The 121,896-nt window shown below is 41.3% G+C and overlaps 3 protein-coding genes across 11 annotated transcripts in view; 1 reads left to right on the forward strand and 2 right to left on the reverse strand.

Annotated features, from left to right (window-relative positions):
- Prepl (prolyl endopeptidase like) overlaps nucleotides 1-6,206 on the forward strand; it is a 32,531-nt gene extending 26,325 nt beyond the window's left edge. For all 3 annotated transcript variants that reach the window (XM_048416204.3, XM_048416203.3, XM_048416205.3), the window contains 4 exons: nucleotides 794-943; nucleotides 1,366-1,489; nucleotides 2,576-2,649; nucleotides 3,823-6,206. In XM_048416204.3, coding sequence (XP_048272161.1) covers nucleotides 794-943; nucleotides 1,366-1,489; nucleotides 2,576-2,649; nucleotides 3,823-3,912 — 438 coding nt within the window. In that variant the 3' untranslated portion in view covers nucleotides 3,913-6,206. The remainder of the gene's footprint in view (nucleotides 1-793; nucleotides 944-1,365; nucleotides 1,490-2,575; nucleotides 2,650-3,822) is intronic.
- Slc3a1 (solute carrier family 3 member 1) lies at nucleotides 4,295-36,179 on the reverse strand. Its single transcript, XM_087907292.1, has 10 exons — nucleotides 35,668-36,179; nucleotides 30,549-30,728; nucleotides 30,181-30,335; nucleotides 26,886-27,011; nucleotides 18,513-18,632; nucleotides 15,196-15,320; nucleotides 11,605-11,800; nucleotides 8,586-8,753; nucleotides 7,376-7,498; nucleotides 4,295-4,901 (listed from the first exon to the last, which is right to left on the reverse strand). The coding sequence occupies exons 1-10, from the start codon at nucleotides 36,092-36,094 to the stop codon at nucleotides 4,458-4,460; spliced, it is 2,064 nt and encodes a 687-aa protein (XP_087763418.1). The 5' UTR covers nucleotides 36,095-36,179; the 3' UTR covers nucleotides 4,295-4,457.
- Nucleotides 36,180-41,682: 5,503 nt separating this feature from the next.
- Ppm1b (protein phosphatase, Mg2+/Mn2+ dependent 1B) lies at nucleotides 41,683-102,001 on the reverse strand. 7 transcript variants are annotated; one of them, XM_085690959.2, is made up of 7 exons: nucleotides 100,986-101,135; nucleotides 72,002-72,861; nucleotides 64,247-64,364; nucleotides 61,754-61,865; nucleotides 61,158-61,215; nucleotides 42,613-42,660; nucleotides 41,833-41,973 (listed from the first exon to the last, which is right to left on the reverse strand). In XM_085690959.2, exons 2-6 carry the CDS (start codon nucleotides 72,845-72,847, stop codon nucleotides 42,613-42,615), a joined length of 1,182 nt encoding a protein of 393 aa, XP_085547085.1. In that variant the 5' UTR covers nucleotides 72,848-72,861; nucleotides 100,986-101,135; the 3' UTR covers nucleotides 41,833-41,973. The 7 variants fall into 7 exon arrangements, with proteins under 7 accessions (XP_085547086.1, XP_085547084.1, XP_085547085.1 ...); XM_085690960.2 differs by lacking the exon at nucleotides 42,613-42,660 and having other exon boundaries at nucleotides 41,683-41,973; XM_085690962.2 differs by lacking the exons at nucleotides 41,833-41,973; nucleotides 42,613-42,660 and adding an exon at nucleotides 48,471-48,832.
- Nucleotides 102,002-121,896: the final 19,895 nt, after the last annotated feature.

Consider the following 121,896-nt stretch of genomic DNA (forward strand, 5'->3'; position numbering starts at 1 on the left):
TCTTCGTGTCAGGTTCAATACTGTTAACATATTTACTGTTTAATGCAGTCAGTCTCCAGATCTGAATTTTTATCTTTCAAAACGGAAACCCATACCCTGGAATAGCTCTCCCTCCCTCCCTCCCGGCCCCTGGAAACCCCCCCTGCCCTCCGCCTGCACCATCACCTCTTGTAAAGTGCTCATGCCAGATTTACTCTTTGATAACACTTGTCTCACTTAGCTGACCCGACATTGCATTGCAAGAGGTTCCAGGCTCTAATCCGCATGCTTGCACCACGTTTTGCTTAAACACTGACCTAGTTCCACTTAAGACCCTGTCTCCAGCTCTTGGGTTATATATCTGGGAAGGAGTTGCCAGGTCGAAAGGTAAATGTCACTTTCATTCTTTTGAGTAACTAGCAACCGTTTACACTCCAGCCTGCAGTGTGAAGATGGCACAGTTTCTGGGCATCATTGCCAGCTTGAAATGTTCCCATTACTCTGGGGTTGTTTTTAATATAGTCGCCATCCTAATGAGTGCAGAGCTGTATTTGTTACTTTTGTGTGAGTAAAAATAGAAAAGGCACCAAGCTAAAAACAAAACTTGTGAAATTGGGATGTACTTTCTTTCTCGTTCTATAAATGTCTCTTTTGGAGTTTGAATGCTCTCCAGGCAGCTGGGAGTTCCCAGCTCTAGTTCAGGCTGAGCTGCGTTCTTCACTCCTCGGTGTGTGTCTCTGCAGTCAACTACTGTGAGGTTCATTTTAGCAACCCTTGAGTCAATATACGCTCAGCTTTTTTTTTCATTGACTAGGCACCTTTCTTGGATGTCCTCAACACCATGATGGACACCACACTTCCTCTGACACTAGAAGAGCTGGAAGAATGGGGGAATCCTTCGTCTGATGAAAAGCACAAGAACTACATAAAACGCTACTGCCCCTGTCAAAACATCAAAGCGCAGGTAGGGAGCCGCAGGTGCAGGGAGCCGCAGGTGCGATCTACTGTCCTGGAGCAGTCAGTGGAGAAGACAGTTGAAAGGCACTCACTGAGCTGAGGCGAGAGTTCAGAGGGCTCTCAGAGCTCACTCTGCTTCTGCCACCTAAACATCCTTTGGTGTCATGTCTGCCCATATTCCCAGTTTGCCTCAGTTTAGCACCTCAGGGGAAGTGTTCTCATCCCTGACCCAGTCTAACTCAATTAGATGAAGTCACGATCTCTCTGGAGAGTAGGTGGCCTCGCACTTAGGACTGAGGCTTACCCAGAGTTTCAAATGAGAAAACCCTTCTAGCACGCAGGGCACAAGCGAAAGGTCATTCTTTTTCTGAGCTACAGGGTGAAAGGATCGTGGGGTAACGTAAACTATATGAATCTGTTCTCTTTCAGCATTACCCCTCGATTCATATCACAGCTTATGAACACGATGAGCGAGTACCTCTGAAAGGAATCGTGAACTACACTGAGAAACTTAAGGAAGCCATTGCGGAGCACGCCAAGGAAGCAGGTGAAGGTAGGAGGCCGCCTGACCCGGGAAGCTGGCTGACAGGACTGCCCTCAGCCAGCAGCAGCCCTCATGGACCGACCAGACTATCTGCCAATAAAGCAGGGCAAACCTGCCTATGCTGACCCCTCAGCTAACGTCCATGTAGCTATGACCACCTCAGCACTTCAGGGATAATGTTAAAATAAAGCAGGCAGGACTCAAAGCTAAAAGTAAATGTCCAATGTAGCTTGGAGATCTACACACAGATTGATTCAGGTTCCAGTTACTGAGACAGTCTGTTGCTGCTTTAAGGTCTTTCATTTTCATTACAAAGAATTCTTTGGGACTGGAGAAATAGCTCAGTGGTTAAGAACACTCTGTCTACTCTTCTAGGGGACCCAGGTTCGATTCCCAGCGCCCACATGGTAGCTCATAACTGTCTATAACTCCAGTTCCAGGGGATCTGATGTCCTTTTCTGCCCCAGCGGATCCTGCATGCCTGTGGGGCACATAAGCTCACACAACCACATACAAATAAAAATGAAAGACAAAAAGTGATTAAAAATAACTCTTCTTTTTGCTTTAAAACTGCCTGTTAACACGTTCTGGGTTCGGAATTGGGAGGGACCTGCCTTTAAGTCAGAATCTCCCTATACCTTCTCTAGTTCTCACTCTGCATTGCTATAGCTGCTGTTTCCAGGGTCCCAGACTCCCAGGTTCCACAGACCAATGACTCCCTCCTAGGTCACAGCCACTGACACCCCCCCCCAGGTCACAGCCACTGACCACACCCCTCAGGTCACAACCACTGACACCCCCTCCTAGGTCACAGCCACTGATACCCTCCCAGGTCACAGCCACTGATACCCCCCCAGGTCACAGGTCAGAGCCTTCTCTCTGTATGCCAGTCCAGGCACCCAGCTTCCTTGCCCATTAAGTGTCCTGCTTCCCCAGGTGTAGAGATTGGCCTTCTACCCTTTGCTACCCTGTCTAGGTGGTAGTATGGTGGCTTTGTTCTTTGTCTCTGCCATTTGAGTGAAATACTCAAAAGAAGATGGCAAGATGGGTCTCAGTTTTCTGACAATATGATTGCTTTTGTGTTAATTCTTTCAGGCTATCAGCCGCCCAACATTATTTTAGATGTTCAGCCTGGAGGGAACCATGTGATTGAAGATTCTCACAAAAAGGTATGCTTTCCATCCCCGGGCACTGACCGTCCTCGGTTGTAGGTGTATGTGCCCTCCGTCCCCCGGGCACTGACGGTCCTAGTTTGTAGGTATATGTGCCCTCCGTCCCCCGGGCACTGACGGTCCTAGGTTGTAGGTGTATGTGCCCTCCGTCCCCCGGGCACTGACGGTCCTAGGTTGTAGGTGTATGTGCCCTCCGTCCCCCGGGCACTGACGGTCCTAGGTTGTGGGTATATGTGCCCTCCGTCCCCCGGGCACTGACGGTCCTAGGTTGTGGGTGTATGTGCCCTCCGTCCCCCGGGCACTGACGGTCCTAGGTTGTGGGTGTATGTGCCCTCTGTCCCCCGGGCACTGACGGTCCTAGGTTGTGGGTGTATGTGCCCTCCGTCCCCCGGGCACTGACGGTCCTAGGTTGTGGGTGTATGTGCCCTCCGTCCCCCGGGCACTGACGGTCCTAGGTTGTGGGTGTATGTGCCCTCCGTCCCCCGGGCACTGACGGTCCTAGGTTGTGGGTGTATGTGCCCTCCGTCCCCCGGGCACTGACGGTCCTCGGTTGTAGGTGTATGTGCCCTCCGTCCCCCGGGCACTGACGGTCCTCGGTTGTAGGTGTATGTGCCCTCCGTCCCCCGGGCACTGACGGTCCTAGGTTGTAGGTGTATGTGCCCTCCGTCCCCCGGGCACTGACGGTCCTCGGTTGTAGGTGTATGTGCCCTCCGTCCCCCGGGCACTGACGGTCCTAGGTTGTAGGTGTATGTGCCCTCCGTCCCCTGGGCACTGACGGTCCTAGGTTGTGGGTATATGTGCCCTCTGTCCCCCGGGCACTGATGGTCCTAGGTTGTAGGTGTATGTGCCCTCCGTCCCCCGGGCACTGACCGTCCTCGGCTGTAGCTGTATTGCATTCACGCTCAGAGGTCAAGGTGTAGTTAGTGGCAAAGCTACTGCACTGATGCCCACCCAGGAGCATGGAGTAGCAGGAGGGGCCTGCTCAGGGGCTCTTTGGTACCCGTAAGGGAGCTTTGCTAAGGGATGACTACCTGGGTCCTATTGTAAGGAAGTGTTGCTCTGTCCCAGAGCAAAGACTCCAGGCTTAGGTTAGCCTGCATAAAGACAGACTAGGGAACCCTGGAATTCAAACACCCTAGCCTTGTCTAATCTCAGGTGCATTTCTTTTAGATTACAGCCCAAATGAAATTCCTGTACGAGGAACTCGGACTTGACAGCACCAATGCTTTCGAGGATCTTAAAAAATACCTAAAATTCTGAAATGCTGCATTCAACTGGGAAGTGGAAACACACAGAAATAACAGTCTGATTTCCAGCTAGCTTAGCAAAAGTGAAGTTTTTTAAGTTATTGCTTAATTTTTTAAAAAGTTGTTCTTCGTGTAAATTTTGCTTAATGTACTACTCACTTGTATGTTCACACCAGCACATACATCCTACCCTGGGATTTAGTCATGCTCTTTAGTAGGGTGTAGAAGAAGCCAGAAGGACTGGGCAGGAGAACACCAGGCCTCCCTTTCAATCAGAACAGCTTCGTGCCTATTAATAGAATTTTCTTTGACCAGTTTACAAGTCAATGTTCTTCTCTTTGCTAGTTAATATTTCTAGACACTGTCAGTGAGTCAGCTTGCAGTTCCCACAACTCCACTTTATTGTTCTTTTAAACATTCGAGAATCTCCCTAAAACAATTGCACTCATGCTACAGAAATTTAAGAGTTGACGGCCATTCCTGCAGCTTCTTCAGCAGCATGCTGTACATAATGCTAAGACATTGGGCACAGAGCCGCCGTCTCCTAAGTGGAGACTCCTAACAGAGGTTGTGCAGAATATCCAAGACGCTGGAATAGCACGCGCGATTGGAAACAAAACATCTGTCTCTGAAAGCTTGTTGGTGGTGGAGGAGAGTCTTCATGCTGTACTCCAAGATGAGTCCTTCTCCCTTCTCCAGAGAGATGGCACGTGTATCAACATCACTGCCTTTGGAGGATGAATTGGTACTTAATTTTATTCTCAATTTCATAGGAAGATCTGAAATGACTTCCTGTAGATTTAGCAGAGTTGATGATTCTCCAAAATTCAGAATCACAATGAAGACTTTATCTATGCCATCGAGTTCTCTTGTGTACACAACGGAGTGGCTGTCATCCTTCAAAAGGCAAAACCAGCCCCTGCTGAGAAGCAGCTCTTGAGCACGCAGTAGACTTAAATCCTGATACATCTTCAACACTGAACTCGACTGTGTCTTTTGGACCTGTTTTTTTAAAAAGAATATTCATATAAATATTCATGTTTTATTTTAAGAATTATTTCCTCCCCTCAAAGAAAAACTTGTTTCATTTGCCCTTTAAAATAACTGCCCAAATAAGTAACTAACTGCCAAACTATAAAGCATTTCAAAGTAGCTACCCTAAAGTCATAGGAATTACAAAGTCATGTTTCTGCTTGTCTGGAGCTATCTCAGTGCAAGTGCTCCCATATCTCAGAGCTGCTGTGGAACCGAGTCCGCTTTAGGACATTGAACTTGCTGCAGTGAGGTCACTGTGCTGTGCCGGAGCTGCCAGATGCCTGGAAGCAGAACGCATCCAGTGCGCTTGGACTTAGCTGTTCTCACCTGTGGCTAACGTGGGCCAGCAGACATGGACTCCTAGATTGCTGGGGATGGGAAGAACGCTGCAGAACTGTGCAGAGCCTAAGACGCGAGAAGTCTACGTTTGCTTTCTTGTTGCCTCCCCAACATCATCCCACGCCGGGCCATCAGAGGCAGTTTTGTTTTTCAAAGGTTTGGATTTATTTTACAGCTACACAAAACACACCTAATTCAGTGCTATGCTTTCCTCTTTTTTTTTTCTCATAATCATTTTTCTGTTACACCGTCTCCACAGATGTCACTGTAACGCAGGTAATATTCTGTTGAATGTGTTTACCATCCTTCCATTCCCTTTCCTTTTAGACAGTTGTACTTGTTGTATGTTCTTAGATTTTTAATCCCCCTCCCATGTTTTCTATTATTTAAGATAGATTACCAGACAGATAATTACTGTGTCAGAGAATATGGACATTCATTGCATAATGCCAAATTATTCGGAGCTATTGCCAAATCAACAATAATGTTCATTCATTACAATCTTGCCAGCCATGTTTCCTGGGGCAGAGGTTGTTGTTATTGTTGTTTTCAGGTAGATGCTTAATAATGTGTATTTATGAATATCTCATGGATATTTAAAAATGTTCTTCTGTTTATCAGGTGTGTTACTTGTTCTCGATAGCTTTAGGTAATGCATGACAAGCAGAGTTTAGTGCCACTCGCGAGTGAGAGGTGCCCCGTGAGCTGTTTTTTCATCTGCTTTCATTTGAACTCTTTCCTGTAAGCGTGGGCTTGTCTGTTTCTCTTTACATCTCTCAAAGTACATGTTTGATATATTTGAGGCTTCTGTTAACATGCATAAAGATTTGTAGGTTTTAGTGGACTTTTCACTGTCTGAAAATTGCATTTCTCTCATATAATGCTTTTCATATTGAATTCTATTTTGTCTGCTATTAAATATTTCCAAGCCTGCTTTTTGTAAGTCTTTTTTTGTCTAGGAGATGTATTCATGTAGTATAAATTTGAGTTGCAAGAATATATACAAGGCAAAGGTTTTTTCAACCACCCCCAGTTTCCTTCCAGAGACAGGCAGGACATGATGGCTACTTGCATTCCTTCCTTTTTAGGGATCAAGAAAGGATAAGCCTGTGCCTCCTCAAGCATATGTAGATGGGTTCACACAGATGGTGACACCATCCTGTGCTGTATTCTACCGTGTTAAACGTGTGTTCACACAGATGGTGACACCGTCCTGTGCTGTATCCTAACGTGTTAAACGTGTTCTCTCACTAGTGCAGCTAGTCTTTGTCATAAGAGCTACATCTTAGTCCCATGCTCTAATGAATTGGCTTTCTGTTGAATGGACATGTCATATCTAACACTTCTGCTCTTGCAAACAGTGCTGCAAAGAAAACCCTTGCATATTTATGATTTGCACATACATGAATATTCATAGATACAGATATCTAAGAATAAAGCTCCTAGATCAGAAAGTGTAAACATTCTTTTGATAGCTAAATTGCAAGCTTCCTTTCCATTAGAGTTGCCTGCAGTATTGTTAATTATTTGTATCATTTTAGCTTTGTTTCATATCTGGACTTTCGTCTTACCTAATCTGAATATTTTTGTTTTTTTAACATGAATTCAACCCATTCATATATGGAACTGCCTTTTCAACATCCTCCTGAATCCTCATTTTATCTTTTATTCATAATTACATTATTCTTTTGTTTAGGGATTTCTATTAGATATTAGGTATGCAGTCCCCACCCCTGGTGTTTCAGAAAGCACACATTATTGTCTCACTTCTAATCCCTTAAAACCTTGTGACCATTTAAAACTAAGTTCCAGAGAAAGGGCAGCTGGGTTTGCTGTAAAGGCTGTAGAATTTCCATCATGGCTGAGAACTCTTAGAGACGGGCATTTCTGTGAAGACTCTTCATATGGGGCACTGGGTACCAGGTCATTGTTCACCAAAAACATAATTTCCAAACTCCTTACTAATTGAAAATGACAAGATAGGCTGTGATGGATTTCAAGAGTGTTAGTTAGGGTTTTCCACATGCCTGGAATGTTGGTAATCCATGTGGAAACACATTCCTTATTTCTAGAACCAATTTAACATCTTCATCGATACTTACTTCCACATTCACAGCGTGGTAATCAGAGTTTGTGGGTAGCCAGGTGTGATTGCCTTCAGAAAACCCAGCATTTGAGCTGTTGTCCCATTGCATCGGTGACTTTGACAGAAGGGTATTCTGTGTCTAAAGACCAAAAAGAGAAAGCAGTGATTAGGTTGTTACAAGAAATCCATCTGGACCCTTTCTGACCGCCTCCAATTACCCCTTCAGTTCTGAGCTGATGTCGGTGCTCCCTGGCCTTCACGATGAGAAAGCCGTAACATACACTGTCAGTTTCGTGTTTTCAGTTTGAAAACAGCGAATAATCTCAGTTGGAAATATGCTTTTCCTAACTGAACTTTCACATATTTAGAATCTGCTGCTTTTGCTATTTTTTTTTTGAGAAAATAAAAGGATTTCAGAATATTCCACTAGCAGTTCACGACACCCATCCTGCTGTAAACTGACAGCAGTTGAGAGCACCGCCAGACTCCACTGATCCTGACTTCTGCAGGCTGCAGCACCCGCCCCGGTCGTCGCATTTGAGCACCCGCACACAGTGAGCCGCTGGGAGGGAAAGTTTAAATTAACCAAGTAGTAAGGAAACTGCCTCTCGTACAGGTGAAATCCAGTTGCACACATTAAAGGGTCAGGATGCCATCTACCCAACAACCCAATCATGAGAGCCATAGCCTCAGACAAAAAAAAACACACAATGGTAACAGGACAAGACAGTGTTTTGGTCATGTCACTAGCGGGTCAAACACCAGACACGAATTCCTGCTTGTGGGAGCCGAATCATATGCAAAGTAAGTCAACAGTCCTCAAATGTCAGTGCCTCAGAATCTGCAGGGTCCTTGGACCTAGTCAAGAAAGCTCAGTTGTGTGGCTCAGAAGGCAACACTTTCAGGAGCTCTCCAACTGCCTTATCAGTAAGGAAACTGATAACCCTTACTGTCAACAGTTAAAAAAAAAGTGACCATAGGGCTAGAGAGATGGCTCACCCACATGGTGGCTCACAACCATCTATAGTGGGATCTGGTGCACCTTCTGGCCACATGGCATACATGCAGACAGAGCACTGCATACATAATAAATAAATATTTTTTTTAAAGTTTGAAACTATTTTTTTAAAGTGACCATGACATTCAGTAGTGAAGTAGAGGTGTAGAGGGGATAAATTGTCTGGCAGTGTAGCCGTGGCCCACAGCTGAGAATGTCTCATACTTACAGCATCATAGCTTCCATTGAAATCTGTAACGGAAATGTCTCTCATCCCTATTTCCTCTCCATAGTAAGTTATGGGTGTTCCTGGGAGTGTGAAAAGAAGCATATTCATAGAGTTGATGTACTCATCCCCCAAGCGAGAGGTCAGCCGGGTAGTCTCTGGCCCACCTGTCTGGAAGGCAGACAGTTGTAAGAGCACAGCTCCGCATACAATTTCATGGAAGAGTTATCCTGTCTGAAACAGAAACTTCCCCCAGGCAAAAGGTCACTCTAAAATGCTGGTATCAGCAAGCACAGAAATGGGTCCCAAGGCCACTGATTTCAGACTGACTACACAAACAACAAGAGTCTCAGTCCCAAAACATTTCTGACAACATTTTGTCTTCCTATGTCATCTTCCTATGTCTTCCTATTACACCAATTGAGGATAACCCAAACCCCAGAAGAAGCAAACAACTGGGGAATGAAATGCCCAAGAGAGGCCTGCAGACATTCCTGTGTAGTCCTGGGGCACTAGAAAGCTCTTTCAGGACAGGCCTGTGTGCGTGAAGAGCTTCTCCATCTGCCCGGGGAAACCCTGGGAAGGCTCGGTTCCATCTGTCACCTCAGCTGACCCACAGCTCTGTTCAAGTAGAACGTCAGGCAGAGTTGCAAGTCGACTGCTAGGGGTTGGACGCTTGTCATTACACATGACCCCTCAGCAACAACAGTAAGGGAGACTCATCAGTTCAAGGCATCTAAAGAATCCGTCCCCTCCCCAAACCTGGAGAAGTGGCCCTGTGGTTAAAAGCAATACTGCTCTTGCAGAAGACCCGAATTTGGTTCCCAGGATCCCCATCAGGAAGCTCGTGTCTACCTGTAACATCCACTCCATGGGATCCAGCACCCTCTTCTGGCCTTCACAGATACTGTACTTATATGCACACACTCACAACAGACATAACATACACATACACATAATTAAAAATAAAATCTTCCTTTAAAAGAATCTCCAGCGAGTAACTAAGCAGAGGTGTCTCTAGTCAGAAAACAGGAGAGCAGGCATTACAAAATTCATCTAAGAAAGGGATCAAAGGATAAGACAACAGACACTACAGAAGAAAAACAGGACATCTAGAATTACCCGATCTACTACTTAAAGCAGCCAAGTCTCCACTTGAAAAAAAAAGTCAAAGGCATGCAAAAAAACAAAAATACAGCCCATAACATAAATATGGGGAAAGTTGATGAAAATGTTGCTGAGATTAAGAAAAACCGCTGAGCCAGGCGGTGGTGGCACACACCTTTGATCCCGGCCAATAGCTAGACAGGAAGAGGTCAGGCAGGGATGAAAAAGGGCAGAGTCACTGGGAGATGTGGATAGAAGCAAGATGAACACTATGTTAAAGAAAGTTACTGCCACATGGTAGAATGTAGATAAAAAATATGGGTTAATTTAAGATTAAGAAATATGGGCTGACTTAAGAGCTAGTTAGTAACAAGTCTAAGCTATCGGCTGAGCATTTAAAATTAATAATAAGTCTCCATGTGGTTATTTAGGGCTGGTGGGACAGAGAAATTCCACCTACAATATAAGATAGTGTTTAAAACAGAAAAAGGATACAGGATAAGGATATACAGAAAAAAAATGTACATCCAAATAATGTTTGTGTTTACACTGTGTTACAAAAAGTTTTAAACTACTTCAGTGTATAATACAAAGAGAATGGAGTAGTTTAATTTCTGGCTAGGTGGTGACAGTACACTCCTTCAACCTCAGCACTTGGGAGACAGAGGCAGGTGGATCTCTGAGTTCAAGGCCAGCCTGGTCTACAGAGTGACTTTCCAGACAACCAGGGCTATACAGAGAAACCCTGTCTCAAAAATAAAACAAACACCAAATAAACAAATAAACAAAGATGAGTTTCTTAGTGAAGAAAGAACATAATTGTAGCGAGTGGAAGGGCGACATTCCTACAGCCCTGTGAAAAAATACAGTAAGCCAGTCACGACCTGGTCCTTCACACTCAGCCTTCCAGGGTAACTCCTATGCCTTCAGGCTCCACTCACAGAAGTTCCCTAGGCTGCTGTTTATCTTCTGTATCAGATTCACACTGTGCCCTTTCTGTGTTTAGACACATTAGCACTCGCCAATGTGCCAGCTGCCTTCAGTGTTCACCACAGTGACATGCGCTGTCCTTCACAGCCTAGGAGAAGCAGGCTATGTGTAGAAGGGGGAGCCTTCCAGAATCTCTGTGCTTTAAATGCCTCTTGCATGACATTCTATGCCACAACTACCCTGACATGTAGCCTTCCACAATGGGATCATGAACTGTGGAATGTTGGGTGGAATTATAGTTTGATAGCCAACCCTAACCAAGCTTAGTGGAGTTCTAAGCATATATAAATACTCATTAAGTATTAATTTAGTTGAGTGGATAATGTTCTCTCTTTTGTAATAAGAGCTACAGTCATCTAAGAGAAGGGAACCTCAATTAAAAATATACCATTGTAAGACTGGACTGCAGGCAAGCCTGAAGGGCATTTTCTTAATTAGTGACTGATGGCAGAGGTCCCAGCCCATTGTGAGTGGTGCCATTCCTGGGCTGGTGGCCCTGGGTTCTATAAGAAAGCAGGCTGAGCAAGTCATGATGAGCAAGTCAGTAAGCAGCTGAGCAAGCCATGATGAGCAAGTCAGTAAGCAGCTGAGCAAGCCATGATGAGCAAGTCAGTAAGCAGCACCCCTTTATGGTCTCTGCATCACCTCCTGCCTCCATCTTCCTGCCCTGTGTGAGTTCCTGTTCTGGCTTCCTTTAATGGTGAACTACAATGCTGAGCAGAATTCAAATAAACTCAGCTTGCTTTTTGGTCATGGTGTTTGGTCACAGCGATAGAAACCCTAACTAAGACAAGCCTGGTCAGAAGCTAGGACAGACTTAACCACTGACCCTGAGTAAGGTCACCGAGGAACAAAGATGCACCTCATTGTAGAGGTGACTGTCCAGCAAGTATAATAGATCACTGTGCTGTGCATGATGGCTTACCATCCAGTTAGGCCATTTTCCTTCTGGCATGTTTTCCATCCAGGATGTGATAACTTCATATACAGTGTGACCAGAAAGACTGTCTAGGGTGGTGAGGTAATTGTTGAAAGGAAAATCAGCTTCCTGGATGAATGGTAAGCCGTAGTACATCATGGTCCTCTCGAGGGTCTCTGCGGAGGCTTCGGTCCCCATGAACCTGGAAGGATTGGCAAACTTTGGTGTCTTCGTTCAGTTGGAACCTCCAGTTTGCTCCATGTGATCCAGAAAGCCCCCATTCCGGTCTCTCTCTCCAAACCCCACTCCCCATTCAGAGACTCTCAAACAACAGAAAGTCTCCAAAAAGCCCAGTTCTGCATTCTTGGAGGCTACAGCAGCCTCCTCCCCTGAAGTAGCCAGCCGCCCAAATCTCCACTTAAAGTGCTCAGCTTTTGACCATACTTGAGCACAAACCCAGCTTATGGCAGACACATCGCCCATCAGCCACAACCTGTATAATCTTTATAATTTATAATCTGTATAATCTGTATAATGCTTTAGTTTAGGCAGGCAGCTTCTCCAGCCTCAATCTCTGAGACTAGAGAACCCACCTGGGAGTTGCTTTACACAAATAAACCTGTTGTTAAATTTTTTCAGTTTGGTTTGATCCAGGTTACTGTGTGTCAGAGAAACCCATTATGAGGGTGTGGGTGGGGCAGAAAACCTATTAGTCTTCAATGTCTGATAAAGAATGGGAACAATTCTGCACTGCTTAGAGCTTGCCATGATCTCGGCCATTGCAGTCCCAGAACTCATCAGAGTTTAACTTCATACAGCGGCAGTTAGCACAGAAACAACTGGCCAGAATACAGTGTTCATGGCGGTCCAGTCACAGAGGGGACATCTACATCACGCCTGTCTGTAAGGCTCAGAGACCGTCGGGGAAGAGGGGATGGAAAGGCTGGACAGCCAGAGACCTTGGAAGACTGAACTGAGGCAGCACCTTCTAGATGTGACAGCTGCCCTCACAGATTCCTAGCAGCTATGGTGGCCTACACAAGATCAAGCCAATCAACGTTCTAGCATGGAGAGGGAAGGGAGTCATCATGGGCCCTCCGACCCCTAACTGACAGATGGGATAGTCAGAGAGGAAGAGTCCATTTTCTTTAAGGGTGTGGTCCACCCCGGTAGATGGCCCTGCACACTGAGTATATGAGCAGCACACACTGAACTTAGTGGGTTTTTATTAAGAGGACATAAAGCTGAGAGGGATGGGGATAGAGGGTAGCTGGGGGGAGGGGCGTTAAGAGGAAGAGTGGACATGAATGCAGGCGCTCATCCTTGGAGAGACTCTCCAGCGAGCAGCACATGAACACAGAGCTTGGCTTCCCGTCAGTACTGCTCTCTGCATTCTCTACACCCAGCTAAAACTCTAAAGTCTTGAAGACCTTCGTTAGAGATTTCCATCTATCTGCTTAGAATTTCTAGTCTATACCTTCACATAAAGGGTCTCCCCTTTTTATCGATATGCACTCTGGAAACCACTCAAGATGAGATGGCCACCTGAAACGGCCCCATCAGTGCTGCTGTTAGCTGACTGAGGTCGCGCATTCATGGGAAGTGCAGTCTTACTATGTGTCAATGCACTCCCCACCTCTGCCATTACTCCCTGTGAATCCAGTGCTTTCTCCAAGGGCAGAAAGGGGAGAATTTCCTTAGTTGCTTTTGATGATTCTGTTTCATAAGCTACTTAGTATTAAAAGGTGAATATCCTTTATCCAAGATTCTTAAGACCAGATATATCTCAAATTGTGTAAGAGTCTTACATTCTTAGAATATTTCTGTAGAACTTTACTCACTGAGAGTTCCTAATCCAAATCTAGAAATTCAAAATGTGTCTTGGTGGTGGGCAGTGGTGGCACATGCCTTTAATCTCAGCATGGGGGGGCGGGAGGAGTGGAGGGAGTGGGTCTAAAAATTTGATCAAGGCCAGGCTGGTCTACAGAGTGAACTGTAGGACAGCCAAGGCTATATAGAAATACCATGTCTCAAAAAAGAAAGAAAGAAAGAAAGAAAGAAAGAAAGAAAGAAAGAAAGAAAGAAAGAAAAGAAAGAGAAAAAAAGAAAGAAAAAGAGAAAAAAGAGAAAGAAAGATGAAAGAAAGAAAGGAAGAAGAAGAAGAAGAAAAAGAAAGAAAGAAAGAAGAAAGAAAGAAAGAAAAAAAGAAAGAAAGAAAGAGAGAAAGAAAGAAATTCAAAATGTTTCAGTGTAGATGGAGGCTGTGTATTCATTTCTGGCTGCCCAGACCCAAATATTCACACAGAAGCTATATTAATTACAACACTGTTTGGCCAATAGCTTAGGCATATTTCTAGCTAACTCTTAACATCTTAAATTATCCCATTTCTATTAATCTTTGTATTGCCACGAAGCTGTGGCTTACTGGTACACCTCTGGCATCCTCCTTCAGCAGCTACATGGTGTCTCTCTGTCTCTACCTACTCTCTATGTCTCTGTTCAGATTTTCTGCCTGGCTTTACTCTGCTAAGTCACTGGCCAGAACAGCTTTATTCACCAACCAATAAAGCAGCACATAGACAGGACCTCCTACACCACCCCAGAGTCTTTAGAGATGCCAGACTTATGACTTACCAGTGTTGCTTACATGCCAGACACTATAAAAGTGATTTACATACATGGTCTCGTTGACTCTCACAATAACCTTCAAAGGTTATGGCTATTACTCTTCTAAATCCATTTCTGCCAACTGACAACCCCAAGGTCACCGAGCTACAGAGCAGGACCCCACCTCAGCCCCTTGATCTCACAGCTGTGCTAACCACTGGGATCTAATGACAACTCAGTTGGAATATTTGGGTTCACACTATTCAAGAAATATAGCCCCAGTTATAATGACAAAAGTAACAGTTTGTAGGGCTGGAAAAGCAACTCAGCAGTTACAAATGTGTACCCCTCTTGAAGAGGATCTGAGTTTAGTTTCCAGTATCCATGCCAGGTGATACCACCATCCGTAACTCCACCGCCGAGGGAGCTGCCATCACCCCCTGCTGGCCTACTAAGGCACCTGCATTCACGTGTACACAACCCACACAAAGACACACATAGAAAAGCAACATACAGTGTATGAAATTCCCCAAAAAATAATAAAAATATTTTAAAGTTCACATCTAACACCCAACCAATATATTCTTTCAAATTAATTTCATCTTTAACACCCTACAAAAGAGGAAACTGAAAATCAGCAAAGATAAGCAACGTGAGAGATTATTTCACACCCTGGCAAAACCAAGTTGTAAATTATAATTATGTAAGCTAAACTTGATTTAAAAAATATTAAAGGTGGGATGTCAACATGACTCAGAAAGGGCCATGCAAGCCTGGTGACATGATTTCAATCTTTGATACTCACGTAAGGGAGAGAAAGAGAACCACAAGTGTGCTCTATGACCTCCATCTGTGTTCTAAGTCATTTATACCCTTACACACATATCATACACCACACACACACACACACACACACACATCAATAATAATAATAACAATATACAATTAAGTTATGCGAGTTTTTTAGAATAAACTTGGGCCTGTGGTTACCGGTATCTGCCAGGCTCCCTGCTGTACTGGTCCATGACGTGTCGGAAGTCCCGGACAATGTCATGCATCCCCACCTGAGTAGTGGTGAAGTCATGGTAAAGTTCCGAGTAGTGGGTGACAGTGTCCTTGGGAAAACAGGACAGCACTGTTAGCACCATTTCCCCATGCACAAGGGCTCCATGTAAGCTCAGACAGTCTTATCGGATGGCTTGAACTAAGGGGCTACTTGCTCAGTGGTGGTCATAGAAACCTCAGTGCACAAGAGCTGAGGGTGGTGGATACCCACGATCCTTAATATTGCACGGGCTCTTACATCTGTGACTTTAAAAATCTAGTGAACAGTAAGCATTTCTCTATCACCCATTTTAGTAAACTAAATCTTACCAATACCAAAACTTTAATTACAAAACACCTCTAAAGATAATTGCTTGAATGCTTCAGACATTCTTGATGAAGACAGAACTTGTAAACCTTTACTCCCAGCACTGGGAGGCAGAGGCAGGTGAATCTCTGTGAGTTCAAGGCCAGCTTGGTCTATAGAGTTCCAGACCAGTCAGGGCTACACAGAGAAACCCTATCTTGGAAAAAACCAAAATAGAGCTTGTTGCACATCTATACTGTATCTGCTTACAAAAATATCAATATTTAATTTTGTTTCTTTGCCATCTCCATCCCTCATGATTACTATTAACCTTTTTTGAGGTTCCAGTGATGGTTGGTCATAGTCATTCCTGTGTTTCCCTAGGAGTAGAAGAATCAAAAGACTACAGCTCACATGCACTACGGTCCTGGGTTGGACACAGACTGGCTGGGCCGTTCCAACCTGATGTGCTGCCTGTCAGTGAGCTCTCTTGAGTAGGTCACTTCACCTATAAAAGTGAAAGGGTTTGGCTTTGGGGGGGGGGCGTCAATCCTGGGTGTCTTCCTAAAATTGCTTGTTCTTCAGATTCTGAAGTCGCTTTGCAGACATATCATATCACATTACCATCAGCAAGGCGACTCCAAGATTTCTTCAAGAAGCTAGTATTCTCTGAGAAAGCAGGCTAACACTGCTTGTGGTCTTCATTTTTCTGTCTTACCAGACGTTATGAGCAAAAATAGTCATAGTAATGATAACAACAACAATAATGGGCTTAATTATAACCTTTGTTTCATGACACTGTCTCACATTTAATTAATTGTTCTTTAATTAGGTATGTAGATGAGTAGTTAGGTAAGTAGGTAATTAGTTAATTAGGTAGGTGAATAGTTAGGTAGGTGAGTAGTTAATTAGGTAGGTGAATAGTTAGGTAGGTGAGTGCTATGGGACAATGGTCTGTACCTTGTCGCTTGTATTTTAAATAAACAATGATTGGCCAGTAGCCAGGCAGGAAGTAGAGGCAGGGTGACCAGGCAGGAAGTAGAGGTAGGGCAATGAGAATTCTGGGAAGAGGGAAGTTGCTGTATGCAGTCTTCACCTAGACACAAAGAAAACTAGACACAGAGGAAGCAATATGTGACTGTCTCGCCAAAAAAGGCACCAAGCCATGTGGCTAACACAGACAAGAATTATGGGCTAATAAAGCCTGAGCTACTAGGCCAATCAGTTTATAATTAATGTAGACCTCTGTGTGATTTCTTTGGGACTTAATGACTGTGGGAACCGGGCAGGACAGAAACCTCAGTCAACAGAATGGCGCTCAAACAGGGACTAAACGGATGGAGGACTAGGCGGGACAGAAAAACCAATCAAGAGGTGAGTAGTTAGGTAGGTAGATGAGTAGTAAACTAGGTAGGTGAGTAGTAAGGTAGGTAAGTAAGTAGTTAATTAGGTAGGTGAGTAGTTAGGTAGGTAATTGAGTAGTTAGGTAGATAGGTAAGTAGGTAGGTAGGTAGGAAGGTAGGTAGGTAGGTAAGTGAGTAGTTAATTAGGTAGGTAGGTGAGTAGTTAGGTAAGTAGTTAATTAGGTAGGGAAGTGAGTAGCTAGGTAAGTAAGTAGTTAATTAGGTAGGTAGGTGAGTAGTTAGGTATGTAGGTAGTTGATTTATTTAATGAAGTGATAAGAATACATAAATTGGCTCAGGACAAAAGGTAGAAGCTTCATAACAAAATATCCATGTGCAATCCATTTTACATAATTGGCTTCATTAAGAGCATCATACTATACATAAAATTTTAGATTTTTTTCAACCGCACAAAGTACTGCTAAGATTCATCTAGACTGCAGCATAGTGTTGCAATTTGTAATTGTAATTTGGTTAATATAACATTGTATCCTATAACATACAATACTCCAATATTTTATAGTATGTGTTGGAACTACTGTCTACTTGGTCATAAAAACTAGGGCAACTATAGAAGAGAGGTCAACCAGAGGAATAAGGTAGCATGTGGACTCCACATGGCATGGCATGGGGTCGAGGTAAGAATCAATAGTGTAGCCCCAGGTTCTGTAATGAGGTAGACTTTGTTTGGGATTCTATTATCAACCTCTATAATCCTGAATCCCGAGGCTCACTAAACAGAAATCTTGAAGCCTCTCTCATTCCAATCTTCAGAGACTTAGATGAAACATCCGGCACTAATTCCCTCTGTTCTGACTGTGACCTTTGTTCAATAGGAAAGTCCCAGGAAATTGAGGCCTCTACCTTTGAGCCTAAGTAAAATGAAAAAAAAAAAAAAGGTCTCAGTGAGCAAACTGTCCTTCATTCAGTAGAGTTCTGTTAGTCCATATTGTGGCCCCAACACCCTCAGTGAGGAAGGATTCTCAAGCAACCCCTTGCTCTGTAAAGAACCAGTGGAAAAAGCCACCCAGGAGCACGCATTAGAAAGGTAATACTTCAAAGTACTTCCTGTAGGTAGGATTGGTTCATCCTTATAACTGGCATCTTAGATTAGAACAGAAAGTACGGGGCTGGAGAGACTGCTCCCTGCTCTTGCAGCAGACATAAGTAGCTTCTAGCACTCATGCAGTTAACCCCAGGGGGGCCCCACACCCTCTTCTAGATTTTGCGGGCACCTGTACTCACATGCACACACCTATACTTAAACACACATATACACATAATTTCCAAAATATCAAAAATTTTAAATTTTAGGCTGGAGAAATGGCTCAGAGGAGTCCTGAGTTCAATTCCCAGCACCCACATGGTGGCTCACAACCATCTAGAATGAGATCTTGGTGCCCTCTTCTGGCCTGCAGGAATACATGCCAGCAGAACACTGTAGACATAATAAATAAATAATTTTTTTAAAAAAATTTAAATTTTAAAAACAGAAAACATTCTGATAACATTTCAGATGAAGTAAAGAGAGAAAGTTTAAAATAAGACCTTACCGGAATTTGGGATGTATTTACTTGGATTTCGTTTCTCAGGTCCTTCGCTTCCAGAAGAAATTTAACCGCATTGAAACTAAAGCCATCAACACCCTTCGATAGCCAGAACTGTATTATTTCCTGAACGTGGAGAAGCAAAGTGCGTGGTTACTCCAAACTCTCGCCAGAACATTAGCAGAGGCTCTGTGTATGGGTGGCCACCAAAATTGTTCCCACATACAAAACATATTACCACACACACAACTTCACTCTCTCAATTCTGAAACTGCTTCTCTCAGTGCCACAGGCTGGGTTTGGTAAAAGAGCATTCCAGGCAGAGAACAGCTATGGAAACCTTGCTGGGTTCCCGGGACAATTCTTAAAAAGGGGGGTGGGGGTGGGGTGGGTAGCTGCCAGGCAGTAGTGGTGCACGCCTGCCTTTAATCCTAGCACTCGGAAGGCAGAGGCAGGCGGATCTCTGAATTCGAGGCCAGTCTGAGGGTGAGTTCCAGGGCAGCCACGGATACACGAAGAAATCTGTCTTAAAAAAAAAATCTAAATAAATAAATAAAAAAGATGACATACCTAAAAGTGTATAGGCAAGTGGGAAAGCAGTAGAAAATGAAGTATTGGTGCATGCTGGGACATACCTGAATCTTAGAAGCATTTTGCTAAATACAAGGAATAAATGTTGAATTATATCTCTTATATAAAAGGTCTACAATAGGCAAATTCATAGAGAGAGAAAGGGAGACTGGTTCAAAGATGATGGGACATGATGGACAATGATGGCTGAAGTGGACAGTGAGCAAGTGAAGACAAGGGAGCAGGTCCGCGTGTGCTCGGGGAGACATGGAAGAGCTGCGGGTGGAGTCGGTTAACTAGCGCCTGGGTTGAGGAGCTCAACAGAGAGACGCCACACACACCAAATCTGCTGGGCACACGAAGGCCCCTGGCTTGTAAAAGGGGCTCTCAGAAGATTCTGGACCAACTCACTAAGATGAAATCTAAACTTCGGACCGAGTTCTTTCTGCACTGCTGCCCTGGACCCTCCTCACCTCCACTTCCTTGTTTGATGCCGCCAATTTTTACAAGCTTCAGAGGCTAGGTTCAGCCCCTGCTTTGTCTGACAAACGAACACTGGTCAGATCAGGGCACGTATATCTGTAAGCCATCCAAGCTTTGACAAGCTGTGGGGACACCTTATTCTGCCTGTTACTGTAAACATTAAACATGGGAGTGCTGATTTTCCAGACTACAGCTACTTATTTTCTTAATGAGCTCCTCATTCCCTTCAGAATCTAGCCATGGCTAAATATTAACCTCCGTTAAAGAAAGAGAAATGCGGGCTGGAGAGATGACTCAGCAGTTAAGAGCACATGCTATTCTTGCCGAGGATCTGAGTTCACTTTCCAGCGCCCATGCCGGGAGGGTCACAACTGCCTTGTAACTCCAACTCTTGGCCACCAGGGGCACCTGCACTCGAGTGTATATACCCACATAAGAAAAATTAAGTCTAAGAAACAGAATGAGAACAGATTCAACGCAATGCCCATCAGAATCCCAGCAAAATTCTTCAAAGACCTCAAAAGAATGAGGACATCAGTGTGGTGATTTCTCAGAAAATTAGGAAATAACCTTCCTCAAGACCCAGTAATACCACTTTTGGGTATATATCCAAAGGATGCTCAATCATGCCACAAGGACATGTGTTCAACTGTTCATAGCAGCTTTGTTTGTCATAACCAGAACCTGGAAACAACCTAAATGCCCCTCGATCGAAGAATGGATAAGAAAAATGTACATTTACACAACGGAGTACTACACAGGAGAAAAAATAACGACAGCTTGAATTTTGCAGGAAAAAAGATGGAGCTATAAAACATTATTTTGAGTGAGGTAACCCAGACACAGAAAGACACTTATCACATGCACTCACTCATAGGTGGTTTTTAAACATAAAGCAAAGAAAGCCTGCCTACAAACCATAATCCCAGAGAACTTAGACAACAATGAGGACACTAAGAGAGACTTACTTAGATCTAATCTACATGGGAAGTAGAAAGTAGAAAAAGACAAAATCTCCTGAGTAAATTAGAAGCATGGGGACCTTGGGAAAGGATTAAAGGGAGAGGGGAGAGGCAGGGAGGAGAGCAGAGAAAAATATAGAGCTCAATAAATATCCAGAAAGAAAGAAAGAAAGAAAGAAAGAAAGAGAGAGAGGGAGGGAGGGAGGGAGGGAGGGAGGGAGGGAGGGAGGGAGGGAGGAAGGAAGGAAGGAAAGAAAGAAAGAAAGAAAGAAAGAAAGAAAGAAAGAAAGAAAGAAAGAAAGAAAGAGAAGTGAGTGCCCTGGAGCCCCTGTAAGTATCACCGTATGTATATCCTTGTTCATGAGATGTTCTTGAGAGTGTTTGTTTGAAGTGCTGGGGATGAAGCCCAGGACTCCAGGATGTTAGGAAAGTGCTCAGCCTCTGAGCTGCACACCCAGCCCTGAGGAGACCTTGAAGAGCTGAAGTTTAACCCATACAACCCAAAGCTTGATCTTAAGAAGCACTTCCCACACGTCATTACTCTCTCAGTCGGGTGAGAAGGTGACTCTGGATTGTAATTCTTAACCTCTTGCTCCAGTTAAGCTCTCCAGGGTATTGGACAGAAAAATGGGCACAGTGCCTGGTTCTGCCTGGTTGGGTGAGCCAGAGTTGGGGACACTGGGGACAGTACACTGTGTCCTTGACTCTTGGCGACCATGATACCACACTGTCCTGATTTTCCACTGGGCATCGTTTCTCTTCTAACACATCACCACTCTGAGCAACTGAGGCAACCAACACTCCTGATACCCAGATCTAGGATGCTGACCATGAAGGGGTTGCTTTTGTGTTTCGTGGCTGGTTGGTTTTTGGAGACAGGGTTTCATTCTGTATTCAAGGCTCACCTCCAACTCACTCTGTTCCCTAAGCTAACCTTGATCTTTTTTAAGATCGCTGAAGTTACTGGAGCCATTTACCTAGATAGTCGAATGTGGGAAACACAGTTGATCTACTCTTTTCTTTTTAAAGATTTATTTATGTATTTTTTTGTATATGTGTTTTGTCTGTATATATGTCTACACACCAGAAAGGGCATCAGATCCCGTGGAACTACAGTAACAAACAATTGTGCACTGCCATGTCAGTGCTGGGAATTGAACCCGGGTCCTCTGGAAGAACAGTCAGTGTTCTTAACCACTGACTAATCTCTCCAGCCCCCTTACTTAGCTTTTAATACCTCACTTGGTTTGTAGTTCCTTCTACAGACCTTTAAAAGGTGTGATCATTGCAATTAATCATTTATTTTCTGACAATATCCTTTTATTGACTATTTTAAACTGTACATATAAATATATATATAAAGTACCACTGTCCTAAATGCTTTACAGAGATTAATTCATTTACCTTCAAATCCCACGAGCAAGGCAACATTACTGTTCCTATGCTACGAACGAGGAAATAGGCTGAGGGAGATCGAGTACCTAGACCAAGGCCCTAAGCTTAGTAAGTGGTGGAGCTAGAACTGAAGGCATGTGTACCCCTTACCTGTTACATTGGCTCCATTCTTGACATTTAAACTTTGTTTGTTATTATGGGGAAGGCATGTGCATGCCACAACTTGGAAGTGGGGGTGAGAGGACAACTTTATGGAGTCAATTCTGTCTTTTCATCCTTGTATGGGGTCTTGGGGCTGGAACTCAAATTTCCTGGCGAGCACTTTCACCTGCTGAGACATCTCACCAGTGCCCTCATTCTTTGTTTGTTTTGTTTTGTTTTTGTTTGTTTGTTTGTTTTTTGAGACAGGGTTTCTCTGTGTAGCTTTGGATCCTGTCCTGGAACTTGCTCTGTAGACCAGGACTGGTGTTGAACTCACAGAGATCCACACCCAGGGTCTCACTCGGGTCCCTTGTTCTCAGCTGGCCTGCTCATGTCACTGATACCTGCCTGAGTTCTGGAGACACTGATCCTATGTCAACAAATACATTTTTATCTCTGGAGCACACTTTTCCCTGACACCGGTGTCCAGTGGATACTCGGGTTCCTCCCAGAGAGCTCTGATGTGCAGAACTGACATGCCCCACCTTTTCATCTCCCATTTCAGAACATGGAAGCAATGCCCTCCCAACCAAGGGTAACAGTCTGCAACCTAGGTCCTACTAGACTCCTCTCAAAATCCCGGTGATTGTCTGACCACCTCCATCTACCTTTGCAGGCTCAAGTCTACCGGAATTCCTCTCCGGGCTACTGCACTTTGAATTTAGTCTCCAAAGTTGCCCTCCACCCATTTCTTCTCTAAAACCAGATTGTTTGAGAATGCAATCAGAACCATTTCCCTGCCTCAAATTTGGACTCAGGTTCTTGCCAGGACTTTTGGGGTTGCTCATAACTTGATCACTGGGTGACTTAGTTTCATTGAGTCACATGTCCTGCCACGTACATCACATCCTAGCCATACAGGTTAACTGCCAGCACCTAAGATTACATGACTTTTCCTCTGCTTGAACTCCATTCCCCCTCCCCCAACCCCACCGAAATGCCTCATTGGGCTTATTCCAGTCCAATCACTGAGCGCCACTGCCTTCTTGCAATTCCCTGCCCCAATCTTGCCTGCTCCATGTCCAGTTTGGGAATCTGCTTGCCCACTTCCTTCTGCCATGACAATCAGCATGCTTTGCTGCGGTTTCTATTCTATTGCCTACCTCTCCTCTAGAATACAAATGCTTGACAGCTATAACATGTCTATCTTCCAACCACCATTTCCTAGCCCACAGCCAACACACCACATACACACACCATCAGATGAGACCACCATCTCCTAGCTCACAGACAACACACCACACCATCAGATAAGAACACCATGTCCTAGCTCACAGACAACACACCATACCATCAGATGCAAGCACAAACAGAATGAAGCACCTGGCACACAGGCGTGCAATATTATGCTATATTATTGATAAGTCATGGGGCTGGCATTTAAAGCAGGTAGTGAGTGAACTGTATTTTGAATTGTGGTGCTTATCTCCAGCAGTCCTGTGCTTACTAGGAGCAGGGCAGAGTCCACACTTAGTTATGGGCTCTAATATCGAGCAGGGAGCGTCTCTCGGCTTTTCACTGGCAGCTAAGAGCTATTTCCTCACTCCAGGGCTCAGCCCTCCCATATCACTCTGAGCTCAGACAGAGGCAAGAAGACCGGGAGTCTCGTGCCAAGGGCCCTGGCTATCCCACTGGGTCACTGTAACCTGCTCTGGTTCCTCATCTAAAAGGGGGAGGGGATTGATTTGGAAGGTAGAAAGAAACCAGAGTGATTGGAAGTATAAAAAATCCTGCTATCTAATATAAGTCACTACTATCTAATAGAAGCGCCTCGGGGCCTTCTAACTTCTCCAGGGGAAAGCTCTCAGAGTCTGAGTTCCCAGCAGTGGGAAGGGAAGAAACTGAGTAGGAAGACCCCTCCCCTGTGTACCAGGCTGCTAAGGGGATGGCAGCTGCTGGCAGCTAGGGGAGAAGGCTCAGGCTTCAGAAGGTCAAGTCGCTATAGGAACAACAGTCCATTCAGACGCCTCCTTGCTACTAACCATCTAAGGTGCAAATTATTAACCTGCTCAGCTCCACCCCACAGATAAACCCTGCATGTGGGGGAGCAGAGGGTGTCAGGAGAGCCGTCTGAGAAAGGTCAGTGCAGCAGCCTCTCTCACCTCAGCGTCTCGACATGTCTTATTTACTCCTCATAGAGAATCTTGACTTGCCTTCCAAATAATATTTAACTTCTGGATAGCGTAGTAATGGCCCAGACCAGGGCAGGAGAGGAGACTTTCATTCTAGGGGGTTAGTTAGTAAGAATTCTTTTCACCTGGATGCTTGCAAGAGAGCAGTCATCAAGTTAGTCAAAGAATCATTAAATACAGCTACAAGCACATTGTGTCAAAATATGCAACACTTGTTTAAACATCTCCAGATGGTCCATCACTGTTCCAGGGCCCGAAGAGTCCACTGCCTGTTCAACTTGACATATTTATTAATTTCTAACTGAAGATTGCAAGTAAAGAGAAGCACACAGAGAGAAATGGTGCCACAACACAGGACCAGGGATGCAATAGGGATGGTGAACTCCAGTCCCCAAACCTAGGTTTGAATCCTACTCCTGTCTCCCAAGAAACAGCACTTTACCTTCGGGAGGCTCCTTCTCTGTGATCCCGTAAGAGCATCAACAGAGCCTGGTAAATTACCTGTCACATAGTGACTAGGAAGCATGGGCAGGGCGAGGGATGTCTCAGTGAACTTTGGTAACGGAGGAGCATCTATAAGACCAAGATTAAAACCAGCCCTTAGCCTGCTGACTCTAACTACCTCCTCCCAAGCTCACTGGAGTAAGAGTGCCCTGACTCAAGATGCACACTTCTAAAACAGACTCCCAAGCAATTCACTGAGACCTCACAGGTGCAAACATGGTCTTAAGTCTGAGGACTCCACAGGAACAAACATCTAAAAGGGAAGGCAGACACTAGAGTGGGGCGGGGGTAGCTCAGCGGCAAAGGACTTGTCTAGATTGAGAAAAACTAGAAAGAATGAAGAAAGAAAAGAAGAAGGATGGAAGGGAGAGAGGGAGGGAAAGAGGAAGGAGGGAAAAGAAAACAGAAAGACCTTTTTTCTGAAACTATAAAACATTGTAGAAATGAATTGGAGGGCATTTAAACAAATGGAAAGGCACAGCATGCTCACCGATCGGAAGGTCTAATATGATGATGGCAATGTGCCTCCAGATGTGCTACAGGCTTGATGTAGTTTCTATGAAAATGCCAGTACACTTCTTTGCACAACTGAGACACAGCTGCAAGAATTCATATGGAAATGCAAAGAACTCAGAACAGTCACTTGATATCCAAAACAAGGTTTAATTCATATTTATTTATTTGTTTGTTCATTAGGGCCTTGCTTTGTAGCTCTGGCTGTCCTGGAACTCACTATATAGATCAGGCTGATTTTTGAATTCTCAGAGATCCTCCTGCCTCCATCTCAAGGCAATCACCATGCCTGGCACACAGGCACTTTTTGTTTTCAAAACTTCCTACAAAGTTACAGTAGCCAGACAGTGATCCTGGCATAGAAAATGGTGTATAGAAAGACAGAACAGAATTAAGGGCCCAGAAAGAAACCCAAGCTTTTATGGACAGTTGGCTTTCTACAAGAGCTGCCCACAGCTTTCTAGTCTGTCCTGTCTCCTCCCTACCTGCATCCCCCTAGCACTACCCAACTCTCCTAAATTCCCACCCACTCCACCCACAGCAGTATCGAGAGTGGGAACACGGGTCTATTCCCTGAGCTGAGAATAAGGAGTTCACTGAGGTGAGCAGGAGCCCTCCCATCCCGGAGTCACAGAGGGGCCTTCAGTGACTCAGCATGCACCTTGCAGATCTGACGTCTGGCTCCCCGCTTCTCACCCTTCAGTCTTGCCAGCTTGTAAGTGGGGCTGCCAGTTAACTTACAGGACACCAAGTTAAATTTTAATTTCAAGTAACCAACAGATGTTTCTTGGTAGACATATTCCCCCAAATTACAAAATTCAATATCTAAAATTTAAAATTCAACTTGAGGTTTTTGCACACACACACACACACACACACACACGCCCCTGGGACTCTCATTCCCTAGACTCCATTTAAATTGCTCCATCTCTCAATTCAGCAGCATCTTTCCCAAGGGTTCCCCTTTATTTGGAAGAGCAAGCTTCTTCTGGTACAGCACTGCCCCTTCCCTGAGATAACATTCAGCACCATTTGAAGTACCATGCATGCATTGATGTCATTGTCCCCTTGGTGTCCCAGAGACCAGCTGAGAGATGAACTTTTATACCCACTGTCAAATTCTCAATGCTCAGGATAGGCCTGGCACACAGCCAGCGATATGCCAGTATTTTCTGAGCAAATGCAGAAGTACTAAGCATCTCATCTTGTGAACAAATGCAGTATCGCTAGAAACTGTTTCACAGGTTGAGGATCTGAGACCAGAAAATGGCAAATAATTCACCCAGAGGCCCATTGCACATGTAGGAACCAGCCCCCAAAGCCTGCGTTCCCACCCCCTATCCTCCCCCATCCCCAGACCCCTCACCCCCAACACACTAGCCAATTGCCTCAGGTCAAAGACCACCTCCAGGTTAGGTCCCCTGTTGTTTACATTATTCTGCCTTAGATGAAGAAAGGAGTCACCAACACACGTAAATGTTTGCATTTGACACCTTAACCTGAGAATTTAGTGACACATCTTGATTTTGCCCACAAAGAAGTTCATTCAACAGTGAGTGTCTGAAAGAACCACTTAGCTTCCCACTAGTGGAAAAGTCTGTGTGGGTGTCTGCACTCACCTTTATTTCTTCTTGAACAGCAGGATTTCGGAAATTTAAATCAGGTTGCTCTTTCAAAAACTGGTGATAATAACATTGCTTTCGTACGTCGTCAAAGTGCCAACTGGAGTTCCCATAGACACTCAGCTAGCAAACAAGGAAAGGAGGGCATCATTATCTCACTCACCCCTACACTGCCCTTGTCCACAAAGATGTGGCTTTGCCATCCCAGGCCCACGAGGCAGTGTATAAATCCTAGGGGTTGTCTTTCCAGGGAGAATCCCAAACTTTACCCTAATGCTCGACAAAGTGGTTATGAAGTACTTAATCAAGTAGACACCATTCGTCACAAACCACAACGCCAGCTAGTGCTCTCAAGCTCAGGACAAGACCGACTTAAGGAACAGCCATTCCTAACATATTTTCTTGAATCTGTTGCTCAGGCTCAAGACACCTGCATGTGAAGCCAATTATGGAGAAAGAAAGCCTATATTGGGCTTGGGACATGAAGTCAGGAGTTTGTATTGGACACAGTCACTTAAAACTCTCCTAGTCTTCTGGAATAAAAGTCTGGGGACTTCAAGCACCAGGACTCAGATGTGTCTGACAGTAAGACTTCTTTCTAGAAGGGATCAGGGACATGACTGCATGTTGAGTTGGAGAGATGGCTCAGAAGTTAACATCACTGGCTACTCTTCCAGAGGTCCTGAGTTCAATTCCCAGCATCCACATGGTGGCTCACAATCATCTCTAATGAGATCTGGTGTGCAGGAAGACATGCAGACAGAGCAGTCATACATGATGCTTTATTTACATGTATGTCTGCACCGCATGTGTGTCTGGGGCAGGAGCTGTAAGCTGCCATGGTTGTGAGCTGTCCTGGGATGCTGGGACTCGAACCTAGGTCTCTGGAAGAGCAGCCGGTGCTCTTGACAATGGAACAATCTCTCCAGCCCCCATTCCATTGCTGAGTAGTAATGTTCCATATTCATATATAAGCACGCATCTATTTGTATGTGCTAAGTTTTTAATGTGAGCTGCCGTGTGGGTGCTGGGAACAGAACCTGGGTTCTCTGGAAGAGCAACCAGTGCTCTCACCACTGAGCCACCTCTCCAGGATGTTAACTTTTTACATTAGAAAGTCAACCTCACCTACAAGAGAAAAACTGATGGAAGGGTGGAAAAAGTGGTAGAAAAAGAAGCAACTGTCAAGTGCTGTAGTCAAGAGAGAGTTTGGGCTGATGTGTGAGTGGTAAGTTTTAAAGGCAGCCTGTGGGGTTGCACTAGATATGACCTCTGTGACCTCACTCTGTCTATGTGCAACACAGGAACTAAAATCTAATTTGTACAATTTGATGGGTAGACATGATGAATTGATGAATGTAGACCCTGAATAGACAGCCTGCACACAATAAGCTTAATAAATGCTTGATGGCCTTTTATTTTAACAAGGAGTTAATTTGGAGGTGGGTTGGTTAACACAGTAGACATGCCAGGATGTGCAGATGGCCGGCCATGGGCTGCACAGTGGCATTATGCACTTGGCGGATGGGGGGTTACAGAGCGGTCACATAGTTAGTCATGAAGCCTGCAGACTCTGGGTGGGTGTAGGCTGAAATTTGGTGTCCAAGGACCAGCAGAGAAGGTCAGGGTGAAAGTGCAGGGGCTCTAGTGTGGCACAAAAATCAAGAATAAATGACTTTGAAGAAAGCAAGAGAGACACAGACCTGAGCGGGAGGACCATGCCTGAGGTGAGAGGCAGCCAGCCTGCTGGACTATAGAGTGCCTAGCAAACCTGACTTTCAGGGCCAGTACATAGTGTCCCAGCAGAGCCAGTAGAGCCAGTCTTCAGGGTCACTGTGTGGGCTGATTACAAGACCCTGCCATACATCAAAAAATGGAGCAGGTGCTCCATTCTCATTTAAAAATAGAGAATTGACATGCAACGACTCTCACACATCGTCTTTTCTATTTCATGAGCTCTCTGTATTAATCTTACCACCTAACACAATGGAAGAGTTTAACTGTCGCTAGACTACTGCATTTTCAGGATTAATGATCAGCTAACTGTCTGTAGCCAGTTCGGTTCCTTTGCAGTGTTTCATCAAATATAAATATTTTTTTATTTGCAGTAGGTTGAATATGAAAATCTAAAACCTAGCCTAGCTGGACAGTGATGGCATATGCCTTTAATTCTAGCACTCGGGAGGCAGAGGCAGGCAGATCTCTGTGAGTTCGAGGCCAGCCTGGTCTACAAGAGCTAGTTCCAGGACAGGCTCTGGAGCTACAGTGAAACCCTGTATTGAAAAGAAAGAAAGAAAGACAGACAGAAAGAAAGAAAGACAGAAAGAAAGGAAGGAAGGAAGGAAGGAAGGAAGGAAGGAAGGAAGGAAGGAAGGAAGGAAGGAAAAGAAAAAAGAAATTAAAAACTGGCCCATACAATATTTTATGCTAAAAGTTCATTCACTACTCATCTAAAACTCAGGTTTAGATGCATGTACAGGCTCTGATTTGCTAGACCTGGCCTCCTCGACAGGAAGGACCTCATCTGTTGCAGAAGGAGCGAGTGGGAAGAATGACAACTTCTATGCTCTTTGAGCGACATTTGCTGCTAAGAACGCTAGGGTGGGAAGGAGGCAGCAGGGAGTTGAAAGACAAAGAGACCAAGCTGATCACCTGGATTCAGTTACCCTCCCAAGACAAGGTAATGTCACAGGTGGGGGTGATGACACTAGGAAGTTTCTAGAGGCGTAGCACCAAGGTTCAGGAAAGGAGAAAGTGATGACCGTGTTTGCTTATGTTGCTGTCCAGCATGGAGGTCAAAAAGTCAAAGAGGTGCTGGGCAGGGGTGGTACACTTGGGAGGCCAGAGGCAGGCAGAGTTCTTTGAGTTCAAGGCCAGCCTGGTCTACAGAGTGAGTTCTAGGACAATCAGGACTGTTTTATAGAGAAACCCTGTCTTGAAAAATGAAAGAACCACCAAAAATTCAAAGAGGCAAAGGGTCCTGGAGAGTGATAAAAAAACAGCAGGGGGAAAAAAAAAAAGAGACTGTTGTTTTCCTGTTTCCATCCAGGAGCCCCAGAACCTGTGCTGGACCAGGAAGGATGTGCAGGCAAAAGGGAAGAAAATGCTGGTGATGGGAAGACCACTGACCAGAACACACAGCTCAACAATGAAGTCAGAAGACTAACAGCCATTTGGGAAATGTTTTCTATTTCTAAACTACATCCTTTGATGCTTTTCCTTAAAGGGCCCTGCACATAGCTCAGTAAGTCTATTGCTGCCCAATTTCTGTCTGCTCATCGGTCGTCCTTACCCAGTTGTTGGGAGGGATGGTGACCCCATTTTCATGAGTGCAGTTCTGCCAGATGTAGTAATCAGTGTACTTCCCACTCCGGTTCCTACTTGATTGAAACCAAGGATGTTGGTCACTGGTGTGGTTTGGTATGAAATCGATTATTAACTTTAAACCTAATGAATAAAAACATTTCAAACGTTAGGAACAGATCATGTGGGAAGAAGGACAGTCAAGGGGAAGATGGGTAGGTGTGAACCGGAGGCATGATGCTCTCCCCCTGTTTAGAGCATCCCCACACTTCAAGGGGAAGATGGGTAGGTGTAAACCGGGGGCATGATGTTCTCCACCTGTGTGGAGCATCCCCCACACTTCTCATTGCCCTTTACCTTTGTCATGCATGGCCGTGACCAGATCCTCAAAATCTTTCATTGTTCCAAAAATAGGGTCAATCTCTTGGAAGTCCTCAATGCCATATCTGAAATCTTTCAAAGACGATTTGTAGAAGGAACAGACCCAAATGGTTTTTATGTTTAAAGAGGCAATGTAGTCCAGCTTCTCTTGGATACCTGAGCAAAGAGCCAAGGACATGAGCAAATGCTGCTTTGGTTTTTCATTTGTAGCATTAAAAAGAAAATAAGGGGAGATAAAAATGTCTAATGGTCAGAAAGGAAGCCTATTTTCTCACAACCTCCGCCTCATAGGAATAGCACACTGGGTTTTTTGTTGTTGTTGCTGTTGTTGTTGTTTTGTTTTGCTTTTTAAAAAAGATTCTTACTATTTTCAATACTCAGAAAGTTGAATTCATATAATCTTATGAAGAGAGAAAAGGGGATAAGGGAGCTGAAAGTAGAAAACTAAGTCGCTTTAGATTTTTTTCATGACCCATGGGTCCTTTTCATTCTATTCTTCTACATCACCTAAAACTGCCTTTTCTTGGCCTCCCTTCCTTCCTTCCTTCCTTCCTTCCTTCTTCTTTCCTTCTCTCCCTCCTCCTTTTTGTCTGATACAGGGTCCCATTGTATAGCCCTGGCTGTCCTGGAATTCTCTGTGTAGATAGACCAGGCTGGCCTTTAACTCATAGAGATCCGCCTGCCTCTGCCTCCAGAGTGCTAGGATTAGGACTAAAGGAGGGTACCACCACTCTCAAGCTTTCTGAATTTTAGACAGTACTCACACTCACGCCTGTCTATACACAGATAGAAATTGGACGTGATTACTACTGAGCACGTTTGTGCAAATGATCCACTTTGAAAAAGTAAATTTTTTAAAACTTTGTTTTGGGGGAAGGGACTTTATAAGATGAAAATTTCCCCCTTTTTCTTCCGTTTAAAACTATATCAAGGGTCAGTCAGTGGTGGCACACGTCTTTAATCTCAGCACTCGGAAGGCAGAGGTAGGAGAATTTCTGTGAGTTTGAGGCCAGCCTGGTCTACAGAGCTAGTTCCAGAACAGGTTCCAAAGCCACAGAGAAACCCTGTCTTGGAAAACAAAACAAAACAAAATGAAACAAAACAAAAACCTATGTTAAATCATCCTATTATATCCTATTATAATGTTATTTAATAATATCCTATGATAACGTTACTCAATATGTTATTTCCCTCAATATGTAATTTAATAACTGTATTGCTATACATAAATCAAAATTTTTGAAAATAAAAAACAAAATATGTCTAAAATAAAATTTTTCATATGAAAGGCCAAAATATTTGCAATTTTATTGAATTTGAGTAAAATTCAGACAGCAATCTAGTTCTGTGAATAGTATCAATCTCCTAGCATACTTATTTTAAAATTCTTTAATGTCACATATTATGTATAATATACATATATATGTATATATATACACACATACATAAATATACAGTGTGTACACACACCCACACACTCATTTGAAAAAGGATCTCAAGTATACTACCCAGCTGGCTTCCAATTACTTTGTAGCCCAGGATGACCTTAAAATTGTGATTTTTTTGCCTCTGTAACTGATCACAGACACTTACACAGACACACAGACACATAGACACACACACACACGTTCAGCACATATGGTGTTGGGATTACGTACAAGTATGCACCATCATGCCTAGTTTATTCAGCGAAGGAGATCAAATCCAGAGCTAGGCAAGCACTCTCTACCTGAGCTACATTGGTTCGCTCTTGTTTTTTTTGAGACAGGGTTTCTCTGTGTGATAATCCTAGCGGTCCTGGAACTAGCTCTGTAGACTAAGCTGGCCTTGAACTCACAGAGAGCTACTTGTCTCTGCCTCGCGAGTGCTGGGATTAAATATGTACGCCACCATTGCCCAGCGACTGTCATCTTTAAAACCAAGATTGTAGGTGGTTTACAACAAGTGCTGAGCTAGGTGCCAAAGAACTAAGTAACATTTGGTCCCAGATAGTTAGGAAAGCACTTGTCCATACCAAAGCAATTTGCTACATGTGGCTACTGAAGTTATAATATGGCTCATCTGGGTTGAGATGTGCTGGAGGGAACAGAAGGCACAAACCAGATTTTTAAGACATGGTACAAAAAAATTTAAAATATGTCAATAATATTTTATGCTGATATTCTGATACAGAAAAGGCATCGGATTAAACAAAACCTATTATTAAAATCGATTTTACCTTTAAAAACAACAAACCCAAAACCTTGCATAGTGATGCTACAGCAGTGTAAAGAGGCAGGCATGGGTGATGCTGGACTGGAGACGTGCAAGGTGCCTTATGGGCTAGGGTGTTAGCCCTGACCATCTGAGGTCGAGGAGCTGAGGAGGAAAGTCCCGTGCGGGGTCTCGCCAGGTAAGTCTGGGCTCCAGCACAATAAATGAGTAAATAGCTGAGCAAATGGTGAGATCTGTTACATAGAGAAGAGGGATTGACAAAAATATAATGCCGAGGAAGAAGGCAGGTACGTGCCAGTATTTTCCAGGCTTCGTGTTCTATTCCCGGGCGGTCTTTAGAGCGGCTGTCTGAGGGCCTGTCCCCTGTTCACTTAGTAGGAAGGCAGAAGTTCATACCCAGAGGGTCTAGGCTTGCAGCTTAGGCCTATGGAGTTAAGCTGGGAGGACTAGCTACTGTGGTTCTAGTTCATGGTCCTAAACACAGATGTGGGGAGTGGAGCTGGTTTTCTGTGTTTCCCGTGAGCTTTCCTAAAAGTCATACGTAAGCAAGCAGGAGACCAAAGTACAGAGTCACATGAGCCCTGGCAGAAGACATTCTAGAGACACACTTTGAGTACTACCACTGAAACCAGGGTCCCTAAGGAATTAGCGTCCCACCCCCACCCCACCCCCCGAAAAAAAAAAAACAGAAAAAACAAAACAAAACTAAAAAAAACCTCTTGCTGGGAGAAAGGAAAGCCTGAAGCCGGGTGCAGTCACGGGAGAAGCATTTGCTGGAGCACCAGGAAGGACGATGGGTCTGTAGGTCTGTAGAATGATGAGTCAATTACGGACAGAACCACACCTTTGCCAGTACTGCTCAGTTGCACTGGCCTCTTGTCTTCTATTTGAACCTAAGCTTTGCATCAGGAGCTCTGAACATGGACTTCTTCCTGGTGTGGCCTACTGAATCAATCTCCTTTTTTGCTTTCTCTATCGCTCTTTAAATGGCCTGTTGAGAGCGTGGCTGAGCCGGGTTTGTTCGGGCTGACTCCAGTACCGGCGGGGTCTAAGCGGTTCCAGTATAGCAGGCTGTTTATATGTGTTGCCTTTACAGTTGGCTGTCACATTTCAGAGTACCAATAGGCAACTGAAATACTTCCATTTAAAGCAGAAGCAAGCCCAGGGCTGAGGACACAGAAGCAGGAGTGAGGGGAGGAGGGAGGCAGGTGTATGCTCCAGCACAAGGAAGGGAGGGAGGAAAAAGAGAGGACAAGAGAGGAAAGCTAAGGGATGGAGAGACACTAATGGACCGCGGTCCCGGTCCTACACTTGGGGAGGCAGAACAAAACCCCTAAAGTCAACCCCAGGGTGGTTTCTTCAGAGTAACAGAACCCTTGACCTTGAGGATCAGTACCTACGGGGTAACAGGAAGCAGCTCTTCCCCCAAAGAAAAAGCAAAACTGAACACACAAGAACTGACCAGAAACTGCATGCTTGTGGGAACTTGGGAACTACCTAGGAGCAGCCTAGGAGAGGGGCCAGGAGGTAGGAAGTGTGTCCCTGGTTTTATGTTGTCAAATTACGACTTTGCCAAAACTTGGGGGCTATGATGCAGCTGGTGCTCACAGGCAGTGCCAAGGAGGCCATAAACACCCACCGTGCCGGTGGAATGATGGAGGTGTAACCCAGAGACTAACGAAGGCAGTGGCTTCGAGCTGCACCTTGGAGGAGAGATACACTAGTCTCCGACAGTCACAACGCAAGAAGATTGTTTTAGGAGTGAAGAAGGCACTGAGTGTATGGGGAAAGAGGCAGAGAGGGAGGGAGAGGACAAACTGGAAGGGGAGCTATAAAGTCCACCCCCCGAAAAAAAGCTTTCATTAGTTACTAAGAAATCTGGGGGTTTAGAACATGTAGCATTGTAAGACAGATTAAGCCACCCCTTCTCACACTTTATCATATCATCTTGCTGTTTTCTTTAAACAAATCATCATTGTTTAAAAAAAGAAACTTTCTTGCTAGTTTATTTCTTCTTACTGCACCCCGTTTTCATCCATTCTCCCTCCCTCTTTCTCTCTCTCAGTTTCGATTTTTGGGGGAGTGGAGGGAGGAGCCCAGTTTGTCCTTGAACTCATAGCCAATCTTCCTTCCTCCAGCTCCTAAGGTCTGGTATCACAGGCCAGCGGGATAGCACCCGGCCTTTTCACTGTAACAACCATGCTGACTTTACCGATCAATCCACAGTTCACACCCTCTGTCAGGCACAGTTTCAATTTTAATAGCCTGAAGGAACATTGAATTATAAGAATACAAACTTACTTATGAAACATTATTAGTTTAATTTTAAAAATGCAGAATTTTGGTTTTATTTTTCCACTAATATGGGTATTGCTCTAGAGAACCATTTCTTTAGCAGCTAACACATTGTTGGGCCTTCTAGCCTTCTCTTATCTCTCAGGATTGAAACTTCAGAAATCTTTTCCTCCAGGCGACATCACATTTGTATAACATGATGTATTTATCAATAAACTCCCAGCCACACGAGCTATGTCCTATCCCAGCCAGATGAGCTATGTCCTATCCAGGGAAGGCAGTCTCAACAGAAACATGTAGCCACAAAGTCAGAGGTTTTAGGAGGATTAATGAGCGAATGAAGATGTGCATCGCCTTAGTGGTTAAGAGATTAAACCTTTTGGCTCCCAGGCCTTCAGCAAACAGCCTTGCATCCAGGGCAAGGCTTGCCGGCTTCTGGGTGCTGCTTGGATAACCCCAGGGACACGGGTGCCAGTCATCCCGAATGTGATTACCACACAACCCGGCATTAAACGGTTTCAAGGAAACTAGGTGTCGGAGGAACAAACCACCCTCCCCTGGTTGGTTCTGAGCTCCTAACACGCACCTTTCAGGTCTCCATTCCCATCCTTGTTGCTGTCCTTAAAAGATCTCGGGTAGATCTGGTACATGGGACCTGCCTGCCACCAGTCAAGGCATTTTGGAGAGATGGCGATGATGGCTATGGTGGCCCCAATGAGCAGGAACACGGAAACCACGGTGAGCCAGAAGAGAATCTCCCGGGGCACTCGGTAGCGAGCCTGACCCGAGAACTGGAACAGCACCTCCTTAGGCATCCCTGCATAGGGCCTCAAGGCCTTGGGGTGGGACTCCTCTGAAGCAGGGATACTCACGGCGTTGGGCTGTGAGGTGTCCCTGGAGCCTGGGTCTGGGTCCTGCTCTGAGATGTCTTCATTCTGAACAAACCCATTATTCGTTCGACATCCCTTCATACTCATTGGGATGGAGTCTCTGTTGCTTTTATCCTCATCCATGCCTACCCTGTTACCCCTCTTCCCGGTGCTTTCCAGCAGGGACTGAGGTTGAAAGGCTGCTTCCCGAGTGCTGGGGCTTTTTTATGAGCTTTGCATGGTTTATAAATAAACCTGGCTGGACTTTGCCCAGCCAAGGAAGAAAGAGCAAAGGGGGTCGGGGGTAAAAATTATCTTTATACTGGATGGCTGACTCAGCTACAATAACAATACATGCAGCAGGAGGAGACTGGGGAGAAGAGGCAGGGTTCCAAGCACTGTTAAGATGCTACTTGTGTGAGTATCAACTGCCTACAGCAATACTGTTTAGAAAACTACAAAGGTGGAGGTGACACAGAGAGATGGGCAAACAAAATATGAAAAGGATGTGCGGAATATTATTCAACCTGAAATGGGGAACTAAGTCTGACATATACTACAGAATGGATAGAATGTGGGGACATCCTGCTAAGGGAAATGACCACATCAGAAGACAAATGCTGTATGGTTCCACTCATAGAAGGAATCTGTACTCAGAGAAGCAGAAAACAGAACAGTGGTTGGGAGTTTGGGGAGGAATCATGGGAAGTTGTGGAGATGGACAGTGGTGGTGTGGACAAGGCAGGTGTCCTTTACCTCTGAGACATACTGTAAAAAATGGGTATAGTAGTAAAAGTTAAGTCTGTTTTACAGTGTTTGAGAAGAACGTTTTCTTTATCTAGGTATAAAATCATCCTGACTTTTGCAAGGGGAAACTGGCTGCTCTTTTTTGTGTTTCCTACAGTTCCACACAGAAGAGGTCCCAGAGGCAGGCAACCTGCCACTGTGAAGCTTACTTTATCTCAGCTCAGCCGGACTCCAGACAGCCCCTATGTAGGCTAAGCTCCTAGCGTGTGCTCAGCTCAACCTAGCGTGTGCTCAGCTCAACCTTGGCTCCTTTGATCCCTATGACAGCCTTCTTGTAAGCACTTGTGGACGGTGGGGACGGCTTCTGAGCCTTGCAAGTTCAAGTGTATTACTACAGGCAAACAGGCCTTAGCAGTTGTTTAATCATTGACAAGTATAGGACACATTCCCAAGTTCAGGGAAACTGGCGAGAAGAGGAAGTGCTAGCTCCAGGCTCCCAGAGCCTCAAGGAATGAGATCATCAGCTGCAGTCTGAGGGTTCCTCTGATTAGATAGGAAACACTTTTTACATTTTTTAATTCTATTCTTATTGTGTATATATTGTGTGGGGGGTGTCCCCACAAGGGAATCAGAGGACAAAGTTGAGGTGCCTTCTTCCACCTTTACCCGAGTTCTGAGCTTGAACTTGAAAGCAGTTTTTCCCCCTGCTGTCTCCTCTTAAATGAGGGAAGTTGCTTGGGTGCCTAACATTACAGGGTTTTCTGACTCAAGTAATGAACTACTAAATTCTAATATTTTTGTTTTCTGAGCAGGGCTTCACTGTGTAACAGCCCTGGCTGTCCTGGAACTCACTCTGTAGACCAGGTTGACCTCGAACTCAGAGATCCTCCTGTCTGCCTCCTGAGTGCTTATATTAAAGGTATGTGCCACCACCACCTGGCTAAACATATTCTTAAAATACATAAATGCCAAATACCTCCCCATAAACTACATCTAATAAACGGTGTTTCTCATTGTTCTGTGCTTTTGTCCCTTATGAGTAGCTGGCTTGGAAGTCACTATAAAGGCCACGCTGGCCTTGAACTCATAGAGGTGGCCAATGATACGAGTTTAATATTTATGCTTTGATGCTGCTTTATCTGTCAAATACATAATGACCATTTTCAATACAAATTAATCTTTTCTTAGAGGAAAGGTTTATTATTTGGGCCCACTTTGTGTTCTCTCTCGCTGTGTGTGTGTATACACATGAAAGCACAGGGCCACAGGAGGACATCGGGTGGCCTGCTCTATGACTTTATTTCTTTGAGATAAGGTATCACTAAACCTGGGGTTTATGCTGGTGACCAGTGTCTAAGCAACCCACCTCTGCCTTGCTGTGGCACTCAGATTACTGGCACATTTAACTTACAAGGGTGACTTAAGAGTTCAGACCCTCATGCTTGATCAGCATCCTGACCCAGTGAACCATCTCTCCAGGTCCTTGACCCACAATTTGAAAGGTTCCAGTCTGTGCTGACTAGTTTCAGAGCAACTTGACAAAAACTAGAGTCATTTGGACAGAGAGAACATTAACCAAGAAAATGCCCTCCTGTATTGGCCTGTAGTGCATTTTCTTGATTGATGATTAGTGTGGGAGGGAGGGCCCAGCCTATTGTGGGTAGTGCCATCCCTAAGCTTGTGGTCCTAGAAGCTCTAAGAAAGCAAGTTGAGCAAGCCATGAGGAGCGAGTCAGTAAGCGGCATTTCTCCATGGCCTGTGCATCAGCTTCTGCCTCTAGTTCCTAACCAGTTCCTCTAAGTTCCTGCTCAGACTTTCTCAGCACCAGAGTGCGCCCTGAGAACTGTGAGCTGGAATAGACCCTTTCCTCCCAGCTTGTTTATGGGCAGTGTTTTATCAGAGCAATAGAAACCCTAAGATTGGAGTTTGGAGCCACTGCATTTGGGCTGAGGTAGCAGCACACACATCACTGCAGGAGACCTTGGCAAAGACTGTCAACTTGCTTCCCCTACAGAAACATCCCTGTTCACCCTCTCTGCATTGTGACTGATATAATAGCCACAGCCCTTGAACTTGCAGAATGGGTACTTTTAACAATAAAGTCAGTCATGAACACAATGCTTGACCCAACTGAATATTGTCTTTGGATTTACTGTATGACAAGGCGTATTCACTGAGAGCAAAAGAAGAGTTGAGGGATATGTTTGCAACAAACCCACCAAAGCACTGACCCTTCACCCGAAGGTCAAATACATGCTGGAAGAGTTTATGTATATGTACATATCATGTAACTTCATACGATCAGTTTAAACATTCAATGTCATCAAAAACTTGCAATCATTCAAATGGACATTTCACACAAAATGGGTCATTACACCAAAGAATAAAGTAGTATTTTTCAATCACAATTAATAAAGAATTATTTCAAAAAATAGTTCTTCAGTCAAGGGTACAGTGTAATTTGACAAATGAAGTCTACAAAGTAATTTGGCAATGTGTGTCACGTGCTGTGACATTTTTCAGGGTGACTGAGGTTAGTCCTACCGTATTCTGAAAGAGAAACCACACAAAAATAGAGTTGAGACCAAGACAAGAGGTAAAACATAGAATCATGTTTAAATGATACATATATATGTGCATATATAAATGTATACAAAGAAGTATAAAGAGCTTAAAGTATAGAAAGGTAACATTTAAATCAGAAACAAAAAGATTAAGAATGTTGGACCATTGGCTATTTGGAAAAAATAATTAAGCTATATAGCTTACCTTATTCATTAGACTAAAGTAAGTTCTATGTACATCAACTTTAAAAGTAAAAATATAAAATTTATGCATTTAAATATATATATATATATAAATAATCTCGGAGTTGAAAAGCTTTCCTAAAAAAAAAAAAATGCAAAATACAAATCCTGGAGCCTATAAAGGGAAAACCCCCCAGTAAGTTTAGTTTCTTCAGAAGATAGAAACAGAACAGTGCACACACACCTAAAGGAGAGCATCTACTGTCAACACCTCTGACATGTGACGCTCCAGAGTGCAGACGTCTGCTTTACAAATTAACACAGCACATTAGAAAAAGGAACAAAGGCAACAGGCAGATAGTACAGGGGGAAAAATTACAAATGGTTAAAAATTTCACTCAAGATAAAAGGTTACATCACTGACATGTTTGTGCAGTAACATTGCACAAGAACCAGAGCCCAATTCCCAGTACTCACATTTTAATGCCCCCGCTCCTGCTTTGTGTGTATGGATGTTTTGCCTGCATCATGTGCATCTCTGGTACCCATGGAAGCCAGGAGGGCATCAGATCCTCTGGGATAGTTACAGATGATTGTAAATCACCATATGGGTACTTGGAATCAAACCTTGGACTGCTGGATGAACAAACAGCTGGTGCTCTTAACCACTATCTTGTTGGTCCTAAAGTAATTTTACAATTACATTTATTTTGTGTGTTGGGTATGTGTATATATATATATATGTGTGTGTGTGTGTATATAAATATATACACTTAGAGGTCAGTGGACAACATATGAGAATCAGGCCTCTTCCTTCCACCATGTGGGTCCCAGGGACCCAATATAGGTCATCAGAATTGGTGACAAGCAACTTTACATGTGATCAATCTTGTTGACCCTAAAAATGTTATTTTACAAATAGCATACACTCAAAAACAGGCGCTACATGACATCTACAGCCTTGGTTTCCCTTTGTCTTTCTCGCTGGCTATTTTTAGCCTGTAACTGAACTCAATCTTGAGTTTTGGGGGAGGAATCCCTTTTTGAAAATGTTTACTTAGCCAACTTGTCTGTCTTTGGGTGGTGGATTTTTGGTTACCCCTTCCATTTAGAAACATGAAAAGCAGTTAATTCTATCCAATTCTAATTCTGCTATACTTAAAAAACTGTATGGCACACAAAAACCAGCTAAGGGCATCACTGTAGTGTTGTCAATGAATATAATTCAACATGCACGACCAGGTGGATTAAAAATGCAGAAATAAGTTCACCACACTGAGGTCTGTGCTTCCATTTAACTGAAGTACGCAGAGATCTGAAACTTCCAGGAAACCATCCCATGGTTTTTTTTCTAAAAGACCTGTTCATCCTCACAAAGGTTGCTCACAGCCCCTGGACCTTGACAGTTTTGAGCTCAAAAACCAAATGTACTTTTCATCCTGCCAAATTTTCTTGCACTTTTGATCCTGAGTGAGAATTCCATTGCTCAGAAAGGGATGTTTATGCTGTGGGTACAATTGTTCACCATTCCACTGTCTATTAAACTGAGTCATGACAAACTGTACAAGAGTATGGGTATGTTCAGTGGTAGAGCGCTTGCCAAGCACATTTGAGGCCCCAGGTTTGAACCCTGATACATTTACTCAAGACAATAAAAAAAAGGTTGCAAACCAGACACTGGTGGTGCACGTCTCTAATTCAAACACTCGGGAGGCAGAGGCAGGTGGAGTTCGAGGCCAGCCTGATCTACAGAGCTAGTTCCAGGACAGGCTCCAATGCTACAGAGAAATACTGTCTCAAAAAGGCAGGGAGAGAGAGAGAGAGAGAGAGAGAGAGAGAGAGAGAGAGAGAGAGAGAGAGAGAGAGAGAGAGAATATGAACCACTTCGGGCCATTTGCAGGTGTGCCTACCAGGAAATAATTTGCCAAACAAGCAAATTTGAATTTCTTGTATTCCTCAATACAGGTCTTGGAAGTGGCCTGTATTAAACAGAAAAGGGTCTGAAATGAAGATTTGTATCCATGTACAAACCTCTTGCTCTCATGTTAAATACAAACACTATCTCTTCTCAAGAGAGATCTACAAATGATAAAAACAAGGTGTAAGATGTTTCCACAGCACAGAAATCCAGTAACTCCTGGTTTGAATGGTGCACAGGATAGGGTGGAGAGGTGAGGGAAGGAAATGGTAAGATTAAAGCTTTTACCACAATAGTCCCTGGAATAAAACCACAAATGCTACCAAGAAGCCACATACATTTATTGCATGAACATGGAAAAGCAAGGTTTTAAAAGGCAAGGTGGGATCTCTTCTCTGCTTTCTCTGATGGGCTAGATGATTAAACCTCAAAGTAGAACAGATACTGTAACGATGTACTCCTGGACTCACTTTTTCTTTCAAGGTTACGGAAACAAAACAAAACTTTTTGTTCTTCTTTGTACTTCTGGGCTCTTGGTAGGTCGATCAGCCACTGCTTTGTCACCAGAGTTCTCAGCTGGGTTTACAAATGGACGTGTCCAAGACTGCCATCTGGTGGAAATGATAGACATTGAGACCATTTGTTTCTAAGTGACAAACGGCTAAGCCTATTTGGGGGGTAGAGCGAGAGTTCATTCATAACAGCACTAAGAAATATGAAATAAGGAACTAATATAGGAGAGCAGACCATATAAAGAAAACTGAAACTGTAGATGGGGTATTATAGGCACTTCTGTATTTAGAAAGGCATAGCATCTTCCTGAAATGGACCTAACCCCTGCTCAAAATATCACCTGCCAGCAATTTAATCTATGCACACAGCCAACAGTGAAATACTGCCCACATTATCCAAAGCAAATCCTGAGGAGTAAAGACATTCAACTTTTTGTTGTTGTTTAAAGTAGAATGAGGGGCACAGGTAATCAAATATATCATAAAGCTAATATTCAAGATGACAAGATACTGCTACAGTACAGTGATGTGGAATGTCCATACAATGCAAGCAAATGCAACAGTGAGTATAAAGAATGGGAAAGGCTGGCTTCTGCAACAGCTGGAACCATGGGGCAATGGGAGAGTTAGAGGAAGATGCTGTTAGATTTTGATCCTTAAGTTCCAGTTGTATTAAATGTTTATACCTGTATTTATTAAAAAGAACAAAGTCATAAAGGAAAAATTGCATTTACTTACTCATAATATGAAAACATTGTCAGTGAATGCAATTGAAGGTTGGTTAAACTGTTGAAGAAAATGATAATATTCTAAAACTTTTGAATGTACACGACTCCGTATAGTTCATCAAATTTAGCATGTTAAGATCTTAAAAGCTTATATAAACTATTTTAAAAACTTCAGAGTGAAAGCAAAGACACCTCACCAAATATGAGTTAACAATGGCCCCTCAAGGAAAGATATTCTGATCACTAAGAACTCTACAGTACTGTTCATATCTCCCACTATAGCTGAAAGCCCTTACTCTGCCAGAGGGAAAGCTACCCCAGTAGAGGGAAAACCACAGCAAGATCTAAGATACAAGGTGGCTGTGGTGACACTGTGCTTATTTTAGGGTTTCAGTTATTCTTGCACTGACAAACAAACCATAAACAGCATTATGGTGAGGTGGAGGATATAATTCATGAATATGTAAGACTAATAGTTAATTTGTTAAATTTAAAGAAAAAAGCAACAGAATATACGAACAAACTTTAATGAAAGATATACCTAAACAAATGACTACTATATAACAAAATAGTTGGAAATTAAATACCTAAACATATGAAACTAAAAGTTCACATACTATATAACAAAGTAATTGGGAATTAAACTAGAAAAAATACATTACGATATTCACCCACCAAACTGGAAAAGTGCAAAATGAGAAAGTGGAAAAAAAGATGGGCATTGCTGTACACTACAGGTATAAAACTGACACCATCATAAAGCAATTCAGTTTTGTTTCTATATTGTTTTCATTTAAAAAAATCCTAGTACATGAACTCTACATGAATGGGGAATCTCCACCCCATAGGAACTTGGCACCAACAATCTACAACTCCTATTGACAAGTTTCCCAAGGATTTATTGGTGCTTGACTAAAACAGACACCTGACAACATTTCAATTGAATGTAAGTTTATACTTCCTTGAGAAGAAAACTATGTACCAGTAACTTGAGCTTTACTAAAAGGGCAAAGAGCTTGAACTGGAAGAGAATCACAGAAAGCGACACTCACTCACTTTTTGACTGTTACACAAATTTCACGGGTGTTAAGATTTTGATGTCTTTTCTGTAAGGGAAAATTTACCTCACCTTCCCCAATGCCTCTCAAGAAGTCACCGTTCTAGCTGTAATCCCTAAACACTGGAGGCTGAGCCACGGGGTGAATGTACACAGCAAGCCCGTCTCAGCAAAGTTCATACGCACTTCTGTACTTAGTCGACATGACATACCCACAGGCTGTCAACGCTATGACCGCACACATTCTTTTGTTGTGTATCATAAGGAAAAACGACGATCCGACTTCAGGACAAGGCTTTACTAAAATTCATTACACATTACTGTAAGTAGTACCTAAGACTTAAACTTTCACTTATATGCTAAACCAGGGTGGTCCTGTGGAAATAATTTCAAACAGCATTTGAATGTAACAAATGTAGTTCAACAGGACACAGCACTTAAGTCATGAACTAATCTCGTAACAAGCCTGACCAAGCGGGCACAGCGTAACTAATCATTACGGTTTTGCCAATGACAGCAAAATTCAGATATTATAGAATAAGGCAGAATTGTAATCAATTCAAGCTTTTAAAAAAGACATCATTTTAAAAAAATTTAAAAAAATACATTGATTTAATAACATATTTCTCTCATGGGACTATTCTTCCTTGATAACACCTGCCTTAAATTAGGAAAGTCTAGAGATAGTCACTTCAAAGGAACTGACATGTTGGGATTAGGGTGGACCTGAAGACAATTAAGGAGTGGGAATTCAATATCTTAAATGGAACAGTTTTTAAAATATAAGAATACAAGGTCAAAATCAAAACAATATTAAATATTCTAACTTTGACTAATGATTACGACTGAATTTTCCTTTTGCCCCAGGCTGTAACACAGCCTGATATAGTAAAGAAGGGAGTCATGGGGTGGATGAAACTGAACGAACAATACGGCACTCTACTGTTCAAAAGTACACAACATGGGCTGGCAAGACGGCGCAGCAGGTAAAGAAGCCTGCAGTCAAGACTGACATGAGTTTGATCCCTGGGACTCACACGGTAAAAGGAGAGAACTCAGCCCTGCATGTTGTCCTAATTTCTGTGTGTACTTTGGGGTACGCATGCCTACACATATAGACACACAAATAACATATATACAAAAGAAATATATAAAGCAATATTCACGAGAAGGCACTCAATTGTAGATTCCAAATAGATCTATTAAGAGAATATAAATTAATTCCATTTTTACTAAAAAGAACTAAATTCAAGTAAAATGAAGACAATACATGTCCACCAGGAATTGGCATTTGAGGCTATAGTAACTAACAATGTGTTATTTTCAGAGTTTAGACAAAAGGCGACAAAACCTAGGAAGTAGAAATGGACTGTGCATGGTTAGGTAACCAGTATTTGATAAGCATGGTGCTGACACAGTAGCTACATGAAAAAGAAACTATCAATACTATGGATCAAAAAACAAACAAAAACCCTAGAGATGTAAACGGAGAAAGAAAACTTTCAAAACTTCAGGATGAGGGCATCTTCCTGTCTGCTGTCAAGGCTTCCTACTCAGACCCAAGAGGCCCCGCACTTTCTCACTGCGGCAACCAAGATGGATTCAACACAGTGAGTAGGGAAACATGGAAAGACCTGGGCAGTGAGTGACCTTGTGAATGAGTACAGCCTGCTTACTTCAGAGCTTGAAACAAACAGACACAGGGAATGCTCCCACTCACTGGGATTGGATCTCTAAAAGTATACACAGAAAAACTAAAGAGCTGGGCAGGCAGTTCAACATGTACCCCTGGCAACTGGGAGGTTGAGAAACAACTGTCCTGAATTTGAGGCTAGTCTGGACTAAAAGGTTGAGTTCTAGACCCACAAAATAAAATATCCCTCAACAACAAAAACCCAACCAATTGAAAATGTAAGAAAACATCAGAGATTATGTATGAGATGATTTCATAGAAACCATAAGGGAAAATGTTAAATAACAAGAGGCCCCATGTGCTACTAAAGTAACAAGGGATGAAAAACAAGACATAGAGAGTTTCAGCTCACCAAACAAAGACTAGAAACTAGAAAAGACAAATGGGAGAGAGACTGACTCAAAAGAACAATGGTGCAAAGATTTGAAAACTGACTTCAGAGAAGGAACTCAGAAGGCCTATACACATTTTCACATGCAATGAGAAATCTGAATTGTATGAGGTACTGTACCGCCTGCCTCACTGGCGAAATTCAAGGTAGACAATATGGAGTATCGATGAGGATAGAATGGGACGACTTGGAAACACCAACTTGGAGATATGAATCCTTAATGATCCAGTCATTAAGTCACCTTATTTCTAGAATAAGCAGTATTAGTTAGTACATGCCCAGAGCACATGCAGGGTGCCTGGTGCAGTACGATCTGGGATTTGCAAATAAATACCTGAACGGTACATTCACAAAACTGAATACTATGCTTGTTAACAACTCTTTCTCAAAGAGGGGGATATAGAAGAAATTTAACAGGTTAAGTTTAAATCTGAGGCTAGGAAACACAATTTCCTCTTCATAACACACCCAAAACAAAACATGGTGGGTGGATCTGTGGGGAATGGGAGACAGTTTCTCAACTGCGTAGCTCAAGCTGTCTTCAAACTTGTGATCCTTTTTGCCTCCTACTCCTGAACACTAGTGTGCGCTGCCAAGTCAAGAAGTGACAGCAATGATATCTCTTTCAAGAACACCACACATGGTGGCACAAACCTGAAATCCCAGCACTCAGACTGAAGGAGTCAGAGGCAGGTGGATCTCTGTGAGTTCAGGGCCAGCATGGTCTACATAGCGAGTTCCAGGACAGTCAGAGCTACACAGAGTAACCCTGTCTCAGGGGGTGGGGGTGGGGAGACCAAACCAAAAAACAAAATACAAACAAAAAAACAAATGAACCCCACTTTTCTTTTCCACCTTCCATGTACAATCCCAACACCACTAACAACTCAGGCAAGTACTTTTTCCAAGTGTCTTTTCTAGTAAGAGAAATCATTTAGTTTCATCTGTCAAAAATACTTAGGACAACTGACTTCCTAATTTCTATCTTCTCAAAGTTAGTCTTATTCATCTCTAATTCACCTTTCAAGAGATGGACGTCTGAGTTTGAGGCCAGCCAGAGCTTTGTGAGACCCAAACAGGAAAAGACAAAAGCACTCTGGAGTTGAGAACAAGAAGCCATGGAACACACATTAAGGAGAGCTTAGGCTTTACCTCTAGATCACACTGACATAAAACACCAAAAAGGACAAAACCAGACCCCTTAGGCTGCAGGAGCAGCTAGGAAGCATGAGTCGTTCCTGTCATGCTGAAGATCCTGGATTCAATGCCCAGCAGAACAAAACCAAATAAACAAACCAAAACCAATTACCTAGTCTTTTCTTTTGGACTCAAAAAAATACTCCCAAAGTTAAATGGGGGGGGGGGGGAGACAAGTACGGAAATAAAATCGCTTAAATTCTAGTGTTAATGACCACTATATCTGACTACCTTTTAAATACAATAGATTTTGGTACACCTAGGGATTCCTCAGCTTATGTAAAAATTACAATGTAATTTTCACTGAACACTATTTGGCTGCTTTCAGTAAATTTAGGGGATCCTATATTTGAGGCCACTCTAGGCTATATATCTATCTATCAAGACCACCTCGAAACAAAAGTAACTTCTCTCCTTAAGTGTACATCATCTTTAAAATCCTGTGTAATGAAGTGATTAGTACTGGTTCTAAGGGACTATTATTTGAGCTGTGCACTGAACTAGCCACCTTTCATGGGGGAAAAAAACCGAAAACCACATTGCTAATGTCAAAGAATGACTGACAGGCTATGATTATCCAGGAGACATTTTCTCCACAATAAACGAATCGAGCGTGAAGCTCTAGGAAAACAACTGACAGTATTTGTTGTCAATGATAAAATGTCACCTTTCAAAAGAAAATTAAAATTTTGAAAACTCTCTTTCCAACACCATGAGCTTGATAGCTTCTCAATACTTCGAAGATTTAAAAAAATCAATTATATTAGCAAATAAATTTAACTACTGCATAATAAAAATGTCAGCATTCAAAAGAATTATACAATTCAGTATTTTCTAAATGGCCAACATGCACTGGTCAGTGTGAAATCTGACCTCACACTGACAACACACAGAGTCTTCTCAAAGAAAGGCTTCAACCTCCCTCCAGTCTCGGTCCTCGCTATTATCTGTGTACTGCCAGGTTTCTACAACACCACAATGTGACAGGCAACACACAAAAGAAAAGACATTTAAAAAGCAGAGAGAAGAATCCAGCCCAATGTTGAAAAATAAAAACTGGTGCCACTTTTTATGTCATTTCCTTTGTTTACACTTGGAAAGTTATTGTCATAAACCAATGCTATTTCTACTAACAGGGGGTTTTATAATTCCATATAAAGTGTGCTTTAAATTCCAGCACAATAAACAACAGTAGAATCCACAAAGCAAAAAGTTTTCTGTGACATCTAAAATTTAAGGTTACAAATGGGTCTTAAGACCAATTTTAGTAATATAATAACTGGACTACAAAGTTCACAAGAGTAAACATTAAACATGGATACACAGTCTTTCTACCATGAGGACCACTACCTCAAGTGGCACTAGCAGGTAGTTTAGAGCAGAGAATTTAACCAGTACTGTCCTACCTGGTCTGGCTGATTTAATTCATCTATGTTCATATCAGGATTTTCACAAGTACGTCAATAATACATATTTAAAACAGCCAAAGTTGCACTTTTATTTTTGAAAATCACACCAAAGAGTAGTATGTCACAGTGTTTTAAAATCAATTCTTTATTTAGGTAACAAGTTGGTTACTGCATCGTATGAAACATCACAATACCATTCTGGACAGGTACTCTCAGTACAGGGGCGGAGCAGAGTGGAAGGTTAAACAATAAACCATTTTGCATTCTTCATTCCCCACTTTTTAAACCCCCCCAACCCCAACAAAGGGACAAGTAGTTTTTCACACCATCATGTAAAGCACTTTAACTTACAAGGCTAAAATCTAAAGAATAAATAAAATATGTCGTGGCAGTAATTCCTTTTAGAGCAAAAATCAGGTGCACAGGAACTCAAGTGGTCAGGAAAGCCATCTGTGTTCAAACATGTGGCTCCCAGAAACAGCTCTGGAAAATGATACAGAAATACCATGAATTCCATTTCGCGCAGGACCAGATGACGACTCATTTTTAACTACACACAAAGGCAACTACAACCTGCTGAAACACAATTAAACAGAGAGGAAAATGTTTACAAAGCATCCACAACATGTAAACCATGTACAAATGGATACATTCACCACTTCTCTGAACTCTGGTAACTTATTTTTGATAAATATTTACTCTTCATGTTCAGCACTGACTGAATTCAATACATGCAAAACTGAGGGGAAAAAAATCCCAAGAAGTCCAACTTATTGTAAAAATAGAACTAAATAATTTAAGTACCTTATGTGACAACCACTCTGTACCGTGCCCAATGTTATAAAATGAAAGGTTACTGAACCCATGAAAATATCTCTGTAGATTTCCTTAGATCTAAAATAGATGCTTTTAAATGTATTTATAGTATTTCAATGTGATATTCTGAAGTTTTTAATAGGCAGTTAAAAAATAATACCAAATTACATAAAACTTGTATCTTAAAAGCTGAAAATTAAAACTATAGAAACCCACAGTAAAACAAAAGGAAAAAAATCACAATTTACATTATAAAGGCAAATCTCATCAATTAGAAGAATTTGAAGCATTAAGATGACAAAACAAATTATAAATAGTCATAAATTAATTCATGTGGTTTCAAAAGATCTAGAGAGGTGAAGGATGTAGTAGACACATGCATAAAATTTGTACGGGTTTATATTATTGCCAAAGACCATATCTTGAAGTAAAGCAATGTTACAAAGTGAACATTATTGGAAAACCCAGTTTGGTAATACAAAGAAATTGGAAAAAAAAATTAAATAACAATAAATACATATCCTATTGTAAATTGCTCAAATGAAATTCCAACCCACAAAACTACAAAAGGCTTCCAACTTGGTGAACCGAAAAACTGGAACTTTTCTTACAATTCTTTCCTCTTACATGCTTATATGTCATGTTTTGTTTTGCTTTTTTAAAAAAAAACCCATAATGTATCTTCAGAGTATAGCTAACTATATTCCCATGTACCTGAGGCACATTTGTTGATTTGTGGTAAAATAATTCCGTTGTTTTCTAGGGTCAAAACCTCACTACAGTTGTAACCAGATGCCTGAGCTGTAAAAATACTGTAGAGTGCAGGCAATGCTCTGCATGGCGAGTACCAGAAGTACAAATGGGAACAAATAATGGGAAGGGCTAACGGTTTCTGCTCGTATCACAAAACAGTGGGAATCCAAAGAATATTTCCCCTTGTATTGAAGAAAATGTGATTAAAAGTTTTTCCCCCAATTTCAGAATCAAAAGCATTTTAGAAGGTTTCTAAGGCTATCATGGGTCTTCTAGATCTCCAGCGCCCTACAAGAAGAGAAAAGGAAGAATATTGTTATTATGTACCTGCACCACTCCAGAGGGACTGACTTTCAAAAGAAAACAAATTAGGTGAACAAATTGCCTTCCTTTCTTTATTAGAAAAGGTCATTTTAACAGAGAGGTGTGTACGATGTATAATGTGTGCATACATGTGTATCTAATATAGACAACTGTTGGGATTTTTCCCCTCCCCTCTTCACCTAATGGCCTTCCTTTCTCAAAAACACCTTAAAAATATTCAGGCTTGGGAAAAAAAATGTATCAAAACATCAGCTACATGTGAAGATTCCAAACTTTTAAATTATGGTACCTTAAGCAACTTTAAGCATAGACTATCGAATAAAAACCCAAGTTCATGTATACCCCCCAAAAATTGTTTAAAATATTTTGTAATTTAAATGATTTATTTTAACCAAGACAAAACTCAAATCTATTTTTAAAACAGCTTAGGGTTTGTATATTTGCTAATTAATGTCTGATGAATACTTATAATGAAACTGGAAAATGTCGCAACCTTTGATGTGCTCATGGGACAGCTTTCTTAAATCACTCCATGTGAAAATGAGTGTTCCAGACCACAGAAAAGGGCAGCAGAACTGAGATACTTTTAAGTAAGCCAGACATATTTTTCAATTAAGATGTTTTTCTCTTTCGTTGATAACAGCTAATCCAAATTGTTTGGAATTTAATAGTTATAAATTTACTTTAACTAGTTTTCCAGTATCCCGAACCTGATTGTTAAATAAATAAAAACTAAAAAAAGTACAACATGCATAGATTATTCCACATCACATGCTTTATTTGGACTTAACACTGATAATTTCATTCTAAACACTTGGTTGACATACATTTTTATATGTATAGAGTAAGCTATACAGAATATACAGATGAAAGCTATGAGTAGTACATAGTTCTTTTAAAAATGTTTCATAAAGAATACAGAGAAAGGAAAAATAACCACACATCCAGTATCTCAACAACTTCTAAAATTAAAACTACAGAGATGTAAAATATAAACAAATCAAACAACACATAGATTATCAACTCTGAAAGAAAGTTATAGGCCAGCACCAGCCATTCTTTCAAGAACTAAAATAATAATTAAACACAAATGTATTACAAAGCTAACTACGCATGTATGAGTATATAAAATAAGCAGTGTAATTCTACATTAACAAGTTTGTCACAATGTATAATTGTCTTTCCAATCAATAATTTCTAATCCTAGTTATTAAGAATTAACTGCTGACTTTAATAATGGCAATCTAATTTCTCGCATACAATGCAAAATGATATATAACTTCATTAAATTCAAAATACTATAAATAGTCAATTTTAAGCTATCATAAAGGTGTATGCAAAGGCCTTTAAAAAACAAGGCTATAGGAATATAAGAAAACTAGTTTTCCAACATTCAAATAACAAAAAGGTTATATAAATGCACACATTATACTTCCTAAGTAAAAACTGTCAAATCAAGATCACAAAAATATTACCCAAAAAACGTCATATGTTTTCACCACTCATCTTTGTCCCTGCATCTTCATTACAGCTGTCTAATTCACCAAGACCACTTTCTGATTCAGTGAGTCTTTCCTGCATTGCCACTGGGTTTTCAGCGTCACTGTTCGAAGCGGCAGCTGCAGCAGCCGGGTCGGCCGGGCCTTCTTCTCCCTCTACTTTAGCTAGCCTGTAACTAGTCAGCATCTCCTCCAGAAGTTGTCGGTAGTTTCCCCTATGATTAATTCTCATTTGCCTGAGAGCTTCCACCAATTTTCCCTGTGATCCACTTTCCTCTGCTTCATCGGAGGCCTTTTTTTAAGATTTAAGACCCCAGCGTCAGTAGACAAACTAGGATATCACATGTATTTCATATCATCACACAAAGCACTATTTCTCTACCATAAGCAACAGTTAGTTAAGCGAACATTTTCATTATCAGTTCTTACCTGTGCAGATTAATAAAAACTTGTAATTAAGTTACTGTTATTTTTAGTCAATTACCATTAACTAGTTTGTCTTATTCCAATTACTTTGAAGTTTAATCTGAAACTTTGCTTTTAGAATTCTTACACAAACATTTTCTAAAATAACTTACTTTAAAAAAAATTGCAGGCTAAAATGACTTAGTTCAAAGGGAAACAGTGTTTGAAAGCAAGACAAAGGACAGAAGAGCAGTCATCAGAATGTTAGTGTCTTCATTTCTGCTAAATGGAGAGTAGGAAAACAGATACAAAAGCAAAACTACAAAAATTTAAACTGGATTCTTTTAGAAATTTAAAAAACTTTTGAAAAAAAATTACTTGCCTTAAACACAGTATTTTAATAAAGCCATCTATAGATAAAATAAATTATTTTAAACCCTAACACTGGAAATTCCTCAGGTTTTTGAAATGATTACTCTTAAGCAGTCTTCTTAGCAAAGAGGGATCTCATTACCTATGCTGTTGAGTGAAGTTGATGAAGTGAACTCAAGGTGGACTCACACACACGCCTTTCCTGTACACCATAATGACAGCCTCACACGTGTCTGTCATGTACACCATCATGGCAGCCTCATACATGTGTCCCTCATGTACACATCTTAAGTCTCACACACGTGCCCCCTTTATGCACAACACCATGAATGAATCATATTATGCACTCTTTCCAAAATGTGCAATAGACACCGAATTGCCCTGGCTTCCTATGTATCAGAAAAGAGGACGGGCAAAGTAACACTAATGGAACCATAAGAAAACAGTACTAAAAATTCAGAAAGTAGGCTAGGCTACAGGAAAGCTGGCAAAGGCTCCTCAAAATTGTCAAGCACAAAAGAACGCAAGCTTGATTACGATCATGACTTGATTGTTTGAAAACAATAGTAACAGTTATTTAAGGAACAAATAAGAAAATTTAGATTTGGCATTTTATGGCACTATAAAATTTCATTTCCCTAGATATGATAATGGCATTATTGCCACATAAAAATCATTCCAATTCTAAATTAAGCCATGCTCTGAAATGCTAAACAGGCAAAATACTGTGACGCCTTTAACTTGTTTTCAAAGGGTTAGTTACAAAAAGACTTGATATATATTGTATATATTTCACAGATATTAAGATATACAAAGAAACTAAAGCAAAATGTGAACACAACTGAAATCTAATAGTCATTGTCATTTCTATTTTTAACCTATTAGGAAGTTATCACCACCAATGTTAGAAAAATTTTTTAAAAGGTTATTGATAGAAACTCTAAGATACAGTCTTAACTACCCTTGGAGACCTAACATTAATAAATCCACATATAAAAATTCATGAGAATTCTTCATGAGAAAAGTTAGGGAAAGGAAGGACCCACGTGCTTAAGAAAAACCTGTCCTCATGGCAAAAACAAAACAAAACAAAAACAAAAACACAAAGATTGAGTGTGTATTCTTATGTGTTTTGGGCTGTTCATTTTTACATATTTAAAGTGCTAGGAAAGAGAGGTGAGAGAGATGGCTCTCTTATGAACACTAGTGGCTCATCCAGAGGACACAGGTCAATTCCCAGAATTCACGTGACTGCTCACAATTGTCTGGAGCCCCAGTCCCAGGAAATTCGAAACCCTCTTCGGTTCCTTGGGTACCAGGAACATAAGTGATGCACATATATATGCAGCAAAGCACCCATTTTCATGAAAGTGCTTAGAAAGATAAGCATGATGATACAAGGACACAGGATAAAGGGTAGTGGATTACGCTTTCTTTCGATTTTCCTATATTCATATTATTAACTATCAAATTAATTACTTCTGCAAAATGAGTTCTCTGCTAAGAATTTCTTACATATTTTTGCTTTCCGCTTCTACTAAAAAATGTATTCCCCTCAGGCTCCTCATCTGTGTTCAGGAAGAGCTATGACTGAGGTAACTGTGTTTCCAGTCACTGTCAGTTTTAATCTGATCTTCAAGAAAGAAATGCTCCATTTAAAGGTGCATCAAAAGCCCGCCCCTTGATCCGTAACAAAAGGCTTCCCTATTATTTTTAAAATGAATCGTAGGACATCAATACCTACTTCGAATGGGCAGTGACATACATGAAGAGTAACTAGTCAGACTTCACTGTACATTCACGCACAAGGCCTTTAAGTTATACAGACACTAAAGCTCTATTTCAAGATACAGAGAAGCAGAGGCTCTAAGTATTTTATAACCTATTTTGTAACTCTGACATACAGTCATGGCTTACTGAACCTACTTCAAGTTGGACTGGAGTAAGGCTGTGATGTGAGTTCACTGTGGTGAGTTATCTATGTCCTTTATACTAAAAAGCAATCTGCCACTACAGTAGCGGCAGCTTTACAAGAATAGTTACCCACCCCCCTCCGGCCACCTTTGTATTTTTAAAACAGGGTTTCTTTGTATAGCCCTGGCTGTCTTGGAACTCACTCTGTAGACCAGACTGGCCTCAAACTCAGAGATCCACCTGCCTCTGCCTTCTGAGTGCTAGAATTAAAGGCCTACACCAACCCTGTCTTGAAAAGAAGTAATTCATCTTTTAAAAATTCACTAAACCAAACCATTAAATAAAAAAAAGGACTGTTTATAATGTCTGGTATCACAAAGTCATTACACTAAATAATGACCATATTTTAAAATTTTAACCATATCTAAAAGTCATTTTACTTTATAGGAAATTGTATTTTCCCACTGTTTGGAATAGGTGATGGGCAACTGAAAAATCTTTCCCAGCAATTATAGCTCTCAAAATACTAGTATGGAACTCTCTTGCTCATATCACAAGAAGCTATTATCTAGGTTGTGCTTTCTTTACTTGAATTTTAAAGTTCACACAGTACAGCCATAATGTACCTATTATGGTAATTAACTCCACCTTGCAGGCACATTTTTTTTCATTCTCTTTTCTATATCATTGACACCACTCAGGAGGGAAAACCAACATCTGTGCTAAGAACTTTACAAGGTCATTTAATCTTCACAGGCACTCTCTGATAATACTGTTTAACCGACACTCTATAAATGAAGAGATCTGTCCTTTTGTATTAATGAGGTAGAGTTCAGACCTGTGACAAGATAACTAACATCAATCTGAATGTTCCAATGAATGCATTATTGTGAATTCGCAGTTTTGCATGAGAAATGTCCCATGTATCTAGATACTTATTTAGAATGGATGTTTATGAGGCCGAAGAGATAGCTCAGCAGTTAAAGAGAACTGGCTGTTCTTCTGCTCTTCCAAAGGACCTGGGTTAGATTCCTAGCATCCATATGATAGCTCAAAACATCTGTATTCCAATGTCTTCTTTGGCTTCCTAAGGTACCATGCATGCACATGGGCAAAAACATGCATGCAGGTAAAACAGTCATGGTTTAAATTTAAAAGAAAAAGAATGTATAGCTTACAGCAATCTGAAGGGATGGCTCAGCAGTTAAAAGTGACTACTGCTCCCACAGAGGGATTAAGTTCCTAGCACCTACACACAGCTCACAGTTTCAGAGGCTCTGACCCTCAGAGTTCTGTCTTCAGACACTGCATCTCATTGTGCACTTAATATACAGACAAAAACACTTGCATGCATAACAGTAAATCTTTATAAAATCTTTATGCAAAAAAATTAAGACACAGTAAAGACAAGAATTAACTTCCCTTAGTGGCTCTGTCTTCTAAACCAACATAGTTTAACTATCAAGTCATTTATACAAAATACATCTTTGGCCCTGGAGAGGGCTCAGTGAGTAAGAACGCTAGCTGCTCCAGCCCGAGAACCTGAATTCAGACCCCAGAATGCACAAAAAGAGATGGCTGTGCCTGTGTGCATGCCTGTAACCCCACTGCTGTGAGACAGGAGAATCACTGAGGCTTGCTGTCTACCAACCTGGTGCTGGATTCATTAAGTAACCCTGTTTCAAAGGAATAAAGTGGGGGAGTGACAGAGCAGGCCACCTGATCGCCTCCTCTAGAATTCCACACACACATAACACATTCATACACAACTCCCCATAGCAATACCAAATAAAACGTAGGAATATAAGTAAATCAGGTAAACAAATAGGGCAATGAAAACTTAGCACATGGAGAAGATTAACTAGTAGGCTGCTGAGATGGCTCAGTGTTAGGTAAAGGCACTTGCTGCAGAGCCTGTCATCCTGAATTATGATCCCCAATTTCTAGTGTCCTTCCTCAGATGATGTCACTTTATTTAAGAAAGTATGTTACTTGGACCGAGGATCACAGATTATGTTAGGCTGATTGGCCAGTGAGTAGCAGTCATCTCATCTCCAGCTCCCTAGTGCTGGGTTACAAGCAAATACCACATGCCTGGACTTTTACATGGATTTTGGGGGTTGAACTCACCAGGTCTTCCTGCTTCCGCGACAATCACTTTATCATCTAAGCTACCCACCTAGCAACTATTATCTCAGTATTTACAGTTTTAGGGTTTGTTTTTGTATCTGTGTATGTACGTGATTGAGGAAGATACTAGCTTCTGCCCTTCACTTGCATGCAAGCTTTTTCATCTCTCAGTGAACATGGAGCATGGCTAGCAAGCTCCAGGAATGCTCTGGTCTCCACCTCCACTCCATTTTTAAGGGACATCCATCCCATGAGTCAAACTTAAGTCCTCAGACGCTTGTGGTAAACCAATTAAGTCATTTATCCGGACTCACTTTTTAAGGTTATTTTAAAGAATTCAACTATTCAACATGAACAAGACGTCATCCTAGTCAAGAAGGGTTTGCATCTACAGCTGAGCTACATCTACTCCTCCTAACAAGCCTGTACCGAGCTTTCTTTACTGACTGCTGTGGGTGCTGGGGTTAGAGCCAAAATAAACCAGACTAAGCCCCAGATCTCATAATCAACATTTTAGAAAAAGAGGAAGGTGTAACCACAGGCCTGGCTACATTAAGAACAACTTATGGTAAAACATAGTTTTGCTCCCAGAAGTTATGGTATAATGGCCAAAATCCTTTAGGCAATTACTCTTTGGGGGGGGGGGGGAGGTGGGCTCCTTTAAAAAACTAAAGAAAATCACAGATAAACTTGTTAATAAAAAATACACACATGGACATTTTCAAAACTGTCTGCGTATTTGTGGACCCTTTGCTCAACAGTCCCTGAAAAGAGTCTTTGACAACTTTTTGTTTTTCAATGAAGAACTTATCAGCACTGTTTGTACTAGTAATACTGAACATGTCCCAAAACATTGAACTAAAAGAACACTGTTAAGAGTCATTTAAGCCCTCCTCACGCTTTCAGAGTATCTTTAAATTATTAAATCTCTGGCTGATATCCAACTGGACTTTTGAGCATACACTTACTACCACAATTTTTTACACTTATCTCAATTTTTCATTTAAACATAAAACATAAGGAAAAAATGTAAGAGTAAGGTATGGCTGTACATGCCTATAGTCCTAGCACTTGAAGGGGGAAGGGAGAAAGATCAGGAGTTCAAGCGTGGCCTGAACTAAACATCTGAGGCCAGCCTGGGCTACAGGAGACCTTGATGCAAACAAACAAACAAACAAACAAGCAAACCAAACAGCCCTAAATATAGAAAAAAAATGAATGAATGCTGATTTCTAATGGTATTATTTAAAAGTATTTAGAAAAGGAACAATTCTATCTGGTAGAAAGCAATTATTTGTAAGTTAAAAAACTGTCTTAAAGGTGAATAACTTTAACTCCTTTTTTTAATATCCTCTAAAAAAAAAACCTTTTCCTTTAAAATAATTTTGAATACTTTCTTCTGAATTTCTACCACACTCTTGCTCCTCTGTCTCCTGTCAACACGGTTTCTCTGTCTGTGGAGGGCTCACAACTGTGCCAATCTGCTGACTGGAATTCATCAGTTTCAGGACTACGAAATAATTAAATGCTTACTTAGATTCTCATCATTCTTTTGCTTCTCTGGTTTTCCAGCACATGTCTCTCAGTGGCTACTTGCTCGACATAGGTGTAGACTATTCTGAAAGAGTATGATAATGCTTCCCAAAACAGAATGCTAGTCTGCAAAGCCAATTTTTATAGTGAGAGAGTAGGTTTCTCTAATCTAGCATCTACTAATAATGAATTTAGACTTATTATTTGATCTGTACAATTATTTCATAACTATTTGACTTCTAGAATCTACCATTTACTACTTACTACTATAAATGCTAAAGTGACAGAACTGTCACAGATGGGCCAGGGCTCAGGGTTAGAATATGTGCCTAGCACGTAAAAGGTCCGAAATTTAATCCCCAGCAGGGAATGGAGTGTTTACAGGTATGGTTTTAGTCTATTATACTTGGATCCTAATACATAGTACGGTTCTTCACTTGACAATTCACAAGACAATTCACTGTCTTGGTAATAGCTCTGAAACCATTTTGATTGTTTTTTCTCACCATAGTTATTCTCTGTTCTAGCAAGTTAGAGTCACACACACCACACCAACTACTGCCTCCTGTCCCCCAAAACCTTACACTTTGATCCTGTCTTTCTCCTCCATTAGAAATGCCACCTTCCTCATCTTATCTCTTCAGATGGATATATATTATATCCCCTTCTCAAATTATTTGGGTGCTGGGCACTGAACTTAGAGCCTAACATGTACTAAGCAAATGCTCTCCCCCAGGGTTACAGCCCCAGCCTATCAAATTCTGTATTGTGCCTTTTTCACAAACTACAAGACATACCTTTTTTACTTACTTTTTTTTCTTTTTTTTTGTGTGTGTTTTTTTTAAAAGTTTATTAAATTATGAAAGTTTTCATTTCCGCCCCTCCTCCCAACACCCTCCCACCTTTTTTTACTTACTTATATGAGTATAAGTATAAGGTAAGCAGTATGAACATATGTATGGGATAATGTTTCTCCCTCCATCAGTTTGCTATGTCCAACAGGGTTTAACTTGTTAAGATCAATGAAAAGCTTATACATAATCATGTAATCCTCAACCTATGCAGCCATACAGAATGTTACTAAAGGCAAATATTATAGCTTACATGTTTACCCTTAATCTCAAGGTTCTGTGGCTTACTTATTCACTCTGAAGTAGCTATTATGTGTAATCATTTACTCTTTAAAAAATTCAATTCACGGGCTAGAGAGATGGTTCAGTGGTTAAGAGCATTGCCTGTTCTTCCAAAGGTCCTGAGTTCAATTCCCGGCAACCACAGGGTGGCTCACAACCATCTGTAATGAAATCTGGTGCCCTCTTTTGGCCTGCAGACATCACACAGACAGAATATTGTATACATAACAAATAAATAAATTTTAGAAAAAAGAAAAAATTCAAGTCACCTCTGGTATATGTTAAAAAAAATAGAGAGATAATAAGCATTTTCCAGCTTGTGTTTGGGGTAAAAAGACTTTTTGAAAAATTAAGAAATTCAGCAGACTGTCGTATTTTTAAAGGATTGCTCACCAAAGCTACATTCTGAAATACCTGAGGAAATGGGAGCGTGTCCATAGTTAACAGTGACTGACTACATTCTGAAGGCTTATTTCTGACAGTAGTGGATGCTACAACATCTACAACACAGCTGTCATCGTTCAGATGTACAGCAAACTTTAAATTGTCAACATCCTTTACATACTTGTCTGAACTTTCCCTGAAGTTCTGTATTTTTATATTAAGGCTCAAAGTTATGGATCTAATTCTTTAATACTTTGAGTAGGAACGGGTTACAAAAGAAAGAATAAGAGTCACTATAATAGAGTAAATGTTGTTAAAGCAATGTCCATTTTATTCAACTCACTGAAACCGCATTAACAGTCAAACATTTTATTTATTTTTTTAAAAAATATTTATTTATTTATTATGTATACAACATTCTGTCTGTGTGTATGTCTGCAGGTCAGAAGAGGGCACCTGACCTCATTACAGATGGTTGTGAGCCACCATGTGGTTGCCGGGAATTGAACTCAGGACCTTTGGAAGAGCAGGCAATGCTCTTAACCACTGAGTCATCTCTCCAGCCCCCAACAGTCAAACATTTTATTATAACTTGTTTGGGTTTTGTTTGGATATAGAGCCTCACTACCTGATGCACCTCTGGCTGGCCTCGAACTCACAGAGATCCACCTTCCTCTGCCTCCTGAGTGCTGGGATTAAAGGTGTCATCATACTACTACACTTGATATTATACTTATTAAGAAATTATATTTATGCAATAATGAATCCTAGGAAAATGATGCAATGAAAAAAAATTCTATGTACTGGCTACTCTATCTACCAAGCCAACTGAGTCTGCAAATATAGGTGAGTCTATTTCTTCTCAAGAAATTTCTTTACCAAGTTTGGCTCCCTTAAAGCTTTGAAATATACATATTAAAACATATCATTTATTTTGAGATACCCCCAAACTTGAAAAGCCAATCACAAAATATATCTGATTAGCTTTAAAGCTGAGTCCAACTAAAATCAGGGGGACTGTTTCCTCTTCTGCTCTGAGTATTAAAAGCTATGTAAAGGGGCAAGCTACAGCTCATCATTTCAGGGTCAGCGGGGTAAGAGTTGAAGGAGTGGAGCTCAGCTCTTCATTCCCACAGTCACAATGCATGACTACTGTGCAAAAGACCTTCATGATCTCACCTGGACACACAGGGGCACTGAGAGAGTAACTTACTAACCTCTGCTACTAGTAGCTGAAAAATATTAGTTATCTGAAAGCACATTCTTGCCTCAAAATGAAGGCATGAGAGAGGAAGATGAAGAAAGGCAGACAAAAGAAAACAGAGATAGCCAAACAAAAAAGGTTTCCCGAAAAGCTAAATTGACAACAAAGCTATCTACAAAACAGCATTTATGTCTCTAATATTTTTTCTAAAACTTCCAGTGACTCCTTAAAATGGCAAACAGTAGTCAGTTATTACATAAACATCACTATGTGAACTATTCATATTCAGCATTTATATTATAAAACTACTTTAAATCATTAAGAAATAAACTACAACTTACCCCATCACTGTCTCTGTGTGGATTCAGTCTACTATAAACAGCTTCAATAACATTGCGCCTAAAAAGATATGTTTTTATTATGTATAATTTTAAGATCATGTAGCCTTGACTGTCCTGGAACTTTCTGTAGACCAGGCTGGCCTTGAACTCAGAGATCTGTCTGCCTCAGCCTCTGGGATTAAAGCGTTGCCGGGATTAAAGGCGTGTGCCACCAACCCAGTCACTCATAATTTTTGATTTTATAAGCTTCGCTCGCTCTTATTAAGCAAAAAACTTGTCTTCAAAGAATATATTTCTTTAAAAAACTCCTGGGTTGGTGAGACGGCTCAAGCTCAGTAGGTAAAAGTGTTCTCTACCAAGCCTAGTGATGTGAGTTCAGTACTTGGAGCTCACATGATGTCAGAAGAGAACCAATTCTGCCAAGCTTGTGCTGACGACACATGAAGAATGCCCAAATCCCATCCCTGCACAGTTCATCTTTTCAGATGAAGTGTTTCACCTTTATATAAGTGATCTACTTCTGATTTTTTTTAGTCAAAATGATTTAATTACTAATTTAAAATAAATTTAAAATTAGCTCTTTTTGTTCTACTTACTTGCCAGCAAGTCCTCCTCCAGGAGGTAAATTTGGGATGTTTTCTGCAGACAAAATGCGCATAACATGGGCAAGATCAGGCATTCCTTCCTCCCCAGACTTCTCCATAATTTCTGTAAGTTTAGGAACAGGACATAAAAAGTCACTGACATACACATATTCATGCTAAGATATTTTCATAAAATACAAACTAGAATTAAATGTTCAATAAGGGGACAGAAAAAAAAAGTCAGCAGCTAGGCAGTGGTGATGCACATATTTAAGGCCAGCAGAGGCAGGCAGATCCCTGTGAGTTCAAGGCCAGACTGATCTACAGATAGAGGTCCAGGACAGCCAGGGCTGTTGCACAGAGAGGGGGAGGGGGAAACAAAGAAAAATGTCAATGAAATGGTTTATACCCAAAAAAATAATTCTCACAAACATAATAACTCATGAACGAACACTGTAGCATACGTGCATGGCACATGCAAAAGCAAATATATGGCAGCTAAAGGTCAGTGTCCAGTTTCTTCCTCGATTGCTCTCTACCTTATTTTATAAGCCAGGGTCTCTCAGTGGACCTACAGTTTGTCTACCTTTCTTTGTCCCTCTGTCCCTCTACTGCTGGGGATGCAGCACTGACTTTATATGGGGGCTGGGGATCTGAACTCACATCCTTATGCTTTTGTGATAGGCACCTAACCAAATAAGCAATTTTTCCAGCTGAGAATTTTCTTGATTTTATGTGAAAATAATAACTTCAAATAAATCCTCCTGCCTCTGTTCCCAGTGATGGGATCATAGCCTAAAATAAAAAAGTCTCTTTTTCATCAGAGATAATGACCTAACCAAGGTATCCATATATAAGGTAAGCACTTTAGCACTGAGCCGCACCCCCAGCTCCAGTAAATCACTTTTAAAAAATCTTTAATTTTCATTTTTAAAGATTTTTATTGTAGCTGGGCAGTGTTGGCGCACACCTTTAATCCCAGCATTTGGGAGGCAGAGGCAGGTGAATCTGTGAATTTGAGGCCAGCCTGGTCTACAGAGAGAGTGCCAGGACACCCAGGGCTACACAGAGAAACCCTGTCTCAAAACTCCCCACAAAAAAAAAAAAAAAAAAAAAAAAGATTTTTATTGTACATGTGTGAGTATCTTGCCTGCATCTGCATGTATGTGTATGCACCACATGTATGCCTACTGCCCACAGGCCACAAGAATGTGCCAGATCTCCTGGAACTGGAGCTACTGGAAGCTTTAAGTTACCACACGGGTACTGGAAGTTGAACCCAGATCCTCTGTAAGAACAGCAGGTGCTCTTAACTGCAAAAGTCATCTCTCCAGCCTATTTTATCTATTTTACTATACGTCTCTGTATGTGGGTACTACCTTTAACATAAGAAGCCAGTGTCCTAAGCAGCCTCGCAAGATACAAAATACCAACTTTTACCAAGCCTCAATAAGATTCTGGCTTTGGCCTTGGAATCTACCACTTCCCCTTTAACTCCAAAATGACTCCCTTACTTCTAAGTTTCAATCAAAAAAACTCCCTGTAACCAGGTCTTCAGACTCCTGGGAGTCTGAAATGCTTTTGCTGCCAATCCTATTCATCTTTTAGCTGTAACATCACTGTTACTTTTAAAATTTTTCACTTAGTTACACTGCTTTACACTCCTATATGCAAGATGCTTACTGGTACAAGACTATTGAAGGCTTAGTCCCTAGCTGGTGACACTATTAAAAGCTGACTGAATTGTAGTGAGTGGATTATCACAAAGTGATGCCTAATGGAGGAAGCAGGTCACTTTAGAGCCTGCTTTTGAGGGATAAATCTTCTCCTTGGTACACCAGCATCCCTCCCCACTTAGTCAATGACGTATGTTCCTACTTCCTTGATATTCTTCTGCCTTGCTTCATTCAGGTTCAATGGAGCCAGTAACCATGGGCCAAAACGCTTGAAACTAAACTAAAATATATCTTTTCTTCTTTAAATTGTTGATCTCAGACATTTTTAGTGACAGGTAAGATAGATACCACTGCTTATGTTTTGGACCAGGCAATTTTTGTTGTGGCATAGTCTTGAGCAGTAAGTAACATGTAAAGTGATGCCAGTAACACTTCATCAGTATCTACAACACTGCCCCAAGTCACATGGAGACAAATCTCCCCAAATAAAAACCACTGCAGTCTGGTACATTATCAATCAATTTTCATTCCTTCTACAAGTATCATTTAGTTCCAAATCACCACTATTACCTGGCAACTGCATTAAGAAATTGTACACTGACCTCCACCCTAAAACATCTTTCAAGGAGGGAGAAATCCCATTCTCCTCACATTGATAATTGGTCTAAGATAGCATATCTTAGGCAGATGGATATTTATTTTTGAAGTACATTTTAATATAAATGCTTCTACTGAGAAACTTTTAAAAGAATCATCTGATAATGGATAATTTTCTTTCTTTCTTTCTGAACTGCAGAAAACAACAACAACAACAAAAAAAACACCTTACCTTCAACCCGTGACTCCAAGTGCTCATCCAGCTCTGAATCTCTCTTCACTGCTTCATCTGAGACCTTGGGGGCATTTGAAAAGCAAACTAATACAATACTCATGTTATCCCGACTTCCCTGAAAGAAAAGGGAAAGTTTTCTGTTTCAACAACTGGCTATTATTTAGTTCCAGAGTTACTTTAAGCATTTAAGATTTATTTAGCCACCTAGAATGTATACCCTGGATAACCTTATTGTAAAGGCTTAAAAAACAACCATAAGGAACAAGGTATGACTATAAACGCAGTTATTTTTGGATTTTAACTCTGTGTAATTATTTTTACCCACCACCTCACATCCTGAGAAATGAAGACCACTTTACACCTATTATATCTTCTACACTGTTTTGCATTCAAAATTGCATAATCCTAAGAGTAGCTTAAGCCTAAAACACCCTTTAAACATTTGGAAAAATTCATGCTAATCAACATAATACAACTCTATTCAATATTGCTGAAAATCTGATTATCATAAAACTCAAGACGCTACATCATAAAAGGAATCAACTTCCAAAAGTATTCCTTTGACTTCCACACATGAACTGCACACTCATGCATACACACACCTACTATAAATAAATGAAAATGTAAAAAAACTGACAGCCATTGAATGCGAGAAAGAAATTCACTACTTCAATATTCTTAAGTCACATCAAACAATGGGCTATGAACACCCGGGCAACTGGGTTTTTTGCTTTTATTTTGTTTTAGAGATAGGGTGTCAAAGCTTGCTTAAAACGTGCAATCCTTCTGCCTCAGTCTAGCAAATACTGAGACTGCAGGCATGTGCCACCTGAGTCAATAGGGGCAACTTTTTAATTCCAGGGTGTTTAGAAAGCAGGAAAAAGTTTGTTTTATATAAGAATAAATTTTACTCCTTCTAATTATAACCTTAGAAATTATATTAAAATGGAAGTACAAAGTACATTCTTAAAAGTGCCATGGCTGGGCAATAAATTAAAAAAAAAATTTCTACCTTCTCTTTAGGTCTATAACTGAGTATCTCAACATATAAAACTGCTGTGGAATTTTTCCATCGATGACAGTGTTTCTGTCTTTGTTCCTGAGATGCCGTCGCTATGTTATACAGTCTCAATTGGCCATGAAACTCGAGCTTTCCCTGCATCTACTTCTACTGAGTTAACAGAAATGTGCTACTAAGCCTAGCAAATATTTTCTTTCACGCTCCACTGTAATGGGAGCAAGTTTGAAGGGGTAAGAGGTCTTCTCCAGACGTCACAGTCTCTCTACAGATTCCTGAGCTTTGGTAGAAAAACCCATCAGAAATATATTACCAATTGCTAAAGTGTCTGGAAAACCAGAACTCTGACACTAGCCAAATTTCATTACTCAACAAAACCCACCAACTTTTATGACTTACTATTAGATACATAGCATTTGGTTATATGACTACACATTAAGTGTATCATATGAGTACAGTTAAAGCAAAAATTTTTTAATCTAAAAAAATTTAAACTATACAGTAGATACTGAAAACATCAAACAAGGCTATGATTTTTTGGACAATTTAATGGACAGAAGGGTTGGCAGACACTTAACAATAGTATCTTTTAACCATTTCCTTTTGTAACACCAAGAATATTATTAAACAATTCCTAATCAATATGCTATCTATAAAAACTCCACTTGATCCTTACAAATTATAAAATATAGACCCTATCAATTATAAAAGTTAATTTACATAGTTTTCATTAAACCCAAGGTTGAAATTTGTTTCTATAAAAATTAAGAACAAAATATTAGCTATTTATTTCAATGCCTTTTCTTTTATAGTTCAGTAGATAGGTATAATATACACTGAAGAATCTAAGCACTAATAACTAACAAATTACGTCAAAGAAGACATTGCCCGGGGCTGGAGAAATGGCTCAGCGGTTAAGAGCACTGACTGCTCTTCCAGAGGACCCGGTTCAATTCCCAGCACCTACATGGCAGCTCACAACTGTCTGAAACTCTGGTCCAGGCCCAGGGGACCTGACACCTTCACACCAATGCACATAAAATAAAAGATAAATAAATCATAAAATTTTTTTTTAAAAAAGAAGACATTGCCCTGCTATAAAGAGGGGTATCTGTAAGAGATTTTGACATATTTGGTTCTGAAGCTGAATGTTGCATGAATACAAAGGAGAGTCCAGAAGTACGTCTCCACACAGCATATGTGATAGTTTGGGAGGATGTTACAATAAAAGCAGCCTTCATAATAGTAATAAAAATAACAACAACCAGTGTGATCTAGAAGATAAGGCACAGCTATGTTCAATGTTCCCAAGGTTTGAGAGGTTGTATAGTATACAACAGGAACAGGGTCTCAGCAGCAAGTACGTTTTCAAAAGAATGAAATATGAAAAATACATTATAATATGTAATATCTTACTGGGACATGTAGATTCATTAAGTTTGAATGTAATCACATAATACTTGAAACTGGTAACAATCAATCTGGGAACTGTGAAAAACTACTCAGGCACTAGAACAAGATGATGAAGAAAGCACTGAAATCTCCCCGACTAAGCTGTACTGGATCTATGTACACTGTATTTTCATCATCGATTCTCTCCTCTTAGGACAGCCAACCAGAGCCAGTCAGACAACTCAGCAGATAGATAAAATTCAGTTGGAGCTCCAGAACCACACGGTGGAAGGTGAGAACCAATTAATACAAGTTCCCCATACACTTCCACTTGCGGCAGCACATGTGCAAACACACACACACACACACACACACACACACACACACAAAATAAATGCAAACGACATTTTTAAAAGAAATTGCTAACCACACCCCACTCCAATATTTTATGTTTAAAATATTTTGCCTTTTTAAATGAAGATATTTTCCATAAATTACACTGGAAAAGGTTTAGAGTTAAAGTGAGTTTAGAACTAAAATATTTTGGGGATAAAGTACATTTTCCATGTTGTAGGAATAAATCAGAGTGACACTACCTTTCAAAGACATCTTCCTAAATTTTATCCCATGACTAGATCTAGTTCATGTCTTAAATACGCTTCTGATTTAAGCTTCAGTATTTAACTGAATTTAAGAAAATCAAGTATCTTAGAATATCAAGGAATATTGATTTTTATAATGCAAACTAAAGCAACAAGCATATCATGTTCCATCTCTATAAAATACAGCTTAAAATCCTATTTTTAATGCTTGTACATGTGTATTAGTAAACAGAACTACATGGAAATAATAAAGTCAACTGTCAGCAGCTAATTTTGTAACAATGGGGGAAAAATCCCCCCACTACATCAGAGAACTATTTTTCAGACCCAAAGCACCAAAGTGCACATATACATTAGATCAAAAATTTCTGATAATCACTTCTAAAAATAAAGTCAGAAAATGTAAAATCAAGTCTAAACTATTAATGATTAACTGTACAACTAACAACTATTTTTTCATGTCAACTTCCATTTCCTTCCTTGTAAACTAGAAACTTTCTTTGCCCAATTACTATAAACATTAAAAGTATGACCTATAAATCATAAAATGTCACGTGAATAGCAGTTATATACTTTAAGAAATCTCAATCAGTTGGCAATATTGCAACAGTATGGTGAGCAGCAAAATAGTAAGCCCTTGATTGGTCAGTGGTGACACACACCTTTAATCCCAGCACTCGGGAGGCAAAGAAAGGCAGGCGGATCTCTGTGAGCTGGAGGCCAGCCTGGTCTACAGAGCTAGTTTCAGGACAGCTAGGGTTGTTACACAGAGAAACCCTGTCCTTAAAAAAACAAGCCCTTGTTTTTTGTTATTTTTCTACACAGTGTTTCTCTGTGTAGCCTGGCCATCCTGAAACTTGTTGTGTAGACCAGACTGGCATCGAACTCACAGAGATCCACCTGCCTCTGCCTCCCAAGTGCTGGGATTAAAGGTGTGCGTCACCATTGCCTGACTGAAGCCTGTTTTCTTAGGGACTAATTTAAGTAGGATATTATCTGGCAGAGTCATCATCTAACACAACACTGCTAAATGGAAACCTAAAAGATGATTTATCATTAACAACTCTAATGGCTGCTGTAAAAATCACATGACTGCTGTAAAAATTAACAGGCCTAAAATATAAGTGCAAAGGACAACACATACACAGAAACCAGTAACTCTGTAATACTGTTAATTCTGACAAAGATTATTACCACAATCTTTCAAGGCTTTATTAGTTACCATACACAAGCGTGCGTGCTATTAAAAGGCATACTCAACATAGAAACACTGACTTCATCCCAATCTCCTGGGGGAAAACTCTATTTAATTGGCAGGCAACGCTCACTAAACATCTCTGTTTTCCATGGAATTAAACATATGTATGTATATAATTTTCCCTTCTAAATTTCAAGTAATCATGTTCCATTTTACAGTTACAGCTAACCCTTGGTTTTATAATACAAACAAGTAAAATGACAAATTTATGGAATTAAAAAATGTAAGCATAGGCTTAATTCCATAAATAATATTCAGTCATTAGGGAAAAAGTAAGCAAATCTGTATTTCCATCCTGACCAAGTGAGTTTTTCAAAATTGACTTCGATCTGAATGCAGATTCAATCAAAAGAACTATGCTGGTCAATTTCCACCAAAGTGGAATGAACTACCTGCTCCAACACCTTATCTGTACTATTACTCCTTTCTGAGATTCTAGGACAGCCTGTAATCTTTTAACACCACTGCCAAAGACATTAAATTACTTTAAATTGATAAGAGCTATATTGTAAAGATACACCATCAGCATCAATTCAATCTCCTTCAAAGGGTATTCAAAGTTCCTGAAAACTAGCATACTTTTGGGATAGAATATATTATACTAAAACAGAACATTAGTCCAAGCTACCATCCAGATAAACTTCTAGCTATTCTCATGACCACCTTCTTCAAATATTAGAATGCTACGCAGTCATAACAAAGTTCGCAACTCTATAAACAGAGCTCTCTCTACACCACATTGCTGGAAAAAGCAGGCTGAATAAAAGAATATACAATGGACCTCACGTTAATAAAAATATACACCTTCAGTCAGATTAAAAAGCAAAACTATAAAAGTGGCTATCGATATAGCTCAGCAAGTAGAGGCACCTACTGCCAAGTCTAACTACCTGAGTTTGATTCCCAGAACCCACATGGTAAGAATAAGCACCAACTCCATCAAGCTGTCCTCTGCCATTTGAGCACTGGTAGGTGGGAGGGTAAATTTGCACCCAAGTACACACACAATGAAACAAGTAGATATCCAATAAAATTTAAAAATATATACTGTTAAAGTGATTATGTATAATGGCACAAATCTATAATACCATCGAGGGGGCAGGAAGAACACAGGAAGCTTCTGGAGCTGGCGTGCAAGTAAGAGAGAGAAAGAGAGAGAGAGAGAGAGAGAGACAGAGAGAGAGAGAGAGAGAGACAGAGAAAATATGGTGACCCAGTTTCAAAAAGCTCATTAAAAAAAAAAAAAGCTAGAAAGATTCATACAACAATGCTAAGAACCTGATTTGGGTGAGGAGAAAAATTGAGTGTATTCTTTGACCTTTCCATTTTTATCTAGGTATTTTTTCCACTAACACAGACATTATGTTTTTTCTTAATTTGGGGAAAGGCTACTTTTACTTACTAGCCAAGCAAAAAAAGTCTGTTTTGCTCTCAAAAGGCTCCAAATGAGCTCTAAGAGTCTAAGGAGACATTTTAAGAGTTGACGCCTATTTGGTCACTGACAGACATTCATTGATGGCTTTTGTACTAAACTCACCCTGAGAAGTAAAAAAGACACTTAAGTTAGAAAAGGAAAAGTCAGAAAAGTGGGAACTATTGCCATTCGAATCTTTTACGCTTTATGATGTGGTAACTAAGGCTAGGCTTCTAAGTCTCCTTTGGAAGCTGGCTCTTTTCATTTTATTTATGGTAATGGGATATTTCACCCATACCCGGTATTTCCAGGGCTCCTCCTCTTTTAATCTTTCTCCATTTCTCGACCAAGATGCATTTAAAAAAATATTTATGGAGGATCGGGGAGCACATTGGGATCAGAGGACAAATTGTGGGTGTTAGTTGTCTCCTGGGGACTTAACCATGCATGTAACCATCTCATGAAATGGAACATTATTTTAAGACGTGCTGTATTTGTTTATGCTATGGAACATTTGTTCCAATGATGCAGAGACGTGTTGCATTCTTTTATGTTGCATTTGTTTAACTCTTTTTGTGAAGAAGTTGTATTACTTTATCTAAAACATCTGATTGGTCTAATAAAGAGCTGAACAACCAAAAGCAAGTTAGCAAAAAGGATAATTAGGACTGATAGGCAGAAAGAATAAATAGGAGGAGAAATCTGCGAAGAAAGATCAAGGAGCAAGACAAGTGGCCAGCCACCCAACACATTCAGACAGGGAATAAAAAGGGAAGAAAAGATACACAGAAACAGAGAAAGGTAAAAGCCCAAAGGCAAAAGGTAGATGGTAAAAGTTAAGAAAAGATGACTAGAAATTAGCCAAGCTAAGGATAGGCATTTATAAGAAAGAATAAGCCTTCATGTGTATTTATTTTGGAGCTAGGTGGCAGGTCCACTAAAACAACAACTACAATCTCACTGTCTACAAGTATCCTTCTTACAGACTTGCTGACTATGCCGCACTGAGTACATGTGGTAGGAAACAGAAAGGCTGCCACCTAGCAAACAGAATCAAACATCACACTCTTTAGTTAACAGCCCAGTTTTGCCCTTAGCATCTTCAGGCACAGAGCACTTAGTCACATATCTAGACACCAGTTAAATCATTTCTACATAAATGTTGTTGAAAGATCCACATGAATAAACTGAATTTTCTTTCTTTCTTTGGAGACTATTTTAACCTGGTTGGCCTCAAACTCACAGAACTACGCCTGTCTCCATAGGCACCTGCGTACACCTGGCCCAAGACCTGAATGATGTAAAGGTATTTAATGGAACAGTCAGGTAAATGGAAATTTTTTTTCTTTTCTTTTCTTTTCTTTCTTTCTTTTTTTTTTTGCTATTATTTTGTTGAATTACAATTCAGACATTTTAAAAATTTCACAAGAAATTTTCCTAAGATCACATTTTTCCATAAGGCTTTAGACTTTAATCAGAGATAATAACATCTACATAGAAAGAATTTCAATCAACCTTCTATGTGGATGATGTACTAACCTTCTACTGTTTACAGTTAGATGCAAACTCAGTTTATAGCTTACTGACAAAAAAGGAGACACAACTCATTTGTTTCAGTTTTTGTCTTAACCGCTATGAAGACCAAAACACAATTTTACCATCATGGCTTTTGGTAAATCTGTCAGTATTTCCTGTAGCTCTTGATATTTTAATGTAAGTAACAGAATTCTACTACATACATGTTTTAAGCTGTTTCAAATCATGAGTAAGATGGCTACTGCCAATATTAAGCATGTAGATCAGAAGTCATCATTCTACATAGCTATTTCTGAAATATCAACAAGTCATAAAACATTCAAGCTTAATAAATTTGAGATATTGCTTGTCACTTAATTTTCAAATTAGGTTTGGAAAGATTAAATTGGCAAAAAGGTTTAATTTTCTTGAAGCATCTGAAAAGAAAAACAGTTCTATACAGCGGATAGTAAAAGTTAAGTTTGCTTAAGTTTACTTACCATGTCTTTTCAAAATCAATAGTGTGTTAGTTCAAGCGAAAAAGCTTACATACCTTATGTAAACAAGTGTCCACTACCCAATTGCACACACTCTCCAGGTCATCAGAGACCTCAAGCCTAGACTTAACAAATTCACAGAGCTCCTCATTACTCATCACATCCCAGATCCCATCACAAGCCAGGACGACAAATTCATCCTCTTCTGCTCTTAGTATCTCATAAACCTCAGGCTCTGGAGAAACAAGTTGTTCTGTTGGGCCCTTGCCATCAACACACTTGTAATCAAAGTCCCCCAGAGCACGAGACACTGCTAATGAACCATTCACACGCTGTATCATCACACTGCCTCCTGCATTTTGGATTCGCTCCTTTTCCACTGGATTACAAGGTTTGTGATCCTGGGTAGAAAAGCAGACTTCTCCATTTCTACACAGAACAGCTCGAGAGTCACCACAGTTGATAAAGTAGATATGTGTAGGTGAAATCAAAACGCCCACTGCCGTTGAACCGCTCCTGTCCATCCCATTTCTGAGGTCTGAAAAATTACGCATATATTCATCAATTTTCAAAAAGCCTGTTCTGATACCAGTCTTAACGTTTTCCACTGATGGCTCGAGCACAGAGCCTGGTTTGCCAGATGCCCTGAAGTCTTCATTAGTAGTGATGTGTTCCAATAAATGCGCTGAACAGTAATTTGCCACTCGGGATCCAGCATGACCATCATAAACTGCGAAAAATGACCAGTTTTCCAAGCCGTGAGGAATACCCACAACAGCTGTATGTGCATCTTCCATTTCCACTCTCCATCCTTGCATGCTGCTCAGGCCATACCGCAAACCATTCCCAGCACCATGAGCATTGTGTTTTTCAGTTTTGGGTTTATCCAAAAATGCACCCATGTTTAGTAATGAATCTGAAAGAGAAAAAAATAATGGTGTTAAATGTTTAAATTTGACGTAGTTTATCTACAGTACTCCATTTATTCTGGACCAACTCATTTCCTATGTATTTTCTGCAGGCCTGATTTACTGGGGTGACAACAGAAGTTTCCTGACACTCTTTTTAAGACACTGAATTCTTTTCCTTTCCTCTTCCTTCCTTCTTACATATACAGTGCAATGTCTGCATGCATGACTACAGACTAAAAGAGGGCACCAGATCTCATTATAAATGTTTGTGAGTCACCATGTAATTGCTGGGAATTGAATACAGGACCTCTGAAGAGCAGTCAGTTCAGTGCTCTTAACTGCTGAGCCATCTCTCCAGCCCCCACTGATTTCTTTTTAATGATTTGATTTTTTATGTGCATTGGTTGGTGTTTTGTCTTCGTGTATGGCCATGTGTCAGATCCTGTGGAACTGGAGTTACAGACAATTAGTTTTAAACTGCCACGTGGGTGCTAGGAATTGAACCCGGATTCTCTAGAAAAACAGCCAATGTTCTTAAGCTCTGAGCCATCTTTCCAGCGTCAAAGACACTGATGTTTTTTATTTATTTATTTATTATGTATATAGTGTTCTGGGCACCAGATCTCATTATAGATGGGTGTGAGCCATCATGTGGTTGCTGGGAATTGAACTCAGGACCTCTGAAACAACAGTCAGTTCTCTTGACCTCTGAGCTATCTCTCCAGCCCAAAACACTGATTTTTTTTCCTTATTTTTTTCCTTGTTTGTTTTGGTTTTCAAGATAGGGTTTCTCTGTGTAGCCCTGGCTGTCCTCATTACTCACAGAGATCTACCTGCCTCTGCCTCCCAAGTGCAGTGATTAAAGGTGAGTGAGTGCCATCACCACCCTGCTAATAAACTTAATTTAAAATCAGCACATAAGACAGAGCCAACCAATTAAGTCAGAATCTCTCCAGGCAGACCAAGATATCAGTGGATTTTTGCTATTGTTTGACTGTGTCTCTGTCACCCATTATGCTAGAACTATGTAGACCAAATTGGCATAGAATTAAAAATCCATTTGCCCCTGCCTTCCAAGCACGGGAATTAAAAGTGTACACTACCACCCACAGCCTGTAATCCTTGCACTGGTAAAAAGAAGCAAGCGTATTAAGAGTTCAAGGCCACAAAGTTCCAGAACCACCAGAGCTAAACAATCAGAGAGTTCAAGGCCAGCTTGGACTACATACAGGTATCAAGAAACTAAAGAATATGAGCATCCAAGTTCAGCATTTTCTACAGGAAACTGATGAATACAACTCAGTTAAAAAAATTTTTAATTCACCTTTCTATAAAGCTGGGTGCTATTATAAAAGTTTGCTTTTTAAAGCATTCTAAAGTTCCACTATCACTTTCTATACAATGTGCACACATGTGGCTAAAGAATAATAAATTGTACAGCCCATGCACCCACTCCAAAGTTTATCCAAACTTTCCTTTCCCATTCCCTAGACCCTTTTATCCAAAGTGGGCAAGACTTCAAGTTTGCTTTTAGTATTAATGTCCCTTATAGTTCAACCATATTCCTGTACAACTTAGTTTTACACACTTAGCAAGTTACACTTTAGTATTTCTGAATCCAGATCAACAGAACAGTATGCTTTACCTCTAGGGAAGCACTTTTATTTTTCTGGCTGTACTACTAATCAAACCAAACTTAAAAGTTAATATGCACTTTTGAAGTGAAAATTATTAAGACACATTAAGAATAACAGATTTAGGCTGGAGAGATGGCTCAGCAGTTAAGAGCACTGGCTCATCTTCCAGCCATCTATAATGAGATCTGGTGCCCTCTTCTGGCCTGCAAGCACACATGGAAGGAATGTTGTATACATAATAAATAAATAAATAAATCTTTAAGGAAAAAAAGAATTACAGATTTGCTTTAAGGTTGATGGCTTTTGCAACTATTGTTTTAAAAAAACAATGAACATAATAAGTGGAGAGGTGGCTCATCTGAGTTGAGTTTCCAGCAATCATGTAACTCCAGTTCCAAGGCCCTTTTCTGGCCCCATCAGCACCAGGAACCCACACAGTGGACTTATATCATTTGCATACATGCAGGCAAGACACTCTTACATGTAAAATTAAAAGTAAATTAATCCTTAAAAAAAAAAAAAGATGCTGGATGGTGGTGGCGTACACCTTTAATCCCAGCACTCAAGAGGCAGAGGCAGGCAGATCTCTGTAAATTCAAGGCCAGCCTGAGCTAGTTCCAGGACAGGCTCCAAAGCAACAGAGAGACCCTGTCTTATAAAATCAAAAAAAAAAAAAAAAAAAAAAAAAGGAGGAAGAGGGGCAGGTGAATTCTCAGAGTTCCACACCAGAATTATATACAGAGGTAGCGAGGAGAGATTACAAAACAGAGGGCAGAGAATATTAAGACTTATGCCTTGTTGACAGATTTTGGCTGATCTTATCAGTCATGCTGTAAAGTGTGACACTTCAGTTTACAATCACACCCAATTATGGTCATACTTATAAACATTCATAAGACTGACAATGTACAAAACAAGATATCAAAAATAGATTTTTGAAAAAAATCAAAGAGTGACTTAAAACAAAGACAAAAAAAATACCAATGGTATACTAACCATTTATGTATTGAGTCTCGTAGACTCAAAATCAAGAGTGGATATTTTTATCTACTACAATTTGGACTCGAAATGTTTTGTTGTTGGTTTTTGAGACTTTGCTACTTTTAGGTTACTATCCTAAGTGAGCTATGAAGACAATAAAAAGCAACAAAATTCAAGTTCAAGGCCACACTAAAAGATCTGGAATTAGGGGTAGCTCCAAAAGTGGAGGTGAAACTCCAAAGGCGAGGCACAAGCCAAATGTGGCAGAATCCCCAGCACTAAAGAAGTTGAGACACTAAAGAACTGCAAAGTTTGAGAACACACTGGGATATACAACAGTAAATTCCAAAACACCCTGAAATACATTATAAAGACAAACTCCTCCCCATCTTCCACTATGTGCTCTCTCCCTCCCCCAAACAGAGGACAAACTGACTGAAAGTCTATTTAGGAAATGGTTGGGCTAAGCACAGTGGCTCACACCTTTAATCCCAGTACAAAGGAGGCAGAGGCATGTGGATTTCTGCAAGTTTGAAGCTCACCTGGTCCAGGACAGCCAGGAGAAGTCATGAAGGAAATCCTATAGGAAATAGGAAAATCAGAAAGCACACCCTTTGGGGAGTAGGCAGAGAAGAGGGGAATCCTTGGAATAGAGCAGGTAGTAAGAAATGAACAAGCACATTCAACAGCGCTGATGGGGACACTAAACTCCAAGGCTTGTTCATTCACTCCAGAAAGCAGACCCAGGACTAGTGGATAAGTGGTGTGGGAGAATTGTCTGTATTCTGTCAATCATGTTTTAAATAAAACACTGATTGGCCAGGCAGGAAGTATAGGTAGGTCAACCAGACAGAAAGTAGAGGCGAGGCAATGAGAACAGGAGTATTCTAGGAAGAAGGAAGCTTTTTCCAGAATCCTGCCCAGACCACCGAAGAAGCAGGATGTGACCTGCCCCACTGAAAGAGGCACCGAGCCATGTGGCTAACACAGATAAGAATAATGGGTTAATATAAGTGATAAGAGCTAATAAGAAGCCTGAGCTAACGGACCAATCAGTTTATGATCTTCTGGGGATCTCTGTGTGATTTTTCTCTGGGACTAAATGGCTGGTGGACTGGGTGGGACAGAAACCCCAATGAGCCCGGTCCTCATGTTACAGCAGGGTTCCAGTCAAACAACTTTTCACCCACTCCAGTGCTGAGGATCAAACTAAGACCCTGCACATATGAGATGAGGCTCTACCACACTGCATCCCCCAAAGTATTATCTTATTAGGAATTCCAAAGAAATGCAGTCAAGTTAAAAGCTGAAGTGCAACCACTTATATTAATCACTCAACTAACATTTAAAAACGTACATGCTTGGGGGCTGGAGAGATGGCTCAGTGGTTAAGAGCATTGCCTGCTCTTCCAAAGGTCTTGAGTTCAATTCCCAGCAACCATATGGTGGCTCACAACCATCTGTAATGAGATCTGGTGCCCTCTCTGGCCTGCAGGCACACGTGTAGGCAGATATTGAATGCATAATAAATGAATAAATATTTTTTTAAAAAAGTACATGCTTGGATATCAGTATGTCGATTTTTCAGAAAATTAGTAAACAACCTACCTCAAGATCCAGCAATATCACTTTTGGGTATACATCCGAAGGATGCTCAATCATACCACAAGGACATGTGTTCAGCTATGTTCATGGCAGCATTGTTTGTCATAGTCAGAATGGAAAAATCCTAGATGCCCCTCGACCAAAGAATGGATAAGGAAAACGTGGTACATTTACACAATGCAGTACTGACATGGGAAGTCCTTCTGTATATGTGTTACCTGTATTGGTTAATGAATAAAGTAACTGCTTTGAGCCTATAACAGGGTAGAACAGAGCTAGGTGTGGGAAACCAAGCTAAATGTTGGAAGAAAGAAGGCAGAATCAGTTGAGAGAAGCCATGTAGCCTCACAAGAGACAGACACCAGACATAACCTTGCCGGTAAGCCACAGGTTAAATTAAGATGTAAGAGCTAGCCAATAAAAAGCTAGAGCTAATAGGCCAAGCAGTGATTTAATTATACAGTTTCTGTGTGGTTATTTTGGGGCTGAACAGCCAGGAACAAACAAGAGACCTCCTACAGCAGAGTAATACACAGTCGAAGAAAATGACATCTTGAAATTTGAAGGCAAATGGATGAATCTAGAAAATATCATACTCAGTGAGGTAACCCATACCCAGAAAGACAAATATCATATGCAGTTGCTCATAAGTGGCTATATAGACATAAGGCAGGAAAAAAAAAGCCCACAATTCATAATCCTAGAGAACTGAAACAACAATGAGGACCCCAAGAGCGACTTACATGGACCTATTATACATGGGAAGTTAAAGACAAGATCTCCTGAGAAAAATTGGGAGCATGGGGATCATGGGAGAGGGTAAAAGGGGAGAGGAGAGGAAGGGAAACAAGTGGAGAAAAATATAGAGGTCAATAAAAACAATAAAAAAACCACACACACACACACACACACACACACACAGCTGACTCACCTCACTGCCATATAGGGTTTAGAGCAGGCCCAGGGCTCAGAGTCAGAGCACACATTAGCTTGTGTGAGATCTTTAGCTTGAGCTCTAGCACCACACAAAAAAGTGAATAAATGAAATAAACAAAAACACCCAAGAATGCCTGTATATTAGAATAGATCTATTTTTTATGAATACATGAAAACCAATAAGAATCATTTTGTTATCTGCAACAACAAAAATGATCATTCCTTTCAAGCTAAAATCAAAACAGAGGGGAAATAGGGAGGAGGGTTAAAGAGCAAAGAATAGAAATTTAATTCCTCCACTAAATAATTGATTATAAAAACAAAAAATGGTAACACAAAGGAAAACAAAGTTTGTATTCTTATTTAATATTGCAATATTTGTACATATAAATTGCAAACGAATAGCAACCAGGGTGCTATATGACTAATGAAGAGGCTATAGTAATTTTAAGACTCAGAACCACTTTCTTCAAATGGGTTTATCAATAATTCTAAGAGTTGGGTAGCTAGTGCATTTAAATATGTTTTTATGCGTACATCTGTGTGCACATGAAAGTGCCCAAGGAAGCCAAGAGGGCACTGGATTCCATGGAGCTGGAGCTATAAGGCCATTGTAAGCTACCCTATGTAGGTATTGGAAGCAAACTGGGGTCCTCTGCCAAAGCAGTTTGAGTACTTAACCACTGAACTATCTCTCCAGTCCAATATATTCTATTTGAACCCTATGTATGTCAAAAAATTCCTATAAAATTAACCTTTTACAGTTAATGTTGTTTTATGGCTTATATTAAAGAGACACTGTGCCTTTCCTTTTAGCTGCCTTACTACTGAGTTGCACTCCGAATTCCCAGAAGTTTCATGCTGGAGAAGGAAAAGGCTAAGGTTCTGGAGTGGACCAGAGAGAGTTTGTCTCCAGAAAAGACAGCTCACATAGCTCTCACAACTCAATAGGCTACCCTGAAGAAGACTGAAGACTAAGCCCATGGCTGGCGAGTCTATATACCTTGACCAGAACTGTAACTAAATCTCCTGTCAGGACCCAGAGACTGAACTCAATGGTCACTGAACCTCTTGTTCATCTTCCCAATGTGGAATAAACCTTTTCTCTAGGTTTTCCTAAATCTCCTCTTCCTGAATAACTATACCGGATACTACTTACTCATCACAATGCAATTTAACTACAAGTTATTGGGGAGGAAGAACTTAACAATTATATTCTCTCACATAACTCCCACTTTTACCAACACATGCCTAAAGAATTATCAATTATCAGCTCTTTACAGCATAATGAGGAATACTTGCAGAGTGTCTGGTCTGAAATTCTCTGCAAGAACCACCTAAGAAGGTGTCTACAGTCCTCCTTTATTTCATGCCAGTCATATTAAAACCAAGACTGCTGCAGTCTCACTGTGCAGTCACACTGACCCACACTGCTGCAGTCTCACTGTGCAGTCACACTGACCCACACTGCTGCAGTCTCACTGTGCAGCAGTCATTGCTTTAAGTGCTTGACATCAATCACTTTTAAACTTAAATACATCAAAAATAAACAGACAAAACACCAAGGAAACAACCAGAGAATTGAATTAAGTATCATTAGACAAATTTAAACAAAACAGTAACAACAAAAAAGCTTCAACAAAGGGTATTTAGATACTGCAAAATTCCCTTGGCTGTAGTTGGCATATTTCTGAAAGAGGAACATGCGGAGGCTTGCAGGCTGTCATAAGAACAGCACAACCTGTCAATCCCATCCTATCAAAAGGATGAAGCAATGTCAAAGATCCCTCTGGTTCATGGAAAAGACTTGGTCAATGGATCCAGTTCTTTTAACTTAAAAACCAAGTAACAATAGTGATGCCTTTTTAAATGAAGTCTACAAGTCAGATACTCTATCATTTAATACTACTAATAAAGTAAGATTAGTATTTTTAAAGTATCATTTACTTTACTATTTTTAATTATGTATCTCTTTGTGGGGTAAAGTCCATGGAGTGCCAGTGTCCTCCAAGGCCAGAGGCATCAGATTCCCCAGGAGCTGGAGATATAGTTTTAAATTACCCAATGTGGATGGTGGGATGCAAACTTAGGTCCTCTCAAAGAGCAATAAGCACTCTTAAAAGTCTCATTTTACAACTAAGTAAAATTCTAAAGAATTTACTAGAAAAACTGATAAAAGTTCAAATAAATTCTCAAGTTTAGCTAATAGAACAGTAACAAAGGAATCTTTAGTTCTGACAGCTGTACCACAATAATATAAAGAGTTAACATTATATAAACAAATTAAACCAGGCAGTGGTAGTGCACGCCTTTAATCCCAGCATTCAGGAGGCAGAAGCAGGTGGATCTCTGTGAGTTTGAGGCCAGCCTGGTCTACAAGAGCTAGTTCCAGGACAGGCTCCAAAAGCTACAGAGAAACCCTATCTTGAAAAAACAAAAAACAAAAAAAAAAAGAGGGGAATTCTCAGTATTATCTTCATATGTTTCATTTATGTCTAAAATTATTTCAACATTGCAAGTTTACCTTTTTTAAAGTGGAAAGTAAAGGGCTGGGAGATATAGCGATACAGCTTAGTTGACAAAGCGCTTGCCTTTCACGAGGAAGCCGTGGCTTGATTTCCAGTGGCCCATACCTGTACTCTCAGCACTTGGGAGGTGGAGGCAGGAAGATAAATTCAAGGTCACCCTTGACCACCGAGAACTTAAGGTCAGCCCGCACCCTCACCCCAGATACACACAAGTTAAGGCAAGCCACAGTCAAGTCTTTACCACCACGATGCTGGATAAAGTTAGCTTAACGGGAAAATTCTTTCCACCTCTGGTTTTGCCAGTCATACTACAGTAGCCAAGATCATATAATAATTGCAAACTCAGATTCGAGTCTTATTTCTAGGGTGTATTTAATACAATTTTCTTTTTTAAATGGACAATGTGAGAAACAGTACTTGGATTATATTCCTGAGAATAAAACAAGTATCCACAGATTCATACTTATAAAAATAAGTAACTGATGCATGGTGGAACACACTTTAATCCCAGCACTCAGGAGGCAGAGGCAGATGGATCTCTTGAGTTCTGAGGCAAACCAGGTTACACAGAGCAACCCTGTCTCAAAAAACCAACAAAAAATAAACAAATTGATGGAGAAAAGGAGTAACTTCACCATAAGCCCAGAGATCAAGGTCAGTGCCAACAGTCATGAATCCCATCCATATCACGTTCATCACCTAACATAGGATAAAAGTAGCACGTCTGTGGTCTTTCTCCCGTAAATAAACTTATAGCCTCTAATCATAAGAAAAGCATTAGATAAATCACAGTATAGGAACATTTTGCAAAACCCAACCGGTACCCCTCATTATGTCATTTATGTCAATGACATAAAAAGCAGGGAAAGTCTGAGAAACTGTCATAGGCAAAAGGGGCTTAAAGAAACATGACGACTAAAAATATAATGTAGAACGTTTATGTAATTTGGCACATTTACATAATGTGGTATATTTACATAATGTAGCACAAGTAATAGGATCAAGGAACAGTAAGGTAAAAATAACAAAATATGAATAAATCACAGGTTTCAGTTAAGAATGTGTCAAGGGACTAAAGAGACAGCACAGCAGTTAGGAGCTCTTTTCCTACACAGTATCTGGATTCAGTTCCCAGCACCATATCAGACAGCTCCTAACTACCCGTTAACTCCAATTCCAGTGGATTTGACCCTCTGGCCTCCACAGGCACCTACACACATAAGATGTACATTAACTCGCACAGGCACACATACACATGAAAAATTTAAAAAAGAAATTTCAAAAAATAAAGTACCAACATTTGCTCATTATTAAATGTAGCTAAACAATTCTCATGAATTTTTTCATACTATCAGCTATTGATGAAGAGACAATCATTGGAAGCCCATTTACAGGGCTGGTAGTAGACAAGGGACTGTCCCAAGGAGTACCTACATGTGGGCTCCCCTTTTTGAGAACCTCAGCATTGCGAGAATTTTCTCAGGAGATATCTTAGGCAGAAACCTTTTCTGATCTCTTGGAGGTTACTTTGTTATTTGTACTGCATTCTGTTGGTTACAAGCAAGCCACTAAGGCCCAAGCAGATTCAAGGGGAAGGGGAGTAAAGAGGTAAATCCTACTTATTAAAGGAGAAGATTAAAAATTTACAGGTATGTACCTTGTTGACAAAAGCCATGTGGAGCAAGCACAAGAGGCCCTGTACTCAACTCCCAACATGATTTTTTTTTCTTTATTTTGAGACAGGGTTTCTCTCTGTAGCCTGGAACTCATTCTGTAGACCAGGCTATCCTCAAACTCAAAAAGAAATGCCTGCTTCTGCCTCCCAAGTATTGGAATTTTTTAAAGGCAAACGCCCCCACCATCCTGCCCCAACAGGATTTTTAAATATAGATAAAAGTGTGTATGTGTACCAAAAGAGATTTGCTTTGAAAAGATGAACTACAGAGGGTCTGGATTTAGAAGGACCAGGTTTCACTATGGACCAAGGTGGAAAGCCTTCCTAAAAGGCTAGTTTACATACAGCCATAGAGGCACACATGCACAATCCCACCACAGGGGGATCAACATCACCCTAAGCTTTAAAGTAAGTTTAAGACCAGCCTGAATAACATGATCTCTTAAAAAAGGGGAAAAAAAAGGCTGTAAATTTGAGTAAGTAACAACACAATGCTTTTGATAACTCAACTTTCAGAAATCTTGGAAACCTGAGGGTATCCACTAATTTCAGAAGATGTAGAGACTGCTCAAAAGCAAAAACACTCCATGAAAAGCTTAGAGCTTGCACAATCACTCTACACAATGATGAATTCTGCTCTACTAAATGGCATCCTAACTCAATCCTATTATCAATGTAAGTTTCCTTCATGAATGACAGAAATATGAACAGAGTATGGACACATGAATATGAACACATAGGATATTATGAATATTCATGAATATGAACACATTTGGAATATCACACAACCTTAAAATATATCCGTTAATATAAGAACATATATCAAGTGAAATATGCCAGGCATAAATAACTTACAGTAATTAATGTAACTTAATACTATATAGTTATTATGCTGCACTGTGCAGAGAATTGCAAGAAAAGAAATCTGGACACATTCAGCACAAATATAATCATTATAGGCCAAATTGTGCAGTTCACAAGCAACAAAATAAACACCACTCGAACTTACAGTGCTGGAAACTGAGGAGCCTACGTCAACCGGAGGGAGGCTCCAGCAGCATGCCTACACACCACTGCTGGAATACCACCTAAGTTAAAAAGCTCGGTAAGCAGTAAATCTAAGTTCTGATCTGGGAACTTCCTGGCATTTTTCCCCTCCAAATATTTCTAGTCCAGAGTTGCTTGAATCCATGGAGAACCTGCAGATTCAGAGGGCCAACTGTGTAATGAACCTAAAGCAACCAAACTTGGGAGCAGAGAAGAATGGTGGATAGGGAGTAGGAGAAATAGGGAGGTGCTGGTGAAGGGATGAAATACTCAAGTCAGACAGGTGTAAATCACTCTGCATTTAAACTGGCTATGGTGGTGCAAGCCTATAATCCCAGCACTTGGGAGGCCAAGAAAGAAAACAAATTTGAGGCTGTCCTGAGCCACACACACGACCCTATCTCACAAAACAGATACAGGAGCTAGAGAGGTGGCTCACAGATGAAGAAAAACACATGCTACTCTTAGAACCCAAGTTTAGTTCACAGCACCCATGGTGGTACTTTACAGCTGCCTGTTGAGTCCAGCTCAAGGAGTAAAAACTTCTGATCTTCTCAACACCCACTCACGTGTACAACACCCACAAACACTCCCATAATAAAATAAAATATATCTCTTAAAAATAAAAATGTTCCTAGAAGTATTTTAGGTAAGAGATATTAGCTTAATATAATCATTCCATATTATATATGGGAATAAAAAAAGACAGCACACAGCACAAACAATCACAAACATAACATATCTTATCTTTTGTTTTTAGACAGGGTTTCTCTGTGTGGCTCTGGCTATCTTGGTATTCTGTAGACCAGGCTAGTCTTCAACTCACAGATTGGCCTGTCTCTGCCTCCAAAATGCTGGGGATTAAAGGCATGCGCTACCACCACCAGGCAACAAATACAATTTTAAACATGTAAATTGGGGGGTTAAAGTGATAGAAATTGTCAGAAAGAAAGAAACAGAGAAAAAAAGAAAGAAGGGAGGGAGGGAAGGCAGAATGAGAAAACCATCCCCAAAGTGTAATTCCCCATATTCTCTCAGAGTAAGAGACTTAGAAAAACAGAGTTTAGAAACAATTTCTGAACAATTAATTCTGAAAGCAGTCAATCAAACGAGAATACAATATCTAACTACTGCAAAAGAACACAGAAAACAAAGAAATTTATCAAAGAAACAGTTGAGAAGTTTCCCAAAGCTAACCAGCACTACATAGAAAGACTGAAAGTAGAACCAGAACCAAAATAGTACTGAAGTTTCAAAACACTAGTGGTAAAGATGTAATCCTAAAAATTCCCCAAGGGGAAAAACTAGGTCACACTATTAAACCAGAAACCAAAACAGCATCAGCAATCTCTAGACTATTATCTGGTAAAGTAAACATGCAAGTGATTTCCTGCAGAACTATTGGCAGAATATTCTCTCACACACAAGAGAATGCATACTACACATAAGGTAACACTCTACAAAATTACAAGTATGGTGGATATTCAAATGCATCACTATGAATAAACCTTACAAAAAAAGAGTGTGATGCTATTTATTTTTTAAAATTTAGAAAACTTAATCTAAACATGAATATGTAGCAAAAACATGCAAAACACATTTGAATAGCGTAAAATTTGATAGTAGTTACTTCTAGGGAAGAAAAGCGACAGAAGAATTTATATGTAAAGAACAAAATGTTACTATCTATCATTTTGGTGATGGATCACCACCCATCATTAATCAACTTAAAACTACACTGTAGAGGAGGTTGGTGGTGGTGGTGCACGCCTTTAATCCCAGCACTTGAAGAGGCAAAGACAGGTTGATCTCTGTGAGTTTGAGGCCAGCGTGGTCTACAGAGCTAGTTCCAGGACACAGGCTTCAAAGCTACAGAGAAGTCCGGGAAGGGGGGGGGGGACTATGCTATAGAACTATTTAAATTACCTGCATACACCAACATAAAGAGTCTTCTCTCAATAAAACATCACCTTAGCACACAACTTTATGGTCATTAATACCCCATATCTTTGACAAATATTACAGTAAAACACCCCCAAACTGTATTTGTTCTGTTCAGTTGTGGGAATATGACAATGCTACTACGTAAGCACATATGTGGAACAGAAGCTGCTTAGCCAAATCAAATGACTTCTGTTTTAAACAGAAGTCTGGTCTAACACAAACAAAATATCAACTCATTTAAACTTATCTGCTCAGTCAATTTTTTTGAACGCTCTTTAAAGCTCTTTCAGGATGAATGAGAAGAGGCAGTCTGATGGTATCAAGCAAGCAGGAGGCCAAAGCAAAAGTATGGGTATATACTGAAACTCTCTTAAGAGGGAGTGAAGGTTAATTTTTTTTTAAAAAAAAAAAAAAAGGAGGGGGGGAGAGGGAGTGAAGGAGATTTTATGGGAATTTTAGCTTTCTCAAAATTCAAATATACACAAATTTATAACTGGCAAATCATCCCATACAAAAAGCATATTGTAGCCTCTGAGTGTTACGATTAAAGGCATGTACCAGCACACCCACACAAAATAGCCTAGTTCTGTTTTGTTTCTAAACACAATTTAAATTTTCCAAAAATATTTTTGGAGATTAAAAATGGGATTATAATGTCTTCTGCACAAAAAAAGCAGAATCCATATTGCATAGGAAGATTTCTCACAGCAAAAGTTAAGGAAAATTCCTTTGATGTTTCCCAGCAGAAAAGCAAGTGGTGTTTAACTGAAAAAGTATTCAACAGTTGCACAAACATTTTACTTGGATACTGGACAGTGAGGCTGGAGGTACAGTTCAGCGGTAAAACAGGAGCTGACCATAACATATGAGTCTGAGAACTGGTCTCCAACTCTCACTCCAGAAGAAGAGCATCAGTTCTAACAGAAAAAAAAAAAAAAGAACATTTAGACAAAAAAAAAAAAACTAATGCAAAATTAATGTAAAGGGAGAATATTTACTAACAGATTGCAGAATTAATAAACGACATCACTGAAGCTATAACCAAACTACTTAGAATATTAAAGCTGCATAGGTCAACAGAAACAACATCATTTTTTCTTTTATGTACTTGTATGGGCACAAAGGCCCGAGGATGCCCATACCACAGAGAGCTAGAGAATTTTAAGTCTTACAAATAAACTGCTTAGAACACTGCCTTTCTAATTTCAAATTTTAACCGAGGACGCAGTGTATAAAGAATTATCAAGATAGAATTCCTATGATCCAGCCCAGTGCCCTTGACTTCAGTCTGTTGCTACACAAATCAATGGCTATTACTATTAGTCTTCAGCCTCAGTGTCCACAAATGGCTGCACTATTCTAGTTCTGTCATCTTAAAAAGCAGAGAAAAAGCTACACGCACCCTCCCCGTCAGAAAACTCACAGAAATTAAACAACTGGTCTCATCCTTTTCTCCAACTTTTTAAACTTATGTTTTATTTTTGTGAATGTGCTTATGTCACGCGTGCTTGTGGGGGTCAAAGGACAACCTGAGGGAGTGGATTCTCTTCATTCATTAAGTCACACATTTTGTGAAACGGCCGTACATGTATAGTGATGACAGAATGGCTCCTACTCTCTTTTCCTAGTTTGACAGCACAGCCAGAATGAATTTCCTATGCTGGGAACTAGACCCAGAGCTTCACACATGCTATGCTAGGCAAGTATCTATTTCAAGTTCAGGACAAGAACAATCCTTTCACCCCGTCAAGTACATCAGTTAAGCTATAAAAAGAGAAGTACAGCGTTGCTGACAGTCACATTTTGCTTTGCTAGAAATTTTACTTGGGGAAAAAAAAGTTCCATCGTTGTTTGCTATGAACAGTGTGGTCTAAAACTCAAATTACATGCAGATTTGAACTATATAAAGAGTACACACATATACAGGCTATAGCAAAACAAAACAAAACACCACCACCAAACTGTCTGGTAAACTTTTATTAAATTAGAACTTCCCAGCACAGGACAATGTAGCATATAAAAGAAGAATTAGGTAGTTAGTATTGGCTCTAGCCTATAATTCCAGCAATCAGGAGAACTTGAAGCCAGAGAATTGCTGTGAGTTTAAGGCTAACCTGGGCTACAGAGTGAGAATTTACCCCAAATAAGAATTAACAACACTTGTGGTGCTTTTTCCAGACTGTTTGTCCTTATCTTTTAATTATGACATGATTCTAAAACTGTAAGGTATAACTAACAGGCAAGAATATGGAAAAACCTCAATAATCACAATGAAAGAAAACAGGTATCAAACTTATAAACTGGAGGTTTGAAGAGACGGTTCAGTAGTTAAATCACATTGACTGCTCTTCCAGAGTACCAGGGTTTTGACTCCCAGCCCCTACACAGTGCTTACTACCATTCTTAACTCCAGTTCAAGGGGATCCAACACCCTCTTCTGACCTTCACAATTAATGCACATATATGGTACACAATAAATAAAAGCAGCTAAAACACTCACATAAAATTAATTAATTTAAAAAACTTTTAGTATATACTGTATGATTTAAGTGATAGGTAAAAACAGATTAAACTATTATAATATATGGGAATCAGAAGCCAGAAAACAAGAAAATGCATATGGTAATATGGATTAACTATAGACCTCGGACAAATTAACATGTCTTCATTAACAGTGACAGGACCTAGTGGCAGGATTAACTTTGAAATGGTAGCAATGAGTTTGGCAATATTTTGAGATTCTTGTAGTGACTATACTCTGTTTTCTAAAAATGACAAGTCAAAACGTAGTCCTATACTACGGGAATTTGGACATACTGTACTTGAAAAATACTAAATTTCAGTTAGAAATTAGTGAAAATGAAATCTATTCCTGTTTATTCACAGATACAAGGGAGGGTCTAAAGGCCCTAGTTTAAAAACTCTGATTTAGTCTTTACACAACAGCAACTTGAAATAGAAAAAAAATGTGTACGTGAGGTGGTACCTAGTCTTCACCCAGGCAGCTTGATATAAGAATATGATATTCAAGAGCAGGATGAGGATTTGTTTTTCGGTTTAGTTTTTTGTTTGCTTGTTTGTTTGTTTGTTTGCTTTTCTTGTAGACCTGGCCTCAAACTCACAGAGATCCCACTGTCTCTACCTCCTGAGTGGGACTGGGATTTGAAGACATGTTTGGAAGCATATAAAGGGCAATTAAATTCACTAAAACTTAGTGCAATGTCAAAAAAAGGGGGGGGGAGCCGGAAGAAACAGGCTCTGGGGCAGTGTTTCTCAAGCTTCCTAATGCTAGGACCTTTCCTCATGATGTGGTGACCCCTCCCCCGATAAAATTATTTCATTGCTACTTTGTAACCATAATTTTATTACTGTTATGAATTGTAATGTAAATTATCTGATATGCGACCCCATTGGGATCACAATCCAGACGCTGAGAACCACGGCTCTGGAGTATTGCAACATCTACTGATCAATAGGTGAAAAGAATGAAGAAAAGGAGGTTAAAAATCAGCAACCAGGAGTGTTGGGGTGAACAAGAGTGTGACACCCCTGAAGGCCAAAGAAACGCTTAGAGAGAAGAAGTAATCAACTGTCAAGCACTGCTCAGAACTGTACTTGATCAGACAGTAGAACCACAGAATAACTTAAAGCATTCAAGCCAAAAACATTGCATATACCTACACACAGAGGTAAAGAAAGTAGTCAAATATGCACAGCTATCAAAATATAAATTCAAGCTGGGCGGTGGTGGCGCACACCTTTAATCTCAGCACTCAGGAGGCAGAGGCAGGCGGATATCCATGAGTTTGAGGCCAGCCTGGTCAACAAGAGCTAGTTCCAGGTCAGCTAGCAGCTAGGGCTGTTACACAGAGAAACCCTGTCTCAAAAAATGTGTGTGTGTGTGTGTGTGTGCATATAAAAAATTCAGGCAATCAAAGTCCTCTTTAGCCTCACTCTCAACTGGAATAAAAAGCTCTCTGGATAATTATCTCCCTTATTCCTGGGACTAGGAATCTTGTATTTAAATAATGAAGCAGTAGTTTGAACCAGGCATTCCTGGAATTCCAATACCAGAGAGGGAAGAAGAGGAGCTGAGTCAGCACGAATGTGATAGTTTACAAATAAGAGGAAACCAACACAATGCAACAGAGCAAATGCTAAACACTAGAAGTCAAAAAAGCTTTCCTGACAAACAACATACTGAATGGGTGGGCCATGTATTTTGGGGAAAACCGATTCAATTATCAGCTCAACCACCTACTATGACTCTAACTCTGATCCAATTATTTAAATCCTCAAAAATTTGATATTCCGTTAAGGTTGAGGGCGGTCAGAGAAAACTTCACACAAGCATGGTGACTAACACAAGCAATCCCAGCACTTGGGAGGCTGAGGTAGAAGATCCAGGCCAGTCTGGGCTATGGTGACTGTCTCAAAAAATAAAACATGAAAACAAAATGCTTTTGTAGTGTAGGTTGAGAGACAAGGAGATGCTGCAGGGTAACTGCTTAAATCAGTACTTGACATGAAATGCATAAATCACAGCCTGTTATTAGAACCACCCAAGATTCATCTACTATCCTCATGCAATCGACAAATGAATAAATATCTAATGTTTAAAGTGACTACCCTTTCGTACATCATTTACTGAACCCTGAAGTGTTTCAAGTTAGGTTCTACTTTATTTAAATACTCCTTTAAATTATTTTATTTTTGAAATCTATTCAATGACTTCTGAAACCAGCGAAATCCAAAGGTGGAAAAAGAGAAATAAAGCAATGCATTTCAGTGGACTTTATCAAAACATTATGGAGGACGTGTGTTAAGTGCATTTATCTGAATTTCCTTCTCTTCCATGTGGTTCTCTCACATAAGGGATGATAGCATTAACAGCTCTAATGTCAAAGGGTAAGTTCACTAGGAAAACGGAGAAGCCGGACAGGAACCCAATCTGTGCAGTTCCACTCTGCTATCCAGTTTACCCCTGCTGAAGATCTTGTGCTTTGACAAAATCTGACATATAAGATGCATCCATGTTGGGGGCTGGAGAGATGGCTCAGTGGTTAAGAGCATTGCCTGCTCTTCCAAAGGTCCTGAATTCAATTCCCAGCAACCACATGGTGGCTCACAACCATCTGTAATGAGGTCTGGTGCCCTCTTCTGACTTTCAGGCATACACACAGAAAGAATATTGTATACATAATAAACAAATAAAATAAATAAATATTTAAAAAAAAAAGATGCATCCATGTTATGCGGTTTGATGAGTTCTTACAAATGTGCCTGTGTTGCACCCACCCACCATTAGATAATCCCCATCGCTCTAATGTACCTGCACTCCCCTGTCAAGTCCACCCCCATTCAGATTTAGGGCAGCCAATGATCTGCTGTCAGCAGAGTTGTATGTAATTCTAGAATTACATGTAAATGAAAATTATATATCAATTAAGATGTACATGTAAAATTCTAGAATTTCATATAAATGAATTCGGAGACATACTCCTTTGTGTCTGGTTTCTGTCACCTCACAATGTATCTAAGATCTGTGTATGCTGTGTTTACATCTGCTTCTTTCTTCCCTCTTTAATTATCTTCATGGCTTTGGGTTTTAAAGGGACTAGGAGCAGTGTCCAGGATGTAGTTAAGGATACAGAGCCTACCAGCAACTTCCAAGTCCACATGAAAAGTTTAATACTTTCAAGGAAAAGTATTCCTTTTCTTGCCAAGAATTGCATTGGCTTTTTTAGAAGGTAGTGCTGAAAAGTCATGTTTGTACTGTTCTCAACAACCTAGAGATAAAAACGGGGGCTAACACTACTTTGGACTTTGCTACAGTTTCATACTTGACTTCAAATAGTGACCGAGATCACCTTCTTAATTTCTCCACACTTGGGAAGAAATAGCTCTTCCTCCTTGCCTTAAGAGTTTTCAATTAGGAATGACAGTGAGACAAATTTGGGGTGCACTGGTTTGACTTCTAGCTTTTTGTCATCGTCTTCCTCCCAGATAAACAGACCCCAATTATAAAAATCAAATTAGGGGGACAAGCAAAGGTTTCATGAGTCTTTTAGAGAAAATGTTACTTACAGATCCGAACGTTCACTTTAGCGATGTTTAAATCCATCCGTGAAGAGGACTAGAACAAGAACCTATCTAGGCACAGTCACAGTCCTAATACACAAAAGAAGTGCCCTGGAACACAGCTGGACAGGGTCCAACATGTCTAAAGCATTTGGTACAGAGATGGTTCCTCATGAGAATAAATAAAAACCATAAAAGTAAAAACATTAACAACCATAAAAACCAAACAACCATTTCAGCCTTCAAGTCACCAATTTACCCACGAGGGTAATGCAAACATCTGATGTCCTGCTTTGCTGAATTAGCCTGTTTATCAGTGTGGGGTCCCAGAGGGAGGCTTGAAGTCAGGTACTACACAGCACAGCACTCCTGCTGACTCTTCCTTCTGGAAACGAACACTTCTTGTACCCCAAAGCAGAAATCATCATTTTTCTGACACAAATCCAACCACTATTCCTGAAGTCACCATGTTCCATTAGTGTTGTCTGTTAAGTATTCGTTTCAATCTTACAGCATCATCACCCAATGTACCTGTCTCCTAACTAGACTAACCTGATTGCATCAGCTACCCTTTATCTAACCAATCACCTTTAAGAAGTGGGACCTAGTTAAGGCATGGCTACCTAGAGCCCAGGAAGAAAAACTGGGACGGACCAGGTGCTCACTTTCTCTGGGTGATTCCTGCAGGACACAGCAGAACTCAGACCTCCCATTCTTGTGGCGTGAGTCTCCTTTTAACAATTAAAAATATAATTGTTTATCTTTAAGCTGGCCTGGTTATTTCCCGAATCAAGCGAACAGTTACAATTTAGCTAACCAATCCTTCAAGGTACCTCAAAAACAATACCATTCCAAACTCTCTATCCTACCTCTCACCACTTCCCTTTAGTGATTCACATTTAAAGCGCCCACTTCCTGCAAACAGAGGGCACACTAATAAATCTCACTGACTCATAAAGATCATAAAAGATCATCCTGAATTAAAATTTAAAAAGACTCAGCTCTGTCAAGTTTAATGTAGCATGTTCGTGCAACCTCAAGACAAACATCTTTCCCAACAGTATCATTACATAGAAGCTACAGGGCTTTTGTGGCTACTCAGTTGACTACAAAAGGCAGAAAGCAAGCACCTGCTTTACAGGTGGAGTAGGACAACCTCATGCAGTAATTAACAGTGCAAAAGTAATATGCCAGTGTCACAGAATTCAGAGAGCAGTAATGAACAGTCTGAGCACACAACACTAACAATAAATTGACCCTATCAGTCTTCCTTTAGCTGAACTGTCAAACAACCAGAGAACAAAAGGAGAAGCCACAAGTCAGTGACAGGATTACCAGATCAGGTCAGCCATTAATCATTCAGCTATGTTCAACTAAGAACAAATAACAAGCCACTGGTTTTCTTTTTGTGGTGCTGAAGACCAAGCAAGGGCCTACTATCTAGCTCTACCACTCTCCCATCTCTCAACAGCCCCACTGAAAGTGCTGTTCTTCCTCCTAGCCTATCCCTGCTCCCATTCTCCTTCCTAGAAATTTACTTCTATGAAGTTTGACAGTAAGTGGAAACACCCACATCTCCAATTCAAGGACTGCTTTTCTTTCTGGGTTCCACTCTAAACTGAAATCCACGTCTCTTATAAGTAAAATTTCCTTTCTTAACACACTCCAGTTTTCATCCAATTATACAAAAACTCTTCCTTTCCTTTTTTAAAACTAGTGACGCTCTGCAAGACATGGGAGTACAAACCTGTAGTTTCAGCTACTTGAAAGACTGAGGCCGGTCACTTGAGCCCTAGAGTTCCACAGCAGCCTAGGCAACACAGTGAGAACAAACAAACAACCGCTTAAGTTCTAAACAGTTTGTAACTGCATCTAGAAAACATACACATCCTGAAGGTGTCTGAAGCCGGCCTGGGAGGAAGTTATGCTGTACAGTGAACCCAAGAGGCACTGACTATCCTGAAAAGAAGATCTGCGGGGGGGGGGGGGGGGGGGGGGGGGATTTGTCTTTTTGTTCATTCCAGCCTGAAAGACACCTTGCAGGCACAAAGCACTCAGCAAACCTAATAACAACAGAAAGACACAGATTAAATACTTTATCACTGTGAACTTTGCACTTCTCTGTAGACTGTAGCCTAGAGTAGATGAAAGCAGAAAGCATCCCAAATAGTAAGCACATCATTTTGAGTTAAATTATTTCTCATTTGTAGGAATCTATAAGGAACTACATGTTCAGTAGAAGTACCAGGTCCTTACCAGAGGTGACTGTTTTAGGAGGTGGGGACCTACGCTGCCCAGAGGGTCAGATACCCTCAAGTGACAGATTAGCTCCTATGGTCTCCAACTCATAAGAACATCTAGTAACTATCCCTTTCCAACATCAGGAACACATCCCACCTAATTAAGAAAACAAAATGCAATTTCATTTAAGTCAGTGATAAAGTAGCTTAAAACTACTTTAAAACCTTTTTTTTTTTTTTTTTTTTTTTTGAGACAGAGATAAGGTTTCCCATATAGCCCTGGCTGGACTCAGAGATCTGCCTCCTCTGCTTCCCTGATCACTGGAATTAAAAGTGGGTGCCACCACTGCCTGCCCGATGTCCTTCAGATTTTTAAATTCACCTATATATCTTTTGTTATTTCTGCTTTTCAGGTACTCAACACCTAACAAATACAAACTACCCACTTGCTTCACTTTTTTTTATATTACAAATCTTACTCTGAGAATTTTACCACCTTTTTAGTTTTTCATTTTTAAAAAAAAAACAATCTATTTTGTAGTGAAGGTCATTCTAGATAAACAGAAATCTTAACACTTCCAGAGATAATAATTATCCTCCCTTTCTCTCTCAGTAATTGGCTCCACCCCTGTAAGAAGCCCCATTAACAGTAGACAGCTTACAAGAACCAGAGCTCTGTTCTGGGTCCTGTTCTGCACACAGATACAAAGTAAGCCTGCTAAGCAGTAACGTTTCTAAAGTCAAGATTTTAATTTTCAAGAAGTTAATGTAAAGCCAAACACGAACACCACAACCTTGATGATAATTCCTTTTGTTTATTTCGTGTTTTTTTAATTTTTTAAATTTATTATGTATATAATATTCTGTCTGTGTGTATGTCTGCAGGCCAGAAGAGGGCACCAGACCTCATTACAGATGGTTGTGAGCCACCATGTGGTTGCTGGGAATTGAACTCAGGACCTTTGGTAGAACAGGCAATGCTCTTAACAGCTGAGCCATCTCTCCAGTCCCGTTTGTTTTGTTTTTGAAACAGAGTCTCACTTTATAGCCAAACGAGCCTGGAAACCTGACATTTCAAAATTCTCCAAAAGAAAACATTGAATTTATTTTAGTCTTAACAAGTTAATACTAAAGTACTTAGTATTTTTGGGTTGGGAATGAGGCTCCCTGTTAGTGTACACTGGTGCAAGGACAGTGTCCAACCCCTGTACCACACACATTCAATCTATTTGGCAACTCATAAAAGCTTCAAACTGGCAAACTGCTTTAACTATTACAGGCCTCAGTATTTAGTTAAACCTAGTATGTGAACCCCAAGTGTGAACAAGCTATTTATTGAGTTCTTGAAGTTAAATTATTCAAAAATGATGATTCACATTCTTTAATCCCAGATCATAGGAGGTGGATGCAGAGGCAGGGAGTTCTCTGTGAGTCTGAGGCCAGCCTAGTCTACATATAGTGCTAGAGACAGCCAGAGAGGCAGATACATAGTGAGACTCCTCAAAGGAGGCTCAACAAACAAACAAACAAAAAGGTAAGTTATGACAACATACAGTAGATATGGTCACATATTACCTAATAAAAGTAACTTCCAAAGTGTTTTGTACATATTTCTCTGTAGTTTTGGAGCCTGTCCTGGAACTAGCTCTTGTAGAACAGGCTGGCCTCGAACTCAAAGAGATCCGCCTGCCTCTGCCTCCCAAGTGCTGAGATTTAGGTATGTGCCACTACTATTCGGCTGCAAAGTGTTTCAATAGATAATATTTCAATAATTAATAAAAATTAAACTGGGGAAATAGAGCACTCTGAAATAGGAAGGGGAAAAAAGGTATGGGCTGGGCATGTAGCTCAGTAATAGATGGCTAGACTAGCATGTATGAGACCCTGGGTTCAATCCCACCTCGACCAAAACAACAAAAGTGAGCTATCACGATATTCATATGTTCTAGGACACTGGATGTTACTAAAACTTAAATAACTAAATCTCCAACATAATATTACATACAAATTTGTAACTGTTATAAATCAAGAATTTAGTAAAGGATCTTTTTTATCCTCACTGACCTAATGGTCTGATCATACTACTGAGAGGGGTTCCAAAGGGTGTTCTTTCTGGGGCAGACTAGGGATAGCTACTGGAAAGATGGCCCTTCTCAACTCATGCTACATAAAGACATTGACTCAAATAAGAAACGCTTTACCAAAGGACACGGTCAATAAGACAAAACAGCAGCCTACAGAATGGGAAAAGATCTTCACCAACCCCACATCAGATAGAGGTCTGATCTCCAAAATATACAAAGAACTCAAGAAATTGGTCAACAAAAGAACAAATAATCCAATAAAAAAAATAGTGTACAGACCAAAACAGAGAACTCTCAACAGAGAAATCTAAAATGGCTGAAAGACACTTAAGGAAATGTTCAACATCCTTAGTCATCAGAGAAATGCAAATCAAAACAACACTGAGATTCCATCTCACACCTTTAAGAATGGCCAAGATCAAAAACACTGATGACAACTTATGTTGGAGAGGATGTGGAGTAAAGGGAACACTCCTGCATTGCTGGTGGGAATGCAAACTGGAACAGGCCCTTTGGATGTCAGTGTGGCAATTTCTCAGAAAATTAGGAAACAACATTCCTCAAGACCCAGCAATACCATTTTGGGGTATATACCATATACCCATAAGGACATGTGCTCAACTATGTTCATAGCAGCTTTGTTTGTCATAGCCAGAACCTGGAAACAACCTAAATGACCCTCGACCAAAGAATGGATAAGGAAAATGTGGTACATTTACACAATGGAGTACCACACAGCAGAAAAAAAAAAAAATAAAGACATCTTAAAATTTGCAGGCAAATGGATGGAGCTAGAAAACATCATTTTGAGTGAGGTAACCAAGACCCAGAAAGATAAATATCACATGTACTCACTCATAAGTGGTTTTTAAACATAAAGCAAAGAAAACCAGCCCACAAGAGAACCTAGACAACAATGAGGACACTAAGAGAGACTTACATAGATCGAATCTACATGGAAGTAGAAAAAGACAAGATCTCCTGAGTAAACTGAGAGCACAGGGACCCTGGTAGAGGATTGAAGGGGAGGGGAGAAGCAGGGAGGAGAACAGAGAAAAATGTAGAGCTCAATAAAAAAACTGTTTTTCTTATAAAAAGAGCTGAAAACAAGCTGAGGCTGCAGCTCAGAGATAGAGTACTTCCAAGTATTTCTAAGGTCCTAGGAATACCATGGGCACAGGAAAAGGGGAAGACGGGGCATCAGTGGGCATAAACGTGGTGATTTCAAAACAACTACCTAAAGATCACCAAAAGCAAGCAACAACCACAACACCACAAACAAGGAGCTGCAAAAATCACTCACCTGCCCAGCATTCAACACAAAGCAGACCGGCCGACACACTCCAGCAATCCTAACTCTCAAGAGGTGGAGCAGAGGAGCAGAGGATCAGTTCAAGGCTAGCCTGGAATAAAGGAGACCCTGTCTAAAAGTGTCGGCGGGGGGGGGGGGGGGGGGGGGGGGGGCAGAAAAGTGCAGATTATGGAGCTTTTCGAACTTTACCTTTCTCAAGTGTACTCCTTAAATTAACTGCTAGGAACTGGTAAGTTTCTGTCAATTTAAGATGTTTTGTACTCACCATAGAAACTCTAAAATCCAAGTAGTTCCCACTTTTATTATCTTCACTGAGTTTACAGAGCAGTGAGATGGGAAGTGGTCTAGATTATGTAACTGGGGTCTGCCCAAAATTCAAAGAACCTCAGGCTATCCTCAGCTAAAGAATACAGTTCTTCTAACAGGTTATCACAGCCATAATCTACAACAAACTTTAAACAGCAGGATTCAAGGTCATTTTAACTTTTTGTTTGTTAGTTCTTTGTTTTTGGTTTTCAGAAGATAGGGTTTCACTGCTGACAGTTTTGGCTGTTCTGGAACTCACTTTGTAGACCAGGGTAGCCTCAAACTCAGAGAGATCCACCTGAGTTTAAAGGCAAGAACCGCCGCCACCACCAATGTTCACCTGGGTCATTCTACTTCTAAAATTAGTTCACTAAAAATACAGGGCTGAAGAGAGGCCTGAAGGAGTAAGAGTGCCATGGCACCAGGTCTGAGCCTCATAACCCACATGATGGAGAGAACTAGGTCTGACCTCCACCTGCACCTTGGCTAAGTGGCAAGTGCTCGGGTATGACCCACACACACACCCGAACATATGTGTTAGCGCGCACTCTCTCATAAAATGAAATAAAGAAAACAGGAACAAGGAAGGATCACTGAGAATCCAAAGCCACCACTTTTTTCTAACTGTCTAAACATACCTGAAACTACTGCGTGAATAAATTCTGAAGTTGAAAAAGAAACCACAACCAAAAAGTCTTGTATTAGTCTTAGACCACTGTTTTATCTAATTTCTCTTTAAAAAAATAATCAAAACTGCATTTTGCAGAAAACATAGAATGTTTCCTAAGAAGTTAATTTTATTCACTGTACTAGTATTTTCAAGGCAGCCTTGCTTTGTATCCACTAAAACTTGCCCATCATGTTGCCTCAATTCCTGAGTGCCAGAAGAATAAAAAACCCTAGTGGGATAACTTTACTACTTTCTCTGCAAGGTACTGTTACAATATACTTTTAAATGATTACACATAACACATAAATATTCATGAAACACAGATACGTTACAACAACAATGGTATGAGGGGAAACATTCACTCCCAATATTATATACTATAAAAGAAATATTTATCAACTCATGTATAAGGACATGGACTCCAATAGTTTTTAATAAATCTCCATATCTAGGTGATACAATGGCAGCCTGCCAAGAGACAGCCAAACAGAATTACTGTTGAATTCAAAGGTTTCCACTACACACTATACATCAGAGGAAACACAAACTTTCAAGAGCTACTTTTTCTGACCATATCAACTTATGAATCAACTGTTCTTAGAAGCACAGCTATTTAGACACCATCCCATCCCTTTTGATGATATAATCTTAGGGATTTAGTAATTATGTGGCTTACTACCATAAAACAGTGTGCGCTGGCGTGCCGGCCACAGAAACTAAACAGCACTCTCACTTTAGTAACCTGCAGTCTTCAGAGAAACAAGACACCCAACAGTAAAGCACAAGTGGTGAAAGCTCTGCCTATCGCTCCAAGTCATCAAAGCAACCGCTCAAGAGCTAGGGCCAAGAATGGAGAAATACAAATAAAAATACAAACACTCAAGTGAGAACACACAATGAACACAACAAGGCACCAGGCAGAAACTGTTAAGACTTTGGGAGAAAAAAAAACAAAAACCCACAAAACAAAGAGAAAACACATCCATTAAAAACAAGTAAAAACCAACAAGATTTAAAGTTTTATACACAGAGAGAGCGCTCAGGGGCTGGAGAGCAATTACAGCTGCTCTGGCACAGGACCTGGGTTCGGTTCCCAACACTGAGATGGCAGAGCAGATCACAGGAGCCTGTAACTCCGGCTCCAAGAGACCTCACGCCCTCTCACTCCCTCTTGGCTTCCACCAGCGCCAGGCATACAAGTGGTGGTGCGCGTGGAACATTTACACACGTGTGGCAAACACAATACAAGCAATATAAAAATGAAGAGAGACAAGAATGGTGAAACACTGTGATTCCAAAAATCGGAGGCAGGAGGATCACTTTGAGACCAGCAGAGGTTACACAGTAAGCCCAAGGCCAACCCACCAAACATTTGGGGATCCTGTCTTAAAGGAAAACAAAAACAAAAAACCCTTTAACCATCTGCAGGGGATGGGAGGTGTTGATGCACTCACTAAATACCAAACAGGTTAAGGAAACAAACAGAGGCATGCTCACTGCCCATTCGGAAGGCCTACAAAAGCACTTCTTTAAAGAAAGAAGAAAATACCATTTAGCTGGGTGTGCAGGTCCAGGCCCTCTAGCTTAGCACTGGGGACACAGAAGCAGGTGATCTCTGAGAGTTCAAGGCCAGTCTGGTCTACTCAGTGAGTTACCCACCTGCCAGCAGGGGTTACATAATGAGCCCCCCACGCCCCGGTCTTCAAATGCATAAAAATTATCATCTAAGTGTTGCAAGAATGTGTTTTTATGTCTATATTCTTGGAAAATTCTGTAACAATCAGAATAACTTCCACACTTGTTTAGAGGTGGTGCAGGCCTACAAAAGGAACTCTGATTGCACAACAGAGAAAGTAAATGAAATAATATCTATTAGCATTCAGAAGCCACGGCATGTTTCTGCCAGAACATACTGTGACTCACTCTCTTCGTGCAACTCGCTACTTCTCCATCCACGGAGTCGCTCAGATAGAGAGAGTTCCTGTGCTAATCCCACAGTAAACCTCAGTAATTCTCACATCACAGTAGCTGCAAACCTTTGTTAACAGAAAAAGAATGGTATTTCCAAAATAGCCACAAAACACGAAGACAACTCAAATTCCCTAATAATCCCTTTACGAGACTCCTGCCAGCTTTATTTTGATACATTAAACATGTGGGGCCTATTTTAAAAGTTCTCTAGGACTTAACAAGACAGTTTCGTAGTAGTTGTTTTTAAGTTCTCAAGCTGGTTTCAGAAGCGCTTGAATACTGATCAACCTGGGCTGCTAGCGAATGCTTAAGGGACATTTTTTTTGCCAAATAAGATCGGCAAACTTAAGACCGGCAAACTTTCTAAGGGTGCTAAAACTGGTATTAGCGGTTATGCAACTTTTTAAAACCGAAGAAATTGTCCCAACATCCATGGAGCCCTTCATCTGGAAATTTATTTCACGGTTATTTTCACTCTATCCTTAATGATACTTTTAAAGTTAAAAGTATATAAAAGTGATCCGGCCACATAATACTGGTCAATCTATTCTCAATGGACCTCCAATAGATTTGGGATAAAGTTCGTAGCAATTTTCACTTAATTAAGTCCACTGTTAAGCACGACACCCTAAAATTTCTGACAGTGTTCCAGGCGTTAGGAGAGGGGGTATAACCACACACAGAGACACGAGCCGATTCTAGTTAGGAGGAGCAAAAGAAACGCTTTAAAGCACTTGAGGAAGGAGGCACAGACAGAAAAGCAAGACTTCACAAGGAAGTGAAGCGGAGCGCAGGGGAGGGCAGAAAGCGACCCGGAGAGCAAAGCGGAAAGGTGGTATTTTCAAAGGCGGCGTGCCGGACTGGGGGAGACGCGGCCTGGGGTGGACCGCGCGCCCATGGGCGCTGCCTACACGAAGCAGCACTAGGGAAAGGAGCCGACTTCCAAGCGAACAGGCAAACTACTCGCTCGCCGCGCTCTCCTCCCCCTTCCACCGGAGCCTAGAGTGCGAGCGGAGGCGGAGGTCCGGGCTGGGGCCTAGCCCGGCACTCGGGGCGCAAGTTGGCCGGCCGACCGTTCCCCACCCCGCGGGGCGCCCGCCGAGCGGCCTTACCTGAAGCGAAGGGAGGAGGCGAGGTCTCGCAGGCTCCCCCGACGCACAGCCGCCCGCGGCCCCCGGCTTCCTCCCGAGACGCGCCCCTGCCTCCGCCGCCGCTTCGCCCACGGGGGCTCGGCCACCGCCGCCGCCCGGGCTGTTTACACCGTTCGGCCCCTCACGCCGCCGCCACCGCCTTCTCTCCACCCCAGCGCCGCAACCGACTCGGCCGCCGCCACCTCCTCCGCCGGAGCCTGGTCTCTCTGGAGCATCTTCCAGCTACCGGACACGGAGAAACAGAGACTCCAACCGCGCCGGCAGGAAACTCCCCCGCAACTACCAGGGGAGGAACCAGGCGGTCAAAGCACCAGCGGCTTTTCCGCCATTGAGCAGCGGCCGCACCGCTCCTTCTGCAACCCCCTCCGCTCACCGCCGTCTTTCTCCGCCCCTCCCCAGGCTCCGCCCCCCTCGGCCACCCATTGGGACGCCGCGCGTATCGCCACGGATCACGGTTTGCTGAAAGGCACATCAATCTCCGTTCTCCCTCCCAGTCCGGCCTCCAGTACCCGCTCTGCGTCGTTTTCCCCGCCCACGCGGCCCCGCCTCTGTGTCTTTAATTTCCCATTGGGCGTCATTCCCCACCTTTAATTGGCAAGGTCACCTATCCATCAAGCACCGCCCACCAGTGAGGCTCAACCCTTTATTACCATTTACTTTATTCAGCCCCGCCTCCGCTTTGCTCTACTTCCCGACGTCACCGGCCTGCCCGCCCTAGCAGCCATAGGTAGAGTCCTCCGTCTGTCAAATTACGCCCACTTGGAGATCGGTTCCGTTGTCTGATTGGTCCGAAAGGAGGTTTGACCCTCGGGTCATTGGCTTTCTCTACTTGTCCGTCACTAAACCAATTTCCAAGTCCGTCACTCCGGCTTTTTTTTTAAATAAACGCGCAAAAGTATCCTAAAAGCGAGTGCTTAATCTTCGAAAGCGGCCAAGCCCCGAGTCTGCGGACCCTGCACTTCTGTGACCTCTAAACCTCGCGGAAAACGAACACCGTAAAGGAACCAACGGGCAGTCCTGTTATAGGTGGAAGTTGGTCCCACCCAGAGTGGAGAGAGCCGGCTCCTGATTGGCTAGAAAAGCATTCCTAGGTCCTCATTGGAGGAGACAGACGCCTCTCTTCGGCGTAGAGACGGGAAGGGAGAGCAACGTGAGGACCGAGAAGGTGCCTGGAGAGAGGCGTTGTTGTTTAAGCCACGGGTGGGGCGCGCGCGGGAGTGGAAAACTGGGCGCGTTAGGGGCTCTGGGGAGGTGTTGCAGGGACGGTGAAGGGCCCGGATGTTCCTAACAGTGAAATCATCTCTGGCCAATCAGTGCCTCATTGTTGGGATACCTGCACGACCTGTCTCCAGCAGGGGAGAGTGGGCGGGAAGTTGAGGAGGCTGAAAAGCCACTTGAGAAAATGGGACAAGTAATCCCTTCAGGAGGATTGTGTGCTGGTTCAGATTGTTCTTCTGTCTTCTTTACCAGGACCGCCTGCCGTTCAGACCTTGGCAGCTGTGTGTTTTGTTTCTCTGGGCTGATTTTTAAAACTCGTGTCTAAGCTCTTGACATTCACTAGGTCATTCCCCTCTTAAAAGAGCACCTGCTGTTTGCTAGGCTTGGCGGGTAGAACTGGAGGTACAAAAGTAAATTGGTCCCAGACCGGGATGGTAGGTGTGTGTAGGAAAACGTGTATTTAGGGTATGACGGCATAAAGGATTCTCCCTGGGGTGAATGATTACAAGGACTGCTTCTCAAAGACCGGGGTGAATCCAGAATAAATTATAGGAGTTCTATAAGGCAGATGAAGGAAATGGTCATCTAGCAATCAGATTTGGCTAGAGAGTGAACCAGGTTAATTCCTCCAAATGAAAGTGTAATGGGGCATTTAAACACTTACCTTAAGAAATTTTTAATCACGCAGGCATTGATATATACACAAGTCTTTGAAATACGTTTTAAACCTCATTCATACTTATGTATAAATTAGTTGGGAAAATTTCCTCGGCTTTGAAAAGAAGGGCATATTTCTGAAGCAGTTACCACATGAAAGTGGCAGAAATAAACACTTGATTGCAATTCAGGTTTTTCTGGAACCTTAAGTATAAGAATGGTGTCTTAGTGTTCCTATTGCTCCAGTGAAACACCGTGACCAAAAAGAAAGTTGGAGAGGAAAGAGTTCATTGAGATTACACATCCACATTGAAGGAAGCCAAGACAGGCACTCACACAGGGCAGGAACCTGGAGGCAGGAGCCATGGAGGGCCATGGAGGGCCCTGCTTACTAAGGCTTGCTCAGCCTGCTTTCTTACAGAACCCAGGACCACCTGCCCTGGGGTAGCCCTACTCACCATGGGTTAGGCCCTCCCCCATCTATCTCAAATTAAGCAAATGCCCTACAGGCTGGCCCACAGCCGGATCTTATGGAGTCATTTCCTCTCTGGAGGTTTCCCCCTCTCAGGCGACTATAGGTTGTGTCAAGTAGACATGAATCTAGCCTACACAGATGGCGATTTTACAGCACAGTGGGCGAACAGCCAGCTAGCATCAGAATCACCTGAGATTCCCAGATTCAGTCATGCCCACAAAATCTGGAACTCTGGGGGCTAAAGCTCAGAAGGTAATTTTTTTTTTTAATTTTATCCGTTGTGATTCTGGGATTGAACTTCCAGGGGGTAATTTTTAAAATATCTCTTCAGGTGCTGGGTCTTTTGTTTGCTTGTTTTCGTTTGGGGTTTGGTTCCTTTGTGTTTTGTTTGCTTGTTTTGCACATCGACTCTTAGACCCTATGGCGCTGAGAATTGGAGACAGCCATAAAAATTTCTTTTCCCCATTTTTGCATACTGTAGTGTGAATATCAGCGAAGAAAAGGGAACCCCAATTTCGTTCTCACTGTCCCTTCCAAGGACTACACTATGGGAACAAAAAGATTTTATTTTAATTCAGGTTGTGTGTGTGTGTGTGTGTGTATGTGTGTGTATGTGTGTGTGTATGTGTGTGTGTGTATATGTGTGTGTGTGTGTGTGTGTGTGTGTGGCCATGCATGCACTCAGAGCCTAGGCTCATGTTTGTGTGGGGGTGGAGGTCCAAGGACAGTGGGGTCTGTCCTCACCATCATCAGGCATGATGACAGGCTCCTTACCCACACAGCTGTCTTTGCCAACCTAAGAAGTGTTATGTAGACTATGTTTTCTGAAATCACACCTTTCTTGGGACACCTTTTTTTAAGGAGATTCTTGTCTGGAACCTCACTTTACAAAATAGGGGCCATGCTAAGGATCAAAAAATAAGGTCCGTTGGATCCCCTTGTCTTAAGGACCCAGACAACCACAGACAGGGATCAGAACACTTTCTTGCTCTGCTTGATTTCTTCTCACTTCCCTTTGGTAGACTCTGAAAAGTGATGGAAAGTTCCGTCCTGAACTCCAGGGCTGGAGTTTGCATATCACTCACTCTTTAATCCCTGAAAATAAAACGTTCTTGATTGATTGTTCAGGTCTAAGAATACAATGAGATCACAAACAAAAACAATTAGGCTAACTTTCTTGTTTGAGTTACTCAAGTTTAACAGCACTAATCCTTCAAGAAGACCCAACAAGGAGCCTGGCAGTGGTGGGCAACATCTTTAATCCCAGCACTCAGGAGGCAGAGGCAGGTGGATCTCTGTGAGTTCGAGACCAGCCTGGTCTACAAGAGCTAGTTCCAGGACAGGCTCCAAAGCTACAGAGAAACATTGTCTCATAAAAGAAGAAGAAAAAGAGGAAGAGGAGGAGGAGGAAGGAACAACCTTGTCTCAAATACCAAAAAAAAAAAAAGTCTAAGGTCAAACTTTTGTGATTAATAATAAATCTGTTTCATTTTTTTGTGAGCTGGCAGCCCAAAGGAAAGTTCCACTATACACGCACACGTTTCAGCATACACATACACAAAATATCATATAATCACTTATTTTCAGTAAATCTGGGTGGTCCCTAAGTCCAGCCTGTACACAGTGCTTCCAAAACCACACAGTTATTTCAAGGTTTAACTGAGAACAGTTCACCGCAGCACCTAATGACGGACTACTTTGCATTGGGAATCTTCTTATGTTTCCCATTAAGAAAAGCTTACCTGTTGGTGCCCATTTTCATACAAATTGGGGAGCTTTCTTGAAGCACTTTGCTGTCAACCTCCAAGTACCCTGATTTGAGTACATTGAAATACTGGGATTGAACCTAAATCCTCCCAGGTGGGAGACCAGCCCTCTACTATGGCGGTCCATACCTAAAACCTCAGCACCTAGGAGGTGGAAACAAGAGGACCAGTAGTTGAAGGCTATCCTTGGCTACACATCAAGTTTGAGGCCAGACTGGGCTGCATGAGACTGTCTCAAAATTAAAAAAAAAATAACATAGGAATCAATCTCTTACTGCACATACTAAGAATCCACAGAGTAGGGTAGTGTAACAGGCACTGCTGGCCTTCAGACGGTCTCATTGTATAGCTTAGGTTGACACTTACTACATAGCCAAGGCTTGTCTCAAACTCATAGCAACCCTGTTGCTTTATCTTCTCAAGTCCTAGGCTTCCATACATGGTCCCCCATGACTGGTGGACCATTCTATTTTCTTAGAAATGTTCAACCTACATTTTCTCCCTTAAACACATTATCAGAGTAGAACCACTCAAGAGTGGGGTATGTATGCTTAGGTACATAGACGTTGAGCAAGAATAGATCTATATGTAAAAAGGAAAGAAAGAGAGAGAGAGAGAGAGAAAGAAAGAAAGAAAGAAAAAGAAAAACCACCCTAAAAATCTCTAAAAAGAGGTTGGAGAAATGGCTCTTCCAGTAGGTCAAGGTTGGATTCCCAGCACCCACAGGACAGCTCACATCTCCAGATCCCAAGTATCCAGCACAGTTTTCTGTCTTTTGAGGACATGTATGCAAAACACCCATACACATAAACTAAACTTGAAAACTTTTTAAACCATAAAAAACTGGCTCTATGTTCCACATATGTCAGGGTTTATTACAATATTAAAATCATATTTAAATTCTAGCCCTCATGAGGGGAAATGTCTTCTTAAACTTTTTAACCATGATATCTTAGTCAGAAATACTTTAAATATCCATCAAAATATTCACCATATTTGACTGTGGATAACAGAAAACCTGCTCCGTGGCTAAAAGCTCTAGAACATAGGAATAATGTAGGTGGCCAGTGATGTCCCCAGAAGTAAAGGCATGGCAGGATGCTTACTGCAGACTCAGTTAAAGTGCCAGTTTCAGAGCAGTATGGTGAGAGTCACATGACCACCCCTAACTGCAAGGTAGATAAGGAAGTTTGCCTACCACAGAGATTCTGGGAGATGCCTGAGCCTCAGAGTCATCTGAAGGATGTCCCCATTGCCTAGACTGCTAAACTCCACCTCTGGAATTCCTAGTTTTATAACTCGCAGTTGGGGTCCAAGGATTCAGGTTTCCAGGTGATACTGGGCTCTGATCTAGAATTAACTAAAACCCAAGTGGCTAGGTTTATCTGTGAGGGTTTTTTTTCTTAATTAAATCATTTGAAGTGAGAAGACTCACTTTTAATTCCTACCATATGAGTTGGGAAGATCCACCTTTAACCCAGATCTTTTGAGGTGAGATCTGGCCCACACCTTTTGCTGGCAGTCTATATAAATCTGCTTGTTCTCTCTCTCTCTCTCTCTCTCTCTCTCTCTCTCTCTCTCTCTCTCTCTCTCTCTCTCTCTCCTTCCCTCTTCCTCCCTACCTCTCTCTGTTCTTCTCCCTCCCCTGATGTGGGATTCCCCTCTGTATGCTGTGAATATCATTGGTGAATAAAGAAACTGCCTTGGCCTGTTGATAGGGCAGAATGTAGATAGGACCAGGAAAACTAAGCTGAATGCTGGTAGAAAGGAGATGGAGTCAGAGAGAAGCCCTGTAGCCATACTTTACTGGGTAAGCCACAGCCATGTGGTGATACACAGATGAATAGAGATGGGTTAGTTTAGGATATGAGTTAACCAGAAATATGCTTAAGCTATTGACCAAACAGTATTGCAAATAATATGGTTTCTGTGTGATTATTTCAGGGCTAAGCGGCCTCCTTCAACACTACCACCCCACCTCTCTCTTTCCATGGCAATTCCTTTGTTAGCATTAGAGCCTACTTCCTCAGGATTCTGGTATATACTGAAGACCAGCTGAGACATCCAGCCTCATGGACTGACAATACTGGATTTTTGGACCTTCTATTGGTAGATAGCCATTGTTGGACTAGCTGGGCCACAACCTGTAAGTCATTCTAATAAATTCCATATATACATACATACATACACATGGATATTATATACATATATGTATATATATGTGTGTGTGTATGTAGAAACATGTGTATATATACTTTTTGCATCCTATATGTTCTGTTCCTCTGGAGAACCCTGATGCCATCATCTGGTACCACATTTTAGGCACTTTTGGCTTGGGCTAAAGATGTAGTTCAGTGGTAGACAATGTGTCTAGTGTGCATGAGGCCACGAGTTCATCTCCAGCACCACCCTGGCTTGGGCTGCTCAGAATCCATTGCCTGCTATCAATATATCAGTACCAGGAACATGGCCCCATTGGCATTTATAGGCATCTTTATAGCTGACTTCTGTTTTCTCTATGCATAAATGAAAACAAAACCAAACGGAGGCAAAATCAATATGACTGACTGTATGAACATCAGTAGGTCTTCAGTATACCCAGCCCTTTCTTTCCAGAGCCATTAACAATGCCAGGCTCTGAAATACTAAGGCTTTATGCTCTCTAGCTTCCATTACGATCAAGAGGACCCAATGCTGCAGATGATGCTTTCACTAAAGGGCATGTAACTCATTGTCCCACCAAATGCATTCAAGCCCAGCAGGAAATGAACAGTACAGTCAGATTTGAAATTTTAGGCAGGTTTTAATGATGGACTATTTCCAAGCTAGGTAAAGGTCAGTCATCAGGTCTGACCCCAGTGTTAGCTGCAGAGTTCCCTGTTAGCATTCATATGTCCAAAGGGATGAGAGGGGAAAGAGACTGCAGAAACACACCAACAGCAGGGACTTGTGTAGCCAGTAGCAGTGGCTCACGTCTCCCAGCATTTATTTGGCAAGTCAAGACAGGAGGATTCATTGTAAGTTCAAAGAGTAAACATGGGAGAGAGGGTACGAGTACAGAACTCTGTTTTATGCAGAGATAAAACAAACCCTCTTCAGCTGGGAAGTAGGTTCCCCGATCTCATGTCTTCCTCCTCTAACATCTCCTGCTAGAATTACCGACTGGAAACCAGAGGGCCAGTACCAGGCTTTTGATATTGATATTTTGATATTGAGTATCAGCTTGATGGGATCAGGAGATCGCTGCACATGTCTGTGAGAAAGTATCTAGATCAAGTCAAGGGAGGTGAGAAAACCCACAGGAAATGTGGGCAACGCCATTCTTTGGACTGAGGTCCTCAACTGCATGGAGAGGAGAAAGCTGGGTGAGCCCCAGTGTCCACGGCTCTCTGGTTCCTGGCTGGGGACTCAATGTGACAGTTGCCTCCTCCTCCAACCACCACACTGTTCCTGCCACAAAGAACTGCGAGCCAACATGGACACTTCCTGTGTCACTTCTGTCAGGAAGCCTCTTGCTAGTACTCTTACAGATTCCAGAGCAGGATGGGAGGGCCGCAGGCATCTGGGAGGGACAAGAAATGGCTAGCACGTATTACACCATTTATTCCTAGCTATCACACTGATCCTTTTCCCAGTGGAAAACATGCAAATTGTAACAGCAACAAGTATTTGGGGAAAAGTTTTAAATCAAAAATCATAGAAAATGGTCTGATAGCCTGGGGCCACAAAGTTTTCAAACCCCATCACACAAGTATACTCTACAAAAGTCTAGTACCCGCAGGCTTCCATGGGTACTGTAACACAATGAATGCAGAAGCATACCCAAGTGGTTTCTATTAAGCCAGCTGTCAAAGAGATTTTCGAGATTTAAAATGTCTCTTTCCTCACTGTTGTTCCCCCCTCCTTATATAAAATATAGTTCAGAGCCAGGAGGAATTTAATTCTCTACAACACCAAGTTCTAATCAGTTGACCCACCTTCCAGAGTCTTTAACAAAGGTGTCGCCCTGCCCCGAATTTCAGTTTAAACTACTTTTGAAATTGTAGGATCTGTTAGATTCATTACCAGATCTTTTTATTTACTGTGTTGATAGGGAAGGATGGGCTAGGAATGTGGCTCAGTGGTAGGCCATTTGCCTAGCATGTCCAAGGCTATGCGGTTCATCCCCAGCCCTGGAGAAAAGTACCCCACCACCAACAGAGGGGCAAGCCTCTGTATTGTTATATCACAAATGTGTTTGTTTCGTGCACAGTCATGAGTTCCCTTGGTCATCTCACAGCAGTTCTGAGAAGGAATCCACTAAGACTCTGGAGCAAAGCCAAACCAAAAGGACCTGGGCAAGGTAACGCTCCTGCTGTGCACAGGAAGGTCCAGGTCAATCCCCACACAGCTGCTTCTGTTGTGCAGGGCACACAATAGGCGCACGGTAACTGCAGACTGAGTTGCACTGGGAGGATTTCAAGGAGCTCGCTTGGACGTTTTCCCTTTCCTCAAAGCCACCATCCAAGCCTGGGTGTCCCTCCCCCCACACCATCTCACTTCCTCCTAAGACAGGAAGTTGATCAAGCAATCTCCATCCTGTATGCAATCCACAGAGCCTGAGAGGCCAAAGTTGGTTGCCCCAGAGCCAGCCCCTTCTTGTATTTTCAAGTTCATTCGCGTGCATGAGATGATTGAGATCAAGATTACAACACCGTAGGCGGGTATCAGAAAGATGTCCCACATGGTGCCCAACTATAAATGCTGCAAGGTGTTTAAGTGTGCGTGGCAGTGAGAAACTCTTAACAGTCATTTGAGTAAACAGTTTAACATTTATGCCCCAGTTCTTTTACCTAACCCTACTTTCCCTTCTTCATGTTTATTTTCAACCCCTTTTCTTCTTCACTTGTCTTTTTCTTTTAAGATCGAAGCTGAACTTGAGTCTTGATTTTAAGAATCTAAGCAGACTGAGGCCCAGGCAGATACAAGATGATGAACACAGACCTCAGGTCCCAGGAGATCCTTCTACAAACAAACATGAAGGAAAAGGGTTGTAAGGAAACTCACCAATAAAAAATTCATGCCGAAAGAGAAATGCAGGGATGGAATGCTATTAGTCTAAGAGATGTTCTTAATAATAAAGGGACTCTCTGGTCCTCTAGACAAAAGCCTCAAATTACTGGCAGGTAGCAGGTAGGTAATGGGTCGAAAGGCAATGTCTCAGCAGGACCTGGTCACAGAAAAAATAGACATCAAGGTGACAAATTTAGGCTCTGAGCTGAAGTAGATCTGCTGGAAGATTCCCAGATCAACAGCCGGAGTAGATAGGCGCTAGGCATATTGGAAAAGGAAGCCATGGCAGCTAAGAATTCTCACATCCTCTTCCCACAGGCTAATTAATTCATGGGTCATATTGGAGGGTGAGGGGTGAGTTCATGTGGGTTTGGTTTGGTTTGGTTTTGCTTTTGGTTTTCAAGACAGGGTTTCGTTGTGTAACCCTGACTGTCCTGGAACTTGCTATGTAGACTAGGGTGGCCTCAAACCCACAGAGACCTGCCTGACTCTGCCTCTGCCTCCTGAGGGCATGTCTGGGATGTTCAATGTAGTCTTGGTTACATTAATTGAGGGGGAGACCTGACTGAAAATGGGCAGCAACATTCTCTAGATTTGGGTCCTGAAGGATATCTATATAGATATATAGACAGACAGAAACAGAGAGAGGGAGAGAGAGAGAACGAATGCATGTATGCTAGAGCTTAGCCCTCTCTCTCTCTCTCTCTCTCTCTCTCTCTCTCTCTCTCTCTCTCTCTCTCCCCTCCCCCACCCCAGGCTGTTTCCAGCTACTTCAGTTCCCGCTGCATTGGCTCCTCACATGGTGAACTGTAACCTGAAATGGTGAGTTAAGTCAAACACTTTTGCCCCCTTTGCCCCTTTTGCTCCTGCATTGCTTTGTCAGGGTTATTTTATCACAGTAATAGAAATATGTAAGAAAGTAATCAAAGACGTTTCTTGGTGAGATTTTCCCAAAGGCTTTTGGGGGTTGTTGTCTGTCTGTTTGAAACTGCCGTTTGATTTTGAGGTGAACAGGTGCTACATTGCCCAACAGGTCTTAGACTCCTGCACGTCACTCTCCTGCTTCAGTCACTGCACAGCTGAACTGGTTAAGATCCCACCACTGGGCTGGCCTCAAACTTCTTTATTAGGAAACTTTTTTATTTATCTATTTGGTTTATCAAGACAGGGTTTCTCTGTAGTTTTAGATCCCGTCCTGGAACTAGCTCTTGTAGACCAGGCTGACCTCGAACTCACAGAGTTCCTTCCTCTGCCTCCCGAGTGCTGGGATTAAAGGCATGCACCACCACCTCCCAGCTTTATTAGGAAACTTTTAAACGCACAAAAATAGGCACAGTAATAGCATAGAATGAACCCCAGGCTTCTGTCACAGGGGGTGCGCACTCCTCAAAATGTCTGCTAATCACCCCAATCCTCTCTCTAAACCAGGGTTTCCAAGGCACCATCTCTAGTCCTTTCTTTCTCAGACATGTGCTCTGTATTAGCCTGGGCTACATAATGAGTGCCAGGTCTGTTGGGGCTACAGAATGAAACCCTATGTAGGATGGATGGATAGATAGATAGATAGATAGATAGATAGATAGATAGATAGATAGATAGATAGATAGATAGATAGATAGATGATAGATATATATTGATAGGTGATAGATAGACAGACAGGTAAGAATCTAAGCTTTAAACAAACTTTACTACTTGATGCTTCCATTAACTAATAAGAGGTCTTTGGTATATTTTAATTCTAAAAAAGGAATTGAAGAGATATATAATATTTAATATTCTAATTTCTGAAAAAGTAATTAAAAGATAATTGATTATCTTTGCAGTGAAAAGATCAAAGACACTAAAGATTAAAAGGAAATTATCCTTTTTGGAGTACCGTGTTAAAAGGCATGGAAAATTGATAGGCTACGTGTGACAATCCTCCAGTTGGGCTTCCTTTATTCCTCCCTGCACTCTAAGCCTGATTTTGGCACAGGAAGTGGCTAAATCGGGGAGGGATAAACATCCTGGGAAGTCTCATTTTCACTGTATTTTTTCTAACACACAATTGATGGCCTAACTCTATTACAATAACCATGCATCCACAAAAAGCAACCACTACATGGTTTCTAATACAAGTTTGTAGGGCCCATGGTCTGATGACACCAAATGAAGGCCCTTGCTAATAATTATACAAATCAATTCTACAGTTACAGTAATTGCAGAATAATAAGCTGTAAAAGGATGCACATTCGTGCCTAGTGGCGGCGGTGGTGCACACCTTTAACTCCGACACTCAGGAAGCAGAGGCAGGTGGATCTCTGAGTTGGAGGCCGGCATGGTTTACAGAGCAAGTTCTAGAGCAACCATGGCTACACACAAAAAAATCCTGTCTTGAAAAACAAACAAAAACATATTTTTGTTTCCTTCTCTTGGCTGTATTTGGTTGTGTGTGTGTGTGTGTGTGTGTGTGTGTTAGAGGATTAGATAATTAGAGACTTAGATAATTTCTTTTACAACTTTAGATTACCTCTATTTGCATCATAGTTAAAAGGCAAGAACACCAGCACACCGTAAACTTCATTTGTTTACAAATTTGCACCTTTGTGAAAATTGTCCTCTCGATTGTGTTGCTTTTGCTACCAATCAGGACACTTTTCAGGAAAGCCTAGCATGGTCAGCATGGGATATTAGGTGTGATGATGGTTAATGTCTGCCTCAAAGTACTTCATTGAGTTGGACAAATAGCTGATTGGACCCAGGATACTCTATTCTCCCAGCATCGAGCTGCTACTGTGGAAGCAGACTTTGTTGAAAATCTATAAGATTACAGAGAGGAACACTTTTAATTAAAACATTTCTCATTTCTCTCCCTTACAATAGAACCCAAAACTAACTAGAGAAAAAAGAAAATCACAGACAAAAAAGAAAAAAAAAAACTTTTAAGGAAATTTCTATCAACTAGCTTTTAGCCGCCAGCATTTCTCTTCCTCTCTGTTAATATATATATTTCTGAGACAGCATCTCTCTGTGTAACCCTGGCTGTCCTAGAACTTACTATGTAGATCAAGCTGGCCCCAACTCACAGAGATCCTCCTCCCCTACCTCCCAAGTCTCTCTGCCCATTGCAGCCTGGGAGATAAATGCTCTTCCTGATTCTGCGCTGTGCAGTTAATAAAGGTTTGCTTCGACTTTGTTGCAGATTGCATGTGTGGTAATCGTGCATATGTGTTCACATGTGTGTGCATGTATGTGTAGAGGCCGCACTGAGGTTGACATCAGATGTCTCCCTCCATAAGTCTCCATTTTATCAATTAAGGCAAGAGCTCTCCCTGGCCCAGGAACTCGCTATTTTGGATAATCTATCAAGTCAACTGTTTCAAGGACTCCCTGGCTCTGCCCTCCTTCAGATGGGAGTACAGGCTGGTGCCACCTGGCTCTTGTGTGGGTCCTAGGGATTTGAACCACATTTCAGCAAGTGCTTTACCCATTTAGCCATCACCCAGCCCCTTGTTCTGTGCAATTTAATGCATAGTTATACACTGTTTTATGCTGCTCTTTAATTGTTTAGGCATGTTATATATTTTCTTCTCAATAGGACTACAGTTCCAAAGGCTAAACCCATGTGCAATATATCTGGGGTTATTTTTATGTTAACATGAAGTCAGGGTCTTATCTTCTTGATTATTTATAGGAAAATCCGCAAAGAACAACTGTGGGTTCTTTGTTTTGTTTTTTTACAACAGTGGTCAGAATTCAAGGTCAATGGCTTTGTGTAGTGGGAGGAGGGTGAGGGATTCTCACCTTGTTTTTTAATTCACTCTGATCCTCTGGCTACAGTGTGCATAAATCCACTTAAATCGGGTTAGCTAGATGGGCATCCTTAATCAGCAGATGGGAGACATTCCTGGCACCCAAATGCAGGTTTACAGTTCAAACCACAGGAGACAAAAACTGGGACCTGAAAGACTGGACACCAGCCAGTGTCCCTTCAGAAGGTGGCGCGGTCTTTTTTTTTTTTAACCTCTGTTCAGCTGTTTCATCTCCACTGTGTTGATGGAGGTGTGTTTCTCGGAGCTGTTCATCTTTCTCATGGCTATCCCAGCAACAACCTTCCATGGCCTAAGATACACCGCCATGGGAAACTGACCCAGCCTTCACCTCCCACTTCCAAACTTCTGGAGGAAATGTGGTTGGTCTATAATGGGTTACCGATCAATCCCTGGCCCAGATGGCTGTCACCTGGATAGCAAGAGTGATGTACCATGGTACCGTTCTGCACAGGGTTGTGGACACAGAAGGCGAGCGACTGGACTGATACAAGTTCTGTTCTAATCCTCGCACGGGAGAAGTAAAAGCAGCAAAGTCACTACAAGCCCAAGGACACCTTGATCTACCTAGTGAGTTCCAGGCCAGCCAGGGTTACAGAGTAAGACTAGCTCATCATTGCCTCTTATCCCCCAACTCCCACCCCCACAAAAAAATATATACGAAAAGTAATGCTAGAATTCATGCTTGTAATACCAGCGACATGGGAAGTTGAGACAGAAATATCACTTGAGCTGAAGAGTTCTAGGCTAGCCTGGACTACATGGAGAAACTGTCTCAAAGAGAAGGGGAAAGGATATGTGGCTGTAGCTCAATTAATAAAGTGCTTGGCTAACATGTATGAAGCCCTGGGTTTGCTCCCAAGCCCCACATCAACTTGATGCAGTGGTGCATGCCTGTTCTCCCAATATGCAAGGAACAGAGATAGGAGGATCAAGAATTTGAGATCATCCTAAACTACAAATCAAGATCAAGATCATCCTGAGACACATAACATAAGATTCTATCTAAAAAAGAAAAAAAAAGATAAGAAAGATGAGAAGAGGAGAATAAAAGAATAATTTAAAGTGAGAATATATGTGTGAAAAGTTGAAATGAAAGCCTTATGAATGTTCTCCTAGTTCATAACCCATTTATTTATTTGTTTTTCTTGTGCCAGAGACTGACTTAGCCATCATAACCCACTTTCTTGTTCTGTGCCTTTGATCAGGCCAATGTGGCTGGCATTCTTCCCGAGTCAGGCCAAATTGTTTTGTTCCTTGAATATTTGACTCAAGGCAGAGAAAATGCCCATCAGACTGGACTAGTCTTTTGAGGGGAACAGCTGCAAGTGGGGTCTATTTCAGAACCACCAGGCCCCATACTGTGGCCAGGAAAAGACGAAGAGTCAGCCCATGGGACGTGCAGGGAGGAGCAGAAGAGAAAGAAGATGTTCTGGATTCTTCAAGGCTGAGCTGGCTCTGATTCCAAGAGCCTGGCCACTTTATTGCCTTGAATCCTGTGAGCCATCCCCACATTCTTTTTTTTGCTGAAATTAGTTTGTGTTGGTTTCTATTTGTAACGAAAATAGTTGTGACTGAGACATCCAGATTAAAAGTAAGAAAAGAACCTTCCTATAATTGTCCATTGGGCCACAGCGGTTGTACTGAGAGGCCAATATTTCATTGCCATGAAAGGTTTCTAAATTTATCTTGTAGACTCACATATCTGTGTGGCTATAGAGTACATCTGTTGGTGACTCATGAGGATTAAATAGTATGAGAGACCTCTGTTTCCTGACGATCACTTGGAAGTTGGATCTCTCTCTCGTCTTGTTTTGTCTTTTCTTTTCTTTCCTTTTCTTTTCTTTCTTTCCTTTATTTATTTATTTTTTGAGACAGTGTTTCTCCGTAGCTTTGGCGCCTGTCTTGGGAACAAGCTCTTGTAGACCAGGCTGACCTCAAACTCACAGAGATCCACCTGCCTCTGCCTCCCAAGGGCTGGGATTAAAGACGTGCGCCACCACCACCACCACCACCGTCTCTCTCTCTCTTCTTTTAGTTCTTTCTACAATACTAGGGATTGAATCCAGGGCCTCTACCACTGAGTTATATCCTCATCTATTGATTTCCTGAATTGTCCATTTCCTGAAAAACAACAGTTTATGCAATGAAATCGGCCTTAGCTTTATTTTTGTAATCTAGTATATTTGTTGCTGTAACGTATGTTGTCAAAGCATTTATACATAGTCTTTCATTTAATGCTGCTAGGCAGTATTCCAGCAAGTTTGTTTAATAAGCTTCTACCCCATGGAGATTGAAAATTCTAGCCTCTCCATAATCTTATCAGTTTTAGCCAGTCTGCTGTGTGTGCAATGGTTATCTCACACAATCAGCCAGCGTGCTATGTGTAATGGATATCTCACGGCTGTCCTAATGTGCTCTTCCCTGATAAAACATGAACATAAACACATTTTCATTTTCCTTGATCTATCTAACACTCCCCCACATTTTCCTGATTTTTATAAATTCCTTATAGATTCTGAACGTAAGCCCTTTGTGCTGTTCTCTTTGAGTTTCTTCTCTCCCTATACACGTTTAGTGTTTTCACCCTCAAAATTTCCATGCAGAAGAAATTGTAACATATAATTTTCACCTCCATGCTTCTCTCAAAAACAGAATGATTTCAGTGATTTGGTATAAAATCCAATGAAACAAGCCACAAAGACATTCCAAATGGTGCTACTCTGTGTCTGTGACACTGGGTGGTCAGTCCCCCTGGACCCACGAAGTGTGCTTGGAGCAAATATGAACCCCAGACCAACTTCGGAATAAAGCGAGCCTGTGGGAGGGAGAAATGGGAGTGGGGGTTCCCTGGGAAAGTGCATTCCCTCAGGTTCACACTTAACAGGCTGGAGAGGGCTCCCCTCTTTGCCTCAAGCCAAATGAAAGTTTTGTGAGACATAGCTCAGGTGGCTAAGTGCTCGCCTAGCACATGGTGCTGAGTTGGATTCCTGGGAGTCAGGGGGAGAGATCCTAGAAAATGTCCCTGGGAGTTTGAGGAGTTTGAGTCCTAGCCTCACTGAATCTGAAGTGTGGGCGTGTGCTAAAGCATCCCCTGCATGCCCAGGAGCATTGAGCAGGAACAGGACTTTCATGTCAAAAGGTAAAGGTGACCACCTCCCAAGGGATAATGTAGAGTCCATACAACATATTGCCCTGGGGTCATCTAGAACAGAATCTTGTGGCTAAAAGAACCACCAACAATCCAGGGTGGAAGACGGGTAAAGAGCAGAGGTCCAGAGAAGTGAGATCTGTGTGACAGCTGTCATCAGAGCAGATGAAGTGAGAAAGGCAACATCTGAGAACACATCTTTGATAAAGGTCAGCTTTGGACATTCTCCACGTCCAGGACACACTCACGCCTGATGATCCAGAAGCAGGCATGCACGGTTGTTTCCCGGTCCCTCTGGTCCTATTTTGCTATGGCGCATGGATCAGTTAGGATCAGAGGTCCCGGGAGCAGAGAGGAGGTGGGAGGAGAGGAGTAGCTGACCCCTCCACTTGTGACTCCTAGATCAAAGCAGGCCTGATGTAGGGAGAGAAGGCTGGGCTCCAAGCATGCTTGGAATTTAAAAACTGCCTTACTAAAACCGTAGCGACGTGCTTAGAAGAGCTGGGACTTTTTACTAAGTCTTTTTGCTTTCTTTTGTTTGTCTTGCTTTTTGGTTTTTTGAGAGTAGTTTTGGAGCCTGTCCTAGAACTCACTCTGCAGACCAAGCTGGCCTTGAACACACAGAGATCCACTTGTCTTTGCCTCCCAATTTCTGGGACTAAAGGCATGCCATGTAACACTACCACCCAATTAACTACTAAGTCTTTAAGTATGGCGTTTAACATTTCTTTCTTTCTTTCTTTCTTTCTTTCTTTCTTTTTTTTTTTTTTCCGATACAGGGTTTCTCTGTAGCTTTGGAGTCTGTCCTGAAACCAGCTCTTGTAGATCAGGCTGGCCTCGAACTCACAAAGATCCACTTGCCTCTGCCTCCCAAGGGATTAAAGGCGTGTGCCACCATCGCCCGGCCATTTTTTCTTTTTTATTGTTTTTATTGAGCTATATATTTTTCTCCGCTCCCCTCTCTTCCTACCCTCTCCCATTCTACCCCCTCCAATGGTCCCCACGCTCCCAATTTACTCAAGAGATCCTGTCTTTTTCTACTTCCCATGTAGATTATACATTTTTATCTCTAGAAATCTATTTGGCTCTTCATATTTTGTTGGTAAGTGTTTGTGCTGATGTGTGCAAACAAGCGATCATGCTTGTGTGTGTAGCCCTGACAGCCTTGGGTGTCTTCCTCAGTTACTTTCCTACTGTAGTTGTTGAGATGGGGCCTCTTACTGAACCTGGAACTCAGCCTTTTTGGCTAGACCAATTGGTCAGTAAGCCCCCAGAATCCTCGGGGCTCTTCCCAAGCACTTCCCTCTCCCAGATGACTTTTACATGGTTGCTAGTAACCCAAACTGAAGACAGTCAGTGAGCTGTCTTCCAACCCTCTTATCATATTGTAACACATTTTTGTAGCCTTTCTGATCTCTCTGCCTATTTTAAAGCCTGTTTTTTTTTTCTTAGTATGTCAGACCTAGCACATTTTTTTCTTTCTTCCTCCCTCCTCCCATTCTTCATTGGTTTGGAAAACTAGGTTTCGACACATGACAGGCAAGCTTTCTGCCTTAGCCCTTGCTGTCAGATGACTCTGACAACGGCACGGTCTGTAGTCTTTGCGATCTGCTTGTGCTGTTTTTATTTTTTGCTAGTCCTTGTCTTGAATGCCTCATTTATTTTGAGTTGTTAGTTTTTTATTCTCTCTCTCTTTCTGTGTGTGTGTGTGTGTGTGTGTGTGTGTGTGTGAGAGAGAGAGAGAGAGAGAGAGAGAGAGAGAGAGAGAGAGACAGACAGACAGACAGACAGACAGACAGACAGAATTGAATGGCCAGCCTTGGTATTTGATCCACGGGATTTCCTTGAGGTCCAAGTTGATGCTGTGAGTGCCTTGTCTGTTGCCTAAGGGAGTTGCAAATCTGGGAGGACTTCAGGTTCTCTGATGAGCTGAGGTTTCAGACCTACAGGGAGCATGCTTTCCAGCTGAACGTGAACCTAGGGCCAGCTTGTGTAACAAGCTTCAGGAAGCTTTTTTTTTAATCTTATTTTTGTTACTCCAGGTCAGGTTCAAGACATGTAAGTTTTCTTTGCTGCTGTTTTGTTTGTTTTTCTGTCTATTCCCAGTGATGAGTTTATTCCTCTCTGGGGACTTTGGCAGTCTCTCACAGTGGGAGCCCCGGGGAGTCTACTTGGGTGGGCCTTACGTCTCATCTCCCTTCAGTCTGTCATCCAAGTGGAAGATTGAGGTGCCCTAGGTTCTTGAATACCCTCAGCCTCCGTCTGTCTTTAGAATACCTCTTAGGATTCGCTTCATCTGAGTTCTTGTTGGTCTCTTTGAAACATGCCAGTCAACAGGACAGCCACAGATGTTTTTGCTGTGACTCCCCAATAGAAGGCAGCCAAAACTCTTACTGCCTTTGACTACTCCTCAGAACTCCGTCTCTTTTCTCCCAGGCACATACGCCTCAGAAAATATGGACTCCATTCCTTGAAAGGAGCAGAGTCTAGAGTCTTTGGGGTTTTTTTTGTTTTGTTTTGTTTTTGTTTGTTTGTTTTGACTTTTTGAGACAGGGCTTCTCTGTATAACAGTCCAGATTATACTGGAACTCACTTTGTAGACCAGGTTGGCCTCAAATTCAGAGATCCACCTGCCTCTTCCTCCCAAGTGCTGAGATTAAAGGCGTGTGCCACCATTGCCTGGCGAGTCTTTTATTTGTTTATTTATTTTTGACAGGGTTTTACCAAGTAGCCCTTATTGGCCTCCAACTCACAGGATCTGCCTGCTTCTGTCTTTCCTGTGCTGGGATTAAAGGCGTGCATCACAACATCCCGCAAAACACACACACACACACACACACACACACACACGAAATTTTATGTGTATGTGCGTGCACCTGAGTGTATGTATGTACACCACATACAAGCAAGAACCATGGTGGTCAGAAAAAGACATTGGATCCCCTGGTATTGAAGTCACAGGCAGTTGTGAGCAACCATATGGATGATGGGAACCATATGTCCTCTGCACATTGAGGTATCTCTCCAGCATCTATAATGGTTAATTTTCACATGAGCAGAACATTGAATTGAATCCAGTATGAATATGGTTACTTTGTCCTTGCGCATCCCTGAGGGTATTTAAGTGGGCTCCCAGAGGAGAAACATGGTTTTGGGTTTGCATGTGCTCCCCATTTTCCTGTCTCTCGACATGCGCTCAGCCACCCGAGAGAGTCATATTTAATAAAATAATGGGCATTTACATTTGTTTTGCTCTGACCTAATTGGATTTCTTTGCGCCGCTCGTTTTAGGATTTTTTCCTAACTGTTTTATGTGTAAGGGTGCTTGGCTTGCATCTATGGATGGGCGCCATGTGCAAGCATGCAGTTCTAGTGGGGGCCGGAAGAGGGCACTAGATCCCCTGGAGAGATTGTTGTGAGTCACAGTCTGGGTGCTTGCAATCAAATCTATGTACTCTGGAAGAGGATTTAGAGTTCTTAACTGCCAAGCCATCTCCAGGACCTGCTTAGGCCTTGAGCTTCTCAAGATCTGTCGCCGCTTTCTGAATGCTAGGGTTGCGACATGAGCCACCACATCAAGTCTTCCTGTAACTTAAACAAACTGACTCTAGATTCTGGGCCATTCTACAACTGACTTCCTTGGGAGTTTAAAAATATTGGCATCCTATGAAAATGCCACAACGAAACCTGTTATTCTGAATGCTAACATATAAAAAAGAAAAACAATGTTAGAGTCATAAAAACACAAAGGGGGTAAAACAAATGACTTTTATAAATTAAATAAGTTTAGACAGACATAAATTTAGTTAAATTCTAAGTTAGAGGGAAAATAGCTTTAAAGATCATCAGAGGAATAATTTTTAAAGCTTAGGTATGTGTTAGAAAATTCAAAAAGTCATTCTAATTTTAGATTTCCTGTGTAGGCGATTGATTTTTTTGTTGTTGTTAAATAGAATGTCCTTGGTCTTGGGAGATGCATATTAAGTGTTGAAGGATAAAGCTTTACAAGTTGCCTTTTAGGTGGTTTAGTTAAAAAAAATAAGATAGAGCCAGGTGGTGGTGGCTCATGCCTTTAATCCCAACACTTAGGAGGCAGAGGCAGGCAGATCTCTGTGAGTTTGAGACCAGCCTGGTCTACAGTGTGAGTTCCAGGACAGGCTCCAATGCTACACAGAGAAACCCTGTCTCTAAATAAATAAATAAATAAATGATAGAAGCAGACAAGAAGAGGAAGCAAAGTTATAGAAGTTAAAGACAGGAAATTAGGTAAAGGGTGTAGCTTTGCTGTACTTCTTATTCAAAGTTTTGTAGATTCAGTTTCCACCCAACCCCCTCTTTGAGCCAAGGTTTCACACAGCCCACACTGGCCTCAGAACTTACCGTGAGGCAAGAATGACCTTAAACTTTGATCTTCGAGTCTGCCTCCCCAGTGTTGGGACTGCAGATGTGCTGCACCCTGCCCACTTAAGTTGAAAAAGTTTCAAAGTAAAAAACTTAGAAAAAGTTGGGCCTACAGGCAGGATGAATAAATAAATAAATCTTTTAAAAAAAATTCAGGCAGTTGTTTTGTAGGTGTTGTACAATTATTCTAAAGGAGTATTTTATCCTTGAGTTCCACCCCTACTAAAAAATAAATAAGTTATTTATATATATGTAATATATTATATGTTTATATATTTATTTGCATTTATATTATATTAAATACTATACACACACACACACACACACACACACATATATATGA

The sequence above is a fragment of the Myodes glareolus genome, chromosome 6 (assembly GCF_982192425.1).
Source record: "Myodes glareolus chromosome 6, mMyoGla1.1, whole genome shotgun sequence".
NCBI lineage: Eukaryota > Metazoa > Chordata > Mammalia > Rodentia > Cricetidae > Myodes > Myodes glareolus.

What these genes read in the sequence shown, in the direction of transcription:
- Ppm1b (XM_048416352.3), bottom strand. Translation starts at nt 72,847, where the DNA reads ATGGGTGCATTTTTGGATAAACCCAAAACTGAAAAACACAATGCTCAT. An exon ending in GGAGGAGGACTTGCTGGCAA is followed by an intron (nt 61,216 to 61,753) that starts GTAAGTAGAACA and finishes ATATCTTTTTAG; the next exon opens with GCGCAATGTTATTGAAGCTG. An exon ending in CACACAGAGACAGTGATGGG is followed by an intron (nt 52,034 to 61,157) that starts GTAAGTTGTAGT and finishes TCTTAAAAAAAG; the next exon opens with GCCTCCGATGAAGCAGAGGA.
- Slc3a1 (XM_087907292.1), bottom strand. Translation starts at nt 36,094, where the DNA reads ATGGATGAGGATAAAAGCAACAGAGACTCCATCCCAATGAGTATGAAG. An exon ending in TAAATACATCCCAAATTCCG is followed by an intron (nt 15,321 to 18,512) that starts GTAAGGTCTTAT and finishes TGTTTTCCCAAG; the next exon opens with GACACTGTCACCCACTACTC. An exon ending in AGGGAGCCTGGCAGATACCG is followed by an intron (nt 11,801 to 15,195) that starts GTAACCACAGGC and finishes CAATCCTTCCAG; the next exon opens with GTTCATGGGGACCGAAGCCT.